Source organism: Rana temporaria, chromosome 1 (genome assembly GCF_905171775.1).
Source record: "Rana temporaria chromosome 1, aRanTem1.1, whole genome shotgun sequence".
Taxonomy (NCBI): Eukaryota; Metazoa; Chordata; class Amphibia; order Anura; family Ranidae; genus Rana; species Rana temporaria.
In genome coordinates, this window is record NC_053489.1 from 64,555,093 (window position 1) to 64,678,500 (window position 123,408).

Below are 123,408 nucleotides of genomic sequence, written 5' to 3' on the forward strand. Positions count from 1 at the left end.
GACAATCAGCGATTTTTAGCGGGACTGCGACATTGCGGCAGACAAATCTGAACCTAAGTGACACTTTTTGGGGTCAAGTGACACCAATACAGTGATCAGTGCCAAAAATAAATGCACCGTTATTGTATAAATTACACTTGGCAGGGAAGGGGATAACATTGGGGCGATCAAAAGGTTAAATGTGTTCCCTGGGAGGGATTTCTAACTGTGTGGGGGAAGTATTGACAGGAAGAACACAGAGATCCGTGTTCCCACTTACAAAAAACAGAAGAGCTCTGTGTTTTACCCTTTCAGAACGGGGATCTTCCTTTGTTCACCTGTTCTGCATCTCTGTGGAGCAATTGCGGGTGACCGGCAGACATCAGGTCTGCTGGACTCACTAATTGGCTCCCACTCTGTGCAGCGGGCGCACCCACAGTATCTTTTGCGCAAAATGTCGTACAGGTACATAGTTTCACGCAACAGAGCCGCCCTGCCACAGTGTATATGCGGTGGGCGGTCTCTAAGTGATTAAGCAACTATTGCAAAGACTGAAGGAGAATTGGACATGTACAAGTTTTAGGCCCCTGGCCCCTGTGCGGTGGCGGCATAGCGCCGCTAGTTTTAGCGTCGCTATACCGTCCGAATTGCAGCGGTATTCCACTGCTAGTGGTGCGGTATTAACCCCCGCTAGCGGCCAAAAAAGGGTAGATACCGCCGCAATGCATCTCTGCAGTGGCGCATTGCCGGCGGTATTACCGCGGTATCCCATTGTTTTCAATGGGAAGGAGCGGTATACACACCGCTCCAAAGATGCTGCTTGCAGGAGATTTTTTTTTCTCCCGCCAGCGCGTCGCCTCAGTGTGAAAGCCCTTGGGCTTTCACATTGAGAATGCTGTGGCAGGAGTATTTCAGGCGTTATTTATGCACTATTTTTAGCGCTAAAACGCCTGAAATACACCTCCGTGTGAAAGGGGTCTTATAGTGGACAATGACAAATTAAGAAAATCTGCAATAAGAAAAAATGGAGGCTAATCTCCTTTTGAAAAGATTTGTTACCTGGAAGTTCTGATGATACAAATATTTCAATATTTTATCAGTCACTGACCAAGGTATGCAGATCGGGACTTTTCTCTGACTTCACTGGCTGAAGGCTTGTTCCAGGTCACCTACTCAGAGAATACTGAAGCCAGAGACAGCCAGGAAACTTGCATTTTTAGATAGATAGAGATAGATAGATAGAGAGTCTGTAGATTTGTCCTCTTATTTACCTTTACATACTTACTCTGGGTCTGACTCACCAGGCTGAAAGTCAGTAATTGGCAGTTGTCTGCAGCTGACAGGGCAACAACTGGCAGACGCTCGTTGACCTTTGATATTGGTGTAGAGTCAGACTTACACATGGGTCGAATGCTGAAATAATTTGCTTTCGAAAACCATAACCAAGTATTTTCGTTTGAATTTCGCACCATTAGTGGGCCACAGCAGCAGCCCATGTTCCTGCTGTCATAGAATTTGAGTGATTGGGAATGTTGGAAATGTATTTTTTTCTTATCAATGATGGAAGAATCGCGCGAGAAATATAATCGAAAAAGAAATGTGCTCAAGAAAAGAAAATTCCCAAAAAGAAAAGAAGATTCCCGGCCAGGAAAATAATTTCCTGCTGGTTGTGTATATCCTGGCTATCCCTCCTCTTTCCTATATGAAAGCAGTTTATTTCTTGGTATTGTCCTAAAGATGACCATACTCTGTACAATCCCGTTTTTAGCAGACCATACACAATACAGTAGGGCTGCAACTAACGATTATTTTCATAATCGATTAGTTGGTCGATTATTGTTTCGATTAATCGGATAAATAGCCTATAAAAAAAAAAAATATTATTTTTTATTTTTTTGGGGCCAATTTGTTGTTGGGCAGATTACAAAACACAAATTGCCGCAAAAACACATTGCATGCTTTTCTGCAGCTTCTCCATTGAAGTATATTGAACCAAAAAAAACAAAATGGCACAGTTTTGCGTTAAAAAGTCCTTGCCCTTTCCAAATACGCAGCAGCTGAAAAAAAATCATGGATGTGAACGTGTCCCATAGGAAAACATGTAAATGAACTGTAGTGGGTTTCTGCAAAAAGCACCAAAAAACAGAGGTGTGATTCCCCCCACCCCAGGCCTGAGATGTTTAGTAACATAATGGGGTTAAAAAAACTAAAATAAGTACAAAAAAGCAAATAATCGCTACTGCAAGGGGTTCATTTTTTTACTGTGGGACAGTGAAAGTAATATTTACAGTAGCGATTTGCTCTTTTGTACTATAAAAGGGCTAATTTTAGTTTTTTAAAACCCCATTATGTTACTGGCCGATTAATCGATTATGAAAATTGTAATCGATTAATTTGATAATCGATTAGTTGTCGATTAATCGATTAGTTGTTTCAGCCCTACAATACAGTCTGTGCAATCTCCTATTGAGCTGCCAACTACTATGTAGTGCAAGAGCCTGCCTTGATTTTGACCACCAGACACCACCGAGTACACCCCTCACATTTTTGTAAATCTTTTCTTCTATCTTTTCATGTGACAACACTGAAGAAATGACACTTTGCTACAATGTAAAGTAGTGAGTGTGCAGCTTGTATAACAATGTACATTTGCTGTCCCCTCAACATAACTCAACACACAGCCATTCATGTCTAATGGCTAGCAACAAAAGTGAGTACACCCCTAAGTTAAAATGTCCAAATTGGGCCCAAAGTGTCAATATTTCGTGTGGCCACCATTATTTCCCAGCACTACCTTAACCCTCTTGGGTATGGAGTTCACAGGTTGCCACTGAAGTCCTCTTCCACTCCTCCATGACGACATCACAGAGCTGGTTGATGTTAGAGACCTTGCGCGCCTCCACCTTCCATTTGAGGATGTCCCACAGATGCTCAATAGGGTTTAGGTCTGGAGACAAGCTTGGCCAGTCCATCACCTTTACCCTCAGCTGCTTTAGCAAGGCAGTGGTCGTCCTGGAGGTGTATTTGGGGTCGTTATGTTAGAATACTGCCCTGCGGTCCAGTCTTCGAAGGGAGGGGGATCATGCTCTGCTTCAGTATGTCACAGTACATGTTGGCATTCATGGTTCCCTCAATGAACTGTAGCTCCCCAGTGCCGGCAGCACTCATGCAGCCCCAGACCATGACACTCCCACCACCATGCTTGACTGTAGGCAAGACGCACTTGTCTTTGTACTCCTCACCTGGTTGCCGTCACACACGCTTGACACCATCTGAACCAAATACGTTTATCTTGGTCTCATCAGACCACAGGACATGGTTCTAGTAATCCATGTCCTTAGTCTGCTTGTCTTCAGCAAACTGTTTGCGGGATTTCTTGGGCATCATCTTTAGAAGAGGCTTCCTTCTGGGAAAACAGCTTGCAGACCAATTTGATGCAGTGTGTGGCATATGGTCTAAGCACTGACAGGCTGACCTCCCCACTCCTTCAACCTCTGCAGCAATGCTGGCAGCACTCATACATCTATTTCCCAAAGACAACCTCTGAATATGACGCTGAGCATGTGCACTCAACTTATTTGGTCGACCATGGCCAGGCCTGTTCTGAGGGGAACCTGTCCTGTTAAACTGTTGTATGGTCTTGGCCACCATGCTGCAGCTTAATTTGAGGGTCTTGGCAATCTTCTTAAAACCTATGCCATCTTTATGTAGAGCAACAATTATTTTTTTCAGATCCTCAGAGAATTCTTTGCCATGAGGTGTCATGTTGAACTTCCAGTGACCAGTATGAGAGAGTGAGAGTGATAAAACCAAATTTAACACACCCGCTCCCCATTCACACCTGAGACCTTGTAACACTAATGAGTCACATGACACCGGGGAGGGAAAATGGCTAATTGGGCCCAATTTGGACATTTTCACTTAGGGGTGTGCTCACTTTTGTTGCCAGCAGTTTAGACATTAATGGCTGTGTGTTGAGTTATTTTGAGGGGACAGCAAATTGACACTGTTATACAAGCTGTACACTCACTACTTTACATTGTAGCAACGTGTCATTTCTTCAGTGTTGTGACATGAGATACTGCATTACACACAGAGTGATATATTTCAAGCATTTCTTTTTTTTTAATTTTAAAGATTATGGCTTACAGCTAGTGAAAGCCCAAAATTCAGTATCTCAGAAAATTTGAATATTACATAAGACCAATTAAAAAAAAGGATTTTTAATACAGAAATGTTGGCTTACTGAAAAGTATGTCCATGTACAGTATAGTATGCACTCAATACTTGGTCGGGGCTCCTTTGTATGAATTACTGCATCAATGCAGCGTGGCATGGAGGCGATCAGCTTGTGGCACTGCTGAGGTGTTATGGGAAGCCCCGGTTGCTTTGATAGTTGCTTTCAGCTTGTCTGCATTGTCGGTCTGGTGTCTCTAATCTTCCTTTTAACAATACCTCACAGATTCTCTATGGGGTTTAGGTCAGGCGAGTTTGCTGGCCAATCAAGCTCAGCGACACCATTTTCTCCTTAGCACAGGTAAGAAGCTTCTAACGTTGTCTCTGGTTCAGGAGTGGCTTGACACAAGGAATGTGACAGTTGTAGCCCATGTCCTGGATACGACTGTGTGTGGAGGCTGTTGGAGCACCGACACCAGCCGTAGTCCAATCCTTGTGAATATCCTCCAAATTCTTGAATGGCCTTTGCTTCACAATCCTCTCAAGGCTGCGGTTATCCCTGTTGCTTGTGCACCTTTTTTACCACACTTTTCCTTCCATTCAACTTTCCATTAATATGCTTGGATACAGCACTCTGTGAACAGACAGATGTTTTAGCAATGACCTTTTGTGACTTTACCTCTTTGTGGAGGGTGTCAATGACTGTCTGCTGGACAATTGTCAAGTCAGCAGTCTTCCCGGTAATTGTGTAACCTACTGAACCAGACTGAGAAACCATTTAAAGCCTCAGGAAACCTTTACAGGTACAGTGGAACCTTGGAGAAAGCTCGTAAGCCAAGGTACTCGCATATCAAAGAAAGTTTCCCCATTGAAGTCAATGGAAATAATGTTTCACATTGACTTCAATGCCATGCAACACCGCATGCGGCCAGAGGTGGGGGGGCGCGCCGGAGAGCCTCGTAAACACTCGGAAAGGGCAGAGGACACCTCGGCTGAACGGAGTATTTCCGTGATTTTTAGAGCATTTCCAAACGGCGCCGATCGGCTCTAGCGCCCCCGCACCTCAGGCCAAACACGGAATTGCACACCACTTTGGCTTGAATCCTGCTATTTTGCGAGACAACACTTGCAAACCAAGTCAGGACTTTTTTTTTTTTATATACAGTGCTCGTATTGCGAAACGCTTGTTAACCGCGTTACTCGCAATCCAGGGTTCCACTGTTTGAGTTAATTAGCCGATTAGCGTGTGACACCACGAGTCTACAATATTGAACTTTTTCACAATATTCTAATTCTCAGAGATACTGAGTTTTGGGTTTCACTAGCTGTAAGCCATAATCAGCAAAATTAAAAGAAAAAAATGCTTGAAATACATCACTCTGTGTGTAATGAATCTATATAATAAGGAGGTTCACAATTTAATTGAATTACTGAGATAGATTAACTTTTTGTCATTCTAATTATTTGAGATGCACCTGTATGTGGCATATGCTATGCAATATACAAACAAATGTACCATAAACATTCCCAAAATGCCACAAAAAGTAGCTTTCTGCGGGTCCTACCTGCCATTCAGTGCCAGTAGGGCTCCTTCATCCTTCAGGCGTTTACTTTTTGTGACATTATCCTCGAGGAGAATTCCTTTCTTCCGTTTGACAGAGTGGAGCCAGTCCACATCATCTTTCTTAAAGGTACCTCCTTCTCCAGCCGACTCTTTTTCAAAGTTTTGTGAGGTCACCTTCGACACCTTCTCACCAATCTTCCTCTTCCAGCCAAAGGAAGCCATACTGTGGAGAAAACAGACCGATATCAAGATCTAGCACTTAAAGATTATTAGCTAGATTCAGAGACACAAACAGAGATACACTTAAACCTATCTAAGAAACGACGGGTTGCGCCGTCCTACCTTAGGGTGCAATATTTAGGCTGGCCGCTAGGTGGCGCTTCCATTGCAGTCGGCGTAGAATATGTAAATCACTAGATACGCCTATTCACGAACGTACGCCCGGCTGACGCAGTACAGATACGCCGTTTACGTAACGCTTTATCAGGCCTAAAGTTATTCCAACAAATAGTTGGAATAGTAATGTTAAAGTATGGCCGCCGTACCCGCTTCGAAATTCGAAAATTTTTACGTTGGTTTGCGTAAGTCGTCCGTGAATAGGGATTTACGTCATTTACGTCCACGTCTAAATCAATAGGACCGTGCGGCGTAATTTCAATCACGTCAGGTCAAAGCATATTAACATAAAACACGCCCCCTCAGCCTATTTTGAATTAGGCGCGCTTGCGCCCCGCCGCATTTACGCTACGCCACCTTAAGTTAGGAGGCAAGTACTTTGAGAATACAGTACTTGCCTCTCTGACTTAAGGCAGCGTAGCGTAAATACGATACGCTACGTCTCCTTAAAGTTGCAGCACTCTCTGTGAATCTACCTATATATATCTGACAGAATCCATTATATACAGATGACATAGGTCTACACAATATATAAAAGAATTTTAAATCGCAGAGGTGATCAAATTACACCAAAAGAGAGCTTGATTTGTGGGAAAAGAAAGGACGTAAAAATTTTGTTTGGGTACAGCATCGCATGACTGCGCAATTGTCATTGAGCAGCCAAATCTTCCGGGGCTGAAGTGGTTAAAATCATTGGGCGGAAGTGACGTTTGATGTCGCTTCCGCCCTCCAATGCCATGGAGCCAAGCTGGGGCCCATCTTTCCCTCACTCGGCATCCAGGCAGTGAGGGGAGAGGAACCGATCGGCTCCACTGCTACCGGCGGCTTCGGCAAGCGACGGAGAAGACCGGAGTGCAGCGGGAGGTCCTCTCCTGCTTCCGGTAAAAGTGATCTCACGGAAAATATGCCGCGAAAACCACTTTTATCGTAAAGAGGACAGTCCGATTTTTTTTTTACATTTTGGGGGTTATGGCAGCTAGCTGCTGCCATAACAACAGTATTTAACATCAAAGTAGCGACGTACAACGACGGCGGATGGTCCTAAAGTTGTTAATGGGACTAATATATGGTTTCAAAGTGTGTACATGTTATAAGAAAATCAGTGGAACGATCATCCGGGGTTTTCCTCGATGTTCCACAGCATCGATTGGTTTTAAGAAGGAGCGACTGGGCATGCTTTGAAACATGTCCCGCCCACTCTGACGTCACTTCCGGTAGCCTGTATTACAGGACACAGTGTTTACCACCGCTGGTCAGCTGGAACTTCCACCTGCAGCTGTCTTTACTCCCAGGAGGCAACCCGCTGGACGTTATGGATTCATTCATATGCCTGTTTTTCACTTCCATCTTGTATGTGTTTTTATCCCTTCCTTGTCATTAAAGCAAGGCTCGACAAAATCCGGGTGCCAGGTCGCAATTGCGACCTGTCGCCCGCCGGTAATTGAGGCCGCAGCTTTGCGGTCTACAAGGCCGCCAAGCCGCGGCCTCAATTACCAGCAGTCGCGGGCCCACCGCGAACGCGCGGCGGGGGCGCACAGAGGCACAGGATCCTGTGTCTCCGTGCGCTTCCGCCGCGCGATCGCGTCCTTGTGAAGTTCCAAGCTTCCTTCTGTGACCTGGCACCATCTGCTGGTGGCCGTTGGCATTACAAGTAAAACCAGTTCTAATGTGTAATTTCCCTCTAATTAGAACCCCCAAACATTATATATATTTTTTATTCTAACACCCTAGAGAATAAAATGGCGATCATTGCAATACTTTCTGTCATGCCGTATTTGCGCAGCGGTCTTACAATCGCACTTTTTTTGGGGGAAAATACACTTTTTTTTATTAAAAAATAAGACAACAGTAAAGTTATCCCAATTATTTTTTTATATTGTGAAAGATAATGTTACGCCAAGTAAATTGATACCCAACATGTCACGCTTCAAAATTGCGTCCGCTCGTGGAATGCCGACAAACGTTTACCCTTAAAAATCTCCATAGGCGACGCTTACAAAATTCTACAGGTTGCATCTTTTGAGTTACAGAGGAGATACAGGGCTAGAATTATTGCTCTTGCTCCAACTATCGCCGAGATACCTCACATATGTGGTTTGAATACCGTTTACATATGCGGGCGCTACTCGCGTATGCGTTCGCTTCTGCGTGCAAGCTCGTCGGGACGGGCGTGTTTTCTAGCTCCTAACTTTTTTAGCTGGCTCCTAGATTCCAGGCAAATTTGTCAAACCCTGCATTAAAGTGTTTAATTACTGCACTTAGGAGCGCCTTCTCCTATTCTTTGTTTTTCCTATATAGTTTGCTTCCCTTTTCTGCAGTACTGCTGTGGTGCAACAATCACATTTCAAGAGTTGTTATCCAGAGCGCCCTATTCTCCACATTCCTTGTTTTGGTTCAGTCAGCAGAACTAAATTTCTTTATCTGCCCTAGAACTTACTTAGAACTCCGTTTGACTGGTTAGCTGTTGAATTTTAAAAGCAGCGGCAAACTTGCTCATCTCATAGGTGTGCTAATCTGACAGAAGTTAGTTAGTTTAGATTCAACATCTAAACAGTCACACGGAGTTCCAAGTACTGCATTTCACTATATAAACTCACTTTACTGTTAAAAATATGTGTACAAAGCAAAACTCCAGTGGGTGTAACAAGATGTCCGCTTTCCCCCTTCTAAGTGTATCCTTACTATTTAGGAGTGCGGGGTGTAGCCAGATGGCGGCGACGGAACGTCACTTCCGTTACACATTAGAATCTGACAAAACAGGCAGCTCTGTGGTAAATCCTAACCCCCCCCCCCCCAATTCTAGAAGGTTGTAGAACATTCTGGAAGCTGGAGGGTGGAGACTAGGAGGGTTGTCCTGCATACTTTGGGGAGCTTAGCCAATACCAAGGTGGTGGGCCTGGCAGGGGACTAAGTGAGCCCTTTAATATGAAGTAGTTATGCCAGCAGGGGAGTCGGGTGGCAGATGGAGATGGTGCTGAGGGAACTGTCGGTGGCCCTTGAGGCGAACCCCCTAGACTGGAGGGGGGTGCTCTGCCTTGGTCTGGGGCTCAGGTGCTGGCCTAGCAGGATTATGGCAACAAGTGAAGCTTGAAAGGAGTCTTCCCTGAGAAACAGTGGGAGCAAGGAGGCCAGTGTGAGTACTACAGCACGGTGCAGGGACTTACAAGGGGAGAGACTGCCAAACATAGTAGGTCTGTGTTGTGCTTAAATCTTCTTTAACCTTGCCCTGGGAGATCTCCGGAGGAGTCAGTCGGCTAGACTGGTGAAGAGTCAGTCAGGTAGACTGGTGAAGAAGCAAGGAAAGGGATGGTCGGCACTCAGGATTGAGTACATGTACAAAGCTGTAAAACATCCTACGCATTTCGGACGCTAGTCCTTAGTAATGGCTAAAAAAAAACACGAAATAAGTAACACTTAAATAATATATACAAAGGTCACGTGATTAACCAACACAGGTTAATGACAGATTCTCTTTAATCTTTTAAAAAGATACAAAGATTCTGCTGGACTACTAAGGATAATAATTCCTCTTTTGTTCCTACTTTTGCACCGAAACCGCTGTGGAGATGTGTAAATCGGCTCCATGGAGAGGAGGTCACACTCTCCTGCTATGCGAATTGGATGCGAGGAAACTGCAATAGAGTGAACCCAGCCTTAGGGCAGGCAACTGAATATTCTGTGGATGTAATACATGCAGACAAGGCCATCTGTAATAAAACTGCGCTTAAAATGTTTCAATGTCACATTTCCAAATAAAAGTAAAAAGCAACAATAAATAATTCTGTTGCATTTCTTTGTGCCAGAATTTTAGTCAATCAATAATTATTATGGGGGCGTGGCCTAGACATGCAGCGGTGAGGACGTGTTTGTCTGGAGCTCCGGCGCCGACACCGCAATAACCTGCTTTTTCAGCTACTTTTAACAGCCTCTAACCCACGGATCATGCAGAAGAGAACGGGCAAGTCTCTCCCTAAGCCGGGAACCCCGTCGGGTTCCATAAAGAGGTTCCTGGCCGTGAAACCGGAGGATGTGGAGGACATGGACGGCCTGGGCCGCTCTCCACGTGGTACAAACTCTGGAGCGGGCTCCGCCTCCCGCCGTAAGCCAGAGCACAGGTGCCATTCCCCTGCCTCGTCTGCTTGTTCGGATGGTGACGGCAGTACTTCGAGACGTTCCAAAGTTGCGGCTCTGGTCGACGGCTTTCCGACCAAATCAGAACTTGCGTCTATGTTCCTGGGTCTGGAGCGGTCCATCAAGAAAGAAATATCCGCGGTGAGAGCGGACCTGTCGCAGGTATTGGAGCGAGTGGAGGAATCTGAACTTCGCCTGGACCGCCACGCGGTCGCCATTAGAAACCTGCAGGCATCCACCAGGTCCCTCACTATTGCACAAAGGATGGCCCTGTATAAGATCGAGGACCAGGAAAATCGCAACAGAAGAAACAACATGCGCATCAGAGGTTTACCTGAGGCGACTGGTGATGATGACCTCCTCCATTCTGTGCGTGGTATCTTTAACGGTATGCTGGGCCTCGCGGCCAACCACCCGCTCAAGTTGGACAGAGTCCACAGGGCCTTGCACCCACGCAATTTCTCAACGGATACCCCGAGGGATGTGATTTGCAGGGTCCACTATTATGAGGAGAAAGAGCGCATAATGCGCAAAGCTAGAGAGACTGCCTCCCTGGACTTTGATGGTGCTACCCTGTCCTTCTTCCCGAACCTTGCCAAAGAAACTTTGGACCGCCGCAGGGCCCTGAAGCTCAGGGCCGCTTCCATCAACTATACAAAAACAATTTTGCGGCGCTGAAAGTGAAAAAATGATGTGGTGTTGTTAATCTGTATAAATCTGTATAAACACCAATAAATAGTACAGTCAAGTGAAAAGTCCAAACCTGATGAATCTAGGACGATAGAATGTTCAAAATAAATTGTTGATAGATGAGTGATCAAGTGAGAAAACGAGGGTACATAGTGTGATAGTGTACATAGTGTGATACCGTAACAATGTTGAAATTTAATAACGGTTAAAAACACTTACAGTTACGCGTTTCGCAATAGTTTGCATCATCTGGGGTAAACCCGCGTCGGGACTCTGCTGCTGCCATGCGCTACTTTTTATTGATGTCCTTTTTATACAGCAAAACTGTAAGTGTTTTTAACCGTTATTAAATTTCAACATTGTTACGGTATAACACTATGTACCCTCGTTTTCCTTTATGCACGGTCTGATCGGTTGAGTTGCCGTTACTCCCCCTTGTGCTTGTGTACGTGATGTCTTCAGGATATCCCCCCTCCATATCCAGATCCGGTTGATGTGGTCTTCATCCATTCACATTCAGCTCGTATTGACCCTTTAGGCGTATGCTTATTTGGGGTCAATACCTCTGGTAAGCCTCTGCTTTTGGTGGTGGTCATTTTCACTATTCATTTATTTTATTCACCGTGGTGTTTGGAATTACTCACTTGATCACTCATCTATCAACAATCTATTTTGAACATTCTATCGTCCTTGATTCATCAGATTTGGACTTTTCACTTGACTGTACTATTTATTGGTGTTTATACAGATTAACAACACCACCAGTGGCGGCTGGTGCTCAAAATTTTTGGGGGGGGCGCAAACGAAGAAGAAAAAAAAATATAAGCCTCACTGTGCCCATCAAATGCAGCCACTGTTCCATCAATTCGCACCACTGTGCCATGCCATCAAACGCAGCCACTGTGCCATGCCATCAAACACAGTCACTGTGCCATCAATTGTCACCACTGTACCATGCCATCAATTGTCACCACTGTACCATGCCATCAAACACAGCCACTGTACCATGCCATCAAACACAGCCACTGTACCATGCCATCAAATGCAGCCACTGTACCATGCCATCAAATGCAGCCACTGTACCATGCCATCAAATGCAGCCACTGTACCATGCCATCAATTGTGGTCACTGTGCCATCAATTGTCACCACTGTGCCATGCCATCAAATGCAGCCACTGTGCCATGCCATCAAATGCAGCCACTGTACCATGCCATCAAATGCAGCCACTGTACCATGCCATCAAATGCAGCCACTGTGCCATGCCATCAATTGTGGTCACTGTGCCATCAATTGTCACCACTGTGCCATGCCATCAATTGTGGCCACTGTGCCATCAATTGTCACCACTGTGCCATGCCATCAAATGCAGCCACTGTGCCATGCCATCAAATGCAGCCACTGTGCCATGCCATCAAATGCAGCCACTGTGCAATGCCATCAAATGCAGCCACTGTACCATGCCATCAAATGCAGCCACTGTGCCATGCCATCAAATGCAGCCACTGTGCCATGCCATCAATTGTGGTCACTGTGCCATCAATTGTCACCACTGTGCCATGCCATCAAATGCAGCCACTGTACCATGCCATCAAATGCAGCCACTGTACCATGCCATCAAATGCAGCCACTGTACCATGCCATCAATTGTGGTCACTGTGCCATCAATTGTCACCACTGTGCCATGCCATCAAATGCAGCCACTGTACCATGCCATCAAATGCAGCCACTGTACCATGCCATCAAATGCAGCCACTGTACCATGCCATCAAATGCAGCCACTGTACCATGCCATCAATTGTGGTCACTGTGCCATCAATTGTCACCACTGTGCCATGCCATCAATTGTGGCCACTGTGCCATCAATTGTCACCACTGTGCCATGCCATCAAATGCAGCCACTGTACCATGCCATCAAATGCAGCCACTGTGCCATGCCATCAAATGCAGCCACTGTACCATGCCATCAAATGCAGCCACTGTACCATGCCATCAATTGTGGTCACTGTGCCATCAATTGTCACCACTGTGCCATGCCATCAAATGCAGCCACTGTACCATGCCATCAAACACAGCCACTGTGCCAATTGTCCCCACTGTGTCACTGTCCAGTCATACATCCACCTCGGAGCTTTATATTATAACCTGCTGGGACTTGTAGTTCTCCATCGTCTCCTGGGGCTCAGGTGCATGCAATCCACCATCTTTGTCCAGTTTTTCTCACTGCTGGGACTTGTAGTCCCATAGATGGTGGATTGCATGCACCTGAGCCCCAGGAGAAGATGGGGAACTACAAGTCCCAGCAGGTTTATAATATAAGACTCCCATCCACCTAGGAGCCTTATATTATAACCTGCTGGGACTTGTAGCTCCCCATCTTCTCCTGGGGCTCAGGCTGCTGACGGCTGGCATTTCACCCAGATTATGCATTGCATTGAACATTAAAAATCATTTATTATGCCCAACTCCATGAAAATGTTAAAAAAAAATCCACCCTTGCAATGAGCCTACATCTGCACTGGGTTAATTGCTCATCATGTCTAGTGAACATTCGGCCGAAATCGCGGCACCCCCATCCCCCCCCCCCCTGCGGGGGGATGGGGGTGCCGCGATTTCGGCCAAATGTGCACTAAAAAAAAAAATTCCAAATGTTCCAAAAAAAATTTTATAGTGAATATTCGGCCGAAATCGCGGCACCCCCATCCCCCCCCCCCTGGGGGAGGGGGGGGGGGTGCCGCGATTTCGGCCGAATATTCACTAAAAAAAAATTGGAACACAGGTAATCTTTGCAGAAGGGGGGTGGACAGCTGCAGCTGCTGCCGCCGAACTTTGCAGAGAAAACAGTCCATTACAGAGGGGCAGAGGCAGGCGGCATAGCTCAGCTTACCTGTACTCGCACTGAGCGCCCCGAGTCCCGACGTCACTTCCTGTTCTTCCAGGGACGTCAGGACGGAACGAGCACAAATAGTGGATGCACCCGCCCAGCCATAACAATGCAGTCCATCGCGCCGGAAGCAAGTGGCGCGATGGACCGCGCCACAAAGGCATTTTTGGGCTGCCAATGTAGCGCCACGTCTGCAATCCCGTGATTGCACAGACGTGGCGCTACCCATACCGCGCTTTTCCCGGCGCCCGACGCCCGGACTCAGTGCACATAAGAACCTTTTTTGGCATTTTTTTTCCTTAAAGGGACATGTTTAAATAAAAAAATTTTTTTTTTTTTTTTTTTTTTTAGATTTATTTTTTTACTGACTGGGGGAGGGGGGGCGGCGCCCGGGCGCCCCCTATGGGCGGGCCGCCACTGAACACCACATAATTTTTTCACTTTCAGCGCCGCAAAATTGTTTTTGTATTCTTTACCACTTTCTTGTTTCATCAGATTTTTTGTGGCCGCTCATCATCAGGATAGCGCAGATTTCCGTTTTTTTGCTTCCATCAACTATCCCTGGGGCTTCCCGTCGCTCCTCATTGCTCATCGTGATGATAAGACCGCAATCCTCCGCTTCCCAGAGGACCTGGAAAAGTTCTGTTTGGATGTCAACATCTCTCCCATTGAACTACCTGGCAGGCAGGATACTATTCCCACCCTGCCTACTGCCGCTGATTCACAGTGGCCTCTCCTCAGCTGGAGTGAGTACTGTGCTATGAGTTCGGGGCCTTCCGGCCTTAAGCTCGTCCTTTTTCCCTGACTGAGTATTTTTGTTCTTGCAGTTTTTTCAGCCTCCTCTGGTTTCCATGGCTGAGTTCTGGATCTCAGGAGCCACCTTCTACTGACCAGGGACACACTGACCCGTTTTTCACTTTCATTGTTATTTTTATTTGGTTCACTTTTGTATTATTTGGTTTTTCAATTTTAGACTGCAGGTTAAGTATTGTTAATGCTCTCTTTACACTGTGTTATATAAGGTGTCGGCGCTGGGGTGCCATGGCAGCGATTACGGTATTTTCGGTGCTCGTTGTCAGTCCCTCGTGATGTTGCGTCCCCCCCTTAGGGTGCGCGGCGTGGCCTCGTGCTCTTGTGCCCCTGTCTCATTTGGGACCGAGTGCATGAGGGTGCCGGACTGCCCGTGTTCTTTTCTCTTTTTTCACTTTTCAATTCTCAGTCATGTTTTCTTTTCCCTACCCCTTTCCCCTCTTTGCTCCTTATCTCTCCCTCCTGCCACAGGTACAGCTCTCATCGATATGCTAGTGTGAGCTCCTTCTGGTGAATCCCATGGCTGCGCTGAACTTAGTTTCCCTAAACATGCAGGGTCTACACGCCCCAGGAAAGAGACACAATCTATACAGGGAGCTGGGTTGTCTGCGAGGGGATGTTGTGCTCTTGCAGGAGACCCACACACACTACCTCAGTGAGGCTTTTCTCTCCACAATACCCAGTATGGTATTATAGTTTATCTGACATTCACAAAGCCAAGGGTGTAGCCATTGGGTTCCGCAGAGGGACCTCTTTCACATTGGACTCTATGCTTAGTGATGATATGGGTCGCTTCCTGTTCTTGAGAGGCAGCCTGGGTAATATGCCTTGCACTATCGCCACTCTGTATGCCCCCAACAGGGACCAGGTCACCTTTTTAGCCTCTACCCTTAAAAAGCTCTGTGAATTTGCCCGGGGTTGCGTTCTCCTCGCTGGGGATTTTAACGTGTCGATGGAACCATCCCTTGACACGTCCTTGGGACACTCCTGTATTTCGCAGAGACGTTTGATGTTTTTGCATAAAAGTTTGCATGAAGCCCAATTGATGGATATGTGGAGGATTATGCACCCTCGGGTAAAGGATTACACTAATTTTTCCCATTTGCACCACACCTACTCTAGGATAGATAATTTTTTTATTGACCACCACCAACTTACCCTCCCGACAGCTTCCAGTATCGCCACTACCCCTATTTCGGATCATGCTCCGATCTCCCTTACGCTAAATATCCCTTCTCTGCCCTGTAGACCCTCGAATTGGAAACTCAATGATCATCTCCATTCAGATGACATTGATAAGAAAGTGCTTCACGATGACTTGGCTCTGTACTTTGCGGAAAACAGGCTCCCGGACGTTGCGCCGGGCACGTTATGGGAGGCCCACAAGGCCTTTATCCGAGGGAAATTTATTGAATTAGGCTCGAGAAAAAAGAAGGAACGAACTTCCAAACAATTGGAATTGATCCGTGACATTGAGGCTTTAGAACGACAACATAAGGCAGGCCATTCACAAATAATTTTTCAGGCTCTGACCCAGAGGAGGGAGGAGCTGAGAGCCCTCTTTCACCTGGAACAGAAACAAACCTTTCGTTTAGTTGCTCAGCACTTGCACGAACGGGGTAATAAACCAGGTCGCCTGCTGGCCCGTTCATTGTAACAAAAAAAGTCTTCAGCCTTTATTGCTAGGATAAAAACCTCACATGACTATATGGTGCATGAGACGTCCGCCATAGCCAAGGAATTCCGTTCGTTTTATCAGGCTTTGTACCACGTACACAGTACTGTTGAGGATAAGGATGTTAGGTCCCAGCTCATTCGCGATAATCAGTCTCAAGCTAACTTGCCTAAACTCCCATTAGAAACCCTGTCCACCTTGGAAGGAGAGCTTACCACCTCTGAAATGCGTATTGCTTTAAAAGCAATGGCCAATGGTAAAGCACCGGCCCTAATGGATTCACGGTATGGTACTATCGGTCCTTTGTGGACCTTTTGATTCCGCATCTGACCGACTATGTAAACTCTGTTCCGGAAGGTGGAGCTTTCCCTCCCGAAACTCTCCACGCACATATCACTGTCATCCCCAAACCCGGTAAGGACCCCTGTAGTTGCAGTAGTTATAGACCAATCTGCCTGCTAAATATTGATGCTCAGATATATGCTAAGGTCATTGCGAACAGGCTTCTCCCGCTTCTCCCCCAATGGGTCTCCAAAGACCAAACAGGTTTTATTCCCGGTAGGGAGGCTCAGGACAATTCTCTTCGCACCCTTTCTTTGATGTCCTATGTTCGTCGGTCCTCCCAGCCCACCCTTCTTTTGTCCACGGATGCAGAAAAAGCGTTTGATAGGGTGGACTGGGAGTACCTGATGGCAACTCTCTCCCATTTAGGTATTGGCCCCTCCCTATTGTCCCGAATCTCCGCCCTCTATGCCTCTTCCACCGCCCAACTCTGTATAAATGGCACTTTGAGTGACCCTTTCACGCTATATAAATGGCACCCGCCAGGGCTGCCCCCTTTCGCCCATTTTGTTCGCCTTATCCCTTGAACCCTTCCTCTCCACGATTAGGCATGACCCGAATATTCATGGGATCACGGTGGGCTCCTTAGTACACAAATATGGTGCTTACGCGGACGACATTTTGTTTTGCATACAACAACCCACTATTTCATCACCTAATTTGATGTCAGCGTTTTCAAAGTTTAGCGTCATTTCCAACTTTAAAATTAATATGACAAAATCTGAAATTTTTAACCTCACAGTCCCGGCCAGGACCGCAACCCATTTGAAGGAGTCTTTCCCTTTTAGCTGGCAAACCCATTCCCTTAAGTATTTAGGCATTTATCTTACTCCCAACCCCTCTTCTTTGTTCCGCACTAATTACATACCCTTATTGAACACGATACGATCTGATTTGCAGAAATGGTCCTAACTTGCACACTCTTTGTTGGGGAGAATCAATGTTGTGAAGATGAACATATTTCCCAGGCTGCTGTTCTTGTTTCAAATGATCCCCTTTAAGGTCCCAGTAGGTTTCTTTACGTTGATAAGATCCCTCCTTTGCAGATACATCTGGAATAGGAAGCGACCCAGGTTGGCTAGAAACATCCTCACTAGATCCAAGAAGGAAGGGCGCCTCGCCCTACCAGATGTTAAGGGTTATTTCCTGGCCGTGGTTCTTAACAGGATCTCGAATTGGAAATTTCACAAGAATACCAAACTATGGGTGTCCTTGGAGGGGGTCTCGTGTGGTACGGACCTTTTCACACAGCTATGGATACCGAGGAGGTGCAGGACTTTAGCTGCATCTACATCACCTTTTACGCATTCTACCCTAATAATCTGGGACTCGCTGTGTAAGTCCCACAACTGGCCGTACAACTCCCCTTTAATGCCCCTTGCAGGTCACAACTACTTCCCCCCTGGTAACACGTATCCCTCTGGTAGATCTTGGTCTCTGGGGAATGCAACCCTGCTACATCACGTAACTACACCTTCCGGCATCGCCTCATTCTCCGACCTTGTGGGCCCCTCCCCTGGTGCAACCTTGGATTACTGGAAATACCGCCAACTCTCAGGTTTTGCTGCGAGCTCTTCCACGACCCCTTCGAGATCTTACGGACCTAACGCAAATTAAGGTTGCTTTTGTAGAGGACCAGCCAATCGAGAGACCTCTCTCTTACTTTTATAAAGTGTTGCAATCTCTTTCCACCACAGGTCAACCCATCTTTATGCGCAATTGGGAGAAGGATCTTCATAGGGACCTCTCAGAGACTTAAAAATCTACAATCCTAAGTCTTGCACACACCTCTTCGATGTCTTCAAGGACTGCAGAAGTCAACTACAAATTGCTCACTAGATGGCACCTTACTCCAATGGTGCTTCATGGGATTTTTCCCCAAGTGTCACCTCTTTGCTGGTGGGGTTGTGGGGACGGTGCAACACACGCTTACCTGTGGTGGTATTGCCCCCGTATCCGCCCGTTCTGGCGGTCTGTCCTTTATTGAATGAAGGAAATCCAGGGCTTTGAGACCCCTGAAGACCCTTGGGTTATACTGCTTCACTATACGGACAAACCAGTTAGCTCATATAAGAAATTTTTAACGCCACATTTACTAAATGCTGCGAAATCTCTAATTCCTAAATTTTGGAAGCTAGCTGCTATACCAACCCTGCGTCAATGGTTGGAGGAGGTGGATCATACTTATCATATGGAGGATCTTACACATTCCATTAGAAATAAAGCTGACCTATCACATAAAATATGGTCTGACTGGTTTGCCTTTAAATTTACCCCTGCATATGCTGATCTTATGTCTCAAACCGTGTGAAATTTAGCGTTCAGATGGCTTGGTATGTTTTATTTGTCTAGTAGTTGTCTGTGGCAGAGTACCCCCCTTCCATCCCTCCCTCTCTTTCCTGACCTTGATCCCCTCTTCTATCTCTATTACTATTCTTTTTTCCTTACTTTCTTCTGGTTATTTTCTTTGTCTTGTGTAAGACGGAACGGGTGCAACTGAACAGAAGCGGTTCTGGTTGGCTTCCTATTGCTGTGCTTTATTTGCCACCAGTGTATCTTCCGTTGCTCCTGATGTACTTTTGGTGTATGACGTTTGAAGGGTTTCATTATTACTGTACAGCCCAACCATGTATACCGCTCTTGTATTCTTATGACTTGGTATTTTGTTTTTTTGTGATTGCCGCTTGTCCTTCTTTTTGTCTTGAATATTACAATAAAAACGTATTGAACAAAAAAATCAATAATTATTATGTATAATAAATGGGTTGGAAGTGTACGTAAATCAAAAATCGAAATTGAGCTCCATCCAAAGCATTTTTATTTTTTGGCAAAAGGTGGAAAGAGTAAGAACCTGCATTTTATTGATTCCACCCAGAAAGAGGAAATGCAGAGGGACACCGAGCACAATAAAACCCTGGGCCAAGGCCGTAACCCTTCCCCACTCTGCCCAATATAATAAAATTTGATTTTAGATGGAATTTCTGTTTTAATGGTGTGTTCACACGGCTTCACAGTGTGAATTAAGTCCGCATCTCATTAGTATTGTGTTTTAGCACAGGGGGTCTTCAAACTTTCAAAACAAAGGGCCAGTTTACTATCCTTCAAAGTCTAGGGGGGGGCCGGACTGAGGACAGTGGAAGTAGAAAATGCCCTGGCATCGGTGGGCATAAACAATGCCATAGGCTTGGTGGTCAGTGGGAGTAAAAAAAAATACATAATTGGGATCAATGGGAGGAATAATGTCCCATCATTGATATCAGTGGAAGGAATAGTGTCCCATCATTGGTGTCAGTGGAAGGAATATTGGTCCATCATTGGTGTCAGTGGAAGGAATTGTGCTCCATCTTTGGTGTCAGTGGAAGGAATAGTGTCCCATCTTTGGTGTCAGTGGAAAGAATAGTGTCCCATCATTGGTGTCAGTGGAAAGAATAGTGTCCCATCATTGGTGTCAGTGGAAAGAATAGTGTCCCATCATTGGTGTCAGTGGAAGGAATAGTGGTACATCATTGGTGTCAGTGGAAGGAATAGTGGTCCATCATTGGTGTCAGTGGAAGGAATAGTGTCCCATCCTTGGTCTCAGTGGAAGGAATAGTGCCTCATCTTTGGTGTCAGTGGAAAGAATAGTGTCCCATCATTGGTATAAGTGGAAGGAAGAGTGTCCCATCATTGGTGTCAGTGGAAGGAATATTGGTCCATCATTGGTGTCAGTGGAAGGAATTGTGCTCCATCTTTGGTGTCAGTGGAAAGAATAGTGTCCCATCTTTGGTGTCAGTGGAAAGAATAGTGTCCCATCATTGGTTTCAGTGGAAAGAATAGTGTCCCATCATTGGTGTCAGTGGAAGGAATAGTGCCCCATCGTTGGTGTCAGTGGAAGCAATAGTGTCCCATCTTTGGGACACTATTGGGTTCGCGCACGTCGGCGCGTCATCGTCGCCGCCACGTCAACGCGTCGTCTGTCCGCGGGAAATTTGGTCTGATGGTGTGTACAGCCATCAGACCAAATGATCCCAGCGGACATGTCCGATGAAAGCGGTCCGCGGACCGTTTTCATCGGACAGATCCACTCGTCTGTACGAGGCCTAAGGAGTGGATTTATATACACCAGCTGACCTTCCGAGCCCTATCATAGAGAAGTATTCAGTGGAGGAATATCGGGATATGAGTTGGTCCCAACTCAAAAAGGGAGACCTGTGTCCAACAATGCAACCTACCTGTGACCAACAATGCAGCCTACCTGTGACCAACAATGCAGTCTACCTGTGACCAACAATGCAGCCTACCCGTGTCCAACAATGCAGCCTACCCGTGTCCAACAATGCAGCCTACCCGTGTCCAACAATGCAGCCTACCCGTGTCCAACAATGCAGCCTACCCGTGTCCATCAATGCAGCCTGCCTGTGTAGGGGAAGAGAGGAGAGGAAGAGGATTGCTGGCTGGATCAGTAGAGCGCAGAGGAACATTGCTGTAACAGCTTTAATTTAAACTGCTGAATGTTCCCACGCTCTCTATCACATACAGCCCCGCTTCTTGCCGGGATGTACTCACTTTTGTGAGATACTGTATATCTGAAAATTGATCAGTCCTGATGTACTGATCTCATCTTGTGAGGCCACAAAATGTCAGGACAGTACAAATAACAGTTTTTTTTGCAAAGAAGGTAGTCCGAGGTATTTAGTAAGAGGCATGGTGAATTTTTGGAAGTTGTGTTTTTTTTGTCATAATTCTTTGGAAAATTTAGAAATACATTTTTTTTTTTTTATAATACTATCACCAGTGCAGTACAGCGTTGTCATATAACTGGTGCGGCGGTGATCAGAGACACTAATTGGTGACAGTATGAAAACAAATAAATAATAATAATTATAAAATATTAATAAAATAATTACTTTTTTTTTACTAACACGTTGTGACCAGAGCAATACAAAGTTACCATAGCACTACTCTGGGGAAGTGATCAGAATTTTTTTTACATATAATGATTGCTTACAGCAGTGAATTATATTGATATAAGCAAGCATTTTACTGAATGAAATAGATTCATTTAGTTTTGTTGCGATTAGCTGTGATTGGTACCACGCGATCACATTGACCAATCAGAGCTAGCAACACAATTGTATATAATGAGTGGCATGAAAAGAAGCCATCCATTGTGTACAACTGTCATGTGACCTGCTGTAATTGGTCACAGCGGTCACGTGGTGTCGGCAGCGAGCTGGTACACTGATCAGTCATCGGCTGTGTCCGGTGGACACAGCGGGTGACAGATCACACTGCTGTGCGGCCCCACTTTATCAGAGGACGTCATATGACATCCACTCAGAATGTTAAAGCCACCACCTGCCCGTTATTCTGCTATAGGCCAGGTGGGAAGGTGTTAAAAAAAAAATCTATTTGACCCTTTCATGACTAGGCCTATTTCTGACATTTGTTGTTTACAAGTTAAAATTCCGTATTTTTTGCTAAAAAATTACTTAGAACACCCAAAAACACACACATATATATATATATATATATATATATATATATATATATATATATATATATATATATATATATATATATATAAAAATATATAAAAAAAAATTAGCAGAGAATCTAGAGAATAAAATGGCGATTGTTGCAATATTTTATGTCACGCGGTATTTGAGCAGCGGTGTCACAAGCGGTGCCGCGGGTGCGCCCTAGATTGCCAGGAAGAAAAGACGTCATATGACGTCCACCCGGAGGGAGGGTTCCTGCCGGCGTCATTTTATAATGGCCCGGTAAGTAATGGGTTAAGCTAACCTGTGCTGAGAGAGGTATGGAGTCGGACATGGCTGAAATTTGCTTTGAATCTAGGAGCTAGCTAAAAAAAGTTAGGAGCCAGTTTTTTTTTTTTTTAACCAAGAAAGCTTTATTTAACATTACGAATGAGGTTGGGTGCTAGGATTATTGCTCTCATTCCGGTGTGCACGACGATATGTAACATGTGTATCGCAATCTGCGTTTTCAGGTGTAGGTGCCCCGACGCATGCGTTTATGTTTGTACGTGCGTATATGTGGGGGTGAGGGGGCCTGAATTTTTTGGGGGGGTTTATGCGCTTGGGTGTAACTTTCACATTTTTTACAATAAAAAATGTACGTCACTTTTTTTTTTTCATCGCATTGGTGACAAAAAAAGTCCCCTATGTGATGATTCTTTTTTTTAGGTGACAGGTTCTCTGATGAGAAATCCAAGATCTGTCTCCCCTGTGCTCCACTGAATGGAATGCAAAGACCCGGAAATGACGCATGTTCCCTCTACTCCCTCCCCTCTACCCAGCAGCACCCATGATGCCGGTCTTGGGCCCGTAGATGGGCAAGCTTAGTCAGGGATACATAGCGGGGTGTCTGGAACAGCCGCTTTGTCCTCGGTGCTCGCCGTGCAATCCATGGTGGCCATCCTCCTCACCTGGATGCTTGATCACCCAGGGAGCAGAGGGAAGCGCTGACAGCCAGCTACAACTCGCACTGCCCAACTGAGACAGGGAGTCGCCCACCTCCGCACAAACCATACCCCTGACCCCAGATCCACCCTGCCGACAGAGGACACACCTGCTCCCGCCTTCATAGCTGGGCCCAGCAGATGGAAAGCCCAGCCCCTTTAGGATGGGGACTGCCTCCAAGACTCGCCCTATGAGTAGAACTCCATTGCCCAGTTCTCAGACTGAGAGCCCCACCTACCCACCCAGCCTCAGCACCAGGCCTGGTGTCAGCCATGAATGGGCTGACAAAAGCCCAGGCGCCAGGACACAATTTCTAGTCGCCGTGGCAACCTGGCAAATGGGATTTGTCGAGCCCTGCCCGGCAGTGTTTTGACTTCACTAGCCGCATACTTTTTCTAAGACAGAGACATGCTGGAAGCATGACAGAGACAGCCAGGCAAATAGCATTTCCACAAAGAGAATAGCATGGCAGCCTCCAAGTTCCCCTTTAAAGTCTCTGGGCAGACTCTTATTATGGAACGGGCTTCAAAAGCTGAAAATAATAATAGGTGGCCTTTCTATAGGAATGAAATTAATGCCAGAAAAAGTCTCAGTGAAGAGGTTGTTTGACGTCTTCCTTGTTACTCCCATCATGGGGGGGGGGGGGGGGGGGGGGCAACATGCTCCCCTTATTTTCTGTAATGGCAATGTTTATCATACAGGGAGATTTAGCAGGCTAAACGTCATTCAGTTAGTCCCCTTTCACATGGGGTAGAATCCATCCAAGCGGATCCGCTTGCTCAGCAGGGGATCTCTCCGCTGATATCCGCTGAGCAGGCGGATGACAGGTCCGCTCCCCTATGCAGAGCAGACATGGACACAGACTGCTCTACTCTACTGAATATCTGTTTTCATCCGATCCCATCCGCCGGAGGAATGGCGAACATACCCCCATCAGTCTGTTTTTAGCAGATCGGATGCTGGCGGGTGACAGCAGACACATGTCCACTGATATCCGCCGGCCCTTAGAGTATAATGGGTGGTCCGATCAGTTCCGCCTGAAAACCGGACAGCCTGACCCAATCGGTCCGCTGGTGTGAAAGGGGCCTTAGGGTTTATGTCTACTTTAAAGAGGAAGTAAACCCTGATGCAAAGTAAAAGCATAAAGGGCTAGTATGTGATGTGACACTTACTTGGAAACGAAGCCTAAACCGTCCCTGCTGGTGGCCGCTACCATGTTTGCCCCTCTTCCTTCCGGGACCGTGGACTCTGGCTCTGTGACTGGCCAGAGTCGCGTGACGTCACTCCTGCCCATGCGTGCTGGAACCGCCAGTCACAGAGGGCCGTTTCTTCACAGCGAATGCGCCAATGACATCATCGCCCCACAACACAGTAAATATCTCCTAAACGGCGCATGTTTAGGAGATATGTACAGTACCTAAAGATAAGCCTTATAATAGGCCTACCTAGAAGTACAAGTTCCTCGTGGAGGTTTACAACCACTTTAAGAAATGCCCACATGTGACACTGAGCCACCATGCCAGACAGAACTGAAATCCAATGAATGAAAGGGGCAGGCCAGAGACAGTATGTTATCTGCCATTTCCGGGTAGGGAGCGCAAACCGTACCATCTGTGCTGTGATCTGCTATGTCGCAAGTCAGTTGGCAGGTCTCAGCCAATGATTTATGGCCAGGACCTGCTGATCAGCTTAGCGAATCACAGTACAGAGCTCTGTGTTCAGGAACAACACAGAGCAGAGGTTACACATAGTTAGGCACACAGTTAACCCTTTCATTGCCCCTAGATGGTAACCCCTTCCCAGCCAGTGTCATTAGTACAGTGACAGTGCATATTATTAGCACTGATCACTGTATTAGTGTCACTGGCAATGTCAGTTAGGCTCCATTCACATCTAGGCGGACGAAATCGCGGCGTTTTGTCACCGCAAATCGCGGTAAAAATAGCGGCGTTTTGTCCGCCTAGATGTGCCCCAAGATGACCCCCTCTATGGAGATGATTCCCATCTCCTAGCCGAACGCTCGAAGACGCCTGAAAAAAAGGTCCGGGACCTTTTTTCACGCGGCAGGCGTTCGGCGTGGAGATGTGAACCATCTCCATAGAGGGACATCTGTTTTCAGCCCTCTGGCGGCAGCGGCGTAGCGCTACAGGCGTAAAAACGCCTAGGTGTGAATGCGGGCTTAAGCCTCATACACACGATCTGATTTTCATCAGACAAAGCGTAGGACTTTTGTCTGAAGGGCGTTGGCCAGGAACTTGTCTTGCATACAAACAGCAAAGAATTATCAGCCAACAAACACGAAACTACTTGTTTTTTCAGTTCTTTAGTGCCACCCTTTGGGCAACTTCTGCTAATGTTGTGTTATGGTGAGCATTGCTTCTGAGCATGCGTGTTTGTACTTTGGAGTTTTGTCCGACGGACTTGTTTACATACAATCGGAAAATCAGGCAACACACAATTTTTGGCGGACAATTTTAAGGCATGCTACATTTGTCCGCGGAAAATCAGACAATTGCCAGATGGAGCAGGGCTCGACAAATCCCGGTCGCCATGGCGACTAGAAATAGTGTCCTGGCGACTTGACTTGGAAGGTGGGCTGGCGCCATCTGGTGGTGAGCCGTTGGTATTACAAGTTATTACCACCAGATGTGTGAGCTGGCGCCATCTGGTGGTGGCCGTTGGTATTACAAGTTAAGCATTACAAGTTAAACAGCAATTCTAATGTAATTTTTCACTATTTTTCACTGCCATCTTCTTCCCTCTAATTAGAACCCCCAAACATTATATATATTTTTTATCCTAACACCCTAGAGAATAAAATGGCGATCGTTGCAATACTTTCTGTCACGCCGTATTTGTGCAGCAGCCTTACAAGCACACTTTTTTGGGAAAAAATTACACTTTTTTTAATTAAAAAATAAGACAACAGTAAAGTTATCCCCATTTTTTTTTATATTATGAAAGATAATGTTACGCCGAGTAAATTGATACCCAACATGTCACGCTTCAAAATTGCGTCCGCTCGTGGAATGCCGACAAACTTTTACCCTTTTAAAATCTTCATAGGCAACGTTTAAAAAAATCTACAGGTTGCATGTTTTGAGTTACAGAGGAGGTCTAGGGCTAGAATTATTGCTCTCACTCTACCAATCGCGGCGATACCTCACATGTGTGGATTGAACACCGCTTACATATGCGGGCGCTGCTCGCATATGTGTTCGCTTCTGCGTGCAAGCTCGTCGGGACGGGATGCGTTTTCTGGCTCCTAACTTTTTTAGCTGGCTCCTAGATTCCAAGCAAATTTGTCAAACCCTGCTTTAGTGTCAGATTTTTCGCCACACTATCACAGTCCCATTTTATGTCGCTGATCACCGTTGTTACTAGTATAAAAAAAATAAGTAAACAAAAATTCCAGTATACATCCCATAGTTTGTAGACACTATACCATTTACACAAACCAATCAATATACGCTTGTTGGTTTTGTTTTTTTTATAAAAAATATGTAGAATACATTTTGGCCTAAATTTATGAAGACATTTTTTTTTCTTGGATATGTTTTATAGCAGAAAGTATAAAAAAATAGTTTTTTCCAAAATTGTGTCTTTTTTTTTTTATAGCACAAAATGAAAACCATAGAGATGATCAAATACCACTAAAATAAAGCTCTATTTGTGGGAAGAAAATGATATAAATTCCATTTGCGTACAGTGTTGCATGACCGCGCAACTGCCAGATAAAGTAACACAGTGCTAAATAGCAGGAAAAAAAGGCCCGGTCCTGGAGGTAACATCTTCTGGAGGTCAAATGGTTATGGCTGTATTCACGCGTTCCTGCTCACGATTTTGGTTAAAGGGGTTGTAAAGGAAAAACAAATTTCCCTAAATAGCTTCCTTTACCTTAGTGCAGTCCTCCTTCACTTACCTCATCCTTCCATTTTGCTTTTAAATGTCCTTATTTCTTCTGAGAAATCCTCACTTGCTGTTCTTCTGTCTGTAACTCCACACAGTAATGCAAGGCTTTCTCCCTGGTGTGGAGAAAGCCTCTAGAGGGGGAGGGGCGAGCAGGAGCGTCAGGCCACTCTACTTTCCAGATAGAGAAAGGAGCTGTGTGTTAGGGGGCATCCTGACACTCCTGCTCGCCCCCTCAGGAGGCTTTCTCCACAACAGGGAGAAAGCCTTGCATTACGGTGGTGAGTTACAGACAGAAGAACAGGAAGTGAGGATTTCTCAGAAGAAATAAGGACATTTAAAAGCAAAATGGAAGGATGAGGTAAGTGAAGGAGGACTGCACTAAGGTAAAGGAAGCTATTTAGGGGGGGGAAAAAATTCCTTTACAACCCCTTTAACCGGTTTACAGGCAATCCCGTGCGTCGCATTCACTTCAGAGGCTGCCCTATGAGCGCTTGTTGCCTGAAAAGAAGCTCATGCTCTGTTTTGGAAGGATCGCATTGCGTTTGGGGTGACAGGGTACTTTCACACTAGGGCGGGGGTCCGTTAGCGGTAAAGCGCAGATCGTTTTAGCGGCGCTTTACCGTTGTTTTAGCTGTGCTTTTCAGCCGCTAGCAGGGCACTTTTAACCCCGGCTAGCGGCTAAAGGGTTAAAAGCACCCGTGTTGGGGCGCTTCGGAAGCACTGCCCATTAATTTCAACGGACAGAAGCGGTGGAAACACTGCGCCAATGATGCTTGCAGGACTTTTCTTCCCGTCCCACAAGCGCACCGCCCCAGTGGTGAGAAAAACATGAGAGGTGCTTTTCAGGCACTATTTCTAGCACTAAAACGCCTGAAAAGCGCCTTACAGAATAATGGCACCCAAGCGTGTGACACAGCCACGATTTGGGGCCCTGGGTTACAATCTCAGCGATTCCGCCTGCGATCCCAAATCAAGAGACACTAGCAGCAGTGCCTCTGCCCATCTGAAAAGTGATCTGTACTCAGATTGATTTTGACAGGCGGCAACAGATAGTCTTCTTACTGCCCGCCAAACGCCTCTTAAAAGCCGCCCGTTTACACCCTGTAAACCACGTGGTTGCGGTGCTGCCCCATTATTATCTTGCTGCTGAGGGATGATTTTTGTACCCAGATATATACTAAGAACAGAGCAGGGACAACCTGGGGGGAGCTGTTCATGGTAACCTATCAGCTTCTTCCTTTCATTTTCAAAGCTTAACTGAACAAGCTGAAGATAGAATGTGATTGGTTGCCAGGATCCATATTTCCTATATCCCCCTTAGATCATCCATTCAGATGTGTGCACCAGATAAGGATATGTGTCTGCATCCACCAATAGATAATTGGCAGAGATAGTTATTGGTCACATGACTACCTACTAATCACCTGTATAGCGACTACTGGGGTTCCTACCAACCAATCACAACTGCTATTCCACTGATCTCTACAATCTGATTGGTCCCTGCACCGTGCAGCTCATCTCCCCCCAGGGATCAGTGTAAATATCGGCGTATACACAGCACGGAGCCCCCGGGCACTATACGTGTGATCCCGGCTCCCGTGTACCCCGTCCCCGCTGCCCGCCACCACCATTACCTGCACTGTGCCCGGCTCTGCCTCTTCCTCTATGCAGCTCTGCCAGGGGGCGGGGCTTCCTACAGCGGGGAACACGGGACAAACAGAACTTACCCGGGGAGAGGGAGGAGAGGCCAAGGAAGCTGAAAACTCCTCTTATTTCTCTAGGAAAGGCTTATGGTTGGCCATAACAAATCCAACCCTTCACAGATCAGCTGTGCATGATATCTGTGAGAGAGAGAAATACACCAACACACAGAGCCTTTCAGGTGTACAAAGGACACCATAGAGACTTCCAGGTGTATAGAGGACCTTATAGAGCCTTCCAGGTGTATAGAGGACTGTAAATAGCCTTCCAGGTGTATAGAGAACTTTATAGATCCTTCTAGGTGTATAGAGGGCTTTATAGAGCCTTCCAGGTGTATAGAGAACTTTATAGATCCTTCTAGGTGTATAGAGAACCTCATAGAGCCTTCCGGGTGTATAGAGAACCTCTTAGAGCCTTCCAGCTGTATAAATAATCTCATAGAGCCTACCAGGTGTATAGAGGACCTTATAGAGCCTTCCAGGTGTATAGAGGACTTTAAATAGCCTTCCAGGTGTATATAGGCATACAAAAGAAGGCCCAGGTATCTCTACCGGGGTCAGAAAGCGGCTACTTCCGCAAAAGAGGATCTTAGGCCCCGTCCACACCATAGAATCCATCCGCTGAAAAATCTCAGCGGATCGGTTTCAGCGGATAGATTCTATGGTGTGTACATTCCTGCGGATATTTATCCGCGGGAATTTCACGATTCCAGCAGATAAAAATTTGTAGACATGTCTACAAATCTATCCGCTTGAATCGATCCCAACGGATGGATCCGCTGGTCTGTACAGACTCACCGGATCAATCCGTCCGAAGGGATCCCCCGCATGCGTCGTAATGATTCGACGCATGCGTGGAATTCCTTATATGACAGCGTCGCGCTCGTCTCCGCGTCATCATCGCGGCGACGGCGCAACACGTCATCGCGAGGGGATTTCGGCGCGGATTTCGATCCTATGGTGAGTACACTCCATCGGATCCAAATCCGCTGAAATCCTCGAGAGGATTTATCCGCGGAAACGGTCCGCTGGACCGTATCCGCGGATAAATCCTCTCGTGTGTACTAGGCCTAAGTCTAGATTTTGATTCTTAAAAAAAGTACAACGTTTATTAATTCCACAGACGGCGCAAATGCATTGATTCATGATGCGACTATAAATATTTAAATGTTAAGACAGCTTCAATCACAATACTTCCAGGAAGAGGAAAGAAACCCCAAAAAATGGTGCTATAAAAACAAACAGAAAACATGAAAACACACAACAATACAAGTACACAATCAAAAACAAACACAAAGGCCCAGATTCTCAAAGGGCTTACGACGGCGCAACGCAATGTACGCCGTCATAAGTCCTAATCTGGGCCGTCGAATCTATGCGACTGATTCTTAGAATCAGTTACGCATAGATATCCATTAGATCCGACAGGCGTAAGGCTCTTACGCTGTCGGATCTTAAATGCAATTTTTTTTTTGCTGCTAGGTGTCGCCTCCGTCGTTTTTCCCGTCAAGTATGCAAATTAGCAAAATACGCGAATTCCCAAACGTACGCGCGGTCGACGCAGTGAAGTTACGACGTTTACATTAGATTTGCGACGCGTAAAGTTGCCCCTGCTATATGAGGGGCAACCAATGTTAAGTATGGCCGTCGTTCCCACGTCGAAATTTAAAAATTTACGTAGTTTGCGTAAGTCGTCCGTGAATACGTTCACGTCGAAACCAATGACGTCCTTGCGACGTCATTTAGCGCAATGCACGTCGGGAAATTTTAGGGACGGTGCATGCGCATTACGTTCGGCGCGGGAACGCACTAAATTTAAATAGCAGACTCAGGCCACGTACACACGATCAGTCAAAACCCATGAAAACGGGCTGAAGGACCGTTTCATTGGTTAACCGATGAAGCTGACTGATGGTCTGATGTGCCTACACATTATGGGTTAAAAAAACGATCGTGTCAAAACGCGGTGACGTAAAACACACGACGTGCTTAAAAAAACGAAGTTCAATGCTTCCAAGCATGCGTCGACTTGATTCTGAGCATGCGCGGCCTTTTGACCAATGCTTTTGCATACTAACGTTCGGTTTTGACCTATCGGTTAGGCGTCCATCGGTCAAATTTTAAAGCAAGTTCTCTTTTTTTTGACCGAAGGATAACAGACCGATGGGGCCCACACATGATTGGTTTGGACCGATGAAACAGTCCTTCAGTCTGTTTTCATCGGTTTTGACTGATCGTGTGTACGCGGCCTCAGGCGTAACAATTGGGAAACAGTCCTGCTTCCAACCACACTTAGTCTTCTTCGCCACTTCAGCCGGAGTGGGTATAGCATACCTGGACAGGCCTCTCTCACTGACCTGGCAGCCAGAATATCACTCGGAACTTAGAGGAAAAGTCTCTGCCACAGACCCTCCTTAGAATTGAGGCAGCGGAGGTGATCCTCTTTAAAAGACTTTGGCCTGGATCTCCTTCAGGTAGTTTGCAGGTTCCCAAAAGGATAGGTGACCAACGTCCAGCCTTTCAGTAACTGGTTACCTTGATTCCCGGTGGATTGTCGAGACCCTATTGGATCGCCAGCCTCTCTTGGCTATCCTCAGATGGACTCCCCACTGAACAGCTTCCTCACAAGGGAACAATGCTTGGGATCTTCTCAAGAATAGGGACCCAGTGGATTACTGGGGCCCAACCACAATTTAAATGTTCCGGACCAACATGGTCCCAGAACCAGGAATACCGTGTGGCACATGCGCCCCGACCTGGAAGGCCATTTTGCCGGGGCGCCGTGATGCAGTCACCCTAAAGGTGGGTGCCGCACTCGAAGAAGGACCCAGACCAATGGCACCTGTCCCATAAATACCCTTCCCCAGCATGCACAGCAAGGAAAAACCCTCCTGATAGGCTGCTGGGGAAAAGCACCCAAACCTTGACTCCACTGCTGCCAACCATCGTCCTGGGGTGGAAATACACCCCAGAAACAACAGCATGAGCCCACAGCACAGCCAAGCTGAGACAGAGCCCCAATTTGAACAGATTAACTGGATCAGAGCTAACTAACTCTCTGATCCCCCTCTAAATTTAACGAAGCACCGGTACTTTGAATTAACCATGCGCTACACATTTATGACAGATGAATCATTGGGAGTACTTTAAATAGCCGGATCTGACATCAGTGTAATAAAAGGACCGACTTTGTTTCCAAGTGAGTGAGCAAGGTGAACTGGTCAATAGCAAACAGGTGGTTACATGGGATCAGTTCTTTTGGAAAACACAGTCAGGAATTTCAGGGAAGGACACGCTCATACATTACCACCCTTTTAAACCTGGCGATCACACTGTCTCGCTGGATCCTTGCACGAGTCTGGGCTCCGTTGTGCGGATACTTTCCTAGGCTCACAAGAGCTTCGCAGCAGCAACGGAATCTTCCGGTGCGAGACCACTGTGTCCACTCGCCGTGAGATCTAGAGATCACTCAGCTTCAGGGTTATCATTCTATGAAACGCATCGGTTATCCGCCCCAATTTGCCATCAATCTTCTGGTGATGGTATTCCATGACGGACAGTATCTATATCACATTTCTCAATCAATTTAATTGTATATTCATTATTTTGTATTAATCAATTCTGTAATATTTATATTTTGTAATAAATTTGTATATTTTTTGTAAATTTTTGAGTTTACTATTTGTTGCCTTTAAAATCCCAATCCTTTTTGAGGTTTTTCCAATCGTTTATCATTCTATGATCTCGATCCCCCGGGGGTCATTCACAGTGAAACTGTATAAACTTTTTATTGAATAAATTATTTTTCATTACATCCTCCATATGCAACTTTTGCATTAATGCCATAATATCACATAACAGTTCCTCTGTGAATGGTGCGCTGGTGTCTGGACTCATGGGCCCAGATTCACAAAGCATTTACGCCGACGTAAGTGCAAATGTGCACTGTCGTATCTGTGCACCAGACCCACAAACAGATATGCGCCTAAAACCAGGCTGCACCCCGCCGACGTATCTTGCTTTTGCCGGCGTAGGGTGGGCGTACATTTAGGCTGGGAGCATGGTGCAGCTCCCATTGATTAGCCATTCAAACATGCAAATGAGGGAAATACGGCGATTCACGAACCTGCGTGTGCCCGACGCAGGCTACGCGAGGTGCGCGTAAGTTTTCAGTCCGGCGTAAAGTTATTCCCCATAAAGGAGGTGCAACCCAGCAGCAGACATGCAAAGGTCTGCACCAGGGAACACAAGCCGGCGTATTTTTACGTTGGACGTGTTTCTGGCTTGGCGTACGCAGTGATCCGGCGTGGTTTAGGCAGTTGTTCCGACGTGGTTGTGAGCATGCGCAGGGGGATGCGTCCACGTCACGGAGCATGCGCAGTTCGTGATAGATATCTGTCTGGCGCTCGGACCATCATTTGCATGGGGTCACGCCTCATTTGCATGGGTCACGCCCACTTCCACCTACGCCAGTATACGCCTTTGAATCCCACGCCACGCTGGCGCAGCGTTGGGAGCAATAGCTTGCTGAATGCATTGCTTGCCTCTCTACGCTGTGTTGGCGTAGCGTACATTGTTTACTCTATGGCAGCGTAATGTGCGCCTGCTCTCTGTGAATCTGGGCCTTTGTGTTTGTTTTTGATTGTGTACTTGTATTGTTGTGTGTTTTCAGGTTTTCTGTTTGTTTTTATAGCACCATCTTTTGGGGTTTCTTTCCTCTTCCAGAAGGAGCTCTTTAAAAGTATTGTGATTGAAGCTATCTTAACATTTAAATATTTATAGTCGCATCATGAGTCAATGCATTGTGCGCCCTCTGTGGAATTAATAAACGTTGTACTTTTTTAAGAATCAAAATCTAGACTAAGACCCTCGGTTGCAGAAGTAGCCGCTTTTTGACCTCGGTAGAGATACCTGGGCCTTCTTTTGTATGCATATTGTGGTTTGGCTATAGCAACAGTACCACACTTTGGTAAGTGGCATTACGGTCTGAATTTGTCATACCATTGATTTTTGATTCGTCAGGACTCATTTTTCCTCTTCTTGTTTCTTTATGCCAGGTGTATATAGGACCTCGTAGAGCCTGCCACGTGTATAGAAAACCTCATAGAGCCAGTCAGGTGTATAGAGGACCATGGAGCCTTCCAGGTGCATAGAGAACCTCATAGAGCCTTCTAGGTGCATGGAGAACCTCATAGAGCTAGCCAGGTGTTTAGAGAACCTCATAGAGCCAGCCAGCCAGGTGTATAGAGAACCTCATAGAGCCTTCCAGATGTATAGAGGGCCTCACAGAGCCTGCCAGGTGTATAGAGGACCTCACAGAGACTGCCAGGTGTATAGAACCTCACAGAGACTGCCAGGTGTATAGAGGACCATAAAGCCTGCCAGGTGTCTAGAGTACCTCATGGAGGCTGCCAGGTGTCTAGAGTACCTCATGGAGGCTGTCATGTGTATAGAAAACCTCATGGAGCCTGCCAGGTGTATAGAGACCCTCATGGAGCCTGTCAGGTGTATATAGGACCTTGTAGAGCCTTCCAGATGTATAAAGACTCTCATAGAGCCTTCCAGATGTATAAAGAATCTCATAGAGCCCTTCAGGTGTATAGAGAACCACAAAGCCTTGCAGGTGTATTGAGCACTCCATAGAGCCTTCCAGGTGTATATAGGACCTCAAGGAGCCTGCCAGGTGTATAGAGAACCGTATGGAGTCTGTCAGGTGAATATAGAACTTCATAGCGCTTACCAGGTGTATATAGAATCACATGGAGCCAGCCAGGCATATAGGGGGACCTCACAGAGCCTGCTAGGTGTATAGGGGGCCTCACAGAGCCTGCCAGGTGTATAGGGGGGCCTCACAGAGCCTGCCAGGCATATGGGGGGCCTCACAGAGCCTGCCAGGCTTATATAGGGGAAGAACTATAGATTCAGTCAGGTATATAGAGACAGCCAGGTACGCAGGAAGGGGAATTGTTAGTGGCTTTCTTGATTTCACTGCTTCTTTTGTGCGCTTTGAGGACGTGTTAGGTCACACTGCCTGCAGCTACAGAGGTCAGTGAGTGTTTGTTGTAAAGCTTCTTTACAGCTTTATAATAATTTACTGTATAAATAGTTGAATGTTCACTAGCCTGGCCACAGTTTTTCACCACATCCATTTCGCATGACATGTAAGTGTGACCAGCTCTCAATTGAGCCAGTTCACACATGTCTGGGGCGGCCACACATATGTAAACCCAACCCCAGGCCTTGTTCACACAAGAGCTTCCAGGGTGCGTTTGGGACCATGCACCAGCTTGGAGATGCTGTGTCCATGCAGCCACTGCGTCCCAGTTGGCAGCACTAGGACAGCCTGCACAGAGATGAACACACCTGTGCATGTAAACCTGGCACTCAGATTCACACTGTATGCCCTGTGTGAACAAGGCCTTAGGCATTTTGACAAATGGTGTCCACAAAGCAAAGTACTGAATGTGCACATATCCATTGGTCAGCGATAAGAACACGTTTCAATCTTTTTCTCCATTACTACAACCTCGGTTACTAAAAATTGTAAGTGTAAAATAGATGTAAAAACAGAATGAAACGATTTGAAAATCTCATAAACCCAAAAGAAAAAGACTTAAGGGCGGCACAAATGCGCGCTGCCAGTGGCTCTCTCCTGCTGTGATTATAAATGCCCGATGTCCAACAGCACCCACCGATTTTTCGGTGCACAGGTAGAACGGCAGCCTTCCAATGTAAACAGGGACATAGATCCATGCCTTCCCCTAGTAAAAGCACCTCCCACCATCAACACTTTGGACTCCTTTTTTGAAGCTATGGCCACTTTATATGATGATCCTCTACGTCCGGCCACCACGGAGGCAGCCCTCCATGCCCTACGACAAGGACCAAGCCCTGTAGAGGACTATACAGTGGATTTTCGTAATTGGGCTGCAGACACGGGATGGAACGAGGCTGCCCTCAGGCATCAATTCCGCCTTGGCCTGTCTGAACCTATTAAGGACGAATTAGCACGAGTAGAGGCTCCTGCCACCTTGGAGGGGCTCATTCAACTGGCCATTCAACTTGACAGGCGCTTGCGGGAGCGATTGTCTGAACGTGCCTGCCAGCCTTCTCACTTACAGTCTATGGTTCCAGACGCTCACGCGCCCTCCTCTTTGGTCACGTTCAATAGGAGGCCTATGCAGGTTGACATGGTTCGCCCTGCCCTGACCTCAAATGAAAGACTTCATCGCCGGCAAGCAAACCTTTGTTTTTACTGTGGAGAGGCCGGACATCTTCGTTCCAACTGTCCAATCCGACCCTGTAGATCTTCTCCCCGCAACCTTTTGCACCTCCGAATCCCGAACCCCTCCTCAACTCACCTGGTTCTCCATGTCGCATTACAGTTGGCAAGAGGGGAGGTCAGATTCCCAGCAATCATTGATCCTGGAGCTTGTAGTTGCTTTTTGGACGTTTCCATTGCTAAAGACTACCAAATTCCTCTGCGGAACAAGAAACATAAACTTGAGATTCATTTAGCTGATGGATCTACACCTTGTTCAGGGCCTGTTACCCAAGAGACCTTACCTATATTCACCTCAACTGATTCTGGCCATCAAGCGTTCCTCTGTCTTGATGTTATCTGTTCACCGATGTTTCCTGTGATCCTGGGACTCCCTTGGCTACGGGCACATAGCCCACAGATAGACTGGAGCACAGGAAGCATCTCCTTCAAATCAAGTTACTGCCGTCAGCACTGCATGAGGCCCGAGCCTATAGTTTCTCCCAGTTGCCTCACTGTCCAGCCAGCCTCCACTTCCAACCCAGATGTTCCATCGGTCTACCATGATTTTCTAGATGTCTTCGACAAAAAGAAGGCCGATACGTTACCACCCCATCGTCCTTAAGACTGTCCTATTGAATTGTTGCCTGGTGCAGAAATCCCCTTTGGGTGAATATTCCCACTTTCAGAGACTGAGCTCGAGACCTTGCGTCAATACATTGATGAAAACCTAGAAAAGTAGTTCATCCGCCCATCTTCCTCTCCAGCCGGTGCCGGAATCTTCTTCGTAGAGAAAAAAGATCACACCCTCAGGCCCTGTGTGGATTACAGGGAACTCAATAAGATCACCATCAAGAATCGTTACCCTCTCCCTCTCATTCCCGAACTTTTTAAAAGATTCCGTACTGCACGAGTCTTTACTAAACTGGATCTACGAGGTGCCTACAACCTTGTGCGCATTCGGGAGGGGGACGAATGGAAGAACGCCTTTAGAACCCGTTTCGGACATTTCGAATATCTCGTTATGCCTTTCCGCCTATGCAACGCTCCGGCGACCTTCCAGCATTTTGTGAATAACATCTTTAGAGAGTTCCTGGATTACTTTGTAATCGTTTACTTAGATGACATTCTAATTTTTTCTGCTACCTTGGAATTACACAGAACCCATGTCCGGAAGGTACTAGCCACATTAAGGTTGCACAGGCTCTACGCAAAAGCGGAAAAGTACGAATTTGAAAAATCTTGCATACAGTTCCTGGGTCTAATCATTTCCACGTCCGGAGTCTCCATGGATCCTCAGAAAGTGTCCGCTATTTTGGAATGGTCAGCCGCTACTGATAAGAAGGGCATCCAAAGGTTCATCGGGTTTGCAAACCTCTATAGGAGATTTATTGAAGATTTTTCTGGCATCATTGCCCCCATTACCCAGCAGACCCGCCAGCATAACCATTTTCAGTAGACCCAGGAAGTCCAGGAGGCCTTTAGTAAACTAAAGACTTTGTTCACCTCAGCCCCCATTCTACGGCACCCGGATCCAACGTTACCTTATGTCCTCGAAATCAATTAATCAGAAGTTGCCGTAGGGGCTATCTTGTCTCAACGACAAGGCCCCAAAGCTCTGTTACACCCAATAGCCTTTTTCTCCCGAAAATTGAGCCAGCCGGAAAAGAACTATGACGTGGGGAATCGGGAGTTACTGGCAATAAAAACTGCTTTAGAGGAATGGTGATATCTCCTTGAAGGTGCCGCCCACCCCACCATGGTATTCACAGACCATAAGAATCTTGAAGATCTCAGATCTGCCAAAAGACTAAGGCCTTGTACACACGACCGGATCTGTCCAATGGGATCATTTGGTCTGATGGCTGTACACACCATCAGACCAAATTACCCGCGGACAGGATACGCGGTGACGTGGCCGCCCCGTGGCCGCGACGATGATCCGGCGGCGTGCGCGACCCTGGAAGGTCAATGCTTCCACGCATGCGTCGAATCACTTTGACGCATGTGAGGGCTTTCGGCTGAGCGGACATGTCCGGTGAGTCATACAGACGACCGAACATGTCCGACGGACAGGCTTCCAGCGGACATGTTTCTTAGCATGCTAAGAAACATTTGTCCGCTGGAAACCTGTCCGCTCGGCCGGGAATCCGGTCCGTTCGGGCGTACAGACGACTGAACATGTCCGCGGAAACTGGTTTCAGCAAACATGTTCGGTCGTGTGTACGAGGCCTTAGACCACGGCAAGCCAGATGGGCTTTATTCTTTTCAAGATTTAATTTTCATCTTACCTACCGCCCAGGGTCCAAGAGTGGTAAAGCAGATGCCCTCTCACGCATGTTCCCAGAAACCCCAGAGACTCGTTCCTAGCACCATCCTGTCCCCCCAGAATTTTTTGTTGATTCAGCCCGACCTAATGTCAGCCCTGGAACAAGCCTCTGCTCAATGTCCTAAATCAGAGAGTTCTGCATTCAGAAAACAAGAAGGGCTCCTGTGGCACGGAAATAAGATTTTTGTTCCAGAGGGAGCCAGACTTCAGCTTCTCAAGACCCTTCATGAACACCAGCTTGCCGATCATTTTGGGGTCCATAAGACTTCTGAGCTGATTCAGCGATCCTACTGGTGGCCAGACCTGAGGAAGGATTGCAAGGACTTTGTAAGTTCCTGTACAGTTTGTGCCAGAAGTAAAGGAAGCCGCACACAAGCCTGGGGCCTGTTAAGACCATTACCTGTCCCGGACCACCCATGGAAAGCGATATCTATGGATTTCATAGTGGAATTACCCCCCCCTCTGAAGGGTTTACCACGATCCTGGTGGTGGTCGACCGGCTAACGAAGATGGCTCATTTTTTGCCTTTATTAGGTACCCCCTCGGCCATGGATACTGCACATACATTTATCAAGGAGATTGTGAGATTGCATGGCCTGCCCAGTAGTATTGTATCCGACAGAGGGGTGCAATTTACTTCTAGATTTTGGAAAGCCCTCTGTAAAGCCTTGAACATCGAAATCTGCTTGTCATCCGCTTATCATCCACAAAGCAATGGCCAAACGGAGAGAACCAATCAAACACTGGAGCAATATCTCCGCTGCTTTTCCACCTCCTCTCAAGACAATTGGGTAGCCCTACTTCCATGTGCCGAATTTGCATACAATAATTCAATACACTCCACCACTAATCAGTCTCCGTTTTGGGCAAATTACGGTGCCTGCCGTACAAGACAGATTAACCTTTCTCCAAGGAAATTATGCAAAAATCCCTGGAGGACTATAAGAAATACTATGACAGGAGGAAGAAGGAGAGTCCGACTCTGGAAGTAGGAGACAAGGTTTGGCTTTCTACTTTGAACCTTAAACTGTCCTGCCCGTCCCGGAAACTGGGTCCTAGATTCATTGGTCCTTTTGAAATTAAGAAAAAAATTAATCCTGTGGCCTTTGAATTGTCCCTGCCGAGCTCCTACAAGATTCATCCAGTCTTTCACGTCTCACTTCTCAAACCAGCCATTACCGGTTCCTTTCCTGGAAGAGAAGACCCACCTCCGCCTCCAGTTACAGTGGGTGAGGACACGGAATTTGAAGTGGAAGCCATTTTGGATAGTCGGAAGAGAGGTAGTTAAATCCAATACCTAGTAAAATGGAAGTGCTACTCTCTCGAAGAAAGCTCTTGGGAACCTGCAAAAGATGTTCATGCCCCTAAACTGTTGTCTGAATTCTTCAGAAAGTATCCTGAGAAGCAAGTACGTTTGGGCATCCGGAGGCTGCCCCTGAGGGGGGGGGAGGGGCACTGTCAGAGAACCAACCGTTGAAGAACTGGCAGACCTGTCCTGCACGGCAGACCTGTCTTGCACGGACCTAGAAGCACAGTGCGCATGCGCGCGCATACAGGCAACAACACAGTAAATTCAGTGTTCTTTATGGGCGGGACTCCTGGCGTCAGTGCCCTATTTAAAGCTTGCTGCAGCAGTTACCAACTGCTGCATGATCTTCAGCCTTTATGTGATCCTGAGCTCTTGTTCCTGTTTTCCTGTGTTTCTGTTGACGACCCGGCTTGCCTGACCAGACTTCTCCGTGCATGACCCCCGGCTTGTCTCTCGGCTTACCCTTTATCCTGTTCCTGTCTGCTTGTTCCAGTGCTTCCTGTGTATGACTACCGGCTTGGCTGCTGACTCCGCCCCTGGGTTTTCCTGCCATCTGGTACTTCTGTGGTACCCCTGCCTGACTACGTATCCTGGTATACAGCTGATCTCCAACATCTACTCAGCAAGTCGCAACTGGCAACTCCTGCATCCCTGGGCATAGCACCCCCTGTGTCACCTCCAGGGGGCGTTCTGCACTCAGTCGCAAAGGAAGCCCTCTCAGCACTTTGGCCTCTGGTAAGGTACATGACACACTCTAAAGGGAAAGGTAGAACAAAGGGGGAGTATGGAAGAGGGAGAGAGGGTGGAAAGGGGGGAGAAGGGAAGGTTGGAGGAAGAAGGGGGTGAGGGTTTGGGGGAACATCCACACCCCTTCCTTACCCACAACCTTCCATACCCCCTACTTTCCTGCCTCTCTGCCTCTTCCATACTCCCCCTTCCCCTTGTTCTACCTTTCCATTTAGAATGTGATATTATTGATTAACCTTAAAGCATAATGTCTACATTTACACTCCTGGCAAATTTTGGATATGAGGCGGCTTTTGGAGGACTTGGTTTGGTTCCCCCCGGGCCTAGCAGGCTGTTTACCACCAACATCTCAAGCACGTTTTTACAGGCGATATATTTGATCTATGTATTGTCGATCGACATATAGTAATTGATTATGTTGTGAAGTTTGGAGGCCGGTAGGCTTTTGAGGCGTGTGTTGGACCGGGTATAAGGGGAGGTTGAAGGCCGGTATGTTTTTGAGGCGTGTGTTGGACCGGCTATAAGGGGAGGTTGAAGGCCGGTATGTTTTTTGAGGCGTGTGTTGGACCGGCTATGAGTGGAGGTTGGAACTCTTTTTGTCTTCAGAGGTCAGAGAAGTCTTTCCAGCTTTCTTTAGGCTTTCTCTGCTGGAGAAATGAGAACTCTTCCCGTCAGTGAGGTCCTTCATGGAGAAGTCCAAGGCCTCACTCACACGGGGTGTATGAATCTGCACCCTGTGTGGGGGTTGCATTAACCCCAAAAAAGGACATCCATGTGGGTGCACCCTGGCTGCGTTCGGGGCCGTGCACCGGTACCCACACAGATGTCACATTGGGTACAGTCACTGCACCCCATTTGACAGCAATGGGACTGCCTACACGGGATGCTGGGAACACCTGTGCATCCCCATTCCGGTAAACACGGCCCTCCCATGGGTTACGGATTAATACCCCCTGTGTGAATGAGGCCTTAGGGTGAATGGAATATTTAACTCCAGTGTTCTGCTAATTTGGGGACCACTGTACCCCTCTTTATTGTTATTTGGGTGTGTTTTATTACAGGAGTGTTATAGCAGGTAGTTTAGGATAAGTTTGGATTTCTTCTGAAGGCACTTTGAGTGAACATAAGTGATTTACCCCACTCAGCAGGGGCAGGCCTTAGCCTGCATCTCAGTGGTCTGTATTTATGTAGGACTGTAGGGGATCAGGAGGGCACAGTAAAGGGGAAGTCAGCAGGGTACAGTATAGGGTGTAGTAATGTAAACTGTCAGGGTTGGGTAGTATAGGTGGTATAGTGGTAGATGTGGGTAGTATAGGGCGGTATAGCGGTAGATGTGGGTAGTCTAGGACAGTGTAGTGGTGGATGTGGGTAGTATAGGACAGTGTAGTGGTGGATGTGGACAGTATAGTGGTAGATGTGGGCAGTATAGGACAGTATAGTGGTAAATGTGGGCAGTATAGGACAGTGTAGTGGTGGGTGGGAAGTATAGGGCAGTATAGTGGTAGATGTGGGCAGTATAGTGGTAGATGTGGGCAGTATAGGACAGTATAGTGGTAGATGTGGGCAGTATAGGACAGTGTAGTGGTGGGTGTGGGTAGTATAGGACAGTGTAGTGGTAGATGTGGGTAGTATAGGACAGTGTAGTGGTAGATGTGGGTAGTATAGGACAGTGTAGTGGTAGATGTGGGTAGTATAGGACAGTGTAGTGGTGGATGTGGGTAGTATAGGACAGTGTGGTGGTGGATGTGGGTAGTATAGGACAGTGTGGTGGTGGATGTGGGTAGTATAGGACAGTGTAGTGGTGGATGTGGGCAGTATAGTGGTAGATGTGGGCAGTATATGACAGTATAGTGGTAGATGTGGGCAGTATAGGACAGTGTAGTGGTGGGTGTGGTTAGTATAGGGCAGTGTAGTGGTGGGTGTGGGTAGTATAGGGCAGTGTAGTGGTGGGTGTGGGTAGTATAGGACAGTGTAGTGGTGCAAGGCAAAAGCCATAATGAGCTAGTATGCACCGCATATTAGCTCATTATGAAATACTTACCTCGGAACGAGGTAGGGAACTTACCTGGTCCACGCCGAGCCGAGCGTGTCTTCCGGGTATCGCCGCTCCAGCGCTGTGATTGGCTGGAGCGGCGATGACGTCACTCCCGTGCATGCGCGGGAGATTTCAATCCGGCATGGGTCGGCGGGGCCGGCCCTTCAGCCGAGGATCCCCCCTGCACATGCGCCGCTGCAATCAGCGGCGCATTGCGAGGGGAATATCTCCTAAACCGTACAGGTTTAGGAGATATTCTTTATACCTACAGGTAAGCCTTATTATAGGCTTACCTGTAGGCAAAAGTAAAAAAAGTGGGTTTACAACCACTTTAAAAAAAAACAGCTTAATATTTTAAAAAGTATAAATAGTAGAAACAAATTTGAAGAAGTCCCATTATTAGCTGAAAGAGCTGAACATTTTAATAGTTGAATGGTCTTAATAGCTTTAAAGTATGCACCAGAAGTATTACTTCTGGTTTGATAGGGATTTCTACTTGCAGTGGTGTGGTGTTGCAATGGGCGCCCGTTTTGCTGCCAGTGTGGCCAATTTGTTTATGGCCCACTGGGAGCAGGATGCGGTTTTCCATGATAGGCCACTACAGCTTATCTGTTACAGGAGATACAACGATGACTTGGTAATGATATGGGAGGGCGACATTCCCACTCTCCAGTTGTTTATGGATAGACTCAAAAATAACAATAGGAATATAGTCCTTACTTGGACTGTTTCCCATGATCAAGTCACATTTTTGGATTTAGAGATATACAAAAAAAAGAATCCAAATTGCATACCAGAAATCATTTTAAAACAACAGATCGGAATGGATATATTCCCCTCACCAGTTGCCATCACAAGTCATGGCTGTGCAATATTCCGAGAGGACAATTTGTCAGGCTCCGCAGAAATTGCACACTTGAGTCAGATTATTTGCTGCAGTCGCAAGAGTTGGCGACCAGGTTCACTTCTAAGGGGTACTCTCGATCTTCAATTCAACAGGAGATCGAGAAAGTAAGGGCCATTGAGAAGAGTACCATTATAGCCGATAAACCTCAGAATCCTGACAAGGAATTAGTCAGTAACTACAAAATGTTGTTGGATTTTAACATCCAACACAAAAAAATTGAGAGAATTGTGGCTAAACATTGGCCAATTCTCAAAGGTGATGGTATCTTGGGTCCGGCCCTTCCTGACCGCCCACAGTTCATTTACAGGAAGGCCCCTTCCCTTAGGGACGGTCTAGCCCCTGGAGTGGTTGATCCACCGATCATAGTTCAGCCTAAACTTTTTAGTTTTTTGTCAGGCTTCTATGCCTGTGGTCGCTGTGCGACTTGCATGCATGTTAAAGCCAACATCAAAAAACGGAAATCATTTTGTTCCACAGTCACGCAGACTGAATATCCTATCAAACAGTTGATCACGTGTACTACAGTAGGTGTTTACATGCTTGAATGTGGCCTCCAATATGTGGGGCGCACTTCTCGTGCGCTTCATGTAAGGGTAGGAGAGCACATTAGCAATATAAAGAGAGGAGTCAGAACTCATAGTGTCTCCAAACATTTCAGGAATCACCACCAACGAGATCCCAAAGGCCTGAAATTTTGGGGGATCGAGAAAGTTTCCAAGCACTGGCAAGGCGGACATTATATCCGTCAATTGAGCCGCCGAGAATCCTATTGGATTTATGAGACCAAGGTCTCCTCGCCAGCAGGCTTAAATATTGAGTTTGACTTTAATTGTTTCATTTCGAATAGGTCATTTTATGGTAGTGTTAGTTTAATTATGTGTACCTGTTAGATTTTAGGGTTTATTTAATGAGGGTATATATCTAATTTTTTGTGTTTTGTAAGAGGTGATCGCGGATGACGTAATTTTCCATATATATTTTATATATGTGGGCTTTTAACGTGTAATTTTATGTTTGTGAGATAATTTTTTGCGAATAACTATACAAAGGGGATAATTGCATATTTTGCATCGGACATGCAATTTTTTCACATTTTGCATATATTGCCCTTTGTAACGGATCTTAATTTTATCTTTTTATATATACTTTATGTTTTAATCAAATATGGGTCGATCTTTTCCATCCAGTTAGTGGCCAAATTGGTGGTATTGTTTTTTGATCTTTTTCAATTTTTTCATATGAGCAGTTATCAATCAGTGCCCGTTTGTTGCCAGTGTTTTTAAGCAGCTCTGGTATGAGACGAAAGCTAATATGGGCCGTGTGCGCCGTATGGCCTGATTAATTATGGCGGTTGTCATGACATCACCTCCGTTATATCTCTTTGCCCTACGCTGAGGAATGTAACGCATACGAGGGGTAGGAGTTGCGTGTGAAGTCACCCACGATCACCGCTGTATGCACTTGTCAGTGTTTTCCACTTGTAAGCCTGCACTCGGCTGAGAGTGCTGATACATGTGAGTGCACTTTCATTTGTTTTAAATAAATGCCTTTTTGCTACTGAGAGCATTAGACCTCTCCCCTTTTTTCGTATGTCCATCATTGCTGTCATCTATGGGCCCTTCATTATCATCCGGAGTTGCCAAGTGACCTTCTGACCGATCATATCAGGACCTGAGACTGTATACCACCTTTTGAAGGTCGAATGAGGTGAGAGGCCATCTTTACTTCTTGGTGGAGGATCTCTATCTGGTCACCTGCTCTGAACCTGCACCATTTAATGAAATTCATTTGGATTTCTCCTTTACACATATGGACTTTTCTTACGTTATATTTTAATATTTTTGCGCTGCACTGTTTCACTATAGAAGTTACGCAGAGCCAAAAAAACGTACGGGGAAAAAATGTAAATTAAGAATAAAAAACGAACAACAATACCGGGAATGCCATTGAGCATTCCCACTAATAGGTAAATAATAGAGTTCTCCCACCAAGACCAGACTTTTCAGTCTGGTATGGATTTCAAGTGTGAAACACACCATGTGTCCTTCCCCAAAGTCATACCAGACCCTTATCTGAGCATGCAGGTTTTTTGGTGTTGGGGTTCCCCTTGACCACTTAAGGACCCCTTCACGCCGATATACATCGGCAGAAGGGCACAGGCACGTACCTGTACGTTGCCTTTAAGAACCCAGCCGCTTGCGACCCGGTCCGAAGCTCCGCGATCGGTCACATGAGCTGAAGAACGAGGAGAGGTGTGTAACTACACCTTCCCCGTTCTTCTGTGTGATAGTCTGTTCCCTGATACAGGTAATGACGATCAGTGACGTCACACCTACAGCCATGCCCCCTACAGTAAGAATCACTCCCGTAAGGGCACACTTAACCCCTTAGCACCCCCTAGTGGTTAACCCCCTTCATTGTCATTTTCACAGTAATCAGTGTATTTTTATAGCACTTTGCTGTGTAAAAAAAAAGACAATGGTCCCAAAAATGTGTCAAATGTGTCCGATGTGTCTGCCATAATGTTGCAGTCACGAAAAAATAAAAAATGATTATTAATGCCATAAAACTATCCCCCATTTTGTAAACACTATACATTTTGTGCAAACCAATCGATAAACGAATGTTACATTTTTTTTTTTCCCCCTCAGTTTAGGCTGATATGTATTCTATTTTTGGTAAAAAAAAAAAAAAATGTATCAGCCTAAACTGAGGGGAAAAAAAAATACATTTATATCTTTGTTGGGGATATTTATTATAGCAAAAAATATTGATTTTTCAAAATTGTCACTCTATTTTTGTTTATAGCGCAAAAAAAAAAAAAAAAAACCACAGGAGGTGATCAAATACCACCAAAAAAAAAAAAAAAACTATTTGTGGGAAAAAAGCCAATTTTGTTTGGGAGCCACATCGCACCAGTCAGTTAAAGCGACAGTGCCGAATCGCAAAAAAAGGGGCAAAATCCTTAACCTGCATAATGGCCTGGGTCTTAAGTGGCTAAAATCCATACTAGATCGAAGAGTCTGGTATGGTCTTGGAGGGAAAACCCCATGCTTTTTTTTTTTTTTTTGGCATTAAGTTTCCCCTCAAGATTCATACCAGACACAAAGGGCCTGGTATTGTCGGGATCAAAGTCGCATCCCGTTCATGGAAGTCGAACTTTAAGTCACAGGGCAAAGTCAAATCCAGTCACAACTGTTGTGTCGTACCAAGTGTCACGGTCTCTTCCCCCCCACAAAATCTCAGTCCCACTATAAGTTGCTGATCACTGCTAAAAACAATATCATCCCATAGTGCAGGGCTATGCAATTAGCGCACCTCCAGCTGTTTCAAAACTACAAGTCCCATCATGCCTCTGGGTGTCATGCTTGTGGCTTGCTATGCTTCATGGGACTTGTAGTTCAACAGCTGGAGGTCCACTAATTACATTACGGTGTCATAGTGTATAAAACTTTTGCGCAAATTAATATATGCTTATTGGAAATTTGTTTTGCAGCATAAAAGCAAAATGTATTTTTCAAAATTCAGCCTTTTTTAGTTTATAGCATGAAAAGAGAAGGAAGCAAGAAAGAAGAGGTGATCAGATATCACCAAAATAAAGCTCCATTTGAGAGGCCCGGTTTAGATCATCTTCAACCTTTTTACCACAGGGGAATCTTGATATATAGTTACAAGACCCATGAGGCATAGCAAGACCGACAGCCACAAGCATGACACCCAGAGGCATGATGGGACTTGTAGTTTTGCAACAGCTGGAGGTCCACTAATTGCATATCCCTGCCTTGAGCCATTAGTCCTTCAGGGGTCCTTGGGAAAAAACACTCCTTACACTGGGCTGGGTTCAGTGGGAAGAACGCACAGTTCACAGTGGTGGTTAGAATGGCACCATTGCTGGCTCTGCCAAAATGGTGTCGGACTTAGAAGGCACCAGATGGGAAGTTAGCAACAGCTCAAGGAATCCCTAGCAACCTCTGGAGGAGCCTAGTTGAGAATTCTCAGGTCTCAGGAGCACCTCTGCCAAAACCAAATCATTGGTGGGAAGGCAGCCACCCTACTATACAGCTGGAAAGATCCTTGGGGTCTTACAGCTGGCTTTGCCAATCGCCATTAATCCCAGAACAGTGCAGGCACCAAATTTTTGGAGAATAATCAGTCACTGGTCAAGAAACCCCTAACCTCTGTAGTAAACATGTGAGCCATGATACCCACAATCTGCCCCACTGAGACTTACAATACTCCAGGATCCTATCCACATGGCATTGGAGTGACTTTGCCATGTTTCCACATTCCTTAATGGTCCACTATGTAATCACAAGGAAAAGGCAGACACTTGTGATAAGTAAATCTTTTATTCAATGTTTATACTGTAATACACACACACACATGTGATATTTGCCATAGTTTACAACCAATCGGCTCTGCTGTATTGCACCAAATATCCCATATGTTGCATATCTACATCTGACACAAGAGGTCTGTCATCACGTGGACAACATTATCTAAGCAAGTCAGCTGCACTTGTCAGAAAATACTGGTCCTTGGAACTGATTATAAAAAACACACTGAACAGATGATACCCGCAGCAATGTTATCTGCACCAACAGCCACTTCTTGAAGAGACTTTCAAATAAGAGGACAACTGCAGGATGGTATATTTAAAAAAATAAAAATAAAGAAAATCCCCCCCCCCCCCCCCAAAGAGTGATGTGCATTCTTAGGCTAGGTTCACACTGTAGAGATGGGGGGAACCAGCACCGGTTCCCACATCACATCTCTCCCACAGGCAGTTCACACTGCTTTCTACAAACCGCGGGTCTCAATACAAAAATGTTAATGACACCCACAGAACGGTGAACTGTGGATTTGGAAAAGGAATCAGATTGCATGAGAACATCTATGCCACAGGTGTCAAACACAAGGCCCGCAGGCCGAATCCGGCCCTCCAGGCCATTTCATGTGGCCCTCGCACCTCCACTGCAGAAGAGCTCAAGCCCTCCTCTGGTTCTCCTCCAGACCCTCAATTTCTGCTTTCAAGCAATGCATCCAGCTTCTTCCCAGCAGCAGCATAAGGAAAGGGGGGTGCACTGTGATGCAAGTGAGAGTGGGGGACTCAACTTCTGATGGTGGGGTGGCTCTTGATATCTAATGTAAGGGGAGGGAATGCGCTGGACATTTTGAGGGCAATAAATGCCGCTGCGGCCCACAATAAAATGGAGTTCGACACCCCTGATCTATGCGATCCGATTCCAGTGCGGATGGGGGGGGGGGGGGGGATTTCAGTCCCTGCACCTTTATGAGAATCCAATGCAAGTTCAGCCATACAACTCTATGGCTGAACTCGCATGAGATCAGCACCGCAGTGCGGGTGCAAATCACATGCAACATCTGTGTTCACTATAGTGTGAACCTGGGCTCAAAGTGCACCCAAAACAGACATTTCAAGTGGATGGATGTTCATCACTCCAGGTTCTTGCTTCAGATAACAGCATTTTCTTCACCCAAGTTCCCAGCTCCTCCCACAACTATTACAAGCCCATTTTTTTCAAAGGAAAAATTCCTAAGGGGAACTCTTACTTCTAAAGACACCGATACATTGAAGGCCAGGTTCACTTTTAAATAAACGGGAAGTTAATGAGCATTTCAGCACCAAGGCTGTAAATTACTGCATAAAGCTGCTTCTGTCAGAGGTAAGAAGGCACATTGGGGTGAGGGTTGGGCTATTTATTTTTGAATAGGTTAGGCAGAAGAGGGAGGGGCTTGAAGTTATTTTTAATAAAAGTGCATGTCCTTTAGGCCAATATACAACTCCACATGTAATGGAAATGCATTTTGGGTGGTCATACCCTTTAAATAAAAGCAATATTGGTCTAAAGAATGGCTTTGCCGTATCGATAGTTGTCCAAGAGAATGCCATCAATTAAAAAAATCAAATGCACCCGTCCTTTTATGGAAGAAGCTATAAACAATTAGGCTTAATAAAAAAAATAAAAAATAAAAAAACACGAGACTGCAATTTTTTCCCAGAACCTGCTCACCGATACACAGCAGATCCTCAAAACATAGACCTCCGTTAGACAAACTTCTATCAAACCCTTTGTTCAATAGGTCACTGGCTCACATGAATTAAAAAAAAATTGTGTGTTCTAAATGCCCCTTTAGGGCCAGTTCACATCAGATGCAGCTCCATGCACTTTTCTTGTACTAAAAACGCATGCAGTGTTTTCCCATGTATTACAATGGCTCTAGTTCACACCAAGCAGTCATTGGATTACATGCAAAACACTGTGCGTGCAATATATATATAAAAAAAAAAAAAAAAAAACCCAGACCTGCATCTAGTGTGAACTGGCCCTAAGGCTGAATTTACACCTACGCAGTTTTAGTGCTTTTTGCATATTTGTATTACAGTCCATTTAAAATGGTTTTCTATGGAACACGTTCTCTAGTGAAAAAGCACTACAAATGCATAGGTGTGAATCCAGCCTAAAGAACAAAGTTATACTTTTTAGTAAATGCATATCTTTTTGCTTGTAAAGTGCGTTTTTCTAAAGGAGCCTGTGAAGCAGGTATATGCAATTAGCAGATCTCCAGCCGTTTCAGAACTACAAGTCTCATAAGGCATAGCAAGACCGACAGCCACAAGCATGAGAGACAGAGGCATGATGGGACTTGTAGTTTTGCAACAGCTGGGAGGTGCACCAATTGCATATCCCTGATTTAAAGCATTGCACCTGTGATCACCAGATCATAGGTGTAATGCTGGCCTCCTGCAGACTGTCAGTATAGCCATCTGCCTGTACCTTGTATGGGTAGGCAAGATCCATCAACTACCTAGAGCGCCCGTCAGTTCATTGAGAGCTACAAGTCAATGGCCGTTTTAGTTCTGGTTTACAAAACTCTGAATTAGCCCTGGTTCACACTGGTGCGTTTTGCCATGTCAAATCTGCGGCATTTGCACAGATTTCAAAAAGTCATTTCTGTACTACTTTTTGCAATTTCGGTCTGCGATTTACATCGACATCTGTGCAGAAACGGCACAGATGTTGCTGAAATCGCAGCCAAAACCGGGACCGACAAGCGAGAGTAAAATCGTGCAAGTTCAGCTTAATTGGCATGGCTTCATTCCCGCAGCCCAGTTTGAACCCGAGCTGCATGACTGGATGGGCAGAGCACCACACAGATTTGTTTTTATTTTAAGTTAACAGCGTGCATGGGGAGAAAATCCCCAGCCTGCAATTGGAAAGAGGTCTTAGGGGAGTGCGGGGGGCTGCTGCACCAGTAACAGGTTACACCCTGGATACAGGCATAACATGTTACAAGGTGGACTTCTCCGTTAGGCTTGGCTGGAATGTTGTCTGCAAAAGGCTGACTAGTAGCAGCATACCGGCAAGGAATAAACATTCAATAATGTCACAACCATTTACAATGTTACAGACTGTAATGCTTAATCACATTGTATATGAAATACAGATTTTTACACCCATAGGAATACATGTACAGTACATATGGAGTGTTCAAGTGTCACAGTACAGGGAATTACTAGAAGCACTTTTGTTCTGAAAAGTGTCACAAAATGATTTCTCTGCCACTTCATTATGGTGAAGCTTGGAGCCTACCATGATCAGACATAGGCTCCTTAGGACCAACCACAATGGCACATTAATCTGCTGCTAGATTACATTTTACAGATAGATTGTTCAAGCAAGACACAGAGGACATGCAAAGTGCAGGAGTCCATGAATGCAAGGCTGACATGAATTACTACCGCTTGCATTGCTTCACCAATTCAGAAGAGTACATGATGTCTTCAGGCTTTACTTCTGGCATGGGCAGGCTATAAAAAAAAAAAAATATGGGAAGGGCAAACATGACATTTGCAACAGTTCTTTATCCATATATCCAAATTACTAATGAACCTAGAGGCTCATATACAGCAGCCCTGTGACTAGAACTACAGCTGTTGCATTGGCCAACTACACAAGCAAGAGTAGCGAAAGAAAAATGGCCAGATTTGTTGTAGCCATTACATACAATGCAGATCATATTCTCTATGGTCAAGCCAACAACTCCTCACAGAGCACCAAAACTAACAATCAGTCCCTGGGCAGGCTGCAGCAACAAGAAAATAGAGGCATTTAATTTAGTGATTATATATATATATATATATATATATATATATATATAAACACTACAGCTTAAAGGGGTTGTAAAATGCATCAAGGTAAAAAAAAAAAAAAAAACATCTGACAGCACCGCCCCAGCCCCCGTTTTACTTACCTCACCATTCGAAAGTCCCGGGCGCGTGCTCTGTTCGGCTCCCAGCCTGGCCGTTGATTGGCTGGGCGGATTGATAGCAGCGTAGCCATTGGCTGGCGCTGCTGTCAATCACAGGCAATTGCGCGGCGGGGCCAAATGATACAGTCGGCGGCTATGGCTGCTGCTGTATCACGGGAGCGCACGCAAAAGCCTTTTACCATGCGAGCTCGCATGAAGGTAGAAAGCTTTTGCTAGGAGGAGCCGAGACATTCGCCGAGGGACCCCAGAAGACAGGATTCGGGGCCACTCTGTGCAAAACGAGCTACACAGTGGAAGCAAGTATAACATGTTTGTTATTTAAAAAAAAAAATTCTGCCTTTAGTGTTCCTTTAAATAAGCCAATTGGGAAATAGTAAAATGAAAGTGCCAAATAGACAATGTGCCCCCAAAAAAAAAAAAAAAAACCACAATTAGTGAAGTACAAAATATTGTTTCAAAATTGTCGCTTTTGATTTCTAGCAAAAAAAAAATAAAGAAAACTGAAAAAAATACCACCAAAATAAAAGCTCTATTTGTGGGGGGAAAAAAAGTTTAGTTTGTTATTTGTTTAGTGCAATTGTCAGTTAAAGCACCACATTTAGTTCAAGCCTAGCACTTGGCAATGCTCATTTCGACTTTTCACTGGCTATATGCATTATGAAATTTCACCAATTTATTGTGTTTTTGCACATTTAGTCTATACTAGCATTTTACTATCACCCAAATAAGCCTGTTTGCGCTGTGGTATTCCTATTTTCTCACATTTTTGATATGTCATGAACAGCAGCAGCAAGTTTACCACCAATTACTATATAGAACATGGGTGATTTACTATTTAGGAGGCATTTGGTGCCTCAGGGGGAGGCTGGTACAGGCAGAGTCCAGATAGCAATATAAAAATCTCAAGAGTGAATCTAAAAGATGAGTCCATACAGTCCAAGTGACAGTCCTCGACTCCGTGGTTACCAGCTCTAGAGGAGACTGAAGGAAAAAATGGAGAATAGAGCAGCGTCATCTAAGTGCAGCAATAGATTAACCATTTAGGCTAGGTTCACACCTATGCGAATTGAGTGCGGTTTAAACCGCATCTAATTCGCAGGACATTTCAAAATACATTGTTTTCAATGAGGCTGGTTCACATATGTGCGATGCATTCGCACTGCGTATTGCCTCCAAACCGCATGCGGTTTTTATGTCTTGCGGTGCGGCTCAGGTGCGAATTCAGTCCCATTATCTTCTATGGGTACGCATCTAATTCGCACATGTGTTCAGTTCTCTGCAGGAGTTTCTCTTATTCAGCTCAATACAATTCTCCCCCACTCTCCTCTCACCCGGAAGTTCTCCCAGGTCTCCAAATTCGCACCTGATCTGCAGCTAAACCGCAGTTGATCTGCAGAACACCCTCTAGAGAAATCTGCAACGACAACGCAGCTCAAAAAAGCAACGCACTAGTGTGATTCCGGCCTTAAGGTAAGACAAGCACCTCACAAAAAACTTTGTGAGGTGCTTATGTTTTACCTTAAATCAGTGGTCATCAACCCTGTCCTCAGGACCCACTAACAGGCCCCCAACAGGCCAGGTTTGCAAGATAACTGAAATCCATCACAGGTGATATCATTTGCTGCTCAGTGATTGCCGAATTCTAGTCTGCATCTCCCCAAGGTAATACATAAAATCTGGCCTGTTAGTGGGCCCTGAGCACAGGGTTGATGACCCCTGCCTTAAATGGTTAATGAAGCGCTTTGTGTAGACAAGGTCATGCACTATACACTGGGTGGTGCTGCAGAGGACACCAGTTGACACCCACTGGCAGTGGCCCAAATCCCCAGCGTACAACCTTGTTTACAAAGTGCTTCATTACCTTCTGGTGAGGTGATGTTTTACCTTAAATGGTTAAAAGGGGTTGTAAAGCTTCACGTTTATTCACCTTAATGCATCAAGATGATGAAACATCTTTCTCTCGGGCCACCCAGCCCCCTGATTTACTTACCTGAGCCACAAAACTCAGTGGGCGCAATCCAGCGATGGTTTCCCCAGCTTGAGGTGGCTCATCATTGGAGATTGACAGCAGCAAGAGCCAATGGCTGCACTGCTGTCAATCAAATCAATGACACAAGCTAACCCCCTTGGGAGAGTGGTTAGCTGTCGCAGGGAGGAGCCGAAACAGGCACTGCGGGACCCCAGAAGACGAGGTTTGGGGCCACTCTGCAAAACTACAGTGGAGGCAAGTATGGTAGGTTTGACACACAAACACACCTTTAACCTATTGCTGCACTTAGATGGTGCTGCACCATTCTCCCTGTGCAGCAGCAAGAACAGTTAATATTAATTTTGAGGTTTCAAACCAAAAGTTTACCTTTCTGACCAACTATTTCAGGCAACATCCATATTTAGAGAGCAACATTAAAAGTTGTCCCATTCCACAGCAAAATAAAAATTTTCTTCAAAAATAATGCACATTAAGGTCCGTACAAACCTGGGGGTTAGGAAAAGTATACGGGAGCCTGTGCATTGCACCAGCTAAGCCCCGACTGTGGCTGCACTGCAGACTTCAATGCAAAGGCATTATTTTAGCATTTATTACATCTTTGGAAAAGGCAGACAATGGCCTTTAAAGCGGGAGTTCACACAAAAATGAACTTTCTGCAGTTAGATCCAGTATACTGCTGACATCTGCAGTATGCTGGTCTTTTTTATTTTATTACTTATCGTTTTAGCAGTAATTCTTCTATCGCTCCGAGCGGGGATTACGTCCTGGTACAGGCGTTCCCGAAGACAAGCAAGTTGATTGACGGCCTTCGATAGCGCGTCACGGCTTCCGAAAACAGCCGAGGTGACACTTGGCCGTTTTTGGCGCCTGCCGTGTAGAGCTGACTGCGCAGGCGCCGTAAATTGCCGAGTGTCACTCGTGTGGATTTTCGGAAGCCGTGACGCGCTATCGAAGGCTGTCAATCAACTTGCTTGTCTTCGGGAACGCCTGTACCAGGACGTAATCCCCGCACGGAGCGATAGAAGAATTACTGCTAAAACGATAAGTACCAAAAAAAAAAAAAAGAAGACCAGCATACTGCAGATGTCAGCAGTATACTGGATCTAACAGCAGAAAGTTGATTTTTGGGTGAACTCCAGCTTTAAAGGGTCACTAAAGGAAAACCATTTTTTTGCTGAAATGACCGTTTACAGCAGTGGTTCTCAACCTGGGGGTCGGGACCCCCTCGGGGGTCAAATTATGATTTGCCAGGGGTCACCAAATCCTGGGCTGTTCCTGAAGCCTGCACCGCTCTCCCATCCTTTTTGTGCCTTGAGCCCACAGCCGCACATTCAGTTCACGGCATGGCTGGGGGGCAGAGACTAGAGGTCAGCTGACTGGTGAGGAATGTGAAATGGGAGGGGCTCCCGATTTCAGCATAGGTGTCACTGCTGCGAGACACCACAATGTCAGAGACAGTAAAGCTGGAGACAGTGAGTAACACTACCTGTGATTATAGTTGCCATTAAATATCCCCACTACAGTTCTCAGATCAGCAGATGACCTTGATCAAGAGCACCTAAGTTGGCTGATCAGAACTCCCCCCAGCATTGCCACTTAACCCCCCCCCCCAAGGAGTAAGAGAAGGAATACAAATAGAGAATACATGGAAGGGAGAGGAAAAGAGGGGGGAGGAACAAAAAAGGGAGAGAAAAAATAAGAGAGAACAAGAAAGATGGCTAGAGAGAGGGATGGGTAAAAAATAACATGAAATTAGGATAGAGCGAGATACAATGGAAAGAAAAGAGAACAAAGAGTGGTACATCCTAAAATGTACTATAAGTGGTTTTAATACTGTACGAGTGTAAGGGACGCAGGGAGCGCTAAATTTCCATGGGTTAAGGGCGCAAATTACTTGTCTTGCCTTGGGTGCTGACAACCCACGCTCAGAAAATAAATTTACTGTTGGGGGTCCCCACAACTTGGGAAATTTTATCAAGGGGTCACGGCACTAGCAAGGTTGATAACCACTGGTTTACAGGGTATAGAGACATAAAAGTTAACCAATTCCTTTTAAAAATGATAAAAAATAGATACAAAAATCAATCATATAATGTGCCTCTAGTTTCACTTTCGTTTTTAAACTGGTTTCATGTTTCTGTGAAGTAGAGAGACCCACAGAACAAAAAACAAACAAATCCAGGGCAGTGTTTTGTTTTTAAAATTAATCTGATTGGTTCCGAGGAGTTTTAGACACACAGCTTGGACCACAGTGAAAAACTGCCATGAGATTTTTCATAAGGAGCCAGACAACCAGGAAGTGTGGAGATCAGAGCAGAATTACAGCAACTTCAAAGCAAAAACGAACAATGAGGACATGAAACCAGGACTGCAGTAAGGTAAAGGAAGCTATTTAGCTAAAAAAATATTTTCCTTTAGTGATCCTTTAAGTTTAGAGTGGGAGGGTTACAAGTTTAAAGTGGTTGTAAATCCCGCTTGGTCATTTTTACCTACAGGCAAGCCTATAATAAAGGTTTGGCTGCATGCAAAGTGAATATCACTGGCACATGCGCTCTGAGGGTCCACCATACCTTTTTTTCCTGGAACTGAGGGCTCACGAGCGCAAGTGACATAGCGGCTCTGACCAATTAGACAGGAGGAATACGTCAGCCCTCAGCAGCGACTTTACAGCTCTGGAGATCATTCCAAGTGAGCATTTCAGAATGTGCTAGTATGCAATGCATACTAGCACATGCCATTGCCTTGAAGATTTTTTGAACATCTGGTTTACAACCGCTTTAAAGGTACCGGTACCATTTAAAAAAAGTTAATGGTTGATCTTTATACTTAGAGTGGAAAGAAATAAAGCAAAACTGGTTTCCTCCTGCCAATTAATCTTAAAAAAAAAAAAAAACACTCCTGCAAAACAAAGCTTTACAGGTGAACACTTTCTGTAAGGCCATGTACACAAAAGCTTGTAGTATACATCGCAAGCCACAAAAATCTTAAATTAAGCCATCTCAGTATAAAGCTAGCTATACTCTGGATACTGTCATCATGGCTACCAATGCATTGTCATTTACCAATACATGGCTCTTTGCATTAAAAAAAATGATTTACCAGGTTCTAAGTTGTAGTAAATGCTTATTTAAAATTTGCAGACCTTTTAATCATGGTCATGTTCTAGTAACAGCAAAAAAAATGTAAACACACAAGGCACAATATAATTTTTTTTTGCTCTGTGCGAAACATCTGCTGTCCCCTTTGAGACAAACATAGATAAGAGGTGCATCAGACAGTATGTTATATTTCGTGTCTCACGTTTCCATTCTCTGGTAATGGTAGAACATGCGTATTCGTACAAAACATTTTTACATGTGTTCCCACATTTTTCTACTGTAGGATAAAAGCCTGACTGGGTTGCACGTGGATACAAGCCCCCTGCTCATCCCTGTGCTCTTACATATCCTACCGATTAAATGACTTGCTCCAACAGGTAGCCGACACATGAACTAGAAATATTGAATGCAGTCATACCCTGCACATACAATCTAGAGTTTAAAGTTACACAGGCATTCGTTGATACGTTTTAAAATTAAACAAATACATTTTATTTAATAATAAAAAATAAAAAAAAAAAAAAAGCGCAAGTGAATGCCAGTTGAGCACTTTAAGGAAAAAAAGCCTGTTTTTTTTTTACCATTACCAAGAATAAAAATCAGTGTTTATTTATCCAGCCAGGTAACATTCTACATTTATCCAATGTTTAAAATCCATTTAACAAAAATGTTCAACTGTTATATATAAAAAGAAAACATGTTTATTACATTTGTACAAATTACCTTCCCTCATTAAACTCCAATTATATCTCCAGCATTATATAAACCAACCTAACCATAATTAAAAGGAATTTTCGGGGTCATTTTTAAACAGCTGGCAGTCTCGTTGCTCTTAATATAAAGTTGGTCTTGTGCAGTAAAGGGAGGGGACCCATTCCCTGCATATGCCAAGGGGAAGTAACCCAAGTCATGGTACATACTTAGGTTGGTATGAGCTGCCCCAAGTGAAAAAAAAAAAAAAAAAAAAAAAAGAAGTGGTTAGACAAGTGAGGAGTGAGATATATAAAAAAAAAAAAAAGTCTTACGTAATCTTCCTATAGCCTCAATTCCAGCCCAGTCATAAATCTACCCAAATCATAAATGACTGCAAGAGCTGCAATACCAAATTTCACCATTAGGTGGCTCTGGTGAACAAGTTTGAAAATGTGCTGTCCATATTCCATTCTAGCTTAGACTTACAATTAGGTTGTTCATGTCATTGCTTTTATGCATCTAGATTCCATTTCCTGTGCACACCATTAAAGAACCACTCCAGGATATTGTGGTCTGGATTTGGGCGAGCCAAATTAAAATCTCCTGCTCTGTACCACCCAAAATCAGTGATCTTCCTAGATCCAAATGGGGATTTGCCCAGTCATGTCGCTGCAGAGATCTAGAATAGAGTTCTTGTGATCAAGGAGCGGCCATGTTTGAATATACAGAGATTGGTGAGAATTTACTTTCTGGTGCCCTCACCGTGTGAAGTCTCCAGACCTTGATCTGTGCTGCCAACGGCATCCCTGTCCCATATAGGCAAGAAAGCGACAGACGGCATCACATGACTGGCAGGCAAGGCCAAGCCAACTGTACAAAGACCATGCTTCAACAAAAGGCAATACAAAACGCTTACAAATTCTACCTTAAAGAAGACACTATGGATGCAGTCATTCATTACCAACTTCAACTGCCTGGCTATCATGCCAACCCTTTTATGTCAATACCCTGAAACACTAAACATATGTAGATCAGGCATTCTACGGACCAGAATGCTGGCTCCCGATTGATACTGAAGCCAGGTTGTCAGTATAACAGCCAGGAAACTAGTATTTTAGTATATGGCAGGCATGAGGCCAAAACATACATCAAGTGGAAGTTCACCCTAAAATTACTCTGAACATTAAACAGCCATACAAGACATGCACCTTGATAAATGCCATAGCACCTTGACTTTCTGGTTGTCCCGCAATCAGCACTGGAAACTGTTGACCATTAAAACAATGCCAATGCAACCTATGGTGCTGCTCAGGCTACCTACATCTTGTGATTGAATGCCTGGAAACATTCTCCATTACCTGATGCTGCTGCACCTACAACCACAACTGTCACTGTCAGTTTGCCCTCAGATACCGTGCATATATACATCTGGTTTGGGAACTTTCCCATTTAGATAGCATGCAGAAACATCCCAGAGGAAAGGTGAGGAGATGTCCTTTCCCCCGAAACGCATTGGCTTTGACGTACTTATCAATACCTTATAACCCACCTCCAGATCTGCATTCTATAGGACACCGGGTGCTCCTTTCTTTTTCCCAAGTCCTGATGCTGTCAAACAGATAGCATGAGGTGGCTCAGTGACACCATGAATTGCATGGAGTCATTAACAGCTGGCAGTTTCCAAAACCAATTACTAGACAACCAGAGCAAACAAATCACACGGTGCTATGCATTTAACAAGGTATGTGCGTTATAAGGCTGTTAATTTCTGCAGAGCAATATTAAAAGATCCCTTTAAAAAAATTTAGGGTTTTCACACACTCTACCCCCCCCCCCACCCCCCCCATCAAGAGCAGAGACTGTCCAAAGCTGTTAAAATAAAACCCGAAAATCCCCTTTAAAGCAAAAATCATGAAAAAAAAACAATAAAAACAAGCGCATGTGGTGTCTCCGGAATGAGCGACACAGCCCAGTGTTCAATAAAATGTGCAATAAAAAGTCAAACCTTGGAAAAAAAATATATATACAAGATTTTATAGCTTTGTTGACATTTCTATATCTGTTAAAAACAAACACACAATAAGCTTTACGGTTTTTAGACCAAACGACTACGTCGGATCCATGTGCAAATTGCATTTGTGATGTTGCTTTCAGCTCTTTGTGTACTAGGACTGGATTAAGACTGGAAGCATTTTGGCTACAGGTTACTGCATGCTTATTGCTCGAAACGAGATCTGGTAAAAGGCCTCAGCCTATCGCGCTAGGATTTTGATTAAATTTGCACACATTTCAAAGAACTCTATAGTATGGCTTCCTGGTCGAGGGACCAGGTCAGTGTTGGAGGAGTCTGCAGATGAGGTCAGTGAAGAAGGGACAGAGCCATTGGATGATTTTGATGGGGCTTCGGCATCAGAGTCGCTTTTCTGAGGCGGGCGGTTACTGCCAACAGACCCTGACCGTCTTGGTGTGGTATTTTCAGATTTGACATCGTTAACCTCATCTGTGGGAAAAAAACAAACGAAAAGATCAGCTTGTTTGAGGCAAGCAGCCAAAGTAAATCTTGCCTATTCAGCGACAGGTCCTCTTGAAATCTCACCCTCTTTCCCACATTAACTTCTCTAGTTTGTCCAAGCCATGGTCATTTCTTTAAAGGGTTACTATAGGAAAAAAAAAAAAAAATTCTTCTTTAAAACATGTAATACTTACCTCCACTGTGCAGTTAGTTTTGCACAGAGTGGCCCCGTTCCACGTCTTCTGGGGTCCTCCCCGCAAGAACTCACCAGTCATGTGAGAGAACTTGCGGGCGCGCTCCCGTGATACAGCGAGCAGCCATAGTCGCTCGCTGTATCACTCGGCCACGCCCCTAGGCGCGTTGCGTCACTGGATGTGATTGACAGCAGCACCAGCCAATGGCTGCACTGCTCTCAATCCATCTGCTCTAGTCAATCAGCGGCCACAGGCTGAGCGGCGAAGAGGATCTCGGGACCGAGCGCGGGACATTTGAGGGGTCAGGTAAGTAAAACGGGGGCTCAGATGTTTTTTCACCTTAATGCTGAGATTGCATCAAGGTGAAAAAATGTTTCTTTACAACTCCTTTAAGGCAGTCATGCTCAACCAGGGTTCTGTGGAACCCTAGGACAGCGTTTGACTTTATTTCCAAAAAAAATAAAAAAATAAAATAAGTACAGTCTTGAGGCACCCCGTTCTAAAAAACGTATTCAGAGATTTTTACAAATTGGCTTTGCTGAATAAGCGAGTTTAAGGGTCAGGGTAGGAGCTGACCAGACATACTAGGGTAGGGCGTTCTGGAGGAGAGTATGGGAGGAGGCGACGAGGGAGCTATAAAGAAGGTCTTGAGCGGAGAGGACAATTTGGCAATATCTGCAGATAAGGTTGGTGAAAGCAGTGACCCGTCTTCAGCTTCTCACATAAATGGCCCCCAGCGGTGTTCTAAAGTCAGCCAAAGGAAAGTCCAGTGAGGAATATTCATACAAAATTAAACCACAACTGTTTATATTTCTACACTGCAAGGCAAACACAAGTTCATTCTTTGCATGTTGGGGACAAACCATTTCTATTCTAGTCAACGGGTCACATTTTACCCCCAGTACAGGTTCAATGTAGAGCCCCCTCCCATCCAGGGCCGGATTCTAGACAAGGCCAACAAGGCCAGGCCTCGGGGTGGCAGTGGGTGCAGGGGCAGCACTGCGGCTGAGAGGAGAGGACACTTTTACTTTCATATCGGGAGTTCCCCCTGTCATGCGGATGGTGAGAGGAGAAAAAACAGAGGGAAGAGGTGGTGAGATAGTTCTTGGCAGCAGCAACCCCCCCCTCCCGGTTCTCAATGCAATTGTCATTTTTCGGCAGCAGCACCCCCCAATGCTCAATGTCATTTTTGGCAGCATCACCCCTCCCCCCCCCCCCCCCGCTTCTCAGTGTCCTGCCGAAAAAGTCCCTTGGCGGATAATGTCCCCCCTGTACTGCGCAGGCGGCATTGAAGGACCTGGCCTTGGGGCGGCAAAGGGAGTAAATCTTCCTCTCCACCCATCACTATACACACACACACACACACACACACACGCAGAGTATTGTCCACACATTACTCATGTGTACATGTCTCTCCCCCCCTCCCCTCAAGTCCTCACGGTCTGGAGGTGCAGCACTCACTGCCCTGCAAGAATCCTCTCCTGCTGTGGCAATTCATAGGCATGCTGTTATGGCTCCAGTGACAGGGTGTAGGTCTGGAAGGTTTCCAGATGCAGAGAATGGAATGCCAACATTGCTCAGTTTCTTCTAGAATGACAGCTTTGTTGCCCTGGTAACAACACAGATTATGGGTCTGATAAGACCGCTACGATTCAGTGTCAAATCATTTGAACTCCAAACCTTATATATTAAACAAAGTGTGCATTGTAAGCAAACATGTTTGTACATGTTCAAGTGTTTCATTCAAAGCATTCCATATCAAGTGTCTTTGCTTCCATATTGCTGCCTGCCCTGAAGTCACATTAAAAAGCCTTGTTCCCTTTATGATCATGCCAGTTGTATTAACCCCAAAAGCAAACATACTGGAGCTTACCAGCTCTTAGACGTGATGGCTGCATTTGTTTAAGTGGGGTACACACAAAAAAATAAGTTTAAGTTGCTGCTGTCACTGTCCCTACTGAAGGGCAGCAGATTGTAAATAGGTAAATAAACAGTGCCTGCTCCACCTAAAGGTATATACTAGAGCTCAATGTAATACTCCATAACTGACATACCTTACCTATATCATAAAATACCTATATTTTTTTAGATGTGACAAATTAATACTACAACAGTGAATGTAAACATGATAGTTGTAGAGTCCAATGTAAAACACAAAATCTCCCATCAAGTCAGGCTGCAGCCATTTTAAAGTCGAGGTTCACCCTAAAAAAAAAAAAAAAAAAAACAATACATTGAGGAGACTGATTACACTGCGGGTATGCCGTTTTTTTTCCCTGTACATACCTAGTTATCGCCGTTTCATCCCTCGGCTTCCGGGTATGATTCTTGCGGGTCTGGGCGTTGCTAGTTGATTGACGTTCCTCCGACCGAAGTCGAATGTCGCTGCGCAGGCGCCGCATAGACCTGACTCTATACGGCGCCTGCGCAATGACGTTCGGCTTTTGTCGGAAAATCGTGACGCGCAGTATGCGCCGGTCGGAGGAAAGTCAATCAACTAGGAACGCCCAGTCCAGCAAGAATCATACCTGGAAGCCGAGGAATGAAACGGCGATAACGAGGTATGTACGGAAAAAAACCCCCAAAAAAACAGCATACCCGCAGTGTAATCAGTTTTCTCAATGTATTGTTAGAATTTTTTTAGGGTGAACCTCCACTTTAATTGGGCAGCTGAAGCTTGAACATGAAACATCCCCAAACACCACCATCCACCCGAATCACAGGTTCTTCTCAGCAGCATTGATTTTATACAAAATGTTATATGACTGACCACTATGATAGCGATCAGGCAAGTTTCGGGCACAGATCCTGGTGGTCTCAGTGAGATGCCGGTCTGCGCTGGGAGCGTGTGGTGTCAGCACAAAGACAGATATGCAAGGGGAGCCGTCCCATTAGGGCTGCATATTTGAGTACACTTGGCACCAAGGGGTTAATAAATGCACCCTTTTCACCAAAATGTGGTTCAAATTTCTACAAAAAGGTGGACCATGCCTTTAGGTCGAGAGAGATAATGGGGTGATGTGGTGCACTGTATTACATGCAGCTCACTTCACATTGGTCATGTTCTTTATCAGTTTCAGCTTTAACATGGATTCTGGGTTATTTAGGAATCGGATTACTTATGAAGCAACAACCCTAAATCATTTCCAGCATTTTAAACCTGGTCTTGTTTGGCTCTAGCTTGTGTGTAGCTATTCTGCCATCACTCCCTCTAAACTCTTAATGCAAAAGTAGGCTATGGGTCCTGGGAGAGGATGGCACTACTCCAATAGATTTAGTATCCTCTTCGATACAATAACCCTGAAGCTTTGCAGCAGGCCCCTTATAGCGGTTGTAAAGAGAGTCATCTTATGCATTCAAGGGGTTGTAAAGGTACAATTTCTTTCCCCCCCAAATAGCTCTTTTTACCTTAGTGCAGTCCTCCTTCACTTACCTCATCCTTCAATTTTGCTTTTAAATGTCCTTATTTCTTCTGAGAAATCCTCAATTCCGGTTCTTCTGTCTAGCTCCACACAGTAATGCAAGACTTTTTCCCCTGGTGTGGAGTGTCATGCTCGCCCCCTCCATTGGACTACGAGAGTCAGGACGCCCACTAACACAGCTCCTTTCTCTATCTGCAACGTAGAGAGTGTCCCGACTCTCCTGTGGTCCAAGGGAGGGGGCAAGCACAACACACCAGGGAGAAAGCCTTGCATTACTGTGTGGTGTTAGTGACAGGACGTGAGGATTTCTCAGGACATTTAAAAGCAAAAATCGAAGGATGAGGCAAGTGAAAGGAGGACTGCACCAAGGTAAAGGAAGCAATAAAAAAAAAAAAAAAAAAAATTCACTTTAAAGCGGTTGTAAATCCATTGATGTAACACTTAAAAAAACTGTTAACATTCCCGGCATGCCGGGAATGCTAACTGCACATTGGTTGTGCTCTCAACCAAACTGTCAAACCATCCAATGGCTGGTGTCATAACTGATCACATGTGCAGCTTCATGGCAGTTGAAGATTGAACAAAGGCCAAGATGGCAGCTTCCTTGGCTGAAAAAGATAGGAGGGTTTACAACCGCTTTAAGTATCCACATCCTACCTGAACAGTACTGTGTCTTTCCAGCTTCCTCCCCCCACAGCCCTTAAAAGCCTAAACCTTTGTTTATGGGGCACATCTGCACATGCCTCTTTAATACCCAAAATACAGCAGTGCCTGAGTAACCTGGGATGTCAAAATAAAAAATTGCTTTTAGGTTAATACTTTATATTACAAGAATTTAAGAAGGTAAACCGTAAAGACTCTGCATGGTACAGTAAGTAGTATTACATACCATCTATGCTGCGAAAGTCCAGCAGGTATGTTCGGCTGTCCACTTGGTATAGCTGCAGGCTCATTTTTGTGTACATACTGGTCACTGGATTTTTTCTCCGAACACGGAGGTAGTATGGATTCACAATCTGCAGATTTGAAGAAGAAACCTTGATAAATGCAGCATGGGGTATACATGTTCTCACACCGACATTGCTTACAGTTCTGTAGGAGGATGTTAAAAAGGCAACTCCAGCTAAACAGGTAAAAGTCTAAAACTATGATCAAATGATAACACATGGTTGTGTTATGTTTGCATTAGATGTGTGGCTAAATGCAGCCATTTCAAAAGTCAAGTGTCACATACTTCCAGGCAAGTGACTTGGTAGGTGAAGCCTAGACTGCACATAAACAAGGTCATCGGTGCAGTATGGCTTTTACCCCAAAACATTCAATGCATTAGGCTAAAACCTGGGTGCAGCCCCCCCTTATTACTTACCTGAGCCCCATCTAGTTCCAGCAGTGTGCATGAGAGCAGCGACTTTCCCGAGTCTCTCCTCATTGGCTCCTGCTGCTGTCAATCACAGCCAGCAAGCCAAAGAGCGAAGGGCAGGGCCATGCTCTACCCTCACCTTCCATGTCTTGCTGGGGCATAAAAGAAGCTATTGGCTCCCAGTGCCATCAAAGGCAGCGACGAGGGAACGGGGCCGGTTTCTGCTGTCAATGGACAGCAGCGGGGCTCTGGAACAGCTTTCCCATGAGGGGCACTGGATAGAGGGGCCAGAAGTGCCAGCAGCGGACCCAAGAAGAGGTTTAAAGCCTCTGAAATAGAATTGGTAAAAAAATTTAACTATTTTGTCTATTTACCTTTACAATTGCTTTACCTACCCCATTCATTTGTCATGCTGCTCAGCTTATTGGGGTTTGGATGTGGGCTGGCCAATCACCTCGCCTGCTGGGAGGAGAAGTTCTGGCAATCTGAAATAGCCATAGGATATATGGACTAGCTTGCTCTAATGGCTGTGTCTAGGGTAGAATTTCCACCATCTGCATATCAGCCCAATAAACATTCACTCACTGCATTGCTGCCACGAGCAGGAACCCATTTAACTGTATGGTCAGTGTCCAAAGGAAATTCTTAACCAGGACAAACAATTTGAAATGCACATGTAGCTTAAAAAGCATATTAGGAGGGAATTGCTTAGGCTGCATTCACACCTAGGCGTAGGCAATAGCGGCGTTTTCCGGCATTTTTTCCTGGCGTTTTGTCTCGCGTATTCATGCTAATATGCGCGTTTGCATACAGCGTTGTCCGACGTTTTTGTACTTTGACGTTTTTTTTTTAGCCAATAGGAAAAACTATCATCTTTTCATCACTTGTTGCTATGTTGGTAGATTTTTTTCATCTTCTGCATGGGCGACAAGTTCTATTGACGAAACGCCCGTAGCAAACGCCCGTTGTCGCGCAAGTCGCTTGAATCGAGCGTTTCCATTACTTTCTATGGGAAATGGAAACGCTCAAATACGTGCATATCGCGCGACAAAAAAAGGGTCCGGCACTTTTATTGACTACATGCGATGCGCGTCAGGCGCATCAGCGTTCAGATGTGAACCATGCCCATAGCCTTACATGTATTTTGGTCCCTCTGGCGTTTGTGCGCGTCGCGCTACAGGCGACAAAACGCCAAGGTGTGAATGGGCTCTAAATCTTTCTGCAAGATTTTGCATTTTATTAGCATTGACAATCCCTCAGAGGGGGATCAAACTTTACATACATAATGTACAGCCTTTCATATTGGACAACCTCAGCCCCCTGCCAAATCTGCAGCCAAGTCTAAAGCAAACTACAAAATGTTCAGGAGGTTTATATTTACAATTTTAACCATTCAAAAACGGCATTAAAAAAAAAAGGCCACCCTTACCTTCCACTCATAGCCCAGCTGCTTCATGGCTCTGCATACTTCCGCCATGATGTCATTTGGTCGGCTTTGACTTCTAATCCCTAGGTGCCATTTTGCTCTTCTTACCCCAACCTGGTGCTTAGATTTTTGTGGGTTCAGCTCATCAAGCGTGTGTCTCTGGCGGGGGGACTCTGCAATTAAGAAGGGCACCCTCTCTGGATGGGGCCGGGGTACATGAGGCTCCTCCACAAATGAATCGGGCGGGCTTGTAGCCAAATAGAAATCTTTGGCCTCGTTCATAATGCGTCGGTTGTCTATGATCAGGTGATACGCTACAGCCAATGGGTCCTGGTGATTGTGGCTGTACAAGCAGCTGAGCACCTCCTCTTCCGTACACTCGCACTTCTCACACACTTCCTTTAAGGCTTCGTCATCGATCATGTTTGAACTGTAAGCTTGGTCCTCTGGGAACAGATACTTCGGGAGGTCTTGTTTGAACCATTCATGATCCCTGGATTAAAAGTAAAAATAATAATAATGATGAACAGCCACTTCAATTCTAGTTTAAAGTAAAAGGTCTTCAAGGAACACAAGAGTGTCCAAGTTATTGTGGTATTATTTATGAAGTTCTGAAATAGATAAATCATGTACAGGGGACCAGCATTTCCCCACTTTGGAAAACATGAAATGGTTAAAACACTTGGTGATCTAGCCAGTAATGTAGGCCATACATGGGTCAAAAATCAAACCAATTCGTCAATCAAAATTGTGTTTTGTAATTCAATGGTGCCACCCTTGATTTTGAAATTGGGACAACCCTTCAAATTTAACTCATGTTGCTCTAAAAAAAAAAAAAAAAAAAAAAAAAGTGGGCAACAATCTTTTCTACCCAGGTCACATATTATGCGCATTTTTCGTTAACATTTCTCGGACACTTCTCCCATCGTAGAAATAGAAATGAACTCCAATGTCCGCACATAAACAAAAAAAAAAAAATTTGAATCTGCCGTTACTGCGGCCCCACTAATGGTTGAAAATTTAAAGATGTGATTTTCAAACAAAAAAAAATAGGTTGGAATATGACACATGTATGGGCAGCCCAAGTTTGGATTGCGACAGAACAAGCTTGTCTGCAGATGCAACAAACCATCTACCACCGAGTTAAGCGTCAATTGCTAGTGTAACTAAACCTAGTACATCCAACACTGCTCTCCCAGATTAATGCTGCCGCTTCTATTGCTTTTTCATAGTGGGGGACATACAGGTACTGGTCAGATGGGTGAAGAACAGGAGGGAAGAGAGGGGGAAAAAAAAAAAAAAAAAAAAAAAAAAAAAAACAGCATTAACCACTTAAGGACCGGACCAATATGCTGCTACATGACCCAAGGGGTTTTTACAATTCGGCACTGCGTCGCTTTTACAGACAATTGCGCGGTCGTGCGACGTGGCTCCCAAACAACATTGGCGTCCTTTTTTCCCCCACAAATAGAGCTTTCTTTTGGTGGTATTTGATCACCTCTGCGGTTTTTATTTTTTCGCTATAAACAAAAATAGAGTGACAATTTTGAAAAAAAATTCAATATTTTTTACTTTGCTATAATAAACATCCCCCAAAAACCTATATAAAACATTTTTTTTTCTCCTCAGTTTAGGCCGATACGTATTCTTCCACCTATTTTTTTTTTTTTTTACCAAAATCGCAATAGGCGTTTATCGATTGGTTTGCGCAAAAATTTATAGCGTTTACAAAATAGGGGATAGTTTTATTGCATTTTTATTAATTTTTTTTTTACTACTAATGGCGGCGATCAGCGATTTTTTTCGTGACTGCGACATTATGGCAGACACTTCGGACAATTTTGACACATTTTTGGGACCATTGTCATTTTCACAGCAAAATGCATTTTAATTGCATTGTTTATTGTGAAAATGACAGTTGCAGTTTGGCAGTTAACCACAGGGGGCGCTGTAGGATTTAGTGTTCACCTAGTGTGTGTTTACAACTGTAGGGGGGTGTGGCTGTAGGAATGACGTCATCGATCGAGTCTCCCTATATAAGGGATCACTGGATCGATGCGCCGCCACAGTGAAGCACGGGGAAGCCGTGTTTACATACGGCTCTGCCCGTTCTTCAGCTCCGGGGAGCGATTGCGACGGAGCAACTAGAAACAAATAGCCGCGCCGTCGTCCCGGATCGCTCCCCGAGGGAATCCGACAACCGCATGTAGCGGGGGGGGTCCCGATCGGACCCCCGACCCGCGGAAAGGCAGGGACGTACAGGTACGCCAATGTGCCTGTACGTGCCATTCTGCCGACGTATATCTACATGCGGCGGTCGGGAATCGGTTAAAGAAAACAAATGCACCCACATCCAATGACTGGTAAGCTGTTGCAATACATTTCTGGTTTTGGGGTTAATACCACAATAAAGTGGTTCTAAAGGCTGAAGTTTACCTTCATGCATGAAGGTAAAAAAATGTGTGCAGGAGCCACCCCCTCCCAATACTTGAGCTCCTGTCGATCCAGCGATGCGCACAAGCACATCAGTCAGTGAGCCGAGCTTAGCATGCCTGCTTGGGTGCCCCCATTGCAAGTGGCTTGCTCTGGGGGGGGCACTCGGTGGAGCCAGGAGTTCCGGTGTTCGACGAGAAACATCCGCCACTGTGCAGCGCTTGGAGACACTGAAAGCCTCGGGGGGGGGGGGGGGGGGGGGGGGGGGGGAATTTACGTTCAGCTGTAGACAGCGCCTGCGCATAATAGCCAACATTGTGTCACATGCTCCTGATGCTCGTGCAAGTCTGCAAGGGGTGGATTACTTTATGATGGGCACATACCTACAGAAGAGGGCGTATTTTGTAATGATGGGCAGTGCAGTCAAGATCGTTTAGCTAGCAAGCAATAACACTGCCCATCATAAAATATGCCCTTCTGTATGTAGGCATCCGCCCCTCACACGTGCCCATCAAGAAAGGCGCCCCCTTGTAAACTTTGTGGTACAATGTCGGCTATTGTGCGCACGCGCCGTCTACAGCTGATCATAGATTCCGATGTTTGGTGGCATTTGACAGGACACCGGCAGAGGACTGAGAAGAAGATCAGGGCTGCTCAGAGAAGGTATGTCATGTTTAAGTTTTTTTTTTTGGATAGAAAATTAGTGATATTAAAGGTACACACAATTACAATATTGCAGAACTATAAACCAATGGCATCCATGTAAGAGCATTTATGAAGAAATTAGTACACACACACTTGGTTATAAACAACTAGAATTTTATAGTAGTACCATTTGTACCTTTAGAGTCCCAGTGTCTTATTAACGTCCCACCACTTGTCAAGTAAGGGATAGTATTCACATCAAAGCAATTTTAATTATGCAACAATGTTTATTCCAAGCTGACCACAGCACGTAAAGTACGGTCATCTTTATGGCACACTTTAAAAACTACCATGATTTGGACATGATTTAGTGCAATGCTGCCCTCCCAATATATCAAAGCACAGCAGACTTGCCATCAGAGTTTATTCTGCAGTGCACACATTCTTTGTCTGGACTCTGCTCCCTTATCCAGGCAGAGACAACCTGTCAGATCAGGAATTATATGAACTTGGGTGACTGGGTGCTCCAACAACTGATGGCACCATCAGTTTACATTTGTCACTAGCGCTTTATTTGAAGATTAATCCACTTTTACTTGCGTGCATCAAAGTCAACAGCACAACACTTGTTTTGGGCCCAGCTGGCAACAAATATATCTTCTCTATTGGGTCTGTCCGGGGAGAATTGTGGGACATCTGAAAGTCAAATGATCTGTATGGACTGTGTGAAGAGGTGGAAAAGTTTTGATGTACACACACGGTTACCCTTTAAATAAAGCGCTTAAAGCAGAAGTTCTATTTTTAAGTGGAACTCCGCTTTAAGTACACAGGATGTCAAGATTCTCTGCAGCACCCACCAATAAATCTTCCTTTACAGGAAAAGATTGCATGCCAATTGTAGGCCTCCGACAGGGTGGCTTTAAAGTAGCCATAGAAAATGTATACAAGCAGAAATTTGATAAAGCACACAAACAAGCAGCATTAGTTGGCATTTACTGGCAAGCTCACCTGATGTCCTTTATGGTAGCCCTTTTCATAGGATCCACTTGAAGCATGTGCTTGAGAATGCTGATCACAGGGGGGTTCAGATACTGAGGAGTGTAGAAGATGCCATCACAGATCTTCTTGAACAAGGTTGGCACATGGTCATCATCAAATGGAAGAGTCCCACATAGCAAGGCATAGAGAATGACACCACTGCTCCATATGTCTACTTCTGGGCCAGCGTAGAGCCTGGAGAGAGCAAACAGTAGGCTTACAGCAATGTTGGGGGGGGGGGGGGGGGGGGGGGGGGGGGGGGGGGGGGGGGGGTTGTAGAGCATTTACTAATAAAATGTTATAGCTCGCCTTACAGAATCACACTTGAACTAGTGAATCCTTTAGCTCTGGTCAGCAAGAAGGCATAAGGTATAAAAAGGTGCTCACAGAGGTACACATTTAGGTCTATGTGATCATTGTGCTCAGGAAGGCTGGGTTGTGGTTTGGCACTATGTGGTCAATGTCTCATCTCAGATGTTAGGTGGCGTTATTGCAAAAGCTACCCTACACCAAGAAATCTATAATTCTCTACAGTTAAAATGGTGTTCCGCCCCAAAAATGTAAAAGCCAGCAGCTACAGATACTGTAGTACACTTACCTGTCCAGAGTCAAGCGATGTCAGCACCCACAGCTGAGGTTTGTCGGGTGCTGCCATTGCGGCTAAGGGAATCCTACTGTGCATGCACAAGGCCCGCTCCTCCCCTACTGGCCTGGCGGCTGGGAGAGGAATAAGGAGCCCTGCAGTGACGTCACGGCTGCGGCAAGGACTCCCGGTAGTGGTAAAGGATACCTGTCAAATACAGGTAACCTGTCCCCCCTCCCCCTGAAAAGGTGCCAATTGTAGGGGGGGGGCTGTAATTCAGATGAACGGAAGTTACACTTTTGGGTGGAACTTGGCTTTAAGCTAGACAAGGAAAAATTTTTCATGGTTGCAGGAGAGAAAGATTTCTCGATTCCCCTGGAGCTTTGGTGTTCTCCCACCAGGGGGGGGGGGGGGAACGGGACAACTTGATTATTACTGGCAGCTATAATAGCAGTTAGTGATAATTGCATGTAAAAGCCAAAAGGCTGGTTGGATCCAAGTAGATCAAGCCAGAATGTAAACATGTCAACGCACAATTCAAATCTAAGCCTGTCCTTGCTGCTGTATGTGGCCGAGACTCAGTCTATGGCCGGCTTTAAAAACTGAACTTTAACCCCTTCCCATACAGCCTATTGCCAAATGACAGCTGGGCAGGAGAATGACATGGGTGATCAAATACCACCAACAAAAAAAAAAGCTATTTATGTGGGAAGAAAAAAAAAAAAAAAAAAAAAAAAATAATTAAAAATTCATATGGGTACAGTCCTTTATGACTGAGCAATCGAAGTGTGACAGCACTGAAAGCTTAAAAGTGGCCTGGGCATGAAAAGGGGTGAAAGTGCCCGGTATTGAAGCCGTTAGTTAAAATGTGGGAATAGGTAGGTTTTTAATCCAGGAGAGACATACCATGTCTAGCTGGGCATCCGTTAGAGACATTGCTTTTACCAGACAGGAAGAGATGGGACAATATGAAATACACATACAGGGGTAAGCCTCCCCTTACTCTTCCGGTGTGTGTGGTGGGGTAGAAAAAAAAAAAAAGTGTTGGTTAGATTTCTGCTCTGTAGGTGAAATCTCTCCAACAGGGCCCAAAAAGCATTAACCACACAGGTAAATCAAGAAAAGAGGTTTCCTTTGCAAGTGTAGATCAACCTCAGCCAGCCATTCAAAACTGTGCATATTTCTACAACACAGCCATGCAGGTAATAAAGTCACTACGACGCCGTTTCACCCAAAGATGTGTACCTGCCAATTGTCAGGTACCCAGCTTCACTGGCCTTCTCTTCTGCAGCCAGTCATGAATGGGTACGTTTGCCCACTTGCCTTACTCTATATAAAGATGTTGCATGCTTTTAATAACCCATTTTAGTGAATATAAAAAACACATACCTTCCAGAAATTACTTCCGGCGCAGCATAATTGGGAGACCCACAGCTCGTCCTTAAAAATTCTCCATCGGCCATCATGTTGGAAAGGCCTGTAAAACATTGAAAAAAAAATCCTGGTTTAGAGCGCCAAATTTTTCCAGTAATAAATGTGAAGAGTAATAGAAATGTTCAGACAAATTTCCTTTGGGGTTTCCCCCCCCATATATCCCATTGCAGTCTCCTTAAAGACCATCTAAGAAAGAACAAAATTGTAATGTTGCAACTTCAGTCCTTCAAAGCGGTAAACATCCCTTGTAATAGAAAAAAGCATGACAGGTACTCAAAAAGACCTCAGATCTCATATTTAGAAAAAAAAAAAAAAAAAAAAAAAAAGCGTTGTTTGATAAAACAAAAAGTGCATTTAAAACGTATGAGCGGAAGTGAAGCCCTGCCGTGGTATCTTCCCCTCACTCGTTTCCATAACCAGCAAGGAAGAGGACCCAATCGCCTCCGGCACCGATTACTCCGGTAAGTGACGCCTCTCCCGCCGCCAACGATGATCTCGCTGCAGAGACCACCACTATAATTACAGCTAATACAGACGACAGTCATGTCCTGTATCAGGATAGTTCTGAGCAAATACATTTAATGAAAAGATTTAAAAGATTAAATAAAAAAAAAATAAGTTTAAGGTTGTTACCCTGGGTCTTGAAAGGGTTAGTATTAAATAACTAGAAAAAAAAAAAAAACACTACAAAAGAGCAAGACAATTTAGACCGAGGTGCTTTGCAGGCACTACAAAGCTAAAAAATAGCGCTGGAAAAACTCTGAAAGATCTGCTGCCGTCTCTCCAATGTGAATGCCCCAAGGGCTTTCACACTGGAGTGGTGCGCGCTAGCAGGACGGTAAAAAAAAAAGTCCGGCTAGCTGCATCTTTGGAGCAGAGAGTATACCGCTCCTGTCCATTGAAATGAATGGGCACAGCAGCTATACTGCCGGCGGTTTCAACCCTTTTTCAGCCGCTAGCAGAGGTAAAGAGCGCCCAGCTAGCGGCCGAATAGCACCATGAAATTGACGGTAAAGCGTTGCTAAAAATAGCAGCGTTTCCACGCCAACGCACACCGACTGTGAAAGGGGCCTTATTGTCACAGTAGGTAGGCAAGCAGCCACAGGAACTACAAGAGATGGAAAAAAAGAAAGGTTTTGGGCGGTTTGAAACTTTAAAGGCATATTCCCTTTTTGGAAAAAAACAAAGACAAATAAAAAATAAAATAAAAAAATATGAGCATGCACAGGAGTTCATCATTGCTGAATTTGTATAGTGAGCCGTGTGTGCAGCTCGCTGTACAAGGGCAGACAGGCAAGTAGCTTTAATGCAGGAGAAAAAGTCTGCCAAATTATATAGCCTAAAGTTCCACTTTAAGCAAATGTTAACTTTCATAACATAACCCTTAAATTGCATTTCTTGCTGGCATGTACTAAAGTATAAAAGTGGAGAGGAATGAAGCAGTTTGTTTCTTCATGCAACACATTTTGTCCTTGAGCGCCAGTTTTAGCAACCATGGCAGATTGCAGTTCTAGCAATCAGTTCCAAATTGGTTGGTTAGAACACAAAGGGTTTAATTTCTTATGTGGAGTGAAGGCCAAGATAAGCCAGGCATGTCACATGCCAATACTTACCAAAATCAGCAATCTTCGCATTCATATGAGCATCTAGAAGAACGTTCTCTGGTTTCAGGTCTCTGTGCACCACCATGTGCCTGTGACAGTAATCAACCCCGGAGAGAATCTGCTGGAACAGCCGCCGAGATTCCTTCTCATCCAACTGAGGAGAAAAAAAAATAAGTGACAATAGGAAGTTGAGCAGAAGCTGTTCCCTGAGAATCTGTCAGAAATGGGCATTTCAAAGAGCCTAGATCTCCACGTTTTAATAGTCTAGTCCAACAAGGAACTTCTTGTCCTAAAAACAGAAAACACTTTAAGTGATCAACCAAAAGAACAAAAAAAAAAAAAAAATTGCCTGGTGAATCTTCCAGAAGCCCAGTGCTGCTTCAGTGTACTCTGCAGTTCTTTAACCACTTAACGCCCGCCGCACGACTATATACGTCCGCAAAATGGCACGGACAGGCAGATGGGCATATATATATATATATATATATATATATATATATATATATATATATATATATATATATATATATATATACACACACACACACACACACACACATACACACACACACACACACACACACACACACACACACACGTCCCTGCCTTCTGGCGGGTCGGGGGTCCGATCGGGACCCCCCCGCTGCGTGCGGCTTACCTCGGGGAGCGATCCGGGACGACGGCGCGGCTATTCGTTTATAGCTGCTCCGTCGCGATCGCTCCCTGGAGCTGAAGAACAGGGAGAGCCGTATGTAAACACGGCTTCCCCGTGCTTCACTGTGGCGGCTGCATCGATCGAGTCTCCCTATAAAAGGGATCACTCGATCGATGACATCAGTCCTACAGCCACACCCCTACAGTTGTAAACACACACTAGGTGAACCCCAACTCCTACAGCGCCCCCTGTGGTTAACTCCCAAACTGCAACTGTCATTTTCTCAACAATGCAATTTAAAGCGGGAGTTCACCCATTTAAAAAAAAAAAAAAAAAATCTCCCCTTAGCTTCCTGCTCGTTCGGTCTAGGGGAATCGGCTATTTATATTAAAATATGTGCAGTACTTACCGTTTTCGAGCTGCATCTTCTTCCGTCGCTTCCTGGTATGGGTCTTCGGGAGCGGGCGTTCCTTCTTGATTGACATTCTTCCGAGAGGCTTCCGACGGTCGCATCCATCGCGTCACTCGTAGCCGAAAGAAGCCGAACGTCGGTGCGGCTCTATACTGCGCCTGCGCACCGACGTTCGGCTTCTTTCGGAAAATCGTGACGCGATGGATGCGACCGTCGGAAGCCTCTCGGAAGCCTGTCAATCAAGAAGGAACGCCCATTCCCGAAGCCCATACCCGGAAGCGACGGAGAGGATGCGTCTCGTAAACGGGTAAGTACTGCACATATTTTAAAATAAATAGCCGATTCCCCTAGTAATAACGAGCAGGAATCTAAGGGGGAAAAGTGCCCTTTAAATGCTTTTTTTGCTGTGAAAATGACAATGGTCCCAAAAATGTGTCAAAATTGTCCGAAGGGTCCGCCATAATGTCGCAGTCTCGAGAAAAAAAAAAAAAAGAAAAAAAAAAAAAAAGCTGATCGCCGCCAATAGTGAAAAAAAAAAAAAAAAAAAATTAAAAATGCAATAAAACTATCCCCTATTTTGTAAACGCTATACATTTTGCGCAAACCAATCGATAAACACTTATTGCTATTTTTTTTTACTAAAAATAGGTAGAAGAATACGTATCGGCCTAAACTGAGGGAAAAAAAAAATTATATATGTTTTTGGGGGATATTACAGCAAAAAGTAAAAAATATTGAATTTTTTCAAAATTGTCGCTCTATTTATAGCGCAAAAAATAAAAACCGCAGAGGTGATCAAATACCACCAAAAGAAAGCTCTATTTGTGGGGGAAAAAGGACGCCAATTTTGTTTGGGAGCCACGTCGCACGACCGCGCAATTGTCTGTTAAAGCGACGCAGTGCCGAATCGCAAAACCTGGCCTGGGCATTTAGCAACAAAATGGTCTGGGGCTTAAGTGGTTAATATCAGCTGACTTTAGTGAAATACAGAACAGTCTCCACTTCCCAAAAGACAAAGAGCTGGGAATATTCTGTAGTCCCAACACTTTCTGTACTAAGGTGACAACACTACTCCAACACAGATAAGGAATAATAATTCCTCCATCCAGTGTGTGGATGGAGGAACCTTTGCTGCTCCACTAGCCAAATACACGGCTTGGACAAAGGTCTCCAGCATGCCTGTACAGGAGATGTCAATCAAGATTTGCCGGTAGAAGTAGAAGAAAGGGACAATGGAGTGTTGCTGAGGAGCAATGGGAAGAGAAGTGGAGGGGAAAGGAGTGGTAGCTGGTTATGTTTTACAGTGTGGAGAGCGCAGTCACAGAGGCCAAGGCAGACTGAAGAAAGAGCTGCAACATGGAAGTGGGGGGGGGGGCATTTAGTGTGGACACTGCTGATGAAACAATGTGGTGGGGACACGGGCAAAGATGGCGAGAGAAGGTCTCAACTAGGACATGACTATACAACTGTACTGGGAACTTGTCTGCACTGTAGTACAAAACTTAAAGGATCACTAAAGGAAAATTAGTTTTTAGCTAAATAGCTTCCTTTACCTTACTGCAGTACTGGTTTCATGTCCTTGTTTGTTTTTGCTTTGAAGTAGCTGTAATTCTGCTGTGATCTCCACAATTCCTGCTTGTCTTGCTCCTTATGAAAAAACTCATGGGAGCTTCTCACTGTGGTCCAAGCTGTGTGTCTAAAACTCCTCAGAACCAATCAGATTCATTTTAAAAACAAAACACTGCCCTGGATTTGTTTGTTTTTGTTCTGCGAGTCTCTTTACTTCACAGAAACATGAAACCAGTTTAAAACCAAAAGTGAAACTAGAGGCACATTATATGATTGAATTTAATTTATTTTTAATCATTTTTAAAAGGAATCAGTTAACTTTTATGTCTCTATACCCTGTAAACAGTCATTTCAACAAAAACATTTTTTTCCTTTAGTGACCCTTTAAGTCAGAGTGAAGGTGCAAGGGCTTTCCTGCTACATTCAGTACTGGTGACAATCATCCAGCAGTGAAAAGGAAATGTACACAAACACACGGAAAAAAAAAAAGTCAGCATATGCAAATCTGTTTTACATTCAGGTTACTGCAATTTTGTGCCAGAGAGCATTACAAATCCTTGCAGACACAAGTGACATGTACTTCAGTGTTTGGTGTTAATTTTTTTAAAGAGACCCTGTCATCTAATCATTCCACACCATCTTCCCATAAGACAAGTATTTACCACTCTAAGCATGCTTTTTACTTGCAAAAGCCCCCACTGTAGATCAGGGGTGCTCAACCTTTTGAAGAGCAAGGGCCACTTAAGGGATTTGGTAACCAGTTGTGGGCCACAAGTATAGGGTTTACTAACAAACCCCCCGCCCCACCCAAAAAAAAAAAAATTACAATTGTAAACAAGCTCTTACTGTTTTGAGTACCCTATAAAGGCTGGATTTCACACCAGACGTGTACCTGCACTACAGGTGCAGCGTAGTGCACCTGTGGCTTAGCTGCACTGAGCCACACACTTTTATGTCTCTGGCTCAGTGCAGCCAACCAGCAGGAAGACCACAGGTACACAAAAAAAAAAAAGTTTAGCCAGTGAAGAGCAGCATTCTTTGTGACCTTTTTTTATATTAAAAACGTGAAACCGTACTGCTGGGACCTTGAAAAAATGGACACATCCCAAAAGCTTGGCCTGATTTTTTATATGTTGGTGCAAATAAAAGCATCAGACGGTACTTAGTCTGTCGCAAGTGCACCAATACGGCTACATTCACCTCAAACATGATGGAAGATATTGTGTCTTAAAGCAACAGTTTAATAAAACCATGCGATTTATAACTTGCAAAAGGCAGCGGCCACAGAGCACAAAGATGCAGCTTGTATAGCGAACATACCCTGAATGCATCATTCACACAAAGGCCCACAGGAACTTCCCTCAAACCACAACTATTCTGAGCTTGCGGCTGCACAAGAAAACTGGGATTTCTGAGTTTTCTAAAAAGGGAACGTAAAATGTACTCCGTGAGCATATACTCTGAGTTACTGTTACTATACGCCATTTCTATACGCTTGCCTCCCCACGTTGTGTTATAAAGCAACTGACAATACTTCACCATGGAGACAAATTAAATGCAGGCCATTCTTAAAGCAGCAGAGAAGACCCTGATTGGAATGACGACATGACTGTTTTTTTTTTGGGGGGGGGGGGGGGGGGTTATTGGAAGGTTTTTAGCAATAAAAAAATTGGCAATTGAATACCACCAAAAGAAAAAAAAAAAAAAAATTATACATTTTATATAGCCCTGGTTCACACTGGGCTGTGGGAGTGAAGCCGTGCGAGTTCAGCTGAACTCGCACGATTTCACTCCCGCCGGCAGTCCCGATTTCGGCCGCGATTTAAGAGACATCTGTGCAGGTTTCTGCACAGATGTCTATGTAAATCGCGGGCCGAAATCGCAAAAAGTAGTACAGGAACTACTTTTTGAAATCGGTGCAGCGCCGCAGATGCGGCGTCGCACCAATTAGGACGGTGTCATTGCCGACAATTGGCGGCAAATCCTGCCGATTTGAGATGCGATTTCACATGTGAAATCGCATCTCAAATCAAAGGAAATCGCACCCAGTGTGAACCTGGGCTCAGACAGTGTTGCAGGCAGGTTTGTAAGGTAACTAGAGTAAGCAGACCACCGTTTCTGCTTAGTGATAAAAAAGCCACAGGAAGTACACGGTACTCATTTAATCTGCAGAAGCAAAAGCTTGTGCTTGGTGAAGGAGCACTGAGCACAATACAGCAAGGCCATCAGAGCTGCAATGCAGGATTCAGAGCATGTGCATAAAAAGCAATAGGGAGCAAAAGGTGGCTGTGGGGGAAAAAAAAAAAAAAAAAAAACACCAAACACTTTATAGTCCATATACATACCAGATAAAATGCATCTCTGACCTCTTACACTGACCATGTACACATCTAAAAAGTGATTGAAATTACTACACAGTGCCTGTAAGCTAAACCAATACATTTTAGGTTGTCATTTGGATAAAAAAATAAAAAATTAAGATAATCCAGTCAGTCTTACCTTCCCATTTTTACATATATAGTCAAAGAGTTCCCCGCCTGAAACATATTCCATCACCATAAATATATCCGTTGGTGTACTTATCACCTGATACCTGGGGAGGAAGAATAAAACAAAGGTGGTCAGCATGGAAAATAGCGGTTCTACCAATTTTTATATGGCTCCATTTTTGGAAGGACTATAGAAAATATGGATCATGGTAAATGCTTGGATTGGGTGTATGGTAGGAGTAACACTTCTGCAGTCATGACAGGTTCACTTTAATGCCCAACTGACCCAGGCTATGCATTACTGTAAACCAAAGGTGCCCAACTGCTGGCCCGCAGCACCCTCTGATGTGGCCTGCCACATCTTTCTCCGAGATGGTGGGTCAGCAAGCCCAGATCACGGGTTCTCAACCCGCCAAGAACAGTCACCGCAAGAGGAAGCAGAGCCAATACTTCCTGCATCGCGCTGCCTTCTTCACAAGCCGAGTGATACCAAATGCACTCCGCCTGTGACAGGAAGCATCGGCTCCGCTCGCTACTGCATGCTTCTTTCTTTCATTCACACATCTGATGCACTGGAACAGCAGCCAGCAGTACTGGAGGACAGTCAGCGGCAGCCACCAGCCATAACCACCTGGGAGACAGCAGCAACTAGCTTCAGGAATCCTGAGAAAGTGAGGATTGAGGTCAGTTGAGGTGCAGGTAAACCCACTGTGCATCAGTTTGAAAGCGGCCTTAGGCCCCATTCACACGATCGGTCCGATCAGGTCTGCCAGTCGGTTTTTCAGGCGACCCAATTGGACCCTCCATACACCTCTATAGAGCGGCAGATGTAAATAGACTCGTGTCTGTTTACACTCGCCTATCTGCAATCCGATCTGCTTAAACAGAAGGGAGATCTGTCCCATTCTGTCTGGGTGGATCGGAGGGCCCTTGGGGTAGAGCTGCATCGGTCTGCTCTACATGTGCAGAGTGGACACAGACCTGCCATCCGCTACGCTCATTGTGGCCCGCGACCGGTTACCAAGTCGATAAAGTGGCCCTTGCTCATCAAAAGGTTGGGCACCCCTGCTGTAAACAGTTAGTCTGCATATACAGTAAAAGGGGCACATTTCCCTTTATTTTTGTAGCCTTGCTAAAGAGGGTTCAAAACATTTTCCAGGCATTCTTGAACAAAGAACCTCACAATACAAGTACCACTTGGTACATCCTGCCACAGACTGATCGGCCTTTAACAGGGATGGATGCTGACCCCGTCCTTCCTGGGCCACACTACAACTAATGGCTTAGTGTACAAGAGCTTTAAAAATGCCAATTTATTCTATGAATATACAAGGCTTTTATTCAGTACACTGTACCAAAAACTAGGGATGCACCGAAATGGAAATTTCAGAACCGAAACAAAACCGAAATAAAAAAAAAATTGACTTTTCTTTGTTTTCCCCCTATTTCAATATTTTTTTCAACAATTGTATGTATTACATGATGGGCACAGTGGCTGCGTTTGATGGGCACAGTGGCTGCGTTTGATGGGCACAGTGGCTGCGTTTGATGGGCACAGTGGCTGCGTTTGATGGGCACAGTGGCTGCGTTTGATGGGCACAGTGGCTGCGTTTGATGGGCACAGTGGCTGCGTTTGATGGGCACAGTGGCTGCGTTTGATGGGCACAGTGGCTGCGTTTGATGGGCACAGTGGCTGCGTTTGATGGGCACAGTGGCTGCGTTTGATGGGCACAGTGGCTGCGTTTGATGGGCACAGTGGCTGCGTTTGATGGGCACAGTGGCTGCGTTTGATGGGCACAGTGGCTGCGTTTGATGGGCACAGTGGCTGCGTTTGATGGGCACAGTGGCTGCGTTTGATGGGCACAGTGGCTGCGTTTGATGGGCACAGTGGCTGCGTTTGATGGGCACAGTGGCTGCGTTTGATGGGCACAGTGGCTGCGTTTGATGGGCACAGTGGCTGCGTTTGATGGGCACAGTGGCTGCGTTTGATGGGCACAGTGGCTGCGTTTGATGGGCACAGTGGCTGCGTTTGATGGGCACAGTGGCTGCGTTTGATGGGCACAGTGGCTGCGTTTGATGGGCACAGTGGCTGCGTTTGATGGGCACAGTGGCTGCGTTTGATGGGCACAGTGGCTGCGTTTGATGGGCACAGTGGCTGCGTTTGATGGGCACAGTGGCTGCGTTTGATGGGCACAGTGGCTGCGTTTGATGGGCACAGTGGCTGCGTTTGATGGGCACAGTGGCTGCGTTTGATGGGCACAGTGGCTGCGTTTGATGGGCACAGTGGCTGCGTTTGATGGGCACAGTGGCTGCGTTTGATGGGCACAGTGGCTGCGTTTGATGGGCACAGTGGCTGCGTTTGATGGGCACAGTGGCTGCGTTTGATGGGCACAGTGGCTGCGTTTGATGGGCACAGTGGCTGCGTTTGATGGGCACAGTGGCTGCGTTTGATGGGCACAGTGGCTGCGTTTGATGGGCACAGTGGCTGCGTTTGATGGGCACAGTGGCTGCGTTTGATGGGCACAGTGGCTGCGTTTGATGGGCACAGTGGCTGCGTTTGATGGGCACAGTGGCTGCGTTTGATGGGCACAGTGGCTGCGTTTGATGGGCACAGTGGCTGCGTTTGATGGGCACAGTGGCTGCGTTTGATGGGCACAGTGGCTGCGTTTGATGGGCACAGTGGCTGCGTTTGATGGGCACAGTGGCTGCGTTTGATGGGCACAGTGGCTGCGTTTGATGGGCACAGTGGCTGCGTTTGATGGGCACAGTGGCTGCGTTTGATGGGCACAGTGGCTGCGTTTGATGGGCACAGTGGCTGCGTTTGATGGGCACAGTGGCTGCGTTTGATGGGCACAGTGGCTGCGTTTGATGGGCACAGTGGCTGCGTTTGATGGGCACAGTGGCTGCGTTTGATGGGCACAGTGGCTGCGTTTGATGGGCACAGTGGCTGCGTTTGATGGGCACAGTGGCTGCGTTTGATGGGCACAGTGGCTGCGTTTGATGGGCACAGTGGCTGCGTTTGGTTGGCACAGTGGCTGCGTTTGATGGGCACAGTGGCTGCATGTGTTGGCACAGTGGCTGCATGTGTTGGCACAGTGGCTGCATGTGTTGGCACAGTGGCTGCATGTGTTGGCACAGTGGCTGCATGTGTTGGCACAGTGGCTGCATGTGTTGGCACAGTGGCTGCATGTGTTGGCACAGTGGCTGCATGTGTTGGCACAGTGGCTGCATGTGTTGGCACAGTGGCTGCATGTGTTGGCACAGTGGCTGCATGTGTTGGCACAGTGGCTGCATGTGTTGGCACAGTGGCTGCATGTGTTGGCACAGTGGCTGCATGTGTTGGCACAGTGGCTGCATGTGTTGGCACAGTGGCTGCATGTGTTGGCACAGTGGCTGCATGTGTTGGCACAGTGGCTGCATGTGTTGGCACAGTGGCTGCATGTGTTGGCACAGTGGCTGCATGTGTTGGCACAGTGGCTGCATGTGTTGGCACAGTGGCTGCATGTGTTGGCACAGTGGCTGCATGTGTTGGCACAGTGGCTGCATGTGTTGGCACAGTGGCTGCATGTGTTGGCACAGTGGCTGCATGTGTTGGCACAGTGGCTGCATGTGTTGGCACAGTGGCTGCATGTGTTGGCACAGTGGCTGCATGTGTTGGCACAGTGGCTGCATGTGTTGGCACAGTGGCTGCATGTGTTGGCACAGTGGCTGCATGTGTTGGCACAGTGGCTGCATGTGTTGGCACAGTGGCTGCATGTGTTGGCACAGTGGCTGCATGTGTTGGCACAGTGGCTGCATGTGTTGGCACAGTGGCTGCATGTGTTGGCACAGTGGCTGCATGTGATGGCACAGTGGCTGCATGTGATGGCACAGTGGCTGCATGTGATGGCACAGTGGCTGCATGTGATGGCACAGTGGCGACGTGTGTTAGCACAGTGGCGACGTGTGTTAGCACAGTGGCTGCATGTGATGGCGAAGTGGCTGCATGTGATGGCGAAGTGGCTGCATGTGATGGCGAAGTGGCTGCATGTGATGGCGAAGTGGCTGCATGTGATGGCGAAGTGGCTGCATGTGATGGCGAAGTGGCTGCGTTTGATGGGCACAGTGTCTGTATGTGATGGCACAGTGAGGCGGCAATTAATGGTTTTTTTTGGTAGTCAGATAAGGCAAGCATGGCTCAATAACACACAAACATTTTTTTAAAAGAAAACGTTTGTGTGTTATTGAGCCATGCTTGCCTTATCTGACTACCAAAACAAATATCAATTGCAGCCTCACTGTGCTAGTGTGAAAAAATGGCAGATACATTTTTTTTTTTTTTTACCTGGTCACCTCAGTTAACCACTTGCCCCCCCCCCCCCCACCAGGAACTAGCGATTTAACAGATTGAACACAGTAGTTAGTCCTAACAGGTTTTGTACAGAACTTAGAGTGCTTACTTTAGTGGAGGACACTGCTAGGTTCCTCCTAGGCAGGCAGTGTGATTGCCTCAGTCTCTCAGCCTGATACTCCGACGACACAGCTCCCTGCGCGCTCCGAGTCCTCCCCGCCTCCGGCCGTGACGTCACGCGGCTCACGCCGCCGGACTAAACCAAGAGACTCCCCCATAGGGGGGAGTCCAAACAACAGATAGGAGCTAGGAGGACAAGGTGGAGCGCGATCAGCAGTCAGCACACACTTTGTACAGTGCCACTGCCGCTGCTCGCGCTATGTGCAGGTCTGGCGGCCAGCGTGTGGGTCTGCATTCATTGTGAACATTGCCTCCCCCCTCTAGTAAAAAAAAATGGTATCACCCAGCTTTATATCGGCATTTTAACTTTATTTCGGCAGGGAGCCAGAAATGCTATTTTCGGCCGATATGTATCGGCCACCGATAATCGGTGCATCCCTACCAAAAACCCTGCCAATTCTACCCCCCCCCCCATGTGATCGTCAGTTCTGGGGCTCATTGTCAGGGCCCAGCTGCAGCATGGAGGTGAAAAATACATATCGTATTTATCTGCGTATACCGCGCACTTCCCCCCCCCCCCCCCCCTTAAAATAAGGGGAAAATCATGGGTGCACGATATACGCTTCCCGCGCTCAGTTTGAATGCCTGCGCCGACATATACCGAAAGCAGTACACTCTGCTACATTTGGCCAGGCTCGGCTTTGCTCGTGCTCACGCATAAACGTCACAGAGAGTGAGCACGAGCGAAGCCGAGCCGAATGTAGCCGAGTGTACTGCACTCGGTATATGCCGGCACAGGCATTCAAACTGAGCGCGGGAGAAGCCAAGAGGACACCACCGAAGCCGCACGCGACGATGGACATCGCGCAAGACACCAAAACTGTAAGTACTAAAAAAAAAAAAAAAAAAAATGTTTACAGGAATTGCGGGTCCACATTAGGGGTGCGCTCTATACGCCGGAGCGCGCAATACCCCGATAAATACAGTACTTTTTTTTAACAACCCCAAAGTTCTCCTTTAACCACTTCCTATCAGGCCATTGACAGTCACAAGGTGGCTCTACAATGCCGCGAGGCCGTCAATATACGGCTTCTGGCCGATGGGGGGCGCGCCGTATCACTCAGGTGACGATGCGCGTGCCTGGCGGCCGATATGCCCGCGATCGGTAGTCAGAGCCAGGGACGTGGATCTCAACACAAATCCATGTCCTGTAAGGAGAGGAGATCGATGGCATGTCCCTTGTACATAGGGACAACCATCTGTCACCTCCTCCAGTCAGTCCCCTCCCAGTAAAAATCACCTAGCAGGGCACATTTAACCCCTTGATCGACCACATAGTGGTTAACCCCTTCCCTGCCAGTCACATTTATACAGTAATCAGTGCATATTTATAGCACTGTTCGCTATATAAATGTGAACGGTCCCAAAAATGGTTCAAAAGTGTCCACTGCAATATCGCAGTCCTGACAAATCGCCGCCATTACTAGAAAATAAAAAAATAAAAAAAGTCATAATTCTATCCTTTATTTTGTAGGCGCTATAACGTTTGCGCAAACCAATCACTTTACGCTTATTGCGATTTTTTACCAAAAATATGTAGAATACTACACATCGGTCTAAACTGAGAGGGCAGGAAAAGGGCATATCTGCCCAGTAAGCAAGTGGTCAATATTAGTCACAAGTTTAAAATGTCTTGGGAGAAAAGTTAGTTCCTATATATGCTACAGTTTCAATAATTCTGTACAATAACTTCTATAAAAATAGAAAGAACACAGATGACTACATGTTTACAAATGTTGCAGAACAAATCTAATGTAAATAGGTTGCAACACAATGCAGCAGCACAGACATGGGTGTTGTCACATTGCAAAATTTCCATTTCAAACTAGTCAGAGAATGCAAAATTTATCTGGGGGGGGGGGGTCACGAAAGTTAAAAGCTGAATTCTGAACAGATATGTTGTATGAAATGAAAATACTTACAGCTTAATAATATGAGGGTGTCTAAAAAGTTTGAGATTCTGAATCTCCCTGCGAATCTTTCCCACCACATCAAGGCTTCGGATCTTCTGTCTGTTCAGGATCTTCACAGCCACTTTGTGTCCCGTTAATTCATGTTTACCAACTATTGGAAAATAGAAAAATAACCTTTAGTAGAACTGGACATAGAATAGTTTACAACATTTTAAAATAACCAAGAAGTTTTGCTGCCAAGTCAATGCACCTCCTCCAGTAAGTCATAAAACAGAACCACATTTAGGATTCATATAAATGAGTGCTGAAGCTTTTTGCACATCAGGTCTACTGGGGGAGGACGGGTTTGTGCCAGTGAAAGGGGGGGGGGGGGGGAATAAAAACTGGCTCTGCAGGAGAGCTAGAGTTTTTTTATGTTAGAACTGGGTCGGCAGCCTGGAGTTGCCTTTTCGGGGCATCAGGCGTTGGGCGAGTTGGCAGGAGCCCAAGCACGGTTTCTGGTCGTGTAGTCGATCTGGGATCTTTTCTTCATTACACCAACTTGTCAGAAAACCTTTACAGTACATTCCTTAAAAAAAAAAAAAAAAAAAAAAGAATCCCCCCACATTCATTCAAGACCATGTTGCAATTATTAATACACTTTAACAACTTGCCACCCAGGCAACACTTTAATTTTTTCCTGTTACATGTTTTGAGTTAGAGGAAGTCTAGGGCTAAAAACTTATTGCTCTCACTCCAATGTTCACGGCGATACCTCACATGTACAGTTTGAGCAGTTTTCATATGTGGGCGGGACTTATGTATGCGTTCGCTTCTGAGTGTGAGCACACGGGGATACTTTATAATAATAAAAAAAAAGTTTGTTAATTATTTTGGTTTAGTTTGACACTTAGGAATAAAAGTGATCACTTATTACAAGGAATAAACATCCTTTGTAATAGGAATATGACAGGTCCTCTTTACAGTGAGATATGTGTCACCAAGACCCCACAACTCACCTCTGGGCTGAAAAGTCTGAAAATACCTCTAGGGGGTGCTGAAGGGGTTAAGTGTGACCTCATGTGTTTCTAACTGTAGCGGGGCAGGGCTGGACATGTGACATCATTGATCGCTTTTCCCTATATCAGGGAACAGACGATCAATGACAGCGCCACTGTGAAGAACGGGGAAGGTGTGTGCGCACACACACACACACACACACACACACACACAAACACAAACACACCACTCCCAGTTCTTCAGCTCCTGTGACTGATCGCGGGACTTCAGCGGCTATCGGGTCCCGCAGCTTCGGACCGGGTCACGGGCGCGCACCCTCGACCCACGGCTGGGCACAAAGGACGTACAGGTACGTGCTTGTGCCCAGCTGTGCCATTCTGCCGACCTATACTGCGACAGAAGCATCTTCTGATAAGGGTTGGAAAAAAAAAAAAAAAAAAAAGCCATGCACGTTCACCAAAGTAGTAGAAAGCCAAACTGGGACGACTGTTTTCCCATAACACAATATGGCATAACCTACAGGGGAATGGCATGGATGGGTGTCGTCCACAAAAGGAAGTCTAAAACCCCATGCACAAAAAATCCCACCTAGAATTTGCCAGGGCCAATGCTGAAAAAGACTACTGGGACGCTGTACTCTGGAGTGAGGAGCCCAAGATAAAGTTTTTTGCAACTCATGGCTTCAAAGGTGATGAGTACAAAGAAAGAAAAAAAATGCATGGTGCCTTCAGTGAAATGTGGTGGTGGCAGTGTCCTGTGGGGCACCTGGAGATGGGGGAGATGCATTTAATTGATCGTACCACAGACATACTGCTCTATATTGAAAGAAGATGCTGCCACCACTGTGCCCTTGGGCACCATGCACTTTCAACATAAGGATCCAAAAACACATCTAAAGCCAGGGTTTGACAAATTTGCTTGGAATCGGAGCCAGCTAAAAAAGTTAGGAGCCAGAAAACGCACCCCGTCCCGACGAGCTTGCGCACAGAAGCGAACACATAAGTGAGCAGCGCCCGCATATGTAAACGGTGTTCAAACCACACATGTGAGGTATCGCCGCGATTGGTAGAGCGAGAGCAATAATTCTAGCCCTAGACCTCCTCTAATTGAAAACATGCAACCTGTAGATTTTTTTTAAACGTCGCCTATGAAGATTTTAAAGGGTAAAAGTTTGTCGGCATTCCACGAGCGGACGCAATTTTGAAGCGTGACATGTTGGGTATGAATTTACTCGGTGTAACATTATCTTTCAGAATATTTAAAAAAAGAAATGGGGATAACTAAAAAAAGTAATTTTTCCCCCAAAAAAGTGCGGTTGTAAGACCGCTGCGCAAATACGGCATTACAGAAAGTATTGCAACGATCGCCATTTTATTCTCTAGGGTGTTAAAGCGGAGGTTCACCCAAAAATCCACTTTTTGACATTAGCTGTAGCATACTGCTAACATCTGCAGTATGCCGTTTTTTTTTTTTACTTGTACTTATCGTTCTATGAGCCCTTGTTTTCCGGCTCCGAGTGGGGAATCCTGCGGGGAATGGGCGTTTCCAAGCGAAGAGGAGTTGATTGACGGCTGCTAAGGCGCGTCTTGGCCTCTGTTTAATCTTCAACTGCCATGATGCTGCACATGTGATCAGTTATGACACCAGCCATTGGATGGTTTGACAGTATGGTTGAGAGCACAACCAATGTGACAGTTAGCATTTCTGGCATGCCAGGAATGTAACTGCTTTTTCAAACTGTTAAATTGATGGGTTTTCTTCCGCTTTAAGGATGCTGGAAAGTTCATTTTGAGGGTGAACCTCCGCTTTAAGAAAATATATAATGTTTGGGAGTTCCAATTAGAGGGAAAAAGAGGGCAGTTAAAAAAAGTGAAAAATGACATCAGAGTTGCGGTTTAACTTGTAATACCAACGGCCACCACCAGCTCACACAAGGAAGAGCTGGGGACTAAAAAAAAAAAAAAAAAAATTATTTTTATTTTTTTTGCCCACCTTCCAAGCCAAGTCGCCAGGTGGCTATTTCTAGTCGCCATGGCGACCGGGATTTGTCAAGCCCTGTCTAAAGCCACTGTTGCATTTATGAAGAACATGGCGAAAATTATTCAGTTGCCAAGTAGGTCTCCTGAACCCAATCGGGGAACACCTATGGGGAATTCTGAGGAGACAAGTTAAGCATCACTCTCCATCCAGGCTCTAAGGTCGTTCTTGAAGGAAAAATAAAAAATCCACTCATCTTACAACCAAAAACATACAATAAATGCATTTTATGTAAAAGACCTATAATTGTATAGTGGAAAGAAAATGCTGAAATGACGTGCATTTGTATTCAGCCCCCCGGAGTCAATACTTCGTAGAAGCAGCTTTCACTGCAAGTACAGCTGCAAGACTTTTTTTTGGGGGGGGGGGGGGGGGGGGGAGCCCTCTACCAGCTTTGTACATATAGAGTGACATTTTTGCCCATTCTTTGCAAAATAGCTCAAGCTCTGTCATATTGGATGGAGAGCGTCTGAACAGCAATTTAAGTCTTGCCACAGATTCTTCATTGGATTTAGGTCTGGGCCATTCTAACACATATGCTTTGCTCTAAACCAGTGGTCTCGGTCTCCAAACTGCAGCCCTTTGCATGCCTTTATCCAGCCCTTGAGGCATTATTCCTGCTACCAACAATGGGGCATAATTCCTGCCACTGACAATGGAGCACAATCCTCCCAACGACACCAACTATTTTTCCCTGTAATACCAAAAGATCTGGCATTATTTACTCAGTGGACACAGTCTGAACCCCCCCTAAACTGGCCCTTTCCTTAGAATGTTTGGTGACCCCTGCTCTAAACCATTCCATTGTAGCTCTGGCTGTACGTTTAGGGTTGTTGTCTTGCTGGAAGGTCAACCTCCCCCAGTGTCAAATCTTTTGCAGACTAACAGGTTTTCTCCTAAGATTGCTCTGCATTTGGCTCCATCCATCCTCCAATCAACAGACCAGCTTCCCTCTCCTTGCTGAAGAAAAGCATCCCCACAACATGTCACCACCATGTTTCACGGTGGGGATGGTGTGTTCAGGGTGATGTGCAGTGTTCGTTTTCTGCCACATAGCGTTTTGCCTTTAGGCCCAAAGTTTAATTTTGGCCTCATTGGAGAGCACCTTCAACAGCAGGGATATGCAATTAGCAGACCTCCAGCTTTTGCAAAACTACAAGTCCAATCATGCCTCTGCATGTCATGCTTGTGGCTGTCAGTCTTGCAGAACTACAAGTCCCATGAGGCATTACAACCGCTGGAGGTCCACTAATTGCATATCCCTGCTATACAAAAGTTTGCTGTGTCCCCCACATGGTTTCTTGCAAACGGGACTTCTGACTTTCTTTCAACAATGGCCTTCTTGCCATTCTTACATAAAGGCCAGATTTGTGGAGTGCACAACTAATAGTTGTCCTGTGTACAGATTCTCCCAACTGAGCCGTTGATCTCTGCAGCTCCTCCAGGGTTATTATGGGCCTCTTGGGCTGCTTCCAATTATTGCTCTCCCTTCCCTGTCAGTTTAGGTAGACGGCCATGTCTTGGTAGGTTTGCAGTTGTGCCATACTCTCCCATTTTCGGATGATAGAGTCAAGAGTCAACAGTAATCCACAAGATGTTCAAAGCTTGGGATTTGATTTTTTTTTTTTTTTTTTATAACCTAACCCTGCTTTAAACTTCCCCACAACGTTATCCATGACCTGTCTGGTGTGTACCTTGGCTTTCATGATAGTTTTGTTCAGCAAGGTTCTCCAAACTTCTGAGGGCTTCACAGAACTGCTGTATTTACACCAAGATTAAATTACACAGGTGGACATTTACTAAGTTAGGCGACTTCTGAAGGAAATTGGCTCCAAGAGATTTGAGTTAGCTATGACCAAGCATCGATTGAAGTGAAATGCATTAGCTCAGGGCTCGACAAATCCCGGTCGCCAGGGCAACTAGAAATAGGGTCCTGGCGACTTGGCTTGTGAGCTGGCGCCATCTGGTGGTGAGCCGTTGGTATTCTAAGTTATTACCACCAGATGTGTAAGCTGGCGCCATCTCGTGGTGGCCGTTGGTATTACAAGTTAAGCATTACAAGTTAAACAGCAATTCTAATGTAATTTTTCACCATTTTCACTGCCATCTTCTTCCCTCTAATTAGAACCCCCAAACATTATATATATTTTTTATTTTAACACCCTAGAGAATGGCGATCGTTGCAATACTCTGTCACGCCGTATTTGCGCAGCGGTCTTACAAGCGCACTTTTTTGGGAAAAAATTACACTTTTTTTAATAAAAAAATAAAACAGTAAAGTTATCCCCTTTTCTTAATATTATGAAAGATAAATGTTATGCCAAGTAAATTCATACCCAACATGTCACACTTCAAAATTGCGTCCGCTCGTGGAACGCTGACAAACGTTTACCCTTTAAAATCTTCATAGGCCACATTTAAAAAAAAAAATAATCTACAGGTTACATGTTTTGAGTTACAGAGGAGGTCTAGGGCTAGAATTATTGCTCTACCAATCACTGCGATCGTTCACATGTGTGGTTTGAACACAGTTTACATATGCGGGCACTGCTCACGTATGCGTTTGCTTATGCGCGCAAGCTCGGACGGGGCGCGTTTTCTGGCTCCTAACTTTTAGCTGGCTCCTAGATTCCAAGCAAAATGCTGTACACTGGAATTTTCTACAATAAAGATGCCTTTCATGGTGTGTGGCCGTCCAGGATATTTTTCCTCATCAGATTTGAGTTAGGGGGTATTAGAGTAAAGGGCCGAATACACATGCATGCCACTTGTCATCATATTCGACAAAATAAAAATATATTCACAGCACATTACGATGGGCAATAAAAAAAATCCCATCTGTACACAGTCTTTCACACAACAAAAAGTGGAGCGAAGACATAGCAACTTCCTTTATAAATCTCCATAATTGGAAAGAGAAAGCTCAGGCACACTGGAATCAGAGACACGGCTACAGACAGCCATTGGAAAGATCCCCCAGAGATTAGATGTTTTCTCAAGCATTCCACTGTGGTGTGAACACGAGAATACAGTTCCAAACCCCCAGCCGCCTCTACACTGCACACATTGCTGGAATTGTGACAGTGTGTACATAAACAGATCAGACAGTGAGAATGTGTGATAACACACAGAACACGCACTACACAACCCAGATCAATGCACATTACTCAGATAGCGGCCGGAAATATCAGCTCACCTGCGGCTTAAACAGTGCAGACAGAGGCTCAGCTGATCAATAAAACATAAAGGCCACAGTATCCATTAACATTTATTACATACAAGCGCTGATCTGGAAGGGATAGCACTCCAGAGTGGAAGAACGCACTGTTCTGTAGAGACACCTATGGAGAGAAGTAATGAGGACTTTGGAATCGCTTTCCCTCTACATCGATAACCACAAGAAATCTAGGACAGGCTACAACTGTGTAACCACCCAGTGCCCTACTATATAAACAGTTTACGTGAGCAGTAAAAGTGTCGCAGACTTTTTGGTGGTGCGTCTCAGTCCTAGGTGGTGAAGAAGCCAAGCTGACACTTAAAGCAGGGGTTTACCCCCCAAAAAAAAAAAATTTTAACATTACATTCAGCCGAGTTGTCCTAATGACAATTGGCTGTTTTTTTTTTCCCTGTACATACCTTATTTTCACCGCCACTTCCGGGTATGTCTTTTACGGGACTGGGCGTTCCTAACTGATCGACCGGCTTCCGGTCGCATACAGCGCGTCACGAGTTGTCGAAAGAAGCCAAAAGTCGGTGCGGCTCTATACGGCGCCTGCGCACCGACGTTTGGCTTCTTTCGGCAACTCGTGACGCGCTGTATGCGACGGTCGGAAGCCTGTCAATCAATTAGGAACGCCCAGTCCCGCAGAAGACATACCCGGAAGCGGCGGTGAAAATACGGCATGTACAGGGGAAAAAAAAAAGCCGATTTTTATTAGGACAACTCGGCTGAATGCAAGGTTAAAAATTTATTTTTTGGGTGAACCTCTGCTTTAAGGGGTTGTAAAGGTTCATTTTTTTTATTTCCTAAATGGGTTACTTTAAGCTAATACATTGTTGGTTCACTTACCTTTTCCTTAGATTTGCCTTTGTCCGAATTTCTCACTTCCTGTTTCTCCTCAGTAAGCTTGCCCCCATCATCTGGCTGGGGGTTAGACAGCCAGAACAGCTTACCGAGAGGAACAGGAAGTGAGAAATTCAGACAAAGAAAACATTTCGAAAGGAAATTGAAGGAAAAGGTAAGTGAACCAACAATGCACTAGCTTAACCTGCCTGGCGGTGTTCCCGAGACTGACTCGGGGTTAGATTTTCCTGCTGCGAGCGGTAACCCCGAGTCAGACTCGGGCTCGCCTCGCTGAATCCACAGGCACTTTTTACTTACCTTGTCCCTGGATCCAGCGATGCCACCGCGCTGTGTGAGCGAGCGGGACCTCGCTCGATTCACATAGTGCCTCCGTGTGACGCCGATCTCCGTTCCCTGCGACGTTACGACGCACGGGGACGGAGAACGGCGCCAAATTCAAAAACGTAAACAAACACCTTACATACAGTATACTGTAATCTTATAGATTACAGTACTGTATGTAAAAAAAAAAAACACACTCCCCCCTGTCCCCAGTGGTCTGTCCTGTGTCATGCATGTCATTTTATATAATAAAAACATTTCTTTCTCCCTGCAAACTGTAGATCAGGGATCCTCAAACTACGGCCCTCCAGCTGTTGTAGAACTACACATCCCATGAGGCATTGTGACACACTGACATTCACAGACATGACTAGGCATGATGGGAATTGTAGTTCCTGAACATCTGGAGGGCCGTAGTTTGAAGACCCATGCTGTAGATTGTCCATAGCAACCAAAAGTGTCCCTTTATGTCAAAAAATAGTTTTAGATCAGCTAAAAAACAGCGATAATAAATTATAATCACTTGCAGAATTGTGCGATAGCGATTTGTGGGGAAATTCGTCATAAAAAAAAAAAAAATAATGACAGCGACAATTCTGCAACTGAGCAAATTTCAGTGATTTTAATTTGATTACATTATTGAATAATTTTTATTATATGAAGAGCATATAGTCCAAGAAGCTTCCTCACATTCCATAAGGAATAATCCTAGCTTGGTACCTTCTGATGGGTAAGTCATATGTGCTCACAATAAAGGGGCTTCATTTTTCTACTCAGTACCAAGGTAGGTTTTAGGAAAACACATTTCTTGGGCCAATTTGTCATAAATACAATTCTCCTTCAAGAAGAGGTGGCCCAAGGTGAAAGATACACCGAATCTGCCTACAAGGAATACGTGATTCTAATAGGGGGCCATAAAACTTTATTACACTGAGTAGAAAGGAACAATGTCTCTTCTACGAGTGCCACTTTGTATTCCTCTTTTAAACATTCTTATTAACTTTAATAATCTTTCCCAAACCACCATGAATGTCTACAATAAAGCCCAAATCCCTGCCCTTTCCCATGAAGAGGGGGGGGACACGTTGAACTTCACCTTCAAATTTCTAGGATACCTTCAGGCTTTCGAAGCACAAGAGTTAATATGTAGCAAAACTATAATAAACTAAAGCTACCTTAGTCCTCACTGGTACTAGCCTCTATTGGTTACGCTGCAATGCTGCTGGGACTGAATGGAATATTACTGAATAAACCATGACAGGGAAAAAACAATGCACCATTGATCAGACGTGTGCCCATAGAGACCCAACTGTTTCTTCAGAGACAACGGCCAAGAATACAATTCCCTCCCCTCAATACCAGTCATATATACTAAAACGGACAAAGGTTTGTGCCCACCATCATCACACCTTCCTCCAAATCATTCATTTCAGGTGGTTTCTGGTGAAAGGTAGGTAAAGTGGTTGTAAACCCACTCTTGCAACTTTCACCTACAGGTAAGCCTTAATCTCAGCTTACCTGGAGGTGCAAGAAGTATCTCCCTAACCTACAGGGTTAAAGGGTCACTAAAGGAAAAAAAAAATGTTTTGCCTAAAATTAATGTCTGCAAGGTAGACAGAATAGTGTAATGATTCTGTTAAAAAAACGAGTAAATACCTATTAAATTCCTTCATCTATATCACCTCCGGCGTTCTAGTTTCTGTTCTCTCATTCACTTCCTGGTTTGCATCGCTCGTTCATGTAAGAACTACATTTCCCAGTATGCATTGCGGCACGCCCAGTAATTCACACCTCCTTGAAGTCCAACACGTAGAGAGCGTCCTGCCGCACAGATGTAGTTGCCAGGAGGGGGTGAGCATGTTACTGACCACCGCAGTAAAGCCTCCCGTCACGGTGGTCAGTAATGAGACAAGCAGGAAGTGAACAGAAGAAGAAATAGAGCAACTTCTGAGCAAAAACGAACAATGAGGAAGTGAAAAGAGGAATGTATGCAGGTAAAGGATGCTTATGAGAAAAAAAAATTATATATATATATATATATATATATATATATATATATATATATATATATATATATATATATATATATATATATATATATATATATATATATTACAACCCCTTTAAGGAGACATTTTCACAGAAACGGGCACCGCTGTCTACAGCGCGCATTGAGCAGTGCCGTTTTTGTGAATGGCATTAACTGGGTAAATTACAGAGGGTTTAATTCTTTAATGTTTTGGCATACAAAGACATTTTAGGCAATTGTGTGCTTCTAACCTTGTGCCAAGTCTAGTACGCACCATGTTTTTTCCCCATCCCCCCCCCCCCCCCTTCCAACCCAGCAGGTTAAAAAACAACCCATGACAGCTTAGGTTGGAGCTTCTGTATTAACAACCCAATGTTAGTACAGCAATTTCCCCTGCTGCGCTGTTGTATTCCGACACCCCCCCCCCCCCCAGAACACTTTGGTCACTCTCAGCCAGTCATTGTAGGGGTGAAGGTCTAACTTTGAACAAAGCCTAGTAGTACACACTAGTAGTTTATCAACCAGCAGGCTCAATGAAAGAAAACTTGGGGGCGCTGTACTAACTAAGCAACTTTAGTACATCAATCTCCTCCACCGAGCTATTGTTTGACAACACAGGGCAGCGATCTCAGCCATTGGCTTGGAGCACTGAATAGATGCCAAGCGGCACACCTTTTTGGGTCATGCCCCTTTGACAGGAGCAAGGTCGAACGGCCAGCTTCTATCAGACCAGCTGCCATACATGGGTTGAATGCAAGACAGTTTCTATTGGACTGGCCGATGCCACCCAATATACAGCCATTTCACATGGGGAAAACTCCAATTAGATTAGTAGGGGGGTGGGGATTAGTCTGCTGACCCCATGCAGAACAGAGCGGGATGACGATTCATGGCCAGACGGGCGTAAATGGACTCTGCTGTCTGTTTAGACCCAACTGCTCTTCGAGCCAATCTGCCTAGACAGAGGGGGACCGATCCTCTTTTCAATGGATATGATTAGAGGTGGGTGTATAGGGACAAGTCCATATACACCCACTGATCTATAGGGGTGAATGGAGAACCCCACACACACACACACACACACACACACACACACACACACACACACAAGTTAGGCCCCTTTCACACAAAGGGTCCGATTAGGTCCTCCTGTCAGCCGGACCCGATTGGACACTGTGTGTAAGTGACCCGATTGGACACTGTGTAAGTGGCCCAACATGTATACAGTTCTCCTCCTCTCAGCACACCAATGTGGCATTTTTAACCTTTCCCTCTCACACAGCAAACACACAGTATAACATTTTCTCCCCCGCCCTCTATTCCTTGCCTCTGGACATTGGTAGTAGAACATTAAATTACTACCATTATGCACAGCAGTAGGGTAAATTAACCCCAACTCAGATCTATCATCAGACAGGTCACCAGTCTCACCACCATGAAGTGGGACCCAGGATCCCTTGAACCCAGCACTGCCCCATAATTACTAGGTAAAGCAGAATTCCAGCAAAAAAAAAAAAAAAAGTAACAGTAAAGCATAGAATGGAGAAAAGTTCTAACCTCTAAATATTTTATTGATGGGCGTCTCACCTACGCAAGTTTTCAATCTTAAGGGCAACTCCACTTTAATGAAAACCCTTACAGACCACTTTACTACAGGCAAACCTATAAGGCTTACCTGTATCTACCCTGAAATATACCAAACCTGCACCGTTTAGGAGGCATCTCCTGTATCAGCATTGGCCGAGCCGATGTCATGTCATCGGCACACTTGCGCTGTTGCTTCAATTAGTGTGCCGTTACTGGCATTGCATGCGCAGGAGTGACATCATCGCGGCTCTGGCCAATCACAGCGCCAGAGTGCATATTGCATACTAGCTTATGCCTTTGCCTTGCAGGTTTTTTGTGGCTTTAAAAGAGCAACTGTCATTTCTGTTCTACAGTAGCTCTTTCTGACCCACTGTTGACTCACCGGCAGTCCTATTCACTTTATGGGACAGCTGGTGATGGGGCAGCGACACAAGGTGAGGGATGTGGCAGCACCAGGTGAGGGGATACCCGCTAAGAGGTGCTGCCATGATGGATCTGAAATGACAGGTGCCCTTTAAATACAAGGACTGCCTGCTGGTAGTTAGAATCTTAGGCCCCATGCACACGAGACGCTGGTAAACTCGAGTTCAGAGGCATTTGGGCATTTTTTTCAACTGCCCCTGAACACATTTAATGTTATCCTATGTGTCCATGCACACAATTTTTTGGCGTTTTAAAGCAGTTGCGTTTAGGCTCGTTTTTCGGGACGCAAAATTGTGGGTTCTGCCGCAAACGTTTTTGCGTTTCAAAGCTTTGGGAGGGTCTACAATGTCTTTGTTATGAAGGCTGATAGCCTAAAACACCGCGAAATTTGTGGCAAAAACGGGCGTTTTAAACGTTGGTTTTTGCCCTAAAAACGTACATTTGCTTCTCGTGTGCATGGGGCCTAATATTGCAAACAAAATTAAAGTTTCCCTATTTAGAATAAGCTGTCAGATTAGTAAAACAGTGATATCAGAACCAATTCAATCACAGTTTGTAAAACAATGGGATAAAGGAATATTCAAAATCCTTATGTTTGTAGATCACCCAGAGCGGAATTCTTCCCCCCCCCCCTCAACAAAAGTGCAGGTCCTCATTAAAGTAACAACTTTTATTAATCTCATGATGCAAGCGTTGGTGTAAAACTACAAACCAACAGCTGCAAAGCCTGCTGGACTCTGTAGTTTTCCCTGCACAGAGCCCTGTCAAGCAATGAAGCAGCCAGGCGGACTGAGCCCCAGGCTCAGACACTTTAAATTGCGACAGCTAGTGGGGAGGGAGAAGAACCCCCACCAGCTGTCAGTGGGGATTGGGCCGGTCCCTTCGCAACATGTTAAACCCCCGAATATGGGTGTAACATGTTACAAAAGGTTAACTCCTTAAAACAGGGTGTTTTTTTTTTTTTAAATACAGGAACTGAAGGGTGCTATAAGGCCCCATACAAACCTGCAATTGGGGCCATGGGGGATTCCTGCGACAATAATTTGTGGATTCTTACAGCTGAAATCACGAGTATACATACAGCCGCTCAGCCTTTACAAAGCAATGACAGAAGTCGCAGCTGTCCGCATGAATCCGCACATCAGGCAGTTGCCGAAAGAAGCTGAACGTCGGTGCGGCTCTATACGGCGCCTGCGCACCGACGGTAGGCAACTCGTGACGCGTAGTATGCGAAGGTCGGAAGCCTGTCAGATAGGAACGCCCAGTCCCACAGAAGACATACCCGGAAGCGGCGGTGAAAATACGGTATGTACAAAAAAAAAAAAAAAAGCCGATTGTCATTAGGACACTCGGCTGAATGTAATGTTAAAATGTATTTTTTGGGTGAACCTCCACTTTAAGGGCTTGTGTCTCTGGGAAAATTGTGCCTGCCTGAGAGATCATTCACAGTTCACTGACAAGTTCATTGGTCTGCAGTTGACTTCTGACCCGCATTTCAGGTTGTAAGCTGCACCAACCTGTTTAGAGCTGCTCTGGCCTTCCCAGTAACTCACAGGGAGAGAAGCTGATGGAATTAAAGCACGTCAACATAGGCCCTTAATAGTGATTGTAAAGCCTTTTATACTTACCTCCTATGTGCAGTTGGTTTTGCACAGAGCAGCCCAGCTCCTCCTCTCAGGTCCCCCTTTGCTGCTCCTAGTCCCTCCCTCCTTTAAGTGCCCCTCAGCCAGCAGCTTGCTACAGGGGTCACCCAAGCCGAGTCACAGCTCTGTGTGTCCATTCAGACATGGAGCCCTGACCTGGCCCTGCCCCTCTCCCGATTGGCTCCCATGACTGTTAAAGTCAGCCAATGGTGCCGCTGCTCCATCTCAGCCAATCAGGAGGAGTGTACTGGATGGCTGAGGGGATCGATCGTGGACATTGCTGAGATAAAAGATCTACCAACTACAGTTTACAAACTTGTGTCTGTATGAACCAAAATCTAATTTCTACCGAGTAGAAAGGAGAAACCAAGTATAATTCCCCAAGGAGGAACATTTCCTATACCATCAGCCAGAAGACATTCAATATTCCCATACACAAATTCCAAACCAGACTCCTCTATGGCCAGGACACCGATGCAGGTCCAATTATATCATTAGTACCTATGACTAAGAACATCAAAATGTATACCCTGCCATGGACCAGTACCAGCCTGTTCTTCCACACAATCCCCTTTGGAGACTACAAATGCCAGATCCGTCCCCCTAATGGTGACTTCCTGTATCTGGTGCCCTGTGAATGGTCATGTACAGCGGCAGGGCTATAGGCTAATACGGCAGGGCTGGCCAATCCGTGATCACGGCAGTGCAAGGCTGGCCGATCACGGTGGGGCTGGTCACGCCTCCGGACCGATGTGCTCTCTTCCCCTCCCGTCCCGGACACCGATGTGCTCTCTTCCCATCCTCCAGGCTCCCCCTCTCCTCCGGACACCCTCTCTTCACCTCCTCCAGGCTGATGGAAGACGCAAGCTGCAGGTGAGACTCAGTCACCCAGAGAGATTAGACAAGTCAGTATAGGGACAGAGCAGTGGAAATCGGCATCAGCGAGTACTTGAAAAAAGTATCGGTACTTTTACGCGGTCAAAAAAAAAAAAAAAAAAAAAAAAAAAAAAAAGCTGCCTATACCACTTTAAAAGTCAGCTTCAAATACTGTACTTACCTGTCCAGGAATCCAGCACTGTACTCACTCATGCTGTTCCTTCACTGGTCTCAAGTTCCCTGGTACCATCATGCTGGGTGTAGGAAGCCAGCTTGACTCCTTGCAGCTTCACAGCCAGTTCAACTTCGCAAGTGCGAGCCGTGCTGCCCTGTTTGAATGGTCTTGAAGCCTCTTGGGACCTGTGACGTGTCCCAGGTAAATAGCAGGCAGGGCAGTGGAATCACCTAGGCGATTTCAGTAGAAATAGGGGAGCTGGTATGTCAAAATGAGGTAAGCCTATTCCCCAAAAAGTTTTCCAAAAGAAGCAGGGAGGAGGAAGAGCGGAACTTCCATTTTTCAGTGCAGTTCAGCTTTTAAGATGACCAAGACTCAGGAAGCCTTATCCTTTAAAGTGGTTGTAAACTTGTTTTTATAAGTTTTACCTACAGGTAAGCCTATAATAAGGCTTACCTGTAGGTATTAAGAATATCTCCTAAACCTGTACGGTTTAGGAGATATTCCCCTCGCAATGCGCCGCCGATTGCAGCGGCGCATGCGCAGCGGGGATCCTCGGCTAAAGGACCGGCAGCCGACAGACCTTGGCGAATTGAAATCTCCCGCGCACATGTGCGGGAGTGACGTCATCGCCGCTCCAGCCAATCACAGCGCTGGATCGGCGATACCCGGAAGACACGCCGAGTCAAGATGATATCTCGCTCGGCGTAGACTAGGTAATTTCCCTACACCTCGTTTTGAGGCAAGTATTTCATAATGAGCTAATATGCGGTGCATACTAGCTCATTATGGCTTTTACTTTTCAGCCGCTTTAATATGGTATGGCACAAGTCAGCTGTGATTGATCTAGCACTTTAGTAAGAATTCTGCATAGTCCTAGTCCAGATGGCGAACCTTGGCACCCCAGATGTTTTGGAACTGCATTTCCCATGATGCTCTTGCACTCTGCAGTGTAGTTGAGCATCATGGGAAATGTAGTTCCAATACATCTGGGGTGCCAAGGTTCACTGTCCTAGTCTCTCGTCTAGACTGCCTTGGAACCTGTTGACTGCCAAAAATCCAGTATTGTTTGGAATTTCCCTCTGAAGAAAACTCAGTCAGCTATCTTGGCACACGGAACTACAAACAACTCCCCACAATAAAATGGAAATGAGGGGGAAGAGGTGGCTTTTTTTTTTATTGCAAACACTGGTTTTGGGGAACTGCCAACATGCATGTCAACTGCGCCAGACTATGAATAGGAATGTTCAGCTGAATGGATAGTCCCGCTCATGGACCTTCTGTCCGATCCTGATGCCAATTGGACTGCATGGACATCTGACCACCCTATAAGGTGTTTAATACCTAAAACAGTCCTAAGAACTGCAATGAAAAGAGTTTCCATGTGCCCACTGGCACTCCATTCTCAGAACACCAGGACTGGACAGCGCTACATGTCCATTCATTAAAAAAACCTCTGACCCAAATTCACCACCTTCTGAAAAGAGCCCTCAGTCAGATGGAATGTTTAGGCCTGTCTGGGTTTTGAGCTGAAAAACCTGATTGATATCTTGGGAGACAGGTTCTCCACACCAAATAATCTGCTCTATACTCCATGAGACACAACAAAATCGGTCTAAGGCACAACATAGTATTTATATACACTAAAACAAAAAAAATTGCCTATTCCAAATCTTACTTTGTTATATCCAAAACAGTGCTCCCAACACAGAAGTTTACTGTACACCTCAACGCAGAACATTTTGTTTCTGATCACATACAAAGTGTTAGAGCTGCTGCCGGATTTTCTGTTGTCTGAGACCCCCGGGGAGATCTTCCTTCAATTCCTGTTTTGGAGACTCATGCTATATGAGACGGGGGGGGGGGGGGGGGGTAATAAAAGCACTTAGTATAATAGGGGAGACATTATGTCAGCTGTGCACCAATACCATGTCTGAGGTCATGAGATGCCACCAATACACCCCAATTACTTTACACCGTCCCTTCTCTGTATGTGGATGATGGCACACACACACACACACTTTCCTGAGGCTGCATTTACACCCGAGCATAACATCCGGTTTTGCATGTTTTTATGCATGATTTTGAGGTGGGTGGATTTCTGCTGTGTCTCACCCCTCCAGCCTTTGTCTCAACAGGGAGGTGAAGCCTCCATGAATCTACATGCAATATCCAGCTCCCATTGTGTTTAGCGGGCATGGAGGAAGGGAGTGAGCTGTCATTTACCACTGTGTATACACCCACATGTGCTGCTCAGATGGTGAGTTTCTATGCCAAGCATTTCCTCCCCGAGTATGTGCACGAGCTGCTAAAACCGATCTGCAAAATCCAACTGTGTAGAGGACGTGGCTAGGAGGGGGGAGAGCAGCAGGATCAACCAGGTTTTTGCAGAAAACTAATCTCAGTGACCAAATATGAACTGCATGCAATACACCAGCCCTCAAAATTTGTGCTCGCCTGCTAGCATTTGGCGAGTGAAAAAAAATTTGCATACCAAAGTGCAGAAAGAAAATTATTTTCATGTCAAAGATCGTGAAACCCTGTGAACCCAAGAATCGCAACGGGAAAAGGATTGCGATAACAATTCTTGACGATTAATCATGCAGCTCTAGCAGGTAAGAATAGGAGTGAGATAGATCTATCTAAGCTTTACTACTTTAATTTCATATATTAAACCCCCCCCCCCCCTGGCCACAAATGATATAAACCCACTTTGTGTGCGCCAAATGCCTTTGCAAACCTAGGAGAGCAGCGCTGTGGGAGGGTCCAGCTGAAAGGCTCATTTTCCTTCTACCAACACCAACGGGGCATTATTCCTGCCACTGACCAGACGCTAGGTCATTTTTCTCCCATGGAATGCCAATTTTAACTGGCACTGAAGCATTTTCTTTCCCAAAGACCATAGACTGAGCCTGAACAACATTTAATCCACTTCCTCTGAGCCCAGGTTGACCTAGACCTGCCTGAGCCTGTGACTAGACAGTAAAAAGCAGCCCAATGATACAATCACCTCTGTGCCTCTGCCACCCACTTTTAGCATGCTTGGCAGTACAAACTGATTGGCTTCTTGTGCTGCTTCTTCCTCACACCACAGTCCTGCTGTACAGCTGCGGGAGGTTGATACTAGGACATTCAGGTACTTATCCTGCTTGTAGCAAACATCCAATTTTGTATTAGGGACCTGCACAAACCTTTCTATGGGCAGAATTTAAATCCTATATTCATTTACACATTGCATTTCAATCATTTGCAACCTACTCCTATTAATCTCAAAGTAGAACTAGAGCCAAAACTCTTCATTTAGAGAGTAAAGGAGGGTTATAACCCCTGTCAGATTTTCTCTTGCCTTCCATTGCAGAGACTTCCCTGCACTTCATGTCCAATAGCAAGACAGGACGCGAGAGGAAATCCCCTGGGGACCCCCTGGTCACCAGAACTAGTGACCCCATTGAAAGATTTCCCCTCTAATACTTTTCTGGGAACAACCCAAATTTTAGGATTTACTTTCACCTTCAATGATAACAAAAGACAAATAGGGTGAATCTCCCCATTGGGGACACAGACCGCAATAAAAACTGACAGATGTTCTAATCCCTCTCCACAACTCATACAATTGCTTTTAGTTCTACTTAAAAATGTGTAAACTTGCTTTGTGATCACTATGCCCAGTGGGCAAGCACTGCTGTGGCACATTTCAGAGCCTGACTGAGGAGGAGTTCCAAAAGGCAAAGCAAGTACTGGAGTCACTGCTTGCAGGCTGCAAAGTACCATGGGATATGTAGTCCTAAGAAATAAGCTGCAAAGCATGATGGGAATCCAGAAGTTGTGGAAAGACGGCCAGCAGACTTCACAATATGAAAGGCCATTTTCCAAGTAAGCTTTTATTGGATTGTTAAAGAGGAAGTAAACCCTCCATTTTTTATTTCTTTTTTAACAAATACACCTACAAGAGAAAGGCATAATGAGCTAGTATACTAGCTCATTATGTGTCACTTACCTGAGAACGAAGCCCCCCGAAGTCCACCTCGGTCCTGTCCACCTCCGCCTTGTTCCCTGGAACTTCTTCCTCGTTTTTGCAGATCTGGCGCTGTGATTGGCCGGAGCGGCGATGGAGTCACTCCTGCGCATGCACGCGGGACCGGCAGATCCCATTAATGGCATTCACAAGAACGGCACTGCTCAGTGTGCCTGCGTCGTAGTCTACGACAAGCATGCGCTGTAGACAGCAGTGCCCGTTTCTGCGAAAATATCTCCTTAACCATGTAGGTTAAAGCGGAGGTTCACCTCAAAAACATGGGCTAGATTCAGGGGGGGGGGGATGTACAATTGTGCGGGTGTAGCGCATGTTATTTACGCTACGCCGCCACAACTTACAGGGGCAAGTGCAGTATTCAGAAAGCACTTGCTCTGTAAGTTGCAATGGGGCCGGCGTAAACGCGCCTAATTCAAATGAGTATGAGGGGGCGCGTTTTATGTAAATGGGTGGTGACCCGACGTGATTGATGTTTTTCCCCGAACGGCGCATGCGTCGTCCGTGGAATTTCCCAGTGTGCATTGCTCCAAAGTACGCCGCAAGGACGTCATTGGTTTCGACGTGAACGTAAATTACGTCCAGCCCTATTAGCGAACGACTTACGCAAACGACGTAAAAATTCAAAATTCGACGCGGGAACGACGTCCATACTTAACATTGCGTACGCCTCATAATAGCAGGAGCAACCTTACGTCGAAAAAGCCGAACGTAAACAACGTAAAAAAAATAGCGCCGGGCGTATGTAAACTTGTGAATCGGCGTATCTAGGTCATTTGCATATTCTACGCCAAAAACGACAGAAGCACCACCTAGCGGCCAGCGTAAATATGCACCCTAAGATACGACGGTGTAAGAGACTTACGCCAGTCGAATCTTAGGCTAATGTCGGCGTATCTTGCTTTCTGAATACAGAAAGAAGATACACCGCGTAAATTCAAAGCTGCGCCGGTGTATCTATAGATACGCCGGCGCAATTCAATGCTGAATCTAGCCCCATGTATTTAACATTCCATTCTGCATAATTCTAACATTTACACTGCTTTTTTTTGCTGTACATACAGTCTTATTGTTTTCCACCCGGCTTCCCACTCCCGCGGGAGTAGGCGTTCCTATGCAGAGGCTAGATGATTGACGCCTTGTGAAAAACGGCGCCTGTGCAGTCCGCGCTACACGGCTGAAGTTTTTCACAAGGCGTCAATCATCTAGCCTCTGCATAGGAACACCTACTCCTGCGGGAGTGAGAACCCGGAAGCCGGGTGGAAAACAATAAGACTATGTAGGAAAAAAAAAAAAAAAAAAAAAAGGCATAGTGTAAATGTTGGAATTATGCTAATGGAATGTTAAATACATGTTTTTAGGGTGAACCTCCGCTATAAGGCGATATTTCTTACACCTACAGGCCAGCCTTAATCTAGGCTTACCTGTAGGTGCAAATTGTAACAGTGAGTTTACAAGCACTTTAACTTGTTTGTATTAATATGCTGCTGTTATATGAGAACTACACCGACAGAGTTCCTTTAATTTTGCATCATCAGACCCGGAGTTCAGTTTTAACCAACTAATCTTCAGATGGTGGTTTGCACGTTCATGGCACAGGTAGGAGCGGCAGCAGACAGAAGAGCCTGGCGTCAGCCTTATCTGAGAAGGAGCCGGACAGATCAACATACATAAGTAAAACCTCGACAACCAGCCAGAGAGCCGGGAGTGTCAGATGTGACAGTTGTCGCTGGAAGCAGACACACACACGGGACGTCTAGGAGTGCGCTCAGCTCATCCATAGACAGGCTCATAGCCACTAACCGATTGATTCTGACTGCCAGTAAATGTGTGACTGTTTAATGAAGAGCTGGGTGGGTTATTTTAATGATAAACTCTGGGCAGGTATAAAGTACAGAATTAAATACAACTCGGCATTCATAGATCGTCAAACTTATATTTTAACCAGTTCATGCCCATGCTATAGCCAAAAGATGGCTACAATGATAGGAGGGCTTACATGGACATGCATGGGCTGCCCCCTTGCAGACACGGCTGATCACAGATCGGGATAAAGGGCCAATAACAGAGACCCTTTACCACACGATCAGCCAATGACAGCTCATCACAGGGTGTAAACAGAATATCAGCTTTTTCCCACTCACATGGAGGAGAGGAGAAAAGACCATAAACGGCTTCCGTTAAAGGGACATCAGTCCCAACATTGCCTCCTCAACAAAGGAGAAAAAAAAAAAAGGATTTTTGTACTCACCGTAAAATCCATTTCTCTGAGTTCATAGACGGACACAGCCTTCATTGACATTAGGGTTATGCTTCTTCCTACCAGGAGAGTCTCCTGGTAGGAAGAAGCATGACCTTAGGGTTATGCTTCTTCCTACCAGGAGACTCTCCTGGTAGGAAGAAGCATAACCCTAATGTCAATGAAGGCTGTGTCCGTCTATGAACGAAAGAGAAAAGTAGTGGGTTGCTGTCCTCCACAGCAACCAATCATAGCACAGCTGCCTGCACTCTGCCAGCCAATATAGACAGAGGTAGTGGAACCAGAGGACTGCATAGGAGCCCTCCTCTATCCAACACCCCCCTCCCCCAAGGAACACTCATTGAATAGGGGGTGGGGCAATGGAACTTCAGTTAAGCACAAAGCAACACCCACAAATCAGGCTTTTATCAGGGAGGAGGCTGAACAGACTAAAGGGATTTTCTTCACCACCATTTCATTGTAGAAGCGGATAAAAATATTAGACGTGACTGTATGGGCCTGTATCTAATGCTTATGAGACATCATCTACATCCAATCAGCTGAATGTGCCCATGCATCAGATTCTTGTAACCCCTGGGATACAGCAGAGCTCAGACTTCACAATAAAAAAGACAGTACAGCTACAAGTTACAATAGGGCGCCATCAGCCAGGTCAGGGCTCCAAACTTCAAAGACGGGCTGTGCAGCAGACTGAATGGACAAATTCTGATCCTTGGCCAGATAAAGACACTCCCACCATGTACATGCAGGGGGGGGGGGGGGGGTCAGATTTTTCTGCAGGAAAATTCCATCCAAACCCCAATTATAGCAGACAGTGGTGACAAAGTTACCTGAAGCTCTGCATTTATTGTGACATTCACCCGTGGGAACACCCCGTCACACTCACAGCAACATACAGTGATATTCACCCATGGCAGCACAATATGCCACTCACCTGTGAACATGTTAACCAATGGCAACACACACATTGGCACTCACCTATGACAACAGTCACACAACAGTCCCAGTCATCCATGACAGTGGTTCCCAACCTCAGTCCTCAAGAACCCCCAACAGGCCATGTTTTGGGAACATCCCTTAGATAAAATAGCTCTGATCAATACCAGGTCACTGATTTAAACCAGATTTTTGAAATTTGTGCTGGGCACACATCTGCAGCGTTTTCTTATCCCTCTCTAAAGCCCCAAGTCCCATGGCCATCTCCTGCTCCATTCTTCTGTTATCAGCCCGATAACTCCTGACAAGTTCTCCGTCACATATGAAAAGCAGCCAGAGTTGTGTTGGGGAGGATGCTATAGAGTGCTGAACAAGTCAACGAACAGCTCTGAAAGTCTCTACCTATGAGGAGAGGGAGGGGGGGGTGCGCCTTTCATCCAATCAGCTGTCTTGGCTGTATGCTACGAATCCACTCCCAGTGCTGAACAGGAAGAGAAAATCTAACAAGATGCAAGAATTCTAAAGAATATATAAAGCTGAAGACAGCAGATAAACATGCAAAACTTATGTAGGGAGATTTGTTTCATCCCTGCATCATCCGAGGCGGTTCACTTCACTGGGTGTATGTGAAAGTTTACATCCACTTTAACCACTACCCAACGGCCGTACGACTTTATACGGCCGCGGGGTGGTTCCAATTCTCTGACTGGCCGTGTTTATACGGCCTGCGCACGCAGTCAGCGGCGCGCCGCATCGCTGACATGCCGATGCGAGTGCCTGGCGGCCGTGATGTCCACCAGGCACTCGGGATCGGCGGCTACAGGGACAAGACGTGGAGCTCTGTGTGTAAACACAGAGATCCATGTCCTGTCAGGGAGAGAGGAGACCGATCTGTGTCCCTTGTACATAGGGACACAGATCGGTCACCCCCCCCCAGTCACCTCCCCTCCACACACAGTTAGAACACAATGCAGGGATACATTTAACCCCTCCCTCGCCCCCTAGTGTTAACCCCTCCCTCGCCCCCTAGTGTTAACCCCTCCCTCGCCCCCTAGTGTTAACCCCTCCCTCGCCCCCTAGTGTTAACCCCTCCCTCGCCCCCTAGTGTTAACCCCTCCCTCGCCCCCCTAGTGTTAACCCCTCCCTCGCCCCCTAGTGTTAACCCCTCCCTCGCCCCCTAGTGTTAACCCCTCCCTCGCCAGTCACATTTATACAGTAATTAGTGCATATTTATAGCACTAATCGCTGTATAAATGTGAATGGCGCCAAAAATGTGTCAAAAGTGTCCGATGTGTCCGCCATAATGTCGCAGTCACAAAAAAAAAAGCTGATCGCCGCCATTAGTAGTAAAAAAATAAAAAAAATAATAATTCTGTCCCCTATTTTGTAAGCGCAATAACTTTTGCGCAAACCAGACGCTTCTTGCGATTTTTTTTATTTTATTTTTTTTACCAAAAATATGTAGAAGAATACGTATCGCCTAGACAGAAAAAAAGTGTTTTTTTTTTTAATTGAGCTGTTTATTATAGCAACAAGTAAAAAATAGTTTTTTTTTCAAAATTATCGCTCTATTTTTGTTTATAGCGCAAAAAATAAAAACCGCAGAGGTGATCAAATACCACCAAAAGAAAGCTCTATTTGTGGGGTAAAAAAAAGGACGTCAATTTTGTTTGGGAGCCACATCACACAATTGTCAGTTAAAGTGACGCAGTGCCACAAGCTGAAATTTCACCTGGTCAGGAAGGGGTATATGTGCCCAGTAAGGAAGTGGTTAAAGCAGCTGTGCAACAGAGAAAATATGGCCCCTTGGGGGTACTTGAGGACTGAAAGCTACTGATCTATAAGACCCCTTTCACACTGGGGCGTTTTTCAGGCGCTTTGGCATTTAAAAAAAAGCCTGTAAAGCGCCTGAAAGAAGCCTCATCTGCAATCCCAATGTGAAAGTCCAAGTGCTTTCAGAGGCCTTTCACACTGCCAGCGCCCGAAAAACGCTGGTAAAGCGCTGCCAAGACCCCTTTCACACTGAGGCGCTTTTCAGGCGCTTTGGCGTTAAAAAAGCTTCCTCAATGGGAAGGGGGCTTTAGGAGCGGTGTATTAACCGCTCCTAAAGCGCTGCAAAGAAGCTGCATGCAGGACTTTTTTTGACGCCCTGCCAGCTCAGCGCCTCAGTGTGAAAGCACTCGAGCTTTCACATTGGGATTGCAGATGCAGCTTCTTTCAGGCGCTTTTTTTAACGCTAAAGCGCTTGAAAAATGCCCCAGTGTGAAAGGGCCCTTACACTCAACCGCCAACACTCAACCGCCAACACTCAACCGCCAACACTCAACCGTTTAACCAAAAGCAACACTCCATGACACTCACCCATATTATTCTGTTGAGTCGCATTTACCTGTGAAACTCATCCATTACAGCGATAACCCGTAGCAACGCCCCATCATATACACCCATCGCAACACACTGAAGCTCACACGTGGCAATACCACCACATTCACAGATGCCAACGCACCACAACACTCATCCGGGGCAATGTTAACCAATAGCAACACACTGCAGCACTCACCCATGGCAACAGTGTCACATTCACCTGTGACACTCATCCATTACAGTGTTTGCCCATAGCAACACTGGGTCTCACCCATGGCAACATTCACCTGTGGCCACACACTACTTGGATCAATGGTAACCAACAGCAACACACCGTGGCACTTCCTCACCCATGGCAGAAAGTCACTCACCCATAGCAACACACCATCTCAGTCACCTGTAGCACACACATGGCAAAGCACTGACACTCACCCATGTCAACGTTAACCAAAAAGGTAACACCCATGACCAGAGACATTCACCCATGACTATAATCACCTGTGGCAGCACACGGCCATTGTAATACACTGGCACTCACCTACGGTGGCACCGAGCCATGGCACTAGTCACGTCCCCCCCTCCACATAGCGGAGTTTACCGCCCCCGGTGTCCTCCCTCAGCTTGCACTCACCCTTCACCTTGCCGAACGTGCCCACCCCGAGCGTGTCTCCCAGGATATAGTGCCCGATCTTCATCCTTCCGTCATGATGCTTCTGTTTATCGGCCGCCATCTTCCTGTGGGAACTGAGCCTGCGCATTGCGCGCTCCAGACACAGGCGGGGAGGGAAGGAGGGTGCGAGCACGTCCTGTCAGAGTCCGGAGGCGCGCAACGGAAAGCTGTAGACACTGATAAGGCGCCGGAGGAGGAGCTGAGGGCGCCCTGGGTATTTATCAGCCGCCAAGAACCAGCTGGTTGGCTATGGACAGGCAGGGGGCGGGGTTACACCGCTCTGCTCACTTTAGTAAACACAGCCTACATGTGGCGGGGTGTAAGGGGGAAATGGGCGGGGCATAAAGTCACATGTCAACTCATCCATCGATCTTTCTATCTTCTACACACATATGGCCAGATTCACATAGAGATACGACGGTGTATCTCCTGATAGCCGTCGTATCTCTGACTTAGGCCGGTCGTATCTATGCGCCTGATTCATAGAATCAGTTACGCATAGATATGCCTAAGATCCGACAGGTGTAACTGTGTTACACCGTCGGATCTTAACTGCAATTTAAAAATGGCCGCGGGGGCGTTCTCGCTGATTTACACTGAGAAATATGTAAATCAGCGAGATACGCCAATTCACGGACCCGACGCAGCATTGTTACGACGATTTACGTAGCGGTTTTCCCAGCATATACTTACCCCTGCTTCTATGAGGCACAGCCAATGTTAAGTATAGCCATCGTTCCCGCGTCGAATTTTGTTTTTTTTACGTCGTTTGCGTAAGTCGGTCGCGAATACGCATGGCCGTAATTTACGCTAGTGCCGAAAACAATGACGTCCTAGCGACGTCATTTGGAGCATGCGTACTGGGAAATTTCGCCGGCGGCGCATGCGCAGTTAAATCGGCGCGGGGACGCGCCTGATTTAAATTGTACACTCCCCCTAGCCGCGGAATTTAAATTCCGCCGGGGGATTTACGATCCGCCGCCGCAAGTTTGGAGGTAAGTGTTTTGTGAATTACCCACTTGCCTCTCAAACTTGCGGCAGCGGATCTTAAATCACATAGATCACGCGGATCTAAAGATCCGCTGATCTATGTGAATCTAGCCCATATACTTCATGTATAGCTTCCAACTGTCCCTGATTTGGAGGAAAGTCCCTCTGTCCCTCTTTCCTCCTCATATGTCCCTCATTTTGGTCTGATCTATATAGTTGTGTATAAAATGCACTTTTTATCTTTCAAAAAGTGTTTCCCAGTGCTAAACCTTTCATCTGATTTCTAAATTGCTGCATTTGTAAATTCAAAAAGCCAATACAAAGGAATAGTAGTATTAAAAAAAAAAAAGCACTTTGTAGGTATAACCAATCATTTTTGTTGTATAATTTTCCTTTAAGGGGGGTGTGGCAGGGGGGGTGTCCTACATAATTTTGCTAATAGGTGTCCCTCATTCACATTTTAAAAAGTTGGGAAGTATGTATACTGTATATAGTCAGGTCCATAAATATTGGGACATCCATACAATTCTAATATTTTTGGCTCTATACACCACCACAATGGATTTGAAATGAAACAAATAGGCATGTGCATTTCGTTTCGTTCCGAATCGAAATTCGAACACATTTTTCATTATTCGGATATTCGGATGCATACGAATTCCCGAATTGCAATATTAATGAATTTACCGAATCCGAACGAACGTTTTCGATTCCGAATCGAAAACCCGCGGACGAAATTCGATCGGAATTCGAAAAGAAAAAAAAATTTGATTGGAATTCGAAAAAATAAAAATAAAAATTTGAATCGAAAAGAGACTATTTGTTTTCGAATCCGGTCGAAATATTTTCGAATTCGACCAAATTTTTCGAAATTCGGTCGAAAACGAACGAATTCCGAAAACGGTCGAAATATTTTCGAATTCGATCGGATTTTTTTAAATTCGGTCGAAAACTAACGAATTCCGAAAACGAATTTAACACATGTAACGAATCTAACTTAACGAAATTAATTAAAAAACGAAACGAAACTAATTTTTCCCTTTTGCACATGCCTAGAAACAAACAAAGATATGCTTTAACTGCAGACTTTCCGCTTTAATTTGAAGGTATTTACATCCAAATCAGGTGAACAGTGTAGGAATTATAACAGTTTGTATATGTGCCTCCCACTTTTTAAAGTGGAGGTTCCCCCTAAAAAAAAATTCTAACAATACATTCAGAAGCCTGATTACACTGCGGGTAGGCTGGGTTTTTTTTTTTTTTTTTCGTACATACCTCGATATCTCCGTTTCATCCCTCGGCTTCCGGGTATGATTCTTGTGGGGCTGGGCGGTCCTAGTTGATTGACGTTCCTCCGACCGACGCATACTTGACATCACGACTTTCCGAAAGAAGCCAAACGTCGCTGCGCAGGCGCCGTATAGAGCCAACTCTATACGGCGCCTGCGCAATGATGTTCGGCTTCTGTCGGAAAGTCGTGACGCGCAGTATGCGCCGGTCGGAAGAACGTCAATCAACTAGGTCCAGCAAGAATCATACCCGGAAGCCGAGGGATGAAACGGCAATAACGAGGTATGTACGAAAAAAAAAAAAAAAAAAACAGCCTATCCGCAGTGTAATCAGGCTTCTGAATGTATTGTTAGAATTTTTTTTAGGGGGAACCTCCACTTTAAGGAACCAAAAGTAATGGGACAGATTAACAATCACAAATCAAACTTTCATGTTTTAATACTTGGTTGCAAATCCTTTGCAGTCCATTACAGCCTGAAGTCTGGAACACAATGACATCACCAGACGTTGGGTTTCATCCCTGGTGATGCTCTGCCAGGCCTCTACTGCAACTGTCTTTAGTTCCCGCTTGTTCTCGGGGCATTTTCCCTTCAGTTTTGTCTTCAGCAAGTGAAATGCATGCTCAATCAGATTCAGTTCAGGTGATTGACTTGGCCATTGCATAACATTCCACTTCTTTCCCTTAAAAAACTCTTTGCTTGCTTTCGCAGTATGCCTCGGGCCATCGTCCATCTGCACTGTGAAGCGTCATCCAATGATTTCTGTAGCATTTGGCTAATTATGAGCAGATAATAATATTCCCCCGAAACACTTCAGAATTCATCCTCCTGCTTTTGTCAGCAGTTACATCATCAATAAATACAAGAGAACAAGTTCTATTGGCAGTCATACATGCCCACGCCATGACACTACCACCACCATGCTTCACAGATGAGGTGGTATGCTTTGGATCATGAGCAGTTCCTTTCCTTCTCCATACTCTTTCTTCCCATCACTCTGGTACACGTTGATCTTGGTCTCATCTTTCCATAGGACGTTGTTCCGGAACTGTGAAGGCTTTTTTAGATGTTGTTTGGCAAACTCTAAACTGGCTTTCCTGTTTTTGAGGCTCACCAATGGTTTACATCTTGTGGTGAACCCTCAGTATTCACTCCGGTGAAGACTTCTCTTGATTGTTGACTTTGACACACCTACACCTACCTCCTGGAGAGTGTTCTTGATCTGCCCAACTGTTGTGAAGGGTGTTTTCTCCACCAGGGAAAGAATTCTTCGGTCATCAACCACAGTTGTTTTACATGGTCTTCTGGGTCTTTTGGTGTTGCTGAGCTCACCGGTGCGTTCTTTCTTTTTAAGGATGTTCCAAACAGTTGATTTGGCCACACCTAATGTTTTGCTAAATCTCTGATGGGTTTGTTTTTTTGTTTTTTTCAGCCTAATGATGGCTTGCTTCACTGATAGTGACAGCTCTTTGGATCTTATATTGAGAGTTGACAGCAACAGATTCCAAATGCCATTACTTTTGGTCCCTTAAAAAGTGGGAGGCACATATACAAACTGTTGTAATTCCCAAACTGTTCATCTGATTTGGATGTAAATACCCTCAAATTAAAGCTGAAAGTCTGCAGTTAAAGCACATCTTGTTTGTTTCATTTCAAATCCATTGTGGTGGTGGATAGAGCCAAAGAGATTAGAATTGTGTCAATTTCCCAATATTTATGGACCTCTTCCTGTGCTGATGTGTCCTCGAAACCAGTGGTGCTTCGTAGGCGTTCAAGGGGCTACGCAGGAAACGAGATGCCATGCAGTGCTTGAGCTGGTGTGCTTGGGGGACAGGAACCACACTGGGCCAGAGGTTCTGTCAGCTCCGCAGGGGCAGGCTCAGAGGTAGTTGACGCCACGCCAGCTTAAGCCAGGAATGGTGGTTTGCGACAATGGCACCAACCTCCTCTCCGCCCTGCGACAGGGACAACTGACCCATGTGCCCTGTTTTGCTCATGTCCTTTACTTGGTGGTGCAGCGGTTCTTGGGCAGGTACCCTGGCTTACAGGATGTCCTGAAGCAGGCCAGGAAAGTCTGTGTGCATTTCCGACAGTCATATAATGCCAGTGCTCGACTGGCAGACCTCCAAAAGGAATACAACCTGCCCAAGAACCGCCTAATCTGTGACATGCCCACCAGGTGGAACTCTACATTGGCCATGCTGCAGCGGCTGCACACGCAGCAGAGGGCCATCAATGAGTATCTGTGCCAATATGGAAGCAGGACAGGGTCAAGGGAGCTTGTTTTTTTCCCCCACACACCAGTGGGCCATGATCAGAGATGCATGCACTGCCCTGTCACCATTTGAGGAGGCCACGAGGATGGTGAGCAGTGACAGTGCATGCATCAGTAACACTGTCCCTCTTATTCACCTGTTGGAGCACACGCTGCGTGGAATAATGGACAGGGCCCTTGAGGCAGAACAGAGGGAGGAAGAGGAGGACTTCCTTACCTCTCAAGGCCCCCTTTATCCAGACAGTTTTCCTGCTTGCCCGCCTATCACACAGGAAGAGGACGAGGAGGAGGAGGATTGTGTCAGCATGGAGGTGGAGCCTAGCACTCAGCATCAGCAGCAGTCTTTAAGGGATCACTTACAGTCCCAAGAAACCCATGGGCTTGTATGTGGCTGGGACGAGGTGGCTGCGGATCATGTCGTCCTCAGTGACCCAGAGGACTCTGCACCGAATGCCTCAGCAAACCTACGTTGTATGGCCTCCCTGATCCTGCAAAGCCTGCGGAAGGATCCTCGTATTCGTGCTATCAAGGAGAGGGATCATTACTGGCTGGCAACCCTACTTGATTCACGTTACAAGAGTAAGGTTGCGAAGCAGAAGATGAAACATCTTCGGGAGGCCTTGCAGAAAGGTCTGTGCAACGCGTTCCCAGATACTGGGAGGTTACAAAATCCTGGTCCTGGAGAACATGTGTTGCTGAGGCTTTGGTCAGTCACAGAAGGAGCGGTGGAGAAGGTGGCCGTCTGACCGATGCGTTCAGACAATTTTTTTGTCCGCAGCCCCAAGGTATGACCGGTTCCAGCAACCATCGCCAGCGTCTGTTTTAAATGGTGCGGGAATACCTAGGGGCAAGATCAGACCTGGACACCTTTCCCACCGAAAACCCTCTGTCTTACTTGGTCTTGAGGATGGATCACTGGCCAGAGGTTGCACAGTACGCAATTGAGCTACTGGCTTGTCCTGCATCCAGCGTTCTTTCAGAACGCAAATATCTGTGCTGCTGGAGGCTTTGTAACCGATCACAGGGTGCGCCTCTCCACCGACTCGGTCGATCGACTGACCTTCATAAAAATGAATCAGGCTTGGATCACCACCAGCTACCAATCACCTGATGCTGATGTAACTGAATAATTTTTTTTGAAATGTCAGATCCCTTGGAGACTGCCTATGCTGATGCTGAGTGACTATCCTGTTATGCTGAGTGACTACCCTTTTCCTCCTCAATGATAATGCTGATAGCTTGTAAGAACATTTTTGGTTCTGGGCACCGCCAGCAGTGGCTAAGGCCCAATTTTTCTGCCCTGTGTAACAGGGGCTTGTAATTACAATTTTTGATGCAATACTTTGCAGCGGGCTCATTCCTGCGCTCCAACTAGAGTATCTGTGAGGGGTTGCAGTGTTGTGGCACTAGCACCACCACCACCACCAACAAAGGCCCAATTTTTCTGCCCATTTTCAACAGGGGCATGTAATTACAATTTTTGATCTAATATTTCACAGCAGGGCCCATTCCTACGCCCACCAAGAGTAACTGTGAGGACTTACAGGGCCAGATTCTCAAAAGAGATACGACGGCGTATCTCCAGATACGCCATCGTATCTCTGAGTCGCGCCGTCGTATCTATGCGCCTGATTCTAAGAATCAGTTACGCATAGATTTCCCTTAGATCCGACAGGCGTAAGTCTCTTACGCCGTCGGATCGTAACTACATTTTTACGCTGACTGCTAGGGGCGTGTATGCTGATTTACGCCTCGAAATATGTAAATCAGCAAGATACGCGAATTCACAAACGTACGCCTGGCCGACGCAGTACATTTACGCCGTTTACGTTAGGCTTTTCCCAGCGTATAGTTACCCCTGCTATATGGTGGCGTAAGTGCGGCGTACAAATGTTAAGTATGGCCGTTGTACTAGTTCAAAATTACAAACAGATTCTACTTAACAACAAACCTACAGTCCCTGTCTTGTTTGCACCGCCTGTATACTGCTGTTCAAAGTATATAGGGCCAGAGGGGCTGGTAATGACCTGGGGGAGGGGGGGGGGGAAACCCATGCTATTTTTCTCAATGATTTTCATCCATATTGCAGGGACCAGACATTACAATAAAGCCGCAAGCAGTCTTAAATTACTTTTTCCTTATAGTAATCTCATTTTGTGCAGGGACAGTTCTAAACATGTGTCACTTCACAGGCATACTATAGACACACAGCAGGTACGATATTTAAAGGAATTTTTCAAATTTTTTTTTCACTTTAAGGATCATTAAAATCACTGCTCCAGAAAAAACGACCGTTTTTAAAACTTTTTTTTTACATTGATACATGTTCCCTGGGGCAAGACCCGGGTTCTCAAACACGTTTCACGACAATAACTTGCATTTTAGGCTTTAAAATGAGCACTTTTGAATTCGAACGTTCGAGTTCCATAGACTTCAATGGGGTTCTAAATGTTTGCGCGAACGTTCGATCCGTTGGAAGGTTCTGGTGCGAACCGAACGGGGAGAGTGTTCGGCTCATCCCTACTGGTTACCCCACAATAAGGATAAAACTTTTCCGTGAAAGGGAGTTTAATAAGACACATGCCCACTCATTAAAATTAGAAGAAAACCTTAAACTGCGTAGAGGGTTCTTTACTGTAAGAGCGGCAAGGTTGTGGAATTCCCTTCCACAGGTGGTGGTTTCGCGGGAAGCATCGATAGTTTCAAAAAACTATTAGATAAGCACCTGAATGACCACAACATACAGGGATATACAATGTAATACTGACATATAATCACACACATAGGTTGGACTTGATGGACTTGTGTCTTTTTTCAACTTCACCTACTATGTAACTGTATGTATATGAGGACTCATTAATTAATACAGTCTAGCTTCACATGCATTACTTTATTTCATTCTGTGACATTGCAATTTTTCGAATGCCTGATCGATATATACCTCTTTATGCACTTCTCGACTTGTTGTTTTGTGTGTTATAAAAAAAAAACTTTTCAATAAAAACTATCTGATTTAAAAAAAAACAAAAAAAACAGGACGAATAGTGAGGGCGAATCTCCCTAACAGGAGCACAGACAGCAATTAAATCTGACAAGGGTTTTAATTCTTCATAAAATTTGAATTAGACCACGCTGAGGTGATAACACTTTATTAATTCTGTCTAGCTGCTGTCTAATTGAGAAATCTCAACATAAAATAAATAAATGAAAAGAGACAGCGCTTTACCCAAATGCTTGTCAAAGTAATCTATCCAGTGTATATATAATATATGAAATATGTAACACAATACTGTAATCTCTATCAAAACTAGTGATAATAATACTGTAATCTCTATCAGATTTGGTGACAATAATGTAAACTAAATAATTAATCTAATTGATATAATGTGATGTGTGATTACCAGTAGCGGTGCGTCCATAGGGGCGTACGGCGCTGCCCCCCTTTCTCATGCCACCCCTCTATCACCAATAGATAGATTCATGCATTGCATGAATCTATCTATGGTCGCCGCTGCCACCCCCTATTCAGGCGCACGGCCGCTTTTCGGGTATCAGGAGCTTGAATTACAGCTGCGGGGTATTTTTTAAAAGCACCTGATTAGAGCCGTAGGCTCTAATAGGCGTCAAAAAAGGTGGGCGCTCATAGTTCACTCAGCTGTGTGTTAGGAAAGTGAATGAATATTCGCTTTCCTAAAACTGAACCACCTCTCCGCCAATCAGGTGCTCGGGTCTGTTACCTGTCACCTAATTGGCTGAAACGACAGGCGCTGTGATTGGATGCCTAACGGGCATCCAATCATAGCAGAGGATGGGAAGAGAGGACAGGAGAAGACATTGAGGAACGTGGAGGACACCGCCACTGCCCCACCGAGACAGGGTAAGTGGCGGCAATTGATGGGTACAGTAGCGGAAATTGATGGGCACACTGGCAGCGTTTGATGGGCACAGTGGTGGCAATTGATAGGCACAGTGGCGGCAATAGATGGGCACAGTGGTGGCAATTGATGGGCACAGTGGCTGCGTTTGATGGGCACAGTGGCTGCGTTTGATGGGCACAGTGGCTGTGTTTGATGGGCACAGTGGCTGCGTTTGATGTGCACAGTGGCTGCGTTTTATGGGTACAGTGGCTGCGTTTGATGGCACCTTAGTGGCAATTGATGGGCACAGTAGCTGCGTTTGATGGCACAGTGGCTAGTTTGATGGGCACAGTGGCTACATTTGATGGGCACAGTGGCTACATTTGATGGGCACAGTGGCTGCGTTTGATGGCACAGTGGCTACATTTGATGGGCACAGTGGCTGCGTTTGATGGCACAGTGGCTGCAATTGATGTTTTTTTTTCAGTTTGTTTGATGAGCACCAGAGGCCACTCACTGGTGACGACACCAAAAATGTGCTGAAAAAGCGGGTAACCAAACCCACATACTGTAAAACATCCACTTCAATATGTATGTGTCTGTATATAGCCAAAGAACAGAAACAAAAAACAAAAGTCCATGAAAGTCTCAAGCTGTAAGTGCCAAAAAATGTATATTTTTAGTAAACATATGTAGCATTAACCCCGGAGGAGCTGCTGGATTTTTGGGCGGCACATTACCTCATGGCTCCTCCGAATTCCTAGGGGTGAGACTGAGTGATTTTTTTTTTTTTTTTTGAAAAGCCTATGGCGTGTGAACACACCCAAAAAACTCCTCCCAGTGCAGAAAAAATGTGCACACACATAAAGAGTGTTCACAAAAACGTGCAGACGGGTGCAACGTCAAGTGGTCCTCCTGTGAAGAGGGACCCAAACCCTGATCCCCCGGGGCGTTAGGCTCCAGACGGGGACTGAGGTACTGTGGTCCGAGCAACCGAAGCCGACACGGACCCAACTTCCTCGGAGGGACTGCCGAAACAGAAACCTCCCAGTACTAGGTGGGGCTCCCCCGAAGGGAGACCCCATGAGAGCAGGCGAACTAAGCCAGAAGGCCATGTCCACCCACTCCCAAGACGTTCAGGGCTGGCCCGAGGACCCGCACCCTACTAATCACACAGTGACAAAACGTGCACAACAAAAAAAGACAAAAAAGTGACAAACACAGGCTTAAATAAAATAAAGTGGGGGAAGGGATAGTGGAGAGGAGAGTGAAAGAAGTGGCCATTGTGGTGAAACAATGACCAGGCCCTCCGGCCAGGAATAAAAAATTCCTCCGGTCCTAGCCAAAAGGCCCGGCCCAGGAGGCAGGTGCTAACAAAAGCGTGTATCTGGTGCAGTGACCGTGGTATCTTAAATCAATGTGTCCCTCACACACAGTGATCTTCAGATACCCCTGGACTGCCACTCCAGGGGCACATGCACCATAGGCTTTTCGTTCCATATCCGACCCCCCGACCGGCCAGTGCAGCCCTCCACCCCTGCCAGCCAACCCGGCGGATTTGCATGGTCCTACCCCGTCTTATCCCAGGGCATTACCAGCTCCTCCTACCGGATCGCTGACAGAGATAGCACTTACACCAGCCAGCCAGAAGGCCAGACTAGAACTCAGCAAAAAGACCAAGACCAAGCACAGCACCCATCCTCACCAGGAGCACCCTTCCAGATGGCTCAGACTCAACCATGGGCCGGCCCCCAGTATTCTGTCGGGCAGCACAGCGTAGTCCCTGCTGAAACCATCCTTCCAGGTGCAATGACGTCATTGGATTGCATCCACCCTCCCCATGTAGGAGGTGCTTCAGCACTCCGCTGACAACTGATAAGGACAGATACCACACCTAGTCCCAGCCAAAAGGCCAAGAAGCGGCAGGGAAGACAACCACGATCAGCACGGCCTAGAGTGTGCAATAGCCGTGCCTCGCCCTGGGAGAACCACCTTCATGATCATGGTGTCTCCCCTGCCAGGTAAGTATGTGTGAGACTGAGTGATGTGTATTGCATATAGTAGCAGTAAAGGAATGTCCAGACAGGTGCTCTTTGCTGTGCTCTTTATTACCCAGCGGGGTGAAAACAGTAAGCTTGTGGTGAGGAAAGTAAAGTTAAAGAAGAAGGGAGAATAGCAGATTTAGGCGTGATGATAGGGAAACAGTCTTGCTCCCAAGCGTAACACTGATCTGCGCCACTCCTGCCGGAGTGACTTTAGTGTACCCGGACAGGTCTCTCTCACTGACCTGGCAGCCGGAGTATCACTCGGACAATTGTAGGATAAAGTCTCTGCCACAGACCTCCCCCAGTGAGCCTCACAAAGATACCTCTGCCACAGGCCCTCTCTGGATGAAATTTCTGGAGATATCCCTACTTAGATGAGTTACGCCTGGATCTCCTTCAACTTGTCGCCCAGGTACCGACTGACAGGTGGTCAATCCCTCAGTGTCCGGCTACCTCGATCCCCGGTGGTTTGTCCAGGCCCTTTTGGACCACCAGCCTCTCAATGGCGCTCCTCAGACTGACTCCCCACCGAACAGCAGTACAGCTTGGGATTCTCAAAGGTGGGAACCCAGTCACTCACTGGGTCCCCGTCACTGTTCAAATGCTCCGGGCCAGCATGGCTCAGAATCAAGTCGGAAGAAGGACCGTTGTCATCGGTTAACCGATGAAGGTTAACCGATGAAGGTGACTGATGGTCCGTCGTGCGTACACACCATCAGTTAAAAACCTGATCGTGTCAGAACGCGGTGACGTAAAACACAACGACGTGCTGAAAAAAATTAAGTTCAATGCTTCCAAGCATGCATCGACTTGATTCTGAGCATGCACAGGTTTTTAACCGATGGTTTTCCATACTAACGATCGGTTTTGATCTATCGGTTACCAGTCCATCAGTTCACTTTTAAAGCAAGTTCTCATTTTTTTGATCGAAGGTTAACTGACCGATGGGGCCTACACACGATCGGTTTGGACCGATGAAAAGGTCCTTCAGTCTGTTTTCATTGGTTTTGACCGATCATGTGTACGAGGCCTCAGTGTGTGTTCTAACTGTGTGGGGAATAGGCTCACTGGGACAACACAGAGATCGCTGTTCCTGATTACTAAGAACTGCCATTCTTAGTGTTGTCCCCTGTCAGAACAGGGATCCGCCTTGTTTACATAAGCAGATTCCGGTTCTGCCTCTCTGTGGAGCGATCGTAGGTGGCTGGCGAACATCGAGCCGGAGCTCACGCACCCACAATATCTCAAGCACGAAACGACATACAGGTACGTTGTTTCGCGCAGCTGGGCCGCCCTGCCACAGTATATGTGCGGCCGGCAGTCCGGAAGTGGTTAAACTATATAGTCACCGTGAGAGGTCAACCAACCACAGCTCAATGAACCAATAGCAAACTCTGGAGGTCCCTAGGATTCCACAGAACTTTGGTTGAGCATGGCTGGTATAGATTAATGATGATAGGCTCCTTTTATGGAGACATCAATGTCCAGCCAATGTTTCTCAGGGACAGAGAATGTATAATTGGTATCATGCCCCATGCTAGCACAGCGTGCCCATGAACCTGGAATGTTCCCTAGGTTCAAACAATGCATAGAAAATGGTTAAACAGTAGACCCAAGGTGACAAGACATTAAAAGGGTTGTAAAGGTTAGTTTTTTATTTTCTAAATAGGTTCCTTTAAGCTAGTGCATTGTTGGTTCACTAACCTTTTCCTTCAATTTCCCTTCTAAGGCCCAGATTCTCAAAGGAGATATGACGGCGTATCTCTGAGTCTGGGCGGTAGTATCTATGCGCATGATTCATAGAATCAGTTACGCATAGATTTCTATTAGATCCGACCGGCGTAAGTCTGTTACGCCATCGGATCTTAACTGCATATTTACGCTGGCCGCTAGGGGCGTGTACGCTGATTTACGCTTAGAATATGTAAATCAGCTAGATACGCAAATTCACGAACGTACGCCCGGCCGAAGCAGTACAGTTACACCGTTTACTTTAGGCTTTTCCCGGCGTAAAGTTACCCCTGCTATATGGTAGCGTACATGCGGCGTACCAATGTTAAGTATGAACGTCGTTCCCGAGACGAATTTTGAATAATTTACGTTGTTTGCGTAAGTCGTCCGTGAATGGGGCTGGACGTCATTTACGTTCACGTCGAAACCAATACGTCCTTGCAGCGTACTTTGGAGCAATGCACACTGGGATATTCCACGGACGGCGCATGCGCCGTTCGTGAAAAACGTCAATCACGTCGGGTCATGGTTAATTTACATAACACACGCCCACCTCTTCACAATTTGAATTAGGCAGGCTTACGCCAGCCTATTTACGCTACGCCGCCGCAACTTTCTTTTGAGAATACGGCACTTGCCTGTAAAAAATGCGGAGGCGTAACGTAAATAGGATACGTTACGCCCGCACAAAGTTACGCGCATCTACGTGAATCCGGGCCACAATGTTTATTTTCTTTGTCTGAATTTCTCACCTTCCGTTTCTCCTCAGTAAGCTTGCCCCATCATCAGAGCCGTTCTGGCTGGGGGTTAGAGAGCCATAACAGCTTACTGAGGAGGAACAGGAAGTGAGAAATTCAGACAAAGAAAATAAACATTTAGAAGAGAAATCAAAGGAAAAGGTAAGTGAACCAACAATTCACTAGCTTAAAGGAACCTAGAAAATAAAAAAACAAACCTTTACAAACCCTTTAACCACTTAACCACCGCCCACCGCCGAATAACGTCCTCCCAGAATTGCGCTCCCGCGAACCCCCTGGGGCGCGCACACAGGAGTCTCCATGACCGCCGGGTCCAGAGTACCTGGCGCATCACGGATCACAGTAAATCGCCGCTAATATCGGCCGTTTACCACGTGATTCCTCCGTCCAATGACGGAGCGATCACTTGTAAACAAACCGGCGTCATGTGATGACGCCGGTTCC

General features: G+C 45.7%; 2 protein-coding genes and 1 pseudogene across 3 annotated transcripts in view; all 3 read right to left on the reverse strand.

Moving 5' to 3' along the window:
• TTC33 (tetratricopeptide repeat domain 33) overlaps nucleotides 1-28,748 on the reverse strand; it is a 395,532-nt gene extending 366,784 nt beyond the window's left edge. Inside the window, exons 1-2 of the mRNA XM_040338751.1 lie at nucleotides 28,657-28,748; nucleotides 5,721-5,942 (exon numbers count right to left, since the gene is read on the reverse strand). Of these exons, the coding sequence (XP_040194685.1) occupies nucleotides 5,721-5,941 (221 nt within the window). The 5' untranslated portion in view covers nucleotide 5,942; nucleotides 28,657-28,748. The remainder of the gene's footprint in view (nucleotides 1-5,720; nucleotides 5,943-28,656) is intronic.
• A 28,528-nt stretch (nucleotides 28,749-57,276) lies between these two features.
• Nucleotides 57,277-110,199, reverse strand: PRKAA1 (protein kinase AMP-activated catalytic subunit alpha 1). Of its 2 annotated transcripts, none has more exons than XM_040338773.1 (9): nucleotides 109,981-110,199; nucleotides 85,595-85,736; nucleotides 79,173-79,266; nucleotides 74,047-74,188; nucleotides 72,389-72,476; nucleotides 70,387-70,611; nucleotides 66,304-66,793; nucleotides 64,404-64,530; nucleotides 57,277-59,886 (listed from the first exon to the last, which is right to left on the reverse strand). In XM_040338773.1, exons 1-9 carry the CDS (start codon nucleotides 110,105-110,107, stop codon nucleotides 59,639-59,641), a joined length of 1,683 nt encoding a protein of 560 aa, XP_040194707.1. In that variant the 5' UTR covers nucleotides 110,108-110,199; the 3' UTR covers nucleotides 57,277-59,638. The 2 variants fall into 2 exon arrangements, with proteins under 2 accessions (XP_040194707.1, XP_040194696.1); XM_040338762.1 differs by having other exon boundaries at nucleotides 74,047-74,191.
• A 10,079-nt stretch (nucleotides 110,200-120,278) lies between these two features.
• On the reverse strand, nucleotides 120,279-120,459 carry LOC120925688 (annotated as a pseudogene).
• Nucleotides 120,460-123,408: the final 2,949 nt, after the last annotated feature.

Coding starts and splice junctions, on each gene's coding strand:
- PRKAA1 (XM_040338762.1), bottom strand. CDS start 110,107: ATGCGCAGGCTCAGTTCCCACAGGAAGATGGCGGCCGATAAACAGAAG. Junction 66,794..70,386: donor GCTACCATAAAGGACATCAG/GTGAGCTTGCCA, acceptor CTTTTAATCCAG/GGATCATGAATGGTTCAAAC. Junction 64,531..66,303: donor AGCTGGGCTATGAGTGGAAG/GTAAGGGTGGCC, acceptor TCAAATCTGCAG/ATTGTGAATCCATACTACCT.